The sequence below is a fragment of the Anomaloglossus baeobatrachus genome, chromosome 4 (genome assembly GCF_048569485.1).
Source record: "Anomaloglossus baeobatrachus isolate aAnoBae1 chromosome 4, aAnoBae1.hap1, whole genome shotgun sequence".
In the NCBI taxonomy this organism is placed as follows: Eukaryota; Metazoa; Chordata; class Amphibia; order Anura; family Aromobatidae; genus Anomaloglossus; species Anomaloglossus baeobatrachus.
The window spans coordinates 196,844,879-196,946,210 of NC_134356.1; the positions used below are offsets into that span (position 1 = coordinate 196,844,879).

Genomic DNA, 101,332 nt, shown 5'->3' on the forward strand with positions numbered 1-101,332 from the left:
TGTGCTGGACACTCTACATCTGCCCCCAGGTGGTGCCTATTCTCACCTGTGCTGGGCACACTACATCTGTCCCCAGGTGGTGCCTATTCTCACCTGTGCTGGACACTCTACATCTGCCCCCAGGGGGTGCCTATTCTCACCTGTGCTGGGTACACTACATCTGCCCCCAGGTGGTGCCTATTCTCTCCTGTGCTGGGCACACTACATCTGTCCCCAGGTTGTGCCTATTTTCACCTGTGCTGGGCACACTACATCTGTCCCCAGGTGGTGCCTATTCTCACCTGTGCTGGGCACACTACATCTGCCCCCAGGTGGTGCCTATTCTCACCTGTGCTGGGCACTGTACATCTGTCCCCAGGTGGTGCCTATTCTCACCTGTGCTGGGCACTCTACATCTGTCATCCAGGTGGTGCCTATTCTCACCTGTGCTGAACACACTATATCTGCCCCCAGGTGGTGCCTATTCTCACCTGTGCTGGGTACACTACATCTGCCCCCAGGTGGTGCCTATTCTCTCCTGTGCTGGGCACACTACATCTGTCCCCAGGTGGTGCCTATTTTCACCTGTGCTGGGCACACTACATCTGTCCCCAGGTGGTGCCTATTCTCACCTGTGCTGGGCACACTACATCTGTCCCCAGGTGGTGCCTATTCTCACCTGTGCTGGGCACTGTACATCTGTCCCCAGGTGGTGCCTATTCTCACCTGTGCTGGGCACTCTACATCTGTCATCCAGGTGGTGCCTATTCTCACCTGTGCTGAACACACTATATCTGCCCCCAGGTGGTGCCTATTCTCACCTGTGCTGGGCACTCTACATCTGCCCCCAGGGGGTGCCTATTCTCTCCTGTGCTGGGCACTCTACATCTGCCCCCAGGGGGTGCCTATTCTCTCCTGTGCTGGGCACACTACATCTGTCCCCAGGAGGTGCCTATTCTCACCTGTGCTGGGCACACTACATCTGTCCCCAGGTGGTACCTATTTTCACCTGTGCTAGGCACACTACATCTGCCCCCAGGTGGTGCCTATTCTCACCTGTGCTGGGCACTCTACATCTGCCCCGAGGTGGTGCGTATTCTTACCAGCACTGGGCACACTACATCTGCCCCCAGGTGGTGCATATTGTTACCCATGTTGGGCACTCTACATCTGTCACCCAGGTGGTGCCTATTCTTACCAGCACTGGGCACACTACATCTGCCCCCCCAGGTGGTGCATATTCTTTCCCTCACTACACACATACATCTACCTTCCTCTCGCCCGGTGGTGCTTATTCTTACTCTCACTGGCACAACTACATTTACCACCCTGGACATGCCCATTTCTACTATCACTGGGCACACATATACTATATCACAAAATTGAGTGCACTCCTCACATTTTTGCAAATATTTTATTATTTTAATGGGACAACACTGAATATATGACACATTGATACAATGTAAAGTAGTCAGTGTACAGTTGTATAAGTGTAAATTTGGTGCCCTCAAAATAACTCAACACACAGCCATTAATGTCTAAACCAGTGGCAACAAAAGTGTGTGCACCCCTAACTGAAAATGGACAAATTGTGGCCAAAGTGTCAATATTTTGTGTGACTATCATTATTTTCAAGCATTCCCTTAAATCTCTTGATTATGGAGTTCACTAGAGCATCACAGGAGCCACTGGATTTTTCTTCTTCCATGACGATATCTCAGAGCTGGTGGATGTTACAGACCTTGCACTCCTGCACCATCCAGTTGAGGATGCCCCACTGTTGTTCAATAGGGTTCAGGTCTGGAGACATGCTTGGCCAGACAAGCACCCTTACCCTTATTTTTTTTAGCAAGGTAGTAGTCATCTTGGAGGTGTGTTTGGGGTCATTATATATGTTTGACTACTTCCCTGCTGCCCAGTTTCCGAAGGGATCATGTTCTGTTTCAGGATGTCACAGTACGTTAGCATTCATGGTTCCCTCAATGAACTGTAGCTCCCCACAGCTGGCAGCACTCATGCAACCCCAAATCATAACACATCCACCACCATGCAAGACTATAGGCAGGACACACTTGTCTTTGTACTCCTACCTGGTTGCTGTCACACACACTTGACACCATCTGGACCAAATAAGTTTATATTGGTCTCATCAGACCACAAGACATGCTTCCAGTAATCCATGTCCTTAGTCTGCTAGTCTTCAGCAAACTGTTCATGTGCAGCACCTTTAGAAGTAACTTCCTGCTAGGATGACCAATGTGATGCAGTGTGTGCATTATGCTCTGAGCACTGATAGGCTGACCCCTCACCACTGTAACATCTGCAACAATGCTGGCAGCATTTATACATCTGTTTTGAGAAGACAACCGCTGGATATGACATTGAGCATGTTCACTCCACGTCTTTGGTCGACCATGGTGAAGCCTGGTCTAAGTAGAACCTGTCTTGTTAAACAGCTATATGGTCTTGGCCATCATGCTACAGCTCAGTTTCAGGGTATTAGCAATGTTCTTATAGTCTAGGCCATCTTTATGTACAGCAATAATTTTTTTTTTCAGATACTTCTTCCCCATAAGGTGCCATGTCAAACTGCCAGTGACTAGTATAATATGAGAGTGTGTGAGTGATAGTACCAACTTTAACACACCTACTCCCCATTCACTAGATTCCATCATGTTTCATGGAACAAATAAACCGAACCTTAGTTTTCAAAACTGCTTCAGAACCCATTTTAAACAGGACCTGTCGCCAGATCAAAAGTGGAAAAATTCACTAAGGAGGTGGTACTTATAAGGCGTGTCTAGCAGGGTTCAAAGGGGTGTGGCTTATAGGATTCTCAGGCCCGTAGCTTTACAAGGTTCTCAGCGGCATGGCTAACAGCATTCTCAGGGGCGTGTCTAAAAGGATACTCAGGGGCATGACTCACAGGGATCTCGGGGCGTGGTTCTTAGAGATCTCAGGGGCGGGGGTTTAGGCCGATTATGTATAAAATATATATTTATAAAGCGCATGGTCATAGGAAAGACCATACAGATTAGAAGTTAAGAAAGGGGCCAATATCTCTACAACATATGGAAGATCTTAAAAAAAATACTTGGAAGCAGCAGGAACAAAATAAGAGCTGCTATAGACCTAGAAACATACAATTCACAGAGAAGAAAAATGCCAAAGAACCAAACTAGGTAAATTTTTCACAGAAAAGTCACTCCTAAAATACCAAATCTTTATTACACAAAATTAAAATATAAATACATTAAGAGTATACATATAGACAATAACATACATATAACCAATACAATAAAGGACACCGGCGAGTTATATAGTGGAAAGACCAGTGATATGCCCTAAAGGGGGTAAATATATCACTCCGCCAATCAACTTTCCTGTATCTCAGTGTAGTGAAATATGATTGGAGTAGATTTGGTCCAGGTATTAATATATTCCAGAGCTCTCCATCAATACGGTCATGATGCTCCAACCTAGATATCAAAATATGAGCGCTCATAGAGTATACACATCCAGACCAAATACCTCTGAAGTCGTAATAGTATTCATATCATACGACAAAACAGTGAGGTATACATACAGACACCTAATTGATATCACCCGACGCATTTCTCCTCCTACACTGGAGGTTCATCAGGGGTATTAATGAGATGTCATAATAACATTGGTTAAGTATTCTTGGCGGAGTGATATATTTACCTCCTCTTTAGGGCATATCACTGGTCTTTCCACTACCGTATGTAACCAGCAGTCCTTTATTGTATTGCTTGTATGTTATTATTTATATGTATACCTTTAAAAGGTGTTTATTATACTAAATTAAAATATATAAAGATTTGGTATTTTAGGAGTGATTTATTTTCTGTGAAAAATGGACCTAGGTATTGTTCTTTCTACGACAGATTCTATTTTATTTTGGTTTAGAAAATTAGGGGTGTTATTTAAAAGGACTTTTGCAGATGACCACTATTATACTTAAAAGGGTTAATTCACTCACCAATCCACTGCCGCTTAACCTATTGCTCTGTGCTTTCTGGTCACACACTGAAAATGTCCATTTAGAGACATGGACTGTGGTGAAGGTACACATGTGTGTGTGCTGTCCCTGTACTCTCTGTGTGACATCCAGATAGCACACGGACAGCATGACCTTGTAAACTTAGGCCTTTATCACACATCAGTTTTTGCCATCAGTCGCAATCCATCGTTTTGTGAAAAAAAAACGGATCTAGGATTTTATTAGCAAATTACCTTTCACATGGAAGAAAAAAAAAAATGGTAGGACTGATCCGTTTTGTTTTTGGTTTTTTTTTACAGGATCTGCGACAGATCCATTGCATCAGTCACAAAATGGATTGTATGCACACCAGTGACTATGTAAGGGGGATATATGAAAAGCAGAAACTGCTGTGTGAATACTAACATGAAAAATCCAATAGCTACATGTAAGAGTGAAAATGTGAAAAATGGAATCTGCATTACTGCCATGAACATATGAATCAAGAGAAATTTAGCTACTGAATTGATCAATGCAATAGAGCCCCAACACTACACTAAAGTATTTCTCTACGTTGGGGTCATATATCCCCCTTACACATTATACGCATAAAGAGCCTGGGTCTCAGCTTCCCATACACGGTAAGTTTTTTAACTGCATGAGAGGACACACACAAGCTAGGGACCCCAACGTAGAGAAATACTTTGGCGTAGTGTTGGGGCTCTATTGCATTGATCAATTTAATAGCTAAATTTCTCTTGATTCATATGTTCATGGTAGTAATGCAGGTTACATTTTCATATTTTCATTTTTGCATATAGCTATTGGATTTTTCATGTGAGTATTCACACAGCAGTTTCTGCTTTTCATATATTCCCCTTACATAGTCACTGGTGTGCATACCTTCTCTCCATATAGTGTAGATTTTTGGGGGGGTTTTGCACCCAGTTCAGACTCAGAATGGCGTTCCAGACGTTATTTCTCGATTGACAAAATAGATTGTGACTGATGGCAAAAAGCTGATGTGTGAAAGAGGCCTAACCTGTCTCCACGCTGCTGTTGCTTCCGGGTCCACGGTGAGTGCAGTGAATATGCATGAGCTAAATGAGTGGGCCTGGAAGCAACAGCAGGGGCAGGCAAGTATAAAAAGTCTTTATTTTAACTGATTTTCTCCAGTACGTCACACGGATCAGATCAGTGTCCTGTACATGTGACACCCGTGCTGCCAGCAGCAAATGGACATGCTTATGCTCCACAGGGACACATGGTCTGTGTGAAAACAGACATGTTCACAAACCCATTGATTTTAATGGGTATACGTGTGTCCGTGTCTAAGGTACGTGTGACCACAGACACCACACGTACCGGAGACATGGATATGTGAAGGAGACCAAAAGGTGCAAAATTTTCTCTGCACCCAACTGGGCGCAGACATCAGAACTTGTGTGGGCGTTTGCGTTTTCTCTTCTGATGCCAGGCAATCAAAACATGACCCTGCCCATAGAGACGTTCCGGCATGCCCAGTTGGTCAAAGGGAAAATTTGCACCTTTAGTACCTGGGGACATAACTTTGCAATGTAGGGGCACTGTAGAAAAACTGTTCCGGAATCAGCGGAGCAGCACGGTCCTCAGGATAAATTTTAAAAAAATCCATTGAAAAGGTCCTATGTAAAAGATTTAGCTGCTTTCACAAATCTGTGTTTTGTGGTCTGTACTTGGGCCACAATGCATTTATGAGCCATGGGTTGGGTCTGCTGACCAGAACTCGGCACCTTCACATATGCCTGAGAGGCTGCCAAGTTTAGGTCAGGAGACCCATAGCCAGTCCCTGCCCTGCGGTCCAACACAGATGGGTGACACCAATTGTATTTTGATCAAATCTTAAAGAGCTCGTTCATACAAACGTTAAACATCCATGTTCTGTCCATACATACTGTAAAACTGATAGCATATGGACAATACAAAAGTTAGGAAACTAAATAATGAGCCCTGCAGAGAGTGGCACTAGTAATTTTCACTTACCGTATATTTCTTGCAAACATCTGGCTGCAGAATCTGCACTGAAATGCATCTAAGTGCAATAACAAAGCCCACATTTGCCAGTTTTATGGCTTAAGTATGCTCACATAGAGTTTGTAAACCCACTCCAAATACTCTGAATAAAACTATTAATCTCAATAGGAACACATGCCTATAACGCTCACCCACGTGGTAAAATAACCAACACATCAATTCGTGTGGAATTTCTGCTTGAACGGAAAAGGCACCAATGTTAAACTGAATAATCTGATGCAAAAACCACTATACACGTGTGAAAAATCCACTGGAAAAGAAACTGTATAAACAGTCCAAGGCTTTTTTTTCTGTATGACTTTCCAGATTTTTTTTTTTTTTTACCCTTCTCTCTGGTGTAAGGCTAGAATAGATTGTATGTTAATATTTGAAATCAAATCTTCCTTTCCATTTTTCCATTGTACCTTTTACTATTTTAGTAGTATAAATACATTAAAAAAAAAAAGTTTGTACCACCAATATTTTATGAGTCCCGTCACTTTTCCTCTTTACCAACATAGCAGTAACTTATGCTACAAGTGTCAGAAATTATGATGTATGCAAAGTTTGTGCAGTAGTGACTTTACTATTTACATTGCTTTTCTTTCAGTCTTCCTAAATAGCTTGTATTGCAGGAATTTGGCACACGGCAAAGGCTTGTCTATAGACCCTCTAGATCAGTATGATCTCTACAGCAGTACTTAGGGTTTCATAAGGCAAAATACAGTGGAACCTCGCTTAACGAGTAACCCAGTTAACGAGAATTTTGCTTAACAAGCAAAGCTTTCTGTAAATATGTAACTCTATTTACGAGCAAGCTTTGCTGTACGAGCAAAATACTCACCGCACGCTTCCGGTTCCGTACATCTACGGCTCTCTAACCCACTCTTGCAGTCCACACAAACAAACACGCACGCACACACATACATACATACAGTATTATGCTCACCTTACCTTCCGTTCCATCGCCGGCCTCATGTTTCTTGTAGTTTCCCGATACATCTCGACGAGGGAGGAATCCTTGCAGCGAACTACAAGATCCAGGAGGCCGGCGATGGAACGGAAGGTAAGGTGAGCATAATATGTTTACCTTCAGTTCCATCGCTGGCCTGCTGGGTCCTGTAGTTCGCCGGTATAGGCTATCGGCAAGCATCACGACGAGGCAGGAACTTCCTCTGTCAGCCGCTACTCAAAGGCAGCGCGCTGGCCAGAGGCAAGCGGCTCCTGCCTTTGACGGCAGCGCTCTAGGTGCGGAAGTTCCTCCCTCGTCGTGATGGTTACCCGATAAACAGCCCGTACCAGCGAACAGCAAGTCCCAGGAGACCGGCGATGGAACGGAAGGTAAGGTGAGCATAATATGTGCGTGTGTGTTTGTACATGTGTGGAATGGCACTATAGGGCACCAGGATGGGACATTTAACAAGTTGTGGAACGAATTGTTTGCATTGCAATGATTTCCTATGGGAAATCTTGCTCTGCTGAACGAGTAACTTGGTTAACAAGCACACTCCCAGAACAGATTGTTCTCATTAACCAAGGTTCCACTGAATGTGCTTTTAGGTTATTTAACTATTGACATTTAACATTGTCAGCACGACAAGTGATACATGTTAGATTGATGGGGTCCAACTTTTGGGGCCAATCGATTGCTTTATCAAGAGACCATGCCACTTCAATGGATTCCTGCAGCAGAGAGAAAGTGTAAAGAGTACTGGACTTGCGTGACCAAATCCTACTTCAGTCATTTGGAAGGATAGATGACTGGTTGGGATGCCCTTAGTGTTGAGCAAGTAGCTCGCGAGTAAGGTCAGCTACTTGCATATTCATTACCAGTAGCGGGCGCAATGTAAGTCAATGGGAAATACTGGCTAAGTAGTGAGTAACCCGAAAGCCGTACTATGCGCTACTCACACAAAAAGTATAGCTTTTAGGTAACTCGCTACTTAGCGAGTATTTCCCATTGACTTACATTGCACCCGCTACTTGTAACGAATATGCGAGTAGCGGACATTACTCGCTAACAGCATAGAGAGTATGAATAATTAACTACTTGTTCAACACTAGATGCCAGCAGTCGATCACATGGAAACGATAATGTTGGTGTAGACTGCTGCTCCGGCATGGTACGATTCTATCCTCCATGTATTCTGGCCTTTAGGAAGGTATCCAAATACTCAGCCAACTATCAAATTATACTCTACCAAGCGCTGCCAAAATCAAAGATGTGAAAGTGTTAAAGTTGTACATGAAATAGCCTAGTCATTTGAGACCGTGTGCTATGTATTCACTTACTACAGCTTGTTGTATTAACGCACTCATCCTACTTTGTCCAATGACTGCCATAAAGATCTGATCTTTAGCAGTTTAGATTCCTCTAATAACGTAATACAGCACAGCAAGTGAGGAGAGCATGTCAGACCTCAAGTGGCAATCATCTCCCAAGTACTCTGATCAGACAGGAAAAAGTTCCAGCTAATGGCAGATCAAAGGCAATGATACCTGGATAAGCTGGACACAAAAGAGGCAGCTGAACTTGCTATTTTCAACAGTGTTACTCCCTCTGCCCATTAAAAACTATATGCTTTCCGAGCCCTCTCTCCGAAAGTAAAACTCATTGTCGTTTTTGTATTAAATATGTCCTCCAGGTATCCATTACTTACAAAATGTATTCCCATAATCACAATGTTGTTTCTAGTGTTCTGTACAGATGCAAATAATCATGTGTGATCAATTACAACCTATTTTTACAGGTGCACTGATTCGCAGCCATTACCCCAAATGATCACCTCCCCCAACCTCCTTTTACCCCCCCCCCCCCCCCATTGCCACTGACCAGTCCTCCGGTAATGTTAGTCGAGCATGCACAGAACTAACAATCCTGGCTAATAAAACATCTAACCGTGAAGCTATGCTGAGGATCCCACTGATAGTCATTTGGTGCAAATCCAGCTGCTGTCTAGTTTAAGAAAAAAAAAGATACACCAACAACCATGTTTAACAAAACATCCCCCAGACCAGCGGAACCCAACACTTCTTACCTTGAGAGCCACATTCAACTCTGATAGACAGTCGTGAGCAATATCCAGCACCCCCAATTATCAGTATGACTGATAAACCATATACCTCCATCCATTAGGTGGTATGTCGTGTTGAGCGAGTAGTTAGTGAGTAATGTCCGCTACTCGCATATTCGTTATGAGTAGCGGGTGCAATGTAAGTCAATGGGAAATACTCGCTAAGTAGCGAGTAACCTGAAAGACATACTTTTCATGCGAGTAGCGAATAGTACGGGTGTCTGGCTACTCGCTACTTAGCCAGTATTTCCCATTGACTTACACTGCGCCCACTACCTGTAACGAATATGCGAGTAGCGGAGAATACTCGCTAACAGCATAGTGATACGAATAGTTAACTAATCGCTCAACACTAGTGGTATGCTAACTTCCAAGGGTTTGCACTTTACACCCATCTGGTATCCGGTCATCAAACTCACAATACTACTGCATCAAGCTTCAATTACCCTTCTAACTGGCAATATTATCCTACATCCAGCTTACCATATTTATTCACTCTGCCAGTATATGTGCATCCAGACCAGCTCTTCTGTGTGAAGCTACTCACAAAAGTCACCATCTGATGACCTGCTCTTCATAGCTCTAAAAGCACCAAGCTGGAAGAGCGCAGCGAGTCACATATCACAGACTGCCATGTGGTTCCCGCATCAGAAGTTGGCGATCCTCATTGCCCTGATGGTCGTGATGTAGCACAGATTATCTATTCAATGTATACAGGGGATAGCAGGACCATGCATTGTAGATCCTTAACCACCAATGAAATATGGAGTTTGCAAATAGTAATCAATATTGGTGATATAGTGGGTCACAGGCACTGCATTCAAAGCTATCAATTATCAACTCAGCCATAGAAATAAAAATAACTTATGTTGAGACTTGTCCATCTATTGGGAAGCACACAGCAGAGATGGGCCTGCAGTACTGAGTAGAAGCAGGGTGCTACTGGGAAATTACCTTTAGCAGATAAGAATGGGAAGCTGGATGCACAGGCGGCAGAAAGAGGTGCAAAAAAAAAAGGAATCAAAAAGGTACGAGAAATAAAGCTTTATGTAGGACTTCTATAGTATAACAATAGCCATGCAGATATTGCTTTGTTTAAAGTAATATTACCATTGTGGAATTAATCCTTTAAATTGTTGAGCGGATAAGGAACACTTTATTTTATTTAAATTTAGTTAAAAAAAAAAAAAAAACTTCGTTCATAAACCGTTCACACAAAAAAAACGACATTCAGCCTTAGACAAACAGAGCTCATGATTTCCATACAACTATTTTTTATTCTCCTAAAACACAAATTCCAAGAGCCAGGCTAAAAGGCACACAGTGAGTTGTGGCAATGACGACAAGAACCAGGAACAGAATGTACGGTACTTTCTTGGAAACATGAAGGAATTACATGAATAGGGCACACGTATTTGGAGACCTTTCAGTACTGGAGAGAAAAAGGCTGTGAACACTTTTTTCCTAAATTAGTGTCCAATAATGTATAAAATATATAAAATCCCTTACCCACTGAGTGCTATGGTTTATTAGGGGATTGAGGAAGTCTAAAATTATTTGGTGATGTTGCAGGTTAAGGGGTGTTCTGGGACTTGGGGAGAGCAGCGGGTATTAAACAAACATTGGGAGCGTCTTTCCCCCTTGCTCTGCGCCTCCCTGTTGTAATAGGAGTAGCAAAGTAACATTACAGTGTTGTAATACCCCAACGGCCAGTGACCATGTCTCCAGAAGTATGTACATATAGTACTAGAGCCAATGGGACTGGCAAGTGACCATAGGCTATTACCAATGGGACTGGCAGGTGACCATAGGCTATTACCACCCCATAACAGATGACGAATAAAAGGAATAAATGAAAAAGTTTCACATTTTATCCAGTTTTTCTTATGTCCCCAGTGTTTATATAAAACTTGTCAAGTCCCAAATAGACCTTAAAGCAAAATTACTGTGATTCCAAATAAAAGAAACAAAAAAGAATCATAAAATCTTAATATTTAGAGTGAAAAAGGAAGCATAATAGCCAAGTAGTAGAAATGCATTAACTGCAAAAATTCAAGTAATACAAATATTAAGGCATGTAAGGTCCTGGAAAATATTAAGGCAAATCTTCATCCAGTTATTTTCCTGAAAAACACAAGGAGCAAAATAGATAAATATGGAATACATCCACTGATTCATCAAATCTTCTACGACAGTATTTTGGTGTAAAAAGCTTTGAAAAGTCTCAGAATTTTGGTGCAACCGGAGGCCAAGCTAAAATTTAGTGACTTGGCATTCTCATACCAATTTTCGCCAGCACTGACAAAGTGGGCAGAGCTTGGGGAGGATTGGGGCGTGTTGAACACCACTTGTCAAATTGATGATGAACGGTGGTGTTCACCATGTCACAAATGTTTCTCCAGTAGGGACAGGTGGAGGATTTGCGGCAAGGCCCCTCCGGTGGTGTATACCACCTGTCAGACGCTCTTGATTCTTGAAGAGGCGTGCACATCTTCCTGAATTAGGAGTGTCCGACCTCGGTACATCTCCTCATGAAGACCATTGTGAACAATCAACGATCTTGATGAATTGGGCCCAAAATGTACACAAATTTGGAGAAAATATCTACACTATTCAATTCTAGCCATTCCATGTTCTTACTCACTGGGCTTATAGTCACAAGATCCTGAGAACACCTAACTTAAATGCCTTGGTCGCACATACTTGAGCGATGCTCCATTCATTGTGTATTGGACTGGTAGAGAAAGAGTACAATACTCGGCCATTTTCAGCAGTCCCATAAACTACGAATGGTGCAAAGATAAAAGCATGCATACATCTGCTCCATTCAGGACCGGGGGCTCTGCAGAGGCATGTTCTCAGGATCCCTGAGGGTCACAGTGACCAAAACCCCACCTACAAGTTCTCTTCTGTCCCAAGAATACAGGTTAAGATTCAATTCTGAGGACACTACTATAATAAAGTGGCCATTCACATTCATTATCTGTGAGCTGGAAGCTTTACCTAACTATCTGGGGCTAAACATAAATGTGTCCTGAATGGGGAGAGGGAAGTAAGAAGTGCAAGACACCTGACTGCAGCTAATCCACACCTGACTGCCGTTAATCCACACCTGACTGCCGTTAATCCACACCTGACTGCCGTTAATCCACACCTGACTGCCGTTAATCCACACCTGACTGCCAGCTACCTCACTGGACTGCCCATATTCATGAATTCTCGGCTGAGTGGTCCTATGTGGAGATAGAGGAGAAAGCTTCAGCCCGACATGTCTCACAGTGCCTTATCTACCTAGAGAACAAGAGGATCAGGTGCTTAAATTAAAAAAAATCCCAGTTCTCATCTCGCCTAACGTTGTATGGCAATCAGAAGTTCCTCAAACACAACAGATTGTAGGCCAAGCCTGCTGAAATCACTGGGCTCAGCCATCATTAATCTGAGTATTGGGGCCCTTAACAGTTTGTAGAGACTTGTTCTACACCTGTCTTTCATCTTAACGGGGTTTTGCAGAAATCTATGTGCAACCCCATTCAGGGGTATGGAAACCATGTGCAATTAAAAAACATTCTGTAATTAAATCAACTTAATGCCCCACTCCAGCAGATTTTTCTATAGCACCACTATAGTGCTTTAAATGTCAGACCCCTGAGCTATGTCCTATAATTCCGGCGCCTTCATTTTTTTCCAGCATGCTCCAGTCTGTGCTGAAAAGTGACCTGCCGGCAGCTCCAGTGTTTTATGGTGCGCGCTGTAGGTCACTCTTCAGTGCATCTCTATGGGAGCCTTGTTCTTGCTCATAGAGAAGCATTCAGCGCCTGGGACATCTTCTGGCCAGTCAACAGCTATGGGCACAAGATGGGGCTGTGGGACTGGAGCGGCATTGGTAAAGTATGAAAAACACTGGAAGGTGATGAGAGGGCGGGGGGCTAACATTAAAGCACCACTACAGTGGCGAGAACAAAACCCAAAATACTGTAGTGGAGCTTTAAGTCCCAAGCAAACAATGTGTATACCAGCATTCATAGCATCTAACAATGTTGTAAAAATGATAGGCACTATGAAAAGTCATGCAAACTATCTCCTCCCAGATCACATAGCTGTACCTATCCTGGGCCTGGTCCATATCTTACCTTGATAAGGTGAGCTGGCTGGTTTAAGGCCAGTGGTATTTCAGGTAATAGATCACTTCAGAATTCAGCTGTGGTCCAAACAAAGGATTTAACTGGGACAGAATTGCAATGAGCCAGCTGTATGTGAAAATATCCAGAAAATGAGAACATATTAGATGCAATTAATCAAGACCGCATATAAGGCAATCTATTGCATAGTAATGGCCATCCGTTAATAAAGACTACATAAGACAGATCATGTGCATGTGTACTGTACAAAAGAAAAAGATCCTGAGAACCCTACGGAGCCTAGGGGCCAAGTATAGGTTTACAGAAAACATACGGAGGAGCAACAGTGATAGTTATACTGCAAGTCTGCACCATAATTAGGTGTAAGTACAGTTATGTTATATAAGGATAAGGCTGCACATCAAACTTAGATAATGGTATAATGCCTCAAGCATATGGAAAAAGATTGGAATATACAATGAAAAATGCTACTTGCTGACTTGAACATGTGAATAATGAATTGCATACCTGCCATGAATATTAGGAAAAAGGAGATATTTAGCAATCACATTGATCAATGTAACTGAGCCCCAAAATCTCGTCAAGGTATATCTCTATATTGGGGTCCCTAGCTCTGTGACCCTAACTGTGTGTCATCTCATTGCAATTAAAAACTGCTGTGGGTGGAGAGGGGTAACCAAGGACTGTCTTATATAGGAGATGGAAAAAACATGGCCGAAAGGGGCGGAGCTGTGTTCACATTCAGAAAAAAAACTACATATAACTGAATAGGATAACTGAAGTGAGCACTAATATATATATTATGAGTGAAAGCCAAAAAATACATACTATATAAGGATAAGGCTGCACATAAAACTTAGATAATAGTATAATGCCTCAAGCATATGGAAAAATATTGGAAAATATGGCCGCCCCTTTCGGCCATGTTTTTTCCATCTCCTATATAAGAAAGTCCTTGGTTACCCCTCTCCACCCACAGCAGTTTTTAATTGCAATGAGATGACACACAGTTAGGGTCACAGAGCTAGGGACCCCAATATAGAGATATACCTTGACGAGGTTTTGGGGCTCAGTTACATTGATCAATGCGATTGCTAAATATCTCCTTTTTCCTAATTTTCATGGCAGGTATGCAATTCATTATTCACATGTTCAAGTTAGCAAGTAGCATTTTTCATTGTATTTTCCAATATTTTTCCATATGCTTGAGGCATTATACCATTATCTAAGTTTGATGTGCAGCCTTATCCTTATATAGTATGTATTTTTTGGCTTGCACTCAGAATATATATATTAGTGCTCACTTCAGTTATCCTATTCAGTTATAAGTACAGTTATGTTGTCTGGAAAGCTGTAGATAAAATAATATAGGACTATCTTTGTAAATGAATCATCCAAAAGGGAAAAGCAAGAAACTGAGAAGGCTGTGACAAATTTCCCACCAACGGTCTGTGATCCATCAGCAGAAGACAGCTGCTGCTTATGGCGACCTAGGCTGACATAGGTTCAAGAATAGTGGTTTTTGCTAAAACCCAATATAGAAGTGTTGTATACACTGAATAGCCTAATATTGGGTTGGTGGTGTCTTATACCACCAACATAGCTCTGACATGTCGAGGCCTGGACTTCACAAGAATTCTGAAGGTGTCAGATGTCACCAAGATGTTAGCAGTACTTTGTGAGGTGGGACCTCCATGGATCAAGACTCGTGTCTTCAGCACGTGCCACACGTTTGATTGGTTGAAGATGTGGGGCATTAAGAAGACAAATCTTGAACTCTTTTTTTTTTTTTAAATCAGATCACAAATCTTGAACTCTTATACATCTTCCTCAGTGCAGAAGGGGGAACTATACTTTTGAAAGAGGCCACTACAATTAGGAAATACTGTAGTCATGACGCGGTTGCTGGTTCACCAGTGGACCACCTTTGGACACCTTGTTAGGTACTTACTGCTGCATGCGGAGATAACCCTACAGGATGTTATTGTGCAGATGCTCTGGGAATCGTGAAGATAAGAAAGTAAATGTTACCAAATTCTTACGCTTCCCCAAGTTTCCTGCTTCCAACACATTGCATTGACAAAGGAATTTATCGTTCCCGTTATGCCAGTTTTCTAATGTATTTGTGTAAAACGTTTGACCTTCTGCGTATGCCGTATCTAATTACTAAAAGTAGGAGGTGTTTATAGTACAACAAATGTACTAAACCAAAGCCAGAAAACTGGCGTAAAACTGTATCTGAAATACATGCGGCTCATTACTACTCGGCGCAGATGTCATTTTTTAGCGTGGTCAGCCCAAAAAGGAGGGTGCCTCCTAATAAATTTGGTGCATCTTACACCCATGTTCTCATGGTTCAAAAATGCATGCCAAGAAGCATCAATGATCCATTACGGAAAGTCGTTCTGTACGCTTCTCTCTATACATGACAGCATGACGGTCCATCAAGTATGTGGCGGAATCGTACTGAACACACCGTAATCCACAGTGTGCCGTTACTCTGCATCTACAACGTACGCTGCGAATGTTGTCAGTATAGCATCCTCAGGAGGTTTATTCTCCGCAGTTTCCAACCTTGTTTTGTTGCATTGCAGGGTTTAGGGAGAAAAAAAAAAAAAAACACAGCAAGCTAGGCAGAGATTGCAGAGCTCTTGGAAAGAGCGTGGTTATGTAACGCTGCCCCAGAAATTCCTGCAGCTACTTGAGATGGATCCCTTGGTTCAGTTCACCGCTGAGGAATGATAAAGGGTTTTGTTTTCTTACACTATGGTGTAACGTGATGGAAAAGTGAAGAAAAGACGACAGCATTGTGCCACAGTATAACATCCAGTATACAGGATTTCAGTATGTAGAGGATGAATGCGTCTGTAATGCAGTGGATGAGATACGCTATCAACTTCCAAGGCAACCTTATAGATATAGCTTAGCAACCATATATATATATATATATATATATATATATATATATATATATATATATATATATATATATATATATATATATATATATATATATATATATATATATATCAGCTGCATACAGTTACTTCAAGGCAATGTGCCATCATAAATTACCTTTAGTTTACATGCGGATTTATGTTAAATGCATCTTTTTCTTCATTTTTTTAGCACATTACTATAAAAAAAATTATTATATATATATATATATATATATATATATATATATATATATATATATATATATATATATATATATATATATATATATATATATATATATCCATACACCATATATCTTGCAATGTTCACTGTGGCCACTAGGCCCAATATTAACCACCTCCTTCCTGTCCCTCCCAGGAGTCCCATGATTCAATGACTTGTATAAAAGGGGTTTATTAGGCATGATCTAGGCAAATATGGTGAAGAAGGGGGGGGGAAGCTGTGACCATCAACTATTATGAATGGTGGGTCCTGTTATGTACAGTGCGGAAAAGAAGTATTTGATACACTGCCAATTTTGCAAGTTTTCCCACCTACAAAGAATGGAGAATTCTAATTTTTATCGTAGGTACACTTCAACTGAGACAGACAAAAATCCAGAAAATCAAATTGTATGATTTAAAAATGATCATTTTTGCATTTTATTGCATGAAATAAGTATTTGGTCATCTACCTACTAGCAAGAATTCTGTCTCCCACAGACCTTTATTTTTTCTGCACGAAGTCCTCCTACTCTGCACTCATTACCTGCATTAATTGCACCTGTTTGAACTCATTACCTGTATAAAAGACACTTGTACACACACGCAATCACACTGCAACCTCTCCACCATGGCCAAGACCAAAGAGCTGTCTAAGGACACCAGGGACAAAAACTGTAGACCTGCACAAGGCTGGGATGAGCTATAGGACAATAGGCAAGCAGCTTGGTGAGAAGGCAACAACTGTTAGAAATTGGAAGAAACACAAGAGGACTGTCAAACTTACTCGGTCTGGGATTCCATGCAAGATCTTATCTTGTAGGGTAGGGATGATTCTGAAAAACTTCATGGGAGGACCTGGTTAATGACCTGAAGAGAGCTGGGACCACAGTCTCAAAGATTACAGTTAGTCACACACTTTGCTGTCATGGATTAAAATCCTGCAGGGCACACAAGATCCCCTGCTCATCCCAGCACACGTCCAGGCCTGTTTTAAGTTCGCCAATGACCATCTGGGTGATTCAGAGGAGGCATGGCAGAAGGTCATGTGGTCAAATGAGACCAAAATAAAACTTTTTGGTATCAACTCCACTCACCAGGTTTGGAAAAAGTAAAAAAGACTAGGACAACCCCAAGAACACAGTCCCAACCGTGAAACATGGGGGTGGAACCATCATATCTTGGAGGTGCTTTTCTACAAAGGGGATCGACTGCACCATAATGAATTGAGGCTGGATGGAGTCATGCATCGCGACATTTTGGCCAACAACCTCCTTCCCTCGGTAAGAGCACTGAAGATGAGTCATGGCTGTGTCTTCCAGCATGATAATGACCTGGAACAAAGAACCAGGGCAACTAAGGAGAGGCTCCGTAAGAAGCATTTCAATGTCCTGCTGTGGCCTAGCCAGTTGCCAGACCTGAGGCCAATAGAAAATCTTTGGAGGGAGTTGAACCTCAATGTTGCCCAGAGACATCCTAAAACATCTGGAGAAGATCTGTATGGAGGATTGGGCCAAAATCCCTGCTGCTGTATGCACAAACTTGGTCAAGAACAACAGGAAATGTCTGACCTCTGTAATTGCAAACAAAGGTTTCTGTACCAAATATTAAGTTCTGTTTTTCTACTGTATCAAATACTTATTTCACGCAAATTAATTATTTAAAAAAAAAAAAAATACAATGATTTTCTGAATTTTTTGAGGAGGGATTCAGTCACAGTTGAAGTGCACCTACGATAGAAATTACAGAACTTTACATTCTTTATAGGTGTGAAAACTTGTAAAATTGGCAGTGTATCAAATACTTATTATCCCCAGTCTCCTACTTAATGTGCTTCTGATTAGGCTTTTTTTTCTTCTTCTTTACAGTTTACCGGCAGCCGACTATTGTGAACGATCAGCCGATCGCTCTCAATAGCCGGCGGCCGAACGCTCAGCTGAGCGCCCTCACATGCCAGAGGCCGGGCGATCAGCTGAGTGCCCTGACATGCTGGCGGCCGGGCATGCCGGCGGGTGGTCGCTCAGCTGAGCGCTGTCACATGCCGGCGGGCGGGCGCTCAGCTTCGGCCACCGAGAGACAACAAAAATAAAGTTTGTGATTTACAAAAAAAAAAAAAAAAAAAAAAAAAAAGGAGCATGCGCAGTGAAATCCTACGGATTGCGCTGCTTAAAAAAGTTACATGCTTCGTTCCTTCCGCCCGATGCAGCGTCAAAATAACGACGCTGCGTCGTCCAGCGGATGCAACGCAGACACTTGCGTTACAGTGCGTCATCCATACAAGTCTATGGAGAATAGCGCAGTGCGTTAACAGACTGTGCTATTCTCCATAGTGACGGAATGCGCTGAATGCAAGTGTGAAAGTAGCCTTAGGTGATCACCTGAACCAAATCTTATTTTACATGAGAAAGTATAAGAAACACTGCTGTGGTATTCACAATCCTCTTGCAATAGGACAGGCTGGATGGCAAAACAAGTGCTAGTAATATCCCAAAAGTAATAGGAATGAAAAAACAACAACCATGCCAAAGGAATTGAAAAGAAAAAAGTCTTGAGTGAGGAAAAGAAGAGCTCAATTCTGGCTTTACTAGCAGAAGGATACAGCGAGAGTCATGTTGCCTCCATTATTAAAATTTCTAACATGGCAGTCCATTACAACAAGGTCAAGCAGCAGACATTGGGGACAACAAAGCTACAGACTAGTAGAGGGCAAAAGCGACTCTCCACTGACCGGGATGACCGTCATCTTATTCAAATGTCACTCAGCAACCGCAGGATGACATCAAGTGACCTACAAAAGAAATGGCAAATAGCAGCTGGGGTGAAGTGCATGGCAAGAACATTTCGTAACAGGCTCCTAGAGGCAGGGCTCAAATGATGTAAAGCTAGAAAAAAGCCTTTCATCAATGAGAAGCAAAGGAGAGCCAGGCTGCAGTTTGCCAAAGTTCATGAGGATTGGACCATAGAGGGCTAGGTTAAGGTAATCTTCTCTGAGGAGTCTAATTTTCAGCTTTGCCCAACACCTGGTCGTCTAATGGTTAGACGGAGACCTCGAGAGGCGTACAAGCCACAATGTCTTGCACCCACTGTGAAATTTGGTGGAGGATTGGTGATTATCTGGGGATGCTTCAGCAAGGCTGGAATTGGGTAGATTAAACTTTGTGAAGGACGTATGACTCAAGCCGCATACAAGGTTATCCTGGAAAAAAAAAAAAAAAGCTTCCTTCTGCTCAGGCAATGTTCCCAAACTCTGAGGACTGTTTTTTTCCATCTGAACAATGCGCCATGCCACACAGCTAGGTCAATCAATGTGTGTATGAAGGACCACCACATCAAAACCCTGTCATGGCCAGCCCAATCTCAAGACCTGAACCCCCATTGAAAACCTCTGGAATGTAATCAGAGGAAGATGGATAGTCACAAGCTATCAAACAAAGAAGAACGGCTTACATTTTTGCACCAGGAGTGGCATAAGGTCACCCAAAAGCAGTGTGAAAGACTGGTGGAAAGCATGCCAAGACGCATGAAAGCTGTGATTAAAAGTCATGGTTATTCCACAAAATACTGATTTCTAAACTCTTCCTGAGTTCAAACATTAGTATAGTTGTTTCTAAATGATTATGAACTTATTTTCTTTGCAATATTTGAGGTCTGAAAGCCATGCATTTTTTGTTATTTTGACCATTTCTCATTTTCAGAAAATAAATACAAAATGTATTGCCTGGAAATTTGGAGACGTTGTCAGTAGTTTATAGAATAAAAGAACAATTTACAGTTTACTCAAAAATATACCTGCAAAGAGAAAATCAGAAAAACTGAACATTATGCAGTGGTCTTTTAATTTTTGCCAGAGTTGTATACAGTATATACATACACACAGTGATTAGAGAGATGAGCAAATAAAATTTACAGCACCACATTAGTATTCTGTGGTTGCCAGATGGGAGCCCTGTTAATCACACTGTACCTGCTGGAAGCCCCAACACCTCTTCCAATTTGTAGGCCCCGCATGACATTGTCACTGCGAAGTGTCGTGTTTGACATCATGCTGGGCCTATATATAATTATGGTTTTTTTGATTTTTCTAAATTGATGTTAATTTCAATTTTTGATATTGCTATTGGAGTTGAGCAAAAATATTTTAATTATATATATATATATATATATATATATACACACAGTATATATTTTATATATACACACATACCCACCCCATTAGAAAAGTAGGTTCTCTCATGTATAATTTTGCTGATGTTCCGTGTATGTGAAAATAAACTGAGCTGTTAATCACCTTCCCCCACTGCCTCTCTGCTGCTGCTCTTGAGAGGTTGCAGTAGTGACATTACAACATGCAGGTGACCTCTGCAGCCAGTCACTTACAAATAGCAGTGATGCCATTGTAAGCCACACAAGGCGCTGACTAGCGATTGTGTACAGCGGTCATGTGCATGGTCACTGTGACACTGCAGCCTGTCAATAAAGATAGTAGCAGCAGGTAAGATCAGTATTGAAGCGAGGATGAGTAACAGTTCCATTTATTATTTCCACTTAGAGGAAGCACAGTAGCATAAAATAGTTACACATGGAAAACCCCTTTGAACAATTGATTTTCTGGAAACACATTCTTTTTCCACAGGCTATGATCAATGGTTCATACCCTAACAATGCCCTGTGAAAACATGCAAAGCGATCAAATTATGAAGTGATGACGTTTGGTCATCATTAATCATCAGATGTGATGGCTATGTCATCGATCAGTCTTCATAATTATCTGCCTGTGTCTACGGACCTTTATCAACTTAAAAGGGAAGGTCTCGCATTTTTTTATTTTTTGTACTAATAGTGATTATGAAATAAAGTATTTTTAATACAAAATTAAATTCACTGTTTTAGTTTTTACTTAATTCTAGTTTTACTGAAGCACTGGGGGCTGCCATCTTGGATCTGCTGTGTGTAACGACAGTTACAAGTGAAAAGGTTTTGGTACGGCTGAGATCTCACCGCCACACAATTACAGACAAAAAAAAAAATCCATTTACCTGTGGCCAAACATTTCTGTGCTTCAGGACACAACATAAACCATATGAAAGTTGTCATATTAAAAGGCAACTTCAGATCATAGAGCCATCGCAGGGTCTGGGAATACAAATTCATCACAATGTTTAACTCTGTGGACACAGGCCTCAACCTGTCAGGAGGATTTATGGCACATTACAAAATCTGAGGAGTCTATTCCAGAGACTCACCAGACCTCTGATCCTACATGGATATTGGGACAATAAAACTCTCACACCACTAATCAAAGCTAATTAAGGATTCACTTTCTAAGCTCAGTGTTTGTTTATTTAAATGTCTTATTATGCCATCCCTCTGCTCTGTTTGTGCATATATTTGTGTTTCTTCAGATATTTTGTCATACCATACCTGATGAAGGGACCTGAGATGTCTCGAAAGCTTGCTTTGTAACATCACTTTATTTTAGTTAGCCATTAAAAGGTATCACAACATTATAATTTTGTTCCTCTCACTGAGAACATTCAATAACGACAGTTACTCACCTCCTTTATGGCAACACCCAGGCCACTGGGTGTGATAGTGCGTCCCTATACTTAATACAGGAGAGCTCCCTGCTGTCATCTGGACACGCCCCCTGGGCTGTTCAGATCACAGAAGATGAGAAGATCAGCACCATCTTTGTGAATCTCACAGCATATGCTGTGTGCTCCACTTTCCCCCTGTCAACCGCCGGGATGAATGGGGTGAGTACCCCCGCTGGATAGTGGTATTGTACCGTAACTGATCCTGGCGCACTGCTCCCCATTCTGCCGTTCAACCCCCTCATCCCGCGCACTCTGCCGCGGACCCCTCTTCCCCGCACTTTGCCATGGACCCCCCTCCCCGCGTGTGCTCACCTCAGGCCTTCGCTACTTGTACTGTGATGGCTGACAGGACAGGCTGCCTAGGGTGCAGGTCTGAGGCAAGTGCATGCAGCAATGGGATACAGTCAGCAACGCATTGGGATACAGTCAGCAGGCAGTGTGGGGACATTGGGATACAGTCAGCAGGCAGTGTGGGGGCATTGGGATGCAGGCAGTGTGGGGGTATTGGGATACAGTCAGCAGGCAGTGTGGGGGCATTGGGATACAGTCAGCAGGCAGTGTGGGGACATTGGGATACAGTCAGCAGGCAGTGTGGGGGCATTGGGATGCAGGCAGTGTGGGGGTATTGGGATACAGTCAGCAGGCAGTGTGGGGGCATTGGGATGCAGGCAGTGTGGGGGTATTGGGATACAGTCAGCAGGCAGTGTGGGGGCATTGGGATACAGTCAGCAGGCAGTGTGGGGACATTGGGATACAGTCAGCAGGCAGTGTGGGGGCATTGGGATGCAGGCAGTGTGGGGGTATTGGGATACACTCAGCAGGCAGTGTGGGGGCATTGGGATGCAGGCAGTGTGGGGGTATTGGGATACAGTCAGCAGGCAGTGTGGGGGCATTGGAATACAGTGGAGCACTATGCAGCTGGCCTTAGTGATACTTTAGACATATTAGGATCACTCTGTGGTCACCAACAAAATGGTTCCGCACTGTGATCCTAAACTTCATCTTCCTTTATCCTTTCGGAAACACCCAGATTGAGAGGGGGAGGTGACATCACACACAGGAGAGCAGATTCTGCCCACTTTTACTGCAGCTGTAATGTGAGATATTTCTACAGTGCTTCTATACAGTCGGAATTCAGCAGCTGCTCCCCATAGTGTTTAAGGGTGGAATATATATCAAACTTTATTTATTTTTTTTATATTTTTCTTAATTAAAAACAAAATAATTTTATTTAAACATAACTGAAAAATGTAAAGTTTTCATGTTATTGAAATTTATTTTTTGACAACACCTTCCCTTTAACATTTAAGGGAACCGGTCAGAAAAAAAAGAAGAAAAAAAAAAAAAAAAAAGGCAGGACTTATCTGCAGCCTTAGTGGTATTCTACAGGTAAATGCCATTCTACACATATGCGGTACTCTACAAGTGGGTTTACACTTCCTGATCTGTGACCCTTAATGACAACTCTTTGGCTCCATGATGCACGCAGAAATTCGGTAGTTTAATAGACTGTTTAAAACAGGCCGACTGCATTTCCTATGACCAGAGAACAATTGGTTATATGATTGTTCTCAACAGCACATGTACAGTCTACATAGGACATATGCTGCCAAGAACAATGATCTTTAAAGGACACTGAAAGCGAACCAATCAGCAGGATTTTCCAATATAACCTAAAGCCAGTGCTATACTGACACTATCAGGCTCCTTCTATACATACATTTAGTGGTCAGCTCGGATATATAGGTTTTGAAACACAAGAATGTAAAGTTTGTAAAGTCATCAGCTTGTTGAGTGACAGCAGCAGAGGATCAGATAATAGCTGGGGTGGGGTTCATGGTTATCCCCTCCCCGTTACTTATGCTAATTCTATTATACAAATCGATTTAGTTTCTGACTAGCAGGACCTGTGTGAGGTCATACCCATGTGACCAAAAGGGGTGGGGCCTCAGCCAACATTGCTGATACCAGGCAACATTTTTCTGTTGGCTGAGGCCCCGCCCCTTTTGGTCACATGGGTATGACCTCAGCACAGATCCTGTTAGTCACAAACTAAAATCGATTGTATAATAGAATTAGCATAAGTAACAGGGGAGGGGATAACTATGAACCCCCCCCCCGCTATCAGCTGCGGTCACTCAACAAGCTGATTATTTTATACACTTTACTTGCTTGTGTTTCAAAACCTATACATCTGAGCTGACACAAAAAAGGTATGTATAGAATCAGCCTGATAGTGTCAGTATAGCACTGGCTTTAGGTTATATAGGAAAATCCTGCTGATTGGTGCGCTTTAAAACTCATTTCATTCGACGAATGATAATTTTTCTCATTCAGCAGCCTGTTCACATTGATTACCAGGAAATGAACATTCCTCGGTGTAAAGGCACAATAACTAGATTTTTTAAATGCAAGGTGAAAATATTTATATTCTCCCTGCATACTCTAATTTCTCCCCCAGCTTCTTCAGTATCAGTGCTGAGAAGGATATCACTTAGAAACCACGGGGCACATGTACAGCACCCTCACTGTGCCGAGAATGCTGAACACTCAAAGTCCCTAGCATAACCCACTTGAATGGAAGTGCTCGGCTGCAGGGAGAATATACCTCCATTTTCTCCCTTCAGCCAAACATCCAGTTAGGAATCTCCAAACATTTAAAATGGTGTTCACTCACAGATAACCACTATAGTTGCAAGTAAATTATGAAAATCTCCCTTTAAGCCTTGATACTTCGCAGGTGGAGGTGTATTTTAAGCATTTCATTACATATCAGCAATAATGATGCATGATGTGCATTTCATCCGATATACACTTACTAGCTGAATCATTGCTGCTCAATCAATCCAATTCAAACTGTGGTCACAAAACCAATGGCATATTCCTTAGGCTATGTGCGCACTTACCGGATTTTGCCGCGGATTTTTTGCGGTTTTGCTGCATGTTTCGCTGCAGAAAATGTTCAGAACATCTCTGCAGTGAATCACCAGCAAAACCTATGGGCAAAAAAAATCCTGTGCGCACTATGCGGAATTTGACAGCTGCATGTTTTGCTGCGGGATTCCCGCAGCAAAAACAATTGCATGTCAAATTCTTTCCGCACGTCGCTGCGGGATTTCACTACATTGACTCCAATGTAATCGTGAAATCCCGCAGGGAATAACGCAGGCAGCAAATTCTGTGCGGTTCACCGCGTTTTCCTGCGTTATTCGCTGCGGTATTTCGCGGTTTACCTCCGGTAATGTGCATCGCCTGTCTGCGGTTTTGCAGGGAAGTGATGTCATTACAGGAAGAGGAAGCCGTGCAGAGAGTAAACCCACACAGATCAGACACACACAGACATCACAGACATCGAACACAGACACAGACACATAGAAACAAAACGGAAATATAGAAAACAAAGACCGTGGGCTCCGCTGTATATTTACCGTCCAGCCGAGGTAAACACACAGCGGCGGCCCGGTATTCTCAGGCTGGGGAGGGAGAGGGGCAGGGTTAATGTCCCCCGCCTCACTCCCACCTCCTGCAGCCGAGAATATCAGCTGCAGCTGCCCCGGGACTGTCGCATCCATTATGCGGCAGCACCGGAGTGTCCCCGGCTCTTCCTGTCGCCGTGTAGCAGTGGCAGGCAGGGTAATACAAGGGGTTAATGGTGGTGGATCACCGCCATTATCTCCAGGCTTGATCATGGCAGCGTCTATGAGACAGCTGACATGATCAACCCGTAAGTAAAGTGAATAAAACACAGACACCGAAAAATCCTTTATTTTAAATAAAACAAACAAGCCTCGTTCACCCTTTCATTAACCCCTCCCGAAACAAAGCTCCAACGTAATCCACAGGTCCTGCGCTGCTTACATCCAGCCGCGACTGTCACAGACACAGCGCTGAATGAATGCAGCAGACAGCAGAGGTAATTACGGGTCATTTCCCACGGCCGGTAATGTGAACTCACTGCCGACCATGGGAAATGCAGCGATCTGTCCTCTGTCTATCTATCCCTCTATCTATTCTTCTGTCTATCTACTATCTCAGAATTAAATGACTTTTTTTTTTTTCTTCAATGTGCTTTATTGCATTGAATGCAATAAAGCACATCCCAACCCGCACGCGGCAAAACCGCGGCAATACGCATGCGGTTTTCGGATGCGGTTTGCCGCGTTTTTTTTACCGCGGGTGCGGTAATCTTTGAATACCTGCGGAATTTTCGTGAGAAAATTCCATTTTCCAGTGCGCACATAGCATTACTGTGAAACTGATATACTACAGCTCGATATCTTCCCCATCTCAGAAGTCTTTGAGCTTGGGTCTTTATAGTGCACTCACACCACTGCTCCACAAGGGTTCTAAGTACCAAAAATTCCTTATGCAGGGTCACATTTTAGGGCGGGTAAAGTGTACATGCCTCCATCACTTTTGTGCTACCCATCTTCCTTGCTGACAATGATTCTACCGGGAAAAAAAAAAAACCAAAAAACCCAATACACTCAAATCAGGAGACAGGTTTGATGACCATTTTTATGGGTAGTAAAATACAGTCATATGAAAAAGTTTGGGCACCCCTATTAATGTTAACCCCTTCAGCCCCCAGCCTGTTTTCACCTTAAAGACCCGGCCATTTTTTGCAATTTTGACCAGTGTCACTTTGACAGGTTATAACTCTGGAACACTTCAACGGATCCTGGCGATTCTGAGATTGTTTTTTCGTGACATATTGTACTTCATGTCAGTGGTAAATTTAGACCGATATGTTTTGCGTTTATTTGTGAAAATTTCGGAAATTTGGCGAAAATTTTGAAAATTTTGCAATTTTCAAAATTTGAAATTTTATGCCCATAAATCTGAGAGATATGTCACACAAAAAAGTTACTAAATAACATTTCCCACATGTCTACTTTACACCAGCGCAATTTTTGAAAAAAAAAAAATTCCGTTAGGAAGTTAGAAGGGTTCAAAGTTCATCACCAATTTCTCATTTTTCCAACAAAATTTACAAAAAAAAATTTTTTAGGTACCACATCACATTTGGAGTGATTTGAGAAACCTAGGCGACAGAAAATACCCAAAAGTGACCCAATTCTAAAATCTGCACCCCTCACTCTGCTCAAAACCACATCCAAGAAGTTTATTAACCCTTTAGGAGCTTCACAGCAACCAAAGCAATGTAGACGAAAAAATGAAAATTTTACTTTAACACAAAAATGTTCCTTTAGCCATAAAAATTAGTATTTTCACAAGGGTATCAGGAAAAATGCATCATAAAATGTATCGTGCATTTTCTCCTGAGTACGCAGATACCCCTCAAATATTTTTTCTAGATGTTTGATGTGCACTTTGAACCCCTGGGGGCTTCCCAGAAGTTTATAACGTTGAGCCGTGAAAAGAAAAAAAAATTTTTTTACCACAAAACTGTTGCTTCAACCAGGTAGCTTTTTTTTATCACAAGGGTATCAGGAAAAAATGCACCATAAAATGTATTGTCCATTTTCTCCTGAGTACGCAGATACCCCATATGTGGTGGAAATCAAATGTTTGGGCGCACGGCAGGACTCGGAAGGCAAGGAGCGCCATTTCACAGCAAAATTGGTTGGAATTATTAGCGGACGCTATGTTGCGTTTGGAGACCCCCCTGAAGTGCCTAAACAATGGAGCTCCCCCACAATTGACCCCATTTTGGATTTTTGGAAACTAGACCCCTCATGGAATTTATCTAGCTGTTTAGGGAGCACTTTGAACCCCTGGAGGCTTCACAAACGTTTGTAATGTTGAGCCGTGAAAATATTTTATTTTTTTTACCACAAAATTGTTTTTTCAAACAGGTAGCTTTTTTTTCCACAAGGGTATCAGGAAAAAATGCACCATAAAATGTATTGTGCAATTTCTCCTGAGTATGACGATACCTCATATGTGGTGGAAATCAATTGTTTGGGCGTACGGCGGGGGCTCAGAAGAGAAGGAGCGCCATTTCACAGTAAAATTGATTGGAATTATTAGCAGACGCCATGTTTCATTTGGAGACCCCCTGAGGTGCCTAAACAATGGAGCTCCCCCACATGTGATCCCATTTTGGAAACTAGACCCCCCCCCATACAAAAAAAATTAGTTTGGCGAAATAAAAAATACAGACATCAGTAGAAAAGAAAAAAAAAAAAATGAGCGCCTGCCAAGACCAGTGCCAAACGTGAGAGCAATGCACGAGTCTCGCATCGCATCATCCACTGCAGTCTGGAAGCGAGCAACTGCGCTGGATAATGCGATGCGAGAGGGCGGGGCGGCAGATGAGAAAGGGCGCAGCGAATGGAAGATGGGAAAGGGCGCAGCGGGTGGAGGAGCGGCAGAGGATGGGAAAGGGCGCAGCGGATGGATGATGGGAAATGGCGCAGCGGATGGATGGGAAATGGCGCAGCGGATGGATGGGAAATGGCGCAGCGGATGGAGGAGCGGCAGAGGATGGGGGGGGGGGGGAGGTGAGATGGGGATACCTACCTTACAGGATGGATCTACGCAGCAGGATCACAGCAGACAGAAGAGGCAGCAGATGAAGGAGGCAACAGATCGAGGAGGGTGAGAGGGGGCAGTTAGATAGAAAATGGGAGAGAGCAGGCAGCAGATCGGGGAGGGGGGGCAGAGTCTGATGGGAGAGAGAGATGGCACATGGAGGAGGGGGGGGGCCCCCGGGGGGAGGGTGGCTTGCAGCACATGTAGGGGGAGGGTGGCTTGCAGCACATGTGGGGGGAGGGTGGCTGCTTGCAGCACATGTGGGGGGAGGGTGGCTGGCTTGCAGCACATGTGGGGGGAGGGTGGCTGGCTTGCAGCACAATGTGGGGGGAGGGTGGCTGGCTTGCAGCACATGTGGGGGGAGGGTGGCTTGCAGCACATGTGCTGCAAGCCAGCCACCCTCCCCCCCCCCACATGTGCTGCAAGCCAGCCACCCTCCCCCCCACATGTGCTGCAAGCCACCCACCCTCCCCCCACATGTGCTGCAAGCCACCCTCCCCCCACATGTGCTGCAAGCCACCCTCCCCCCCACGTGGGGGGAGGGTGGCTTGCAGCACATGGAGGGATAGGGAGGTTGTGGCGATGGGAGAAGGGGCAGCCGATGAAGGAGGCGGCGGCCGCCGATCGGGAACAGTGGGGGCCGATTCGGGGGCAGCAGCGGCTGAAAAAGGTGGGTGCGACGGCGGCGGGGACAGTGGCGAGCATGGCGGCGGGGACAGCGGTGGAGCGGGAGCATGGCGCCGGGGCGATCGGAGACAACGGCGGGGACAGCGGTGGAGCGGGAGCATGGCGCCGGGGCGATCGGAGACAGCGGCGGGGACAGCGGTGGAGCGGGAGCATGGCGCCGGGGCGATCGGAGACAGCGGCGGGGACAGCGGTGGAGCGGGAGCATGGCGCCGGGGCGATCGGAGACAGCGGCGGGGACAGCGGTGGATCGGGAGCAGCGGCCGGGCGATCGGAGACAGCGGCGGGGCGATCGGGAGCAGTGGCGGGGCGATCGGGGACAGGGGCGGGCGGCGGGGACAGCAACTTACCGCTCTCCTCGGCTTCCAGGGACGGTCACAGGCCGCAGATCCACATTGATTGGAGAGCGGTCACAAGACCGGTCTCTCCAATCAGAGCTGGGGGCGGGTGAAGCATCGATCACCCAGCTCCAGCCAATGGCCAGTGCTACAGCAGCACTGATCAGGGCTGGATTTCAATGTTCCAGCCATTTTCAATGGCTGGAACATTACAGTGGCTGTAATTGGCTGAGCGGCGTTCGTCAGCCAATCACAGCCTCTGTAGGTTCGGGGAGGAGGCACCACCCCTCCTGAGGTCAGGCAGAGGTCCCCTCCTTCCCGAATCTACCGTTTAAGTAAACAAATTTCACTCCCCGGGGCTCCGGGACCGCGATTTCGCCAGGACGTACTGAGTACGTCATGGGTCGTTTAGCACCATGTCACCATGACGTACTCAGTACGTCCAAGGTCGTTAAGGGGTTAACCTTTTTTCTTTATAACAATTTGGGTTTTTGCAACAGCTATTTCAGTTTCATATATCTAATAACTGATGGACTGAGTAATATTTCTGGATTGAAATGAGGTTTATTGTACTAACAGAAAATGTGCAATCCGCATTTAAACAAAATTTGACCAGTGCAAAAGTATGGGCACCTCAACATAAAAGTGACATTAATATTTTGTAGATCCTCCTTTTGCAAAAATAACAGCCTCTGGTCGCTTCCTGTAGCTTTTAATAAGTTCCTGGATCCTGGATGAAGGTATATTTGACCATTCCGGTTTACAAAACAATTCCAGTTCAGTTAAGTTTGATGGTCGTCGAGCATGGACAGCACGCTTCAAATCATCCCACAGATTTTCAATGATATTCAGGTCTGGGGACTGGGATGGCCATTCCAGAACATTGTAATTGTTCCTCTGCATGAATGCCTGAGTAGATTTGGAGCGGTGTTTTGGATCATTGTCTTGCTGAAATATCCATCCCCTGCGAAACTTGCATGGTTTCCGTGGTACCACGCCTCTGTGGGCATATCATCAAGGATTTACATGAGCGACGTCACCATCAGCGTCTTGAGATACCGAGCGTGCGCACTTACCATTCTCGTCACCTTCTGATCCTGGTGTTTACTTGCCGAGTTCAGACGTGCACTGCGCATGACCGGAACTGCAGGAGTCTTCTGAGCCATGCGCAGTGCAGTGAAGCCGAGAAGCATCCAGGATGAGGCGGCAAGAATTGTAAGCATGCCTGCGTGGGATTCTGAAGGAGCTGATGGTGACGTTGATCATGTAAATCCATGATATCACGCCCACAGGAGCGCGATACCATGGAAAGCATGCAAACGCCCATGGGGTAATGCGACGCCCATGGGGCTAGAGACCTGCTCATTTACATAGGAAATATGTAAGTACTAAAACGTTATTTTATTACTTTCATATTACATAATATAACATCACAGGGATGGGTAGGAAAAGGTTACTAGCTCACAAAGGCTCCTGCTTGTAGGTTAGAACGCTTTTTCAAGCACCCATGACGGCACCACAAGAGAGGGGATCCGCCCTTCAAGGACAGGAAACCTCCAGAATAAAAAAGGGCGGCACCTCTCCCCGCATCAGTTGGTTTCCTGTCCTTGAACAGGGAGCCTCCAGGGATCTACTGGATCCGAGAAGGTCCTGTTGGGCCGAAGATTCAAGTCCGGCGCCCGACCGGCCGACTATGGCAGCGGCACGGGTCCTGCTGCGGTCGGCCGAGGTGCTGTGGAGCTGCCGCAGTGGACCCATGGGGGTCAGGATTGCGTGTGGCGCGCCCGATTCCAGGAGCCTGCGGGGACCAGGTAAGATCCGGTCGGCCGCAGGGCTCTCCCGACGCAGCATACCCACGGGGGTCCTGTCTGCGCGCGGGCTCCTTCCCTCCCCCCCCCTCTCCTTACCACGTCGTACCGGCGCCAGGGGCCGGGATAAGGGTGGCTACTGCTGCGCTCCCTGCGGGGCGTCCTCTTGGCTGCAGATGCTGTGGCGCTTCCGGGTGCCGGAGCGCCATGTTGTGTGTGGCGGCGGGGATGTCCGGGCGGTGCGCATGCGCAGCGCACCCTTTGCTATTGGACGCGCGGATGGGTCGTCATCTCCCGGAAATAGGGGGCGGAGTTGCCAAGGTTTTTTGAAATATCAGAGCGGCAATCTTCTCTATGGTGCCTGTGCTCGGTAAACATGGCTGACAAGCAGTCAGCTGCGTCTCCTTCGCCTCCCTCCTCCCCAAAGCCTCCCTCTGATCATGATACTGCCTCCCTGAAGCGGCAGCAGAGAGGTGGCGGCAGGGATGACAGTGTCACCGGCTCGGGTGTCAAGCGTGGGATGACTGATGACTGGTCCTCCAAGCGGAAGGACCCTGACTCTCCTGACAGAAAAAGGCCCTCTAAAGGAGGGAGGTCAGATGATGTCCCTGCTGATCCGGTATAGCCTCTTGCATCTGTGGGTGAGTGCTACCTCATGGGTTCCGCTTCTAACCGGCAGTCGTCTTGTCTGTGTTTTTTATAGGATCGCAGTAAACCTAAGCAGTGTTTATCTAAATCAGGGGTGGGGAACGACTTTTTCTGCGGCCCCCGGGCTGATTCCCGGAGACTGCAGTGCTGGGGCGGCAGCCGCATCTTACTGGCTGCTGGCCCTTTAAAACCCCACACAGCGCGTTCAATGCTGAACGCGGCATTTCCTATACCTGAAAGACTAAGTCCCCACGTTGGCACTACCTACGTGAGGACGTACTTTGTAGGTGGGGGGGGGGGGGGTCGGCATGAGGAGCGCTAAAATCAAAAGGAGAGGATTGACTGCCAATCATCCCCCAGGTCTTACTGTGCCAGGCAACGCTCTGTGCCCAGCGGCGGTGGCTCCCTGTGCCCGGTAGTTGCGGCGGCTCCCTGTGCCCGGCGGTTGCGGCGGCGGCTCCCTGTGCCCGGCTGCTCCTCTCTGTGCCCGGCGGCGGCTGCTCCTCTCTGTGCCCGGCGGCGGCTGCTCCTCTCTGTGCCCGGCGGCGGCTGCTCCTCTCTGTGCCCGGCGGCAGAGCCCTCCGTGCCCGCAGCCACCTCCAGCGCTCTGTGATCCCAGCCTCCCCCAGTTCTCCAACTACCTCCAAGCTCATCCGGGTCTGCATGTGCCCCCAGCGCTCTGTACCTCCAGTGCTCTGTGCCCCCCCAGTCATCTGTGCCCCCACAGTCTCCCCAGTGATCTGTGCCCCCACAGTCTCCCCAGTGATCTGTGCCCCCACAGTCTCCCCAGTGATCTGTGCCCCCACAGTGTTCTGTGCCGCCCCCCAGTCTCCCCAGTGATCTGTGCCCCACCAGTCTCCCCAGTGATCTGTGCCCCACCAGTCTCCCCAGTGATCTGTGCCCCACCAGTGTTCTGTGCCTCCCCCCAGTCTCCCCAGTGATCTGTGCCCCCCAGTCTCCCCAGTCATCTGTGTCCCATCAGTCTCCCCAGTGATCTGTGCCCCATCAGTCTCCCCAGTGATCTGTGCCCCATCAGTCTCCCCAGTGATCTGTGCCCCATCAGTCTCCCCAGTGATCTGTGCCCCATCAGTCTCCCCAGTGATCTGTGCCCCATCAGTCTCCCCAGTGATCTGTGCCCCATCAGTCTCCCCAGTGATCTGTGCCCCATCAGTCTCCCCAGTGATCTGTGCCCCATCAGTCTCCCCAGTGATCTGTGCCCCATCAGTCTCCCCAGTGATCTGTGCCCCATCAGTCTCCCCAGTGATCTGTGCCCCATCAGTCTCCCCAGTGATCTGTGCCCCATCAGTCTCCCCAGTGATCTGTGCCCCACCAGTGTTCTGTGCCTCCCCCCAGTGATCTGTGCCCCACCAGTCTCCCCATTGATCTGTGCCCCACCAGTCTCCCCATTGATCTGTGCCCCACCAGTCTCCCCAGTGATCTGTGCCCCACCAGTCTCCCCAGTGATCTGTGCCCCACCAGTCTCCCCAGTGATCTGTGCCTCCCCCCAGTCTCCCCAGTGATCTGTGCCCCCCCAGTGTTCTGTGCCTCCCCCCAGTGATCTGTGCCCCACCAGTTTCCCCAGTGATCTGTGCCCCACCAGTCTCCCCAGTGATCTGTGCCCCACCAGTCTCCCCAGTGATCTGTGCCCCACCAGTCTCCCCAGTGATCTGTGCCCCACCAGTCTCCCCAGTGATCTGTGCCCCACCAGTCTCCCCAGTGATCTGTGCCTCCCACCAGTCTCCCCAGTCATCTGTGCCCCCCAGTCTCCCCAGTCATCTGTGCCCCCCAGTCTCCCCAGTCATCTGTGCCCCACCAGTCTCCCCAGTCATCTGTGCCCCACCAGTCTCCCCAGTGATCTGTGCCCCACCAGTCTCCCCAGTGATCTGTGCCCCACCAGTCTCCCCAGTGATCTGTGCCCCACCAGTCTCCCCAGTGATCTGTGCCCCACCAGTCTCCCCAGTGATCTGTGCCCCACCAGTCTCCCCAGTGATCTGTGCCCCACCAGTCTCCCCAGTGATCTGTGCCCCACCAGTCTCCCCAGTGATCTGTGCCCCACCAGTCTCCCCAGTGATCTGTGCCCCACCAGTCTCCCCAGTGATCTGTGCCCCACCAGTCTCCCCAGTGATCTGTGCCCCACCAGTCTCCCCAGTGATCTGTGCCCCACCAGTCTCCCCAGTGATCTGTGCCCCACCAGTCTCCCCAGTGATCTGTGCCCCACCAGTCTCCCCAGTGATCTGTGCCCCACCAGTCTCCCCAGTGATCTGTGCCCCACCAGTCTCCCCAGTGATCTGTGCCCCACCAGTCTCCCCAGTGATCTGTGCCCCACCAGTCTCCCCAGTGATCTGTGCCCCACCAGTCTCCCCAGTGATCTGTGCCCCACCAGTCTCCCCAGTGATCTGTGCCCCACCAGTCTCCCCAGTGATCTGTGCCCCACCAGTCTCCCCAGTGATCTGTGCCCCACCAGTCTCCCCAGTGATCTGTGCCCCACCAGTCTCCCCAGTGATCTGTGCCCCACCAGTCTCCCCAGTGATCTGTGCCCCACCAGTCTCCCCAGTGATCTGTGCCCCACCAGTCTCCCCAGTGATCTGTGCCCCACCAGTCTCCCCAGTGATCTGTGCCCCACCAGTCTCCCCAGTGATCTGTGCCCCACCAGTCTCCCCAGTGATCTGTGCCCCACCAGTCTCCCCAGTGATCTGTGCCCCACCAGTCTCCCCAGTGATCTGTGCCCCACCAGTCTCCCCAGTGATCTGTGCCCCACCAGTCTCCCCAGTGATCTGTGCCCCACCAGTCTCCCCAGTGATCTGTGCCCCACCAGTCTCCCCAGTGATCTGTGCCCCACCAGTCTCCCCAGTGATCTGTGCCTCCCCCCAGTCTCCCCAGTGATCTGTGCCCCCCCAGTGTTCTGTGCCTCCCCCCAGTGATCTGTGCCCCACCAGTTTCCCCAGTGATCTGTGCCCCACCAGTCTCCCCAGTGATCTGTGCCCCACCAGTCTCCCCAGTGATCTGTGCCCCACCAGTCTCCCCAGTGATCTGTGCCCCACCAGTCTCCCCAGTGATCTGTGCCCCACCAGTCTCCCCAGTGATCTGTGCCCCACCAGTCTCCCCAGTGATCTGTGCCTCCCACCAGTCTCCCCAGTCATCTGTGCCCCCCAGTCTCCCCAGTCATCTGTGCCCCCCAGTCTCCCCAGTCATCTGTGCCCCACCAGTCTCCCCAGTCATCTGTGCCCCACCAGTCTCCCCAGTGATCTGTGCCCCTACAGTGTTCTGTGCCTCCCCCCAGTGATCTGTGCCCCTACAGTGTTCTGTGCCTCCCCCCAGTGATCTGTGCCCCACCAGTCTCCCCAGTGATCTGTGCCCCACCAGTCTCCCCAGTGATCTGTGCCCCACCAGTCTCCCCAGTGATCTGTGCCCCACCAGTCTCCCCAGTGATCTGTGCCCCACCAGTCTCCCCAGTGATCTGTGCCCCACCAGTCTCCCCAGTGATCTGTGCCCCACCAGTCTCCCCAGTGATCTGTGCCCCACCAGTCTCCCCAGTGATCTGTGCCCCACCAGTCTCCCCAGTGATCTGTGCCCCACCAGTCTCCCCAGTGATCTGTGCCCCACCAGTCTCCCCAGTGATCTGTGCCCCACCAGTCTCCCCAGTGATCTGTGCCCCACCAGTCTCCCCAGTGATCTGTGCCCCACCAGTCTCCCCAGTGATCTGTGCCCCACCAGTCTCCCCAGTGATCTGTGCCCCACCAGTCTCCCCAGTGATCTGTGCCCCACCAGTCTCCCCAGTGATCTGTGCCCCACCAGTCTCCCCAGTGATCTGTGCCCCACCAGTCTCCCCAGTGATCTGTGCCCCACCAGTCTCCCCAGTGATCTGTGCCCCACCAGTCTCCCCAGTGATCTGTGCCCCACCAGTCTCCCCAGTGATCTGTGCCCCACCAGTCTCCCCAGTGATCTGTGCCCCACCAGTCTCCCCAGTGATCTGTGCCCCACCAGTCTCCCCAGTGATCTGTGCCCCACCAGTCTCCCCAGTGATCTGTGCCCCACCAGTCTCCCCAGTGATCTGTGCCCCACCAGTCTCCCCAGTGATCTGTGCCCCACCAGTCTCCCCAGTGATCTGTGCCCCACCAGTCTCCCCAGTGATCTGTGCCCCACCAGTCTCCCCAGTGATCTGTGCCCCACCAGTCTCCCCAGTGATCTGTGCCCCACCAGTCTCCCCAGTGATCTGTGCCCCACCAGTCTCCCCAGTGATCTGTGCCCCACCAGTCTCCCCAGTGATCTGTGCCCCACCAGTCTCCCCAGTGATCTGTGCCCCACCAGTCTCCCCAGTGATCTGTGCCCCACCAGTCTCCCCAGTGATCTGTGCCCCACCAGTCTCCCCAGTGATCTGTGCCCCACCAGTCTCCCCAGTGATCTGTGCCCCACCAGTGTTCTGTGCCTCCCCCCAGTCTCCCCAGTGATCTGTGCCTCCCCCCAGTCTCCCCAGTGATCTGTGCCCCACCAGTCTCCCCAGTGATCTGTGCCCCACCAGTCTCCCCAGTGATCTGTGCCCCACCAGTCTCCCCAGTGATCTGTGCCCCACCAGTCTCCCCAGTGATCTGTGCCCCACCAGTCTCCCCAGTGATCTGTGCCCCACCAGTCTCCCCAGTGATCTGTGCCCCACCAGTCTCCCCAGTGATCTGTGCCCCACCAGTCTCCCCAGTGATCTGTGCCCCACCAGTGTTCTGTGCCTCCCCCCAGTCTCCCCAGTGATCTGTGCCCCCCCAGTCTCCCCAGTGATCTGTGCCCCCCCAGTCTCCCCAGTGATCTGTGCCCCCCCAGTCTCCCCAGTGATCTGTGCCCCCCCAGTCTCCCCAGTGATCTGTGCCCCCCCAGTCTCCCCAGTGATCTGTGCCCCCCCAGTGTTCTGTGCCTCCCCCCAGTCTCCCCAGTGATCTGTGCCCCACCAGTCTCCCCAGTGATCTGTGCCCCACCAGTGTTCTGTGCCTCCCCCCAGTGATCTGTGCCCCACCAGTCTCCCCAGTGATCTGTGCCCCACCAGTCTCCCCAGTGATCTGTGCCCCACCAGTGTTCTGTGCCTCCCCCCAGTGATCTGTGCCCCACCAGTCTCCCCAGTGATCTGTGCCCCACCAGTGTTCTGTGCCTCCCCCCAGTCTCCCCAGTGATCTGTGCCCCACCAGTCTCCCCAGTGATCTGTGCCCCACCAGTCTCCCCAGTGATCTGTGCCCCACCAGTCTTTCCAGTGATCTGTGCCCCACCAGTCTCCCCAGTGATCTGTGCCCCACCAGTCTCCCCAGTGATCTGTGCCCCACCAGTCTCCCCAGTGATCTGTGCCCCACCAGTCTCCCCAGTGATCTGTGCCCCACCAGTCTCCCCAGTGATCTGTGCCCCACCAGTCTCCCCAGTGATCTGTGCCCCACCAGTCTCCCCAGTGTTCTGTGCCTCCCCCCAGTGATCTGTGCCCCCCCAGTCTCCCCAGTGATCTGTGCCCCCCCAGTCTCCCCAGTGATCTGTGCCCCCCCAGTCTCCCCAGTGATCTGTGCCCCCCCAGTCTCCCCAGTGATCTGTGCCCCCCCAGTCTCCCCAGTGATCTGTGCCCCCCCAGTCTCCCCAGTGATCTGTGCCCCCCCAGTCTCCCCAGTGATCTGTGCCCCCCCAGTGTTCTGTGCCTCCCCCCAGTCTCCCCAGTGATCTGTGCCCCACCAGTCTCCCCAGTGATCTGTGCCCCACCAGTGTTCTGTGCCTCCCCCCAGTGATCTGTGCCCCACCAGTCTCCCCAGTGATCTGTGCCCCACCAGTGTTCTGTGCCTCCCCCCAGTCTCCCCAGTGATCTGTGCCCCACCAGTCTCCCCAGTGATCTGTGCCCCACCAGTCTCCCCAGTGATCTGTGCCCCACCAGTCTCCCCAGTGATCTGTGCCCCACCAGTCTCCCCAGTGATCTGTGCCCCACCAGTCTCCCCAGTGATCTGTGCCCCACCAGTCTCCCCAGTGATCTGTGCCCCACCAGTGTTCTGTGCCTCCCCCCAGTGATCGCTGCCCCCCCTAGTCTCCCCAGTGATCTGTGCCCCCCCCAGTGATCCGTGCCCCCCCCTAGTCTCCCCAGTGATCTGTGCCCCCCCCCTAGTCTCCCCAGTGATCTCTGTGCCCCGAGCCTCTCCCAGTTCTGTCTGTGCCTTCAGCCTCTCCCATTCTTCTCTGTGCCATCTGTGTCCCCAGCGTCCCCCTGATTTGTCTGTGCCTCCAGCCTCTCCCATCATTCTCTGTTCCCCCAGGGCTCTCTGTGTCCCTCCGGCATCCCCCAGCGCTGTTTGCCCCCGGCTATTTATATAACCCCAGCAATGTTTGTGCCCCCAGCTATGTCTGTGTAACCCAGTGATGTGTATATACCCCCAGTTAAGTCTTTGCCGCCCAGTGATGTATGTACCCCCAGTGACGTCTATGCCCTGCTGCTTCCCTAGTGATGTATATTCCTTCCAGCCTTCCCCAGCAATGTTTATGCCCCCCAGCTATGTTTGTGCTCCCCATCAATGTTGTATGTATCCCCCAGTGATGTATATACCCTCCAGTGATGTCTATGCCCCCAGCCTCCCCAGTGATCTATATTCCTCCCAACCCTCCACTGTGATGTATATACAGCAGTCCCAGCCAACTCAAACCTGGAAAAGCAGTTGTGAAAAGCAAAGAGATCAATATCGCCTAATATTACAGCTGCACCAAAGACTAGAAGCTCCAGCCGTCAGTGAGTTAATTGTTTGACCAAATATATTAGGGTAATTTTCAAGTTGATAATTTTGTGCGGCCCCCGAAGGTTGGTAGAAATTTCCAAATGGCCCCCGGCAGAAAAAAGGTTCCCCACCCCTGATCTAAATCCAGACATAAGGAATGTGCCTTGTGCTGTAAAGAACTATCTGCTTCCTGGACTAAGAGGCTGTGCAGAGGCTGCATTCAGCAGACTTTGTCGGAGGAACAGCCGGGATTTGCCTCTGATCTCCGGTCCATCATACGGAAAGAGGTCAGGGATTCCCTCCGATCCCTGTCTGGGGCGCAGAGTGCTGGGGGTTCTAGGCCCCCTTCGCCTCCCCACGAGGACTCTGATAGGTCTGATGGGGAATGTGATTCCTCTGGTTCTACTTCCCGCTCCTCTTCAGATAGCGACTCAGGGGGTCGCCAGTGCTTCCCAATCGAAAATATGAAGAAGTTGGTTAAGGCGGTGCGGACCACTATGGGCATCCCGGACGAGAAACCTGAAAAATCTATCCAGAATAGGATGTTCGGGGGCATGGAGCAGAAACAACGACGCTCCTTCCCAGTGGTGGATAAAGTACAGGCCTTAATTGCCCGGGAATGGAAGAGACCTGATAAGAAGCATTCCCTTCCAGGCGCCTTTAAGAGAAAATATCAGTTTGAGGAGGCCTCCTGCTCCACCTGGGATAAGGCGCCAAAAATTGGATGTGGCTGTCGCTAAGGAGTCTAGAAAGTTTGCCTTGCCATTTGAGGACATGGGCTCCTTGAAAGACCCGTTGGATAAGAAAGCTGATCACTTCCTGAAGAATACCTGGGAAGCTGCTGCTGGAGGTCTGAGACCCGCCATTGCGGCTACGTGTACGGCTAGATCTCTGACTATATGGATAGACGAACTGGAAGACCAGTTTAGAACCCGAGCACCTAAGGAGGAGATTGCTTCCTCCCTCTCCAAATTGCGGGGGGCAGCGGCCTTCCTTGCGGACGCCTCGGCGGACTCCACTAAGTTGGCTGCAAAGTCAGCGTCCCTCTCCAATGCGGCTAGAAGAGCTCTCTGGCTGAAATGCTGGCCGGGGGATCTGCAAACTAAGTCTGAACTTTGCAATATCCCTTGTCAAGGTGAATATCTGTTCGGGCCGGTCCTGGATGACATCCTGAAAAAAGCTAGCGACAAGAAAGGCTGCTTTCCCTTTCCGTCATTTCCTTCTTCACGGCAGTCCTTTCGGAGGAAGCCAGTTCGCCGCCCCACCCGGCCGCGGGATCGGAATACCTGGTCCGATAGAAATAATCCAGGAAAGGGGTTCATGTTCAAGGGCCCCTCCAAAAGATCAGTATAAGTCGTCCAAGTGACTCGCTTTCCCAGGTCGGAGGGAGGCTCTCTCAGTTCCTTCCGGCTTGGGAAAGAATTTCGTCCAGTGCATGGATCCTGGGCCTCATAAGCTCAGGCCTCCGGCTCCCCTTCCATCACCCTCCTCCTCCCCGATTCCTGGTTACCCCTCTGCGTCGTTCTCCTGCGGAACAGCTGGCTTTGGAAGCAGAGGTCCGTCACCTCCTCTTCAAGGGGGTTCTAATGGAAGTTCCCGCACGGGAACAAGGAGAAGGATTCTACTCCACCCTCTTTCTGGTGGGGAAGCCCGACTGTTCTTATCGAACCATCATCAACCTGAAAACCCTCAACCGGTTCCTTCAAATAGACAGCTTCAAGATGGAGTCCGTGCAGTCCATCGTGAAATATCTGTATCCCCATTGTCACATGGCTGTCATAGACTTGCGCGATGCGTATTATCATGTCCCAATCCACTCTCTCTTCCAATGCTTTCTCAGAATAGCCCTCCACATGAGCGGTCGGGTCTGCCACTTTCAATACAAAGCCCTCCCCTTCGGTCTGGCCATCGCCCCGAGAATTTTTACAAAGATAATAGCAGAAATGTCGGCATATCTGCGTCAGAGAGAGGTCCTTCTGATTCCTTATCTGGACGACTTCTTGATTGTGGGCGCCTCGGCTCGCCATTGTGCGGCCCTTCTATGGCAGGTGCAAGCTTTCCTGCGGGAGTTGGGCTGGTTGATCAACGAGGAGAAGTACAGATTAATCCCATCCAAGGTTCAGCTGTTTCTGGGACTCACTTGGGACTCCCAACACTCAACTGTGTTTGCCTCCTTCCAAAGTGGAAGCCCTCCTGACCCAGATAGACCGGGCTCTGCGGCACAAGCGCATGTCTCTCCGGGGTGCGAATGCCCTCCTGGGCTCCCTGACTGCGGCCATCCCGGCTGTCCGATGGGCTCAGGCACACACCAGGGTCCTGCAGTGGAATATCTTGCAGCATCAGACTGCTCACGGAGATCATCTGGACAGACTCATCATTCTTGACCGTCGCACATTGCAGTCCCTCTATTGGTGGCTAGATCCGGTCCACTTGGGCAGAGGGGTGCCTTGGATGGTGCTAGAGCCCGTGGTGGTGACCACCGACGCCAGTCTCTACGGTTGGGGTGCACACTTGGACACTCAGTTCATTCAGGGACGATGGTCTGGAGGAGAAGCTCAGAGTTCCTCGAATACAAGGGAATTGCTAGCGGTGGAAAAGGCGTTAGGTCGTTTCCTGCCGTTATTGCGGGGTCGCCATGTGAAAGTTCTGTCGGACAACCAAGCGACAGTAGCGTATCTCAACCACCAGGGGGGTACTCGCTCCAGGCACCTCATGTCCATCGCAAGCAGGATCATGTCTCAGGCAGAAGCTCATCTGGGCTCCCTGTCGGCAGTGCACATGCGGGGGAAGGAGAACACTTTGGCGGACTTTCTCAGTCGCACCCAGTTTCACCAAGGCGAGTGGTCTCTAAATCAGTCCGTTTTCAACAGGATAACGGAGATGTGGGGGGGTTCCCGAGATAGACCTCTTTGCAACCCGAACCAACAGGAAGGTTCCCCGATTCTGTTCCCTGGATCCGAGGGATCATCCCCACTCGGTGGACGCCCTGTTACTCAGATGGGACTTCCGCCTCGCATATGCCTTCCCTCGATCATCCTCCTCCATGCAGTGCTCAGGAAGATACAGGAGGATCGGCAGCAGTGATTCTCATAGCACCCTTTTGGCCAAAGAGACCTTGGTTTTATTGGCTGACGCATCTGTCCATCACCAATCTGTGGGTTCTCCCGGACCTACCGGATCTCCTCTCCCAGGGTCCAGCCTTCCACCCGCAGAACACCAGGTTACACCTGACGGCGTGGCGCTTGAGCGGTCACTGTTAGGCGATAAGGAGTTTTCTCCGGGTCTGATCTCCACCTTGATGCAGTGTCGAAAGCCTGTCACTATGCTGTGAGACTGTGACCGGGGTTATCTATGACGGCCGGTATGTCTCGCCCCGGTTGTGCTCACTCCATGATAGAAAGTAAATCCACTATAGGGTTAATGCTGTTTCCCTACAGGCTGAAGGTAGGGTTAAATAGAATCAGGAACAAGGGCAGGTGTGCCGGGAGTGAGGGAGTGAACAGAACTCCCTGAGTTTTCTGCTGGAGAGGCACATGTATTTTTGTTATGGACTTTTGTTTGGACATTAAAACCGTGTGCTGTGAACCTTAATGCCTGGATCCCGTGTCTTCTGCTGCGCAGCCGACCGTGCTACCTCACATATGGTGGAGAATGCGGGCATGACAGCCGGTGAGGTGTAGCATCCATCCCTGGTGACCCAGCTGCGCATGTCCTGGATTCGAGCGGCTATACTACAGCCCAAACCCGGCGACGCCATGGAGGAAATACTAAAGCAGCTGGCACACGCTAATGCACAGCAGCAACAGGCTAATGCAGAGCAGCAACAGACCAATGCACACCTGCTCCGGGCGTTGGAACGTCAGCAGCAATCCTTGCAAATGCAGGAAAAAAAACTCCAAGAACAGATGGATCAGGCCAATGCACGTCAGCAGCAATCCTTGCAAGGGCAGGAAAAAAGGCACCAAGAACAGATGGTTCTCCTGGCCAAGTCGATCCGTGCCGGACCGGCAGCAACAACCCCGGGACCGGGTGACGACGGCAGCGTCCGGAAAGCGGTGAGACAAGCGTTGCAAAAGATGACCCCGGGGGATGATGTGGAAGCGTTCCTGGCGGTGTTTGAGCGGGTGGCCGAGCGGGAAAAGCTGCCGACCGTCCAGTGGGCTGAGGTACTGTCGCCCTATTTGACGGGGGAACCCCAAAAAGCGTACCTGGACCTCTGTACCGAGGACGCCATTGACTATGTGACCCTGAAAGCCGAAATACTGGCTCGGTTGGGGGTGAATACCTATGTACGGGCTCAGCGGGTAAATCAGTGGTTCTATGAGGAAGCCAAACCCGTACGCTCCCAGGCCTATGACTTATTGCATCTTGTAAAAAAGTGGTTGCAGCCTGACACTCTGAGCCCGGCGCAAATGGTGGAAAGGGTAGTAGTGGATCGTTTTGTGCGCACTTTACCCGTCACCGTTCAACGGTGGGTAGGACAGGGTGACCCGAGTACCCTGGACCAATTAGTGTCCCTGGTAGAGCGGCATGTGGCTACGCAGGACTTGATACGGGACACTGAGACTTTGCGTACCGCCCGTCGGTCCGGCCCCTCCAAGCCTAGGGCCAAGGACCCACCGCTGACAACGGTGCAGGAGTCCCCTACCGTCCCGTCTGAGGCCGCGGCCGCCATTCCTGAGGTCCGGAAGGTTCTGTACCCTAAACGACAACCTGTCAAGGGGGTTTCCGTCCCCATTAGATGTTGGCGGTGCCAGCGGGTGGGACATATGGAAGCCCAGTGTCCACTCACCACGGAGCCCATGGATTGTGGGGTTACCCGGCGGGGTTCAATGTATGCTCAGGTGGTGTGTACCGCTGACCTGGTCTCCCCAGAGACGGAGCCCCACTTGTGCCAAATACAGGTGAATGGATGTCCGGTTACAGGATTGTTGGATTCCGGAAGCTTAGTGACCCTTGTGCGATCCACCTTGAGGGCTAAAGTAAAGGCCACAGGACGCACCGTGGCGGTGGTTTGCATACATGGGGACCGCCGCGACTATCCCACGGGGATTGTCACCATCACAGCACCTTGCGGTCAGGTGCAACATGAGGTGGGACTTCTTAACACTCTTCCTTATGACGTGATCCTAGGAAGGGATCTGCCCTATTTTTGGACTTTATGGAGGGGACCCCCTAAGTCCCCTCAGATATTGGTCGGTCCGGGACCTGAGCCCTACAATCCTGAATCCGGGACACCTGCCGTAGGGGTCACCATGATAGGGACAGAGTGTGAACCCGATAGGTCGCCCCTAGAGGTATTGGCAGGAGAGGCTGAGACGGTCGAGCCCATCCCGGAGTTGGAGGCGTCCCCGGATACGTTTGGGACAGCCCAACTCCAGGACCCTACGTTAATACATGCCCGGAGTCGGGTGACAGTAGTTGACGGGGTGGCACAGCTGCCCGGTGCCCAGGTAAGGTACCCCCATTTCGCTCTTAAGCAGGATTTACTCTACCGGGTAGATGAAATACGGGGCGTGGGGGTAGAACAATTGGTGGTGCCCCAGCCGCATCGCCGGCGGGTCCTCGACTTGGCTCATAAACACCTGATGAGTGGCCACCTAGGGGTCAAGAAAACGCAGGAGCGAATATTGCAAAGGTTCTATTGGCCCGGGGTCTTTGGGGAGGTAAAACGGTTCTGCGAAACCTGCCCGGAGTGTCAGCTTACCGCACCCCTGACCCATTTTCGCAGTCCGTTGGTACCGTTACCCATTATAGAAGTCCCTTTTGAACGGATAGGGATGGATCTGGTGGGGCCCCTCGTAAAGTCCGCTCGAGGGCACCAACACATCCTAGTGATCGTTGACTATGCCACCCGGTATCCCGAGGCGATACCCCTCAGACATACTGCAGCAAAGCTTATAGCTCGGGAGTTGTTTGCTGTGTTCTGCCGGGTGGGGTTGCCCAAGGAGATCCTTACGGATCAGGGGACCCCATTCATGTCTAAAGTGACCAAAGAGCTATGCCGGCTACTCCAGATCAAGCAGTTGCGTACGTCTGTGTATCATCCTCAAACGGACGGTTTAGTCGAGCGTTTCAATAAAACCCTGAAAACCATGCTAAGAAGGGTGATTTCAAAAGACGGGAAAGACTGGGATATGATGCTTCCCTATTTGATGTTTGCCATACGAGAGGTGCCACAGGCATCCACGGGGTTTTCGCCTTTTGAATTGTTATACGGGCGACATCCCCGGGGATTGTTGGACCTGGCAAAGGAAACATGGGAACAAGAGCCCACCCCCCATAAAAGTGTGATCGAACACATTTTAGGTATGCAGAACCGCATAAGCGCGGTCATGCCAATTGTGAAGGAGCATTTACAGGAGGCTCAGGCCGCGCAAAGCGGCCGCTACAATAGACAAGCCACCGTGCGGACCTTTAAACCCGGGGATCGGGTGTTGGTATTAATCCCCACGGCGGAGAGTAAATTCCTGGCTCAGTGGCAAGGCCCCTACGAGATAAAGGAAAGAGTCGGGGTGGTTAACTATAAAGTATTGCAGCCCGGTAGGCGGAAACCTGAACAAATATATCATGTCAACCTATTAAAACCTTGGCAGGAACGGGAAAGCCTGATGGCTGTTTTTTCCCCACCTCCCTCCTCTTCGGGTCGTTCACATCCGGCTCCAGCGACCTCCGGAGAGGACGAACCGGAAGTAAGGATTGGAGAAGCCCTCACCAAGCAACAGAGGCGAGAGGCCAAACGGTTGGTTCAGCAGAACCCCGATGTCTTCTCTGAGCTGCCCGGTAGGACCAGTCTGATACGACATGATATTGTCACCGAGCCCCACCTGAAGGTACGCCTGAAGTCATACCGGGTGCCGGAGGCTCGACGACAAGCCATATCGGAGGAAGTAAAGACAATGTTACGCCTGGGGGTCATTGAAAAATCCCGGAGTGAATGGGCTAGTCCGATTGTCCTAATACCAAAACCCGATGGCTCCTTAAGGTTCTGCAATGACTTTAGGAGATTGAACGAAATATCCAAGTTCGATCTCTACCCCATGCCCCGGGTGGATGAGCTGATTGATAGGCTGGGACAGGCGCGATATTTTACCACGCTCGACCTGACCAAGGGGTACTGGCAGGTGCCACTGACGGAGTCCGCCAAGGAGAAAACCGCTTTTGTTACGCCGGAGGGTCTCTTCCACTATGTTGTCTTGCCTTTTGGGTTACATGGCGCTCCGGCCACGTTCCAGAGGTTGATGGACTTAGTGCTGGAACCCCACCAGGCGTATGCATCAGCGTACCTGGATGACATCATTATTTACAGCTCCGATTGGCAGACCCACTTGGAACAGGTACAAGCGGTGGTGGACGCGCTTCGAACAGCCGGATTGACAGCCAATCCCAAGAAATGTGCATTGGGACTCACGGAAGCCCGCTACTTGGGCTACGTGATAGGCCAAGGAGTGATTACGCCCCAAATTAACAAGGTTGAGGCGATCCAGAAGTGGCCTAGACCCCTGACCACGAAGCAGGTTAGGGCCTTCCTGGGTATCGTGGGGTACTACAGGAGGTTTGTAAAGAATTTTGCGGGACTATCAGCCCCCTTGACGGACCTTCTTAAAGGCAAGAAGTCCGTCATGGTGCGCTGGACTCCGCAGGCCGAGGACTCCTTCCGGGCCCTGAAGGAGGTCCTGTGCGGACAGCCCGTTCTGGTCAACCCCGATTTCCGGAAGCAGTTCATAGTACAGACTGACGCCTCGGAGGTCGGCCTGGGGGCAGTGCTGTCTCAGGTGGTTCAGGGGGAGGAACACCCCGTCACCTTCTTAAGTAGGAAGCTCACCCCTCCCGAGCGGAATTATAGTGTAGTGGAGGAGTGCCTGGCGATCAAGTGGGCCTTGGAGTCCCTACGCTATTACCTGCTGGGACGTCAGTTTCGCTTGGTGACGGATCACTCTCCACTGGTCTGGATGAGGTCCGCCAAGGAACGGAATGCCAGGGTTACCCGGTGGTTCCTTTCTCTGCAGAACTTCCGGTTTACGATTGAACACCGGGCCGGTAGGTTGCAGGGCAACGCCGATGCCTTGTCCCGCGGCCCGTGTTTGATGGCTGGAGTTCAACCCCGCACGCTTGAACTGAGGGGGGGGGGGGGTATGTGAGACTGTGACCGGGGTTATCTATGACGGCCGGTATGTCTCGCCCCGGTTGTGCTCACTCCATGATAGAAAGTAAATCCACTATAGGGTTAATGCTGTTTCCCTACAGGCTGAAGGTAGGGTTAAATAGAATCAGGAACAAGGGCAGGTGTGCCGGGAGTGAGGGAGTGAACAGAACTCCCTGAGTTTTCTGCTGGAGAGGCACATGTATTTTTGTTATGGACTTTTGTTTGGACATTAAAACCGTGTGCTGTGAACCTTAATGCCTGGATCCCGTGTCTTCTGCTGCGCAGCCGACCGTGCTACCTCACAATGCGTATTTATGTGCGCATTTGGGCCAAATTCCTGGCCCTCTGTCCCGGTTGTCCTAGAGTTCCTCCAGAGGGGTTGGGACCTAGATCTGTCGGTTAGTACCCTAAAGGTGCAAATCTCCGCACTGAGCGCCTTGTATAACCATGCCCTGGCCGGAGATCCCTGGGTGTCTAGGTTTGTTAGGTCCTGTACTAGGTCTAGGCCTCGGTGCAGCATGCCACTGCCGTCCTGGGACCTTAACTTGGTCCTTTCAGCTTTAACACGGCCCCCGTTTGAGCCCTTAGATCCTATCTCACTCAAGCATCGGTCCCTCAAAACGATTCTCCTGGTCGCACTCACTTCCGCCCGTAGGGTTAGTGACCTTCAGGCCTTATCCATCTCTCCTCCGTATACCCAGTTTTTTGAAGACCGAGTGGTTTTAAGAACTGACCCAGCCTATTTGCCGAAGGTGCATTCCCACTTCCATAGATCACAAGAAATAGTGCTCCCCTCTTTTTATGCCAACCCTGCTACTCCGGAGGAGATGGGATGGCACTGCCTGGATGTTAGGCGTTGTCTTCAACGGTATCTGTTGGTCACCTCAGAAGGGAGGAGGGATAAGTCTCTGTTTGTAGTCTTCCAGGGTTGTAGGAAGGGGCTTAAGGCTTCTAAATCCACCTTGGCCAGGTGGATCAGGGATGCCATCTCTGTTGCTTACACGGCCGGGGGCGAAGCCGTACCTCCTGGTCTGAAGGCGCACTCCACGCGAGCGATGGCATCGTCCTGGGCGGAGAGGTCAGAGGTCTCCATCGAGCAGATATGTAAGGCGGCAACCTGGTCTTCTCCGTCCACCTTTTTTATTCACTATCGCCTTGATTTGTCGTTCACCGACGTCACCTTTGGGAGACGGGTTCTGCAAACTGTTGTCCCTCCCTAGGTCTTCATCTCTGTAATTCTCTCGTGGTGCCGTCATGGGTGCTGGAAAAATACGTAATTACTTACCGGTAATGTGTTTTTTCTGAACCCATGATGGCACCCTTACATTCCCTCCCTGCACTTAGGTGTTACTGGTTTGCTTCCTTTTTCGCTCCTCTTCACTGGGCGGTTATGGTGGCGGGATATGTTTTAACGATGTTCCTTGTTTCGGAGGTCCTGTCATGCTCGGTAATCAACTGATGCGGGGAGAGGTGCCGCCCCTTTTTATTCTGGAGGTTTCCTGTCCTTGAAGGGCGGATCCCCTCTCTCGTGGTGCAGTCATGGGTTCAGAAAAAACACATTACCGGTAAGTAATTACGTATTTTTTGACCTGACAGGTTCCCTTTAAGTACAATACAATGCACATCAATGAAAGGTGTGATTACTGAGGTTTACAAAGACCCCACAACAAAATCCCCAGCAAATGCTCAAAGTGTGAACACATCGATAATAAAATGTAATATAATGAATTATTACAGAAGTGGCTGTCACCATGGGAAGGCACAGGTAGTGTAAAAGCACTAAAAATAAATAAGCTTATAGAAAAGTGGAGATCAGCCCTCAGCGGGTTCATACGGAGACTTGTCGGCCAAGCAGGAGTTAATGTCAACCGTCAGCTAGAGCATGTAGTGGAAACTGGGAGCTGGCCAGGAGTCTGGACTAGATTTATCTCATGACAACCTGCTGGCCTGCTCTATCAGGACCGGAGCATTCCACCGGCATCAGGAGCTGAGCGAGGACACCCTCACATTACAGGGGAGCTGAGCGAGGACACCCTCACATTACAGGGGAGCTGAGCGAGGACACCCTCACATTACACGGGAGCTGAGCGAGGACACCCTCACATTACACGGGAGCTGAGCGAGGACACCCTCACATTACACGGGAGCTGAGCGAGGACACCCTCACATTACACGGGAGCTGAGCGAGGACACCCTCACATTACACGGGAGCTGAGCGAGGACACCCTCACATTACACGGGAGCTGAGCGAGGACACCCTCACATTACACGGGAGCTGAGCGAGGACACCCTCACATTACACAGGAGCTGAGCGAGGACACCCTCACATTACACGGGAGCTGAGCGAGGACACCCTCACATTACACGGGAGCTGAGCGAGGACACCCTCACATTACACAAGAGCTGAGCGAGGACACCCTCACATTACACAAGAGCTGCGCGAGGACACCCTCACATTACACAAGAGCTGCGCGAGGACACCCTCACATTACACAGGAGCTGCGCGAGGACACCCTCACATTACACAGGAGCTGAGCAAGGACACCCTCACAATAAACAGGAGCTGAGCAAGGAGGACACCCTCACATTACACAGGAGCTGAGCAAGGAGGACACCCTCACATTACACAGGAGCAGAGCGAGAACACCCTCACATTACACAGGAGCAGAGCGAGGACACACTCACATTACACAGGAGCAGAGCGAGGACACACTCACATTACACAGGAGCAGAGCGAGGACACCCTCACATTACACAGGAGCAGAGCGAGAACACCCTCACATTACACAGGAGCAGAGCGAGGACACCCTCACATTACACAGGAGCAGAGCGAGGACACCCTCACATTACACAGGAGCAGAGCGAGGACACACTCACATTACACAGGAGCTGAGCAAGGACACCCTCACAATAAACAGGAGCTGAGCAAGGAGGACACCCTCACATTACACAGGAGCTGAGCAAGGAGGACACCCTCACATTACACAGGAGCAGAGCGAGAACACCCTCACATTACACAGGAGCAGAGCGAGGACACACTCACATTACACAGGAGCAGAGCGAGGACACACTCACATTACACAGGAGCAGAGCGAGGACACACTCACATTACACAGGAGCAGAGCGAGGACACCCTCACATTACACAGGAGCAGAGCGAGAACACCCTCACATTACACAGGAGCAGAGCGAGGACACCCTCACATTACACAGGAGCAGAGCGAGGACACCCTCACATTACACAGGAGCAGAGCGAGGACACACTCACATTACACAGGAGCAGAGCGAGGACACACTCACATTACACAGGAGCAGAGCGAGGACACACTCACATTACACAGGAGCAGAGCGAGGACACCCTCACATTACACAGGAGCAGAGCGAGGACACCCTCACATTACACAGGAGCAGAGCGAGGACACCCTCACATTACACAGGAGCAGAGCGAGGACACCCTCACATTACACGGGAGCTGAGCGAGGACACCCTCACATTACACGGGAGCTGAGCGAGGACACCCTCACATTACACGGGAGCTGAGCGAGGACACCCTCACATTACACGGGAGCTGAGCGAGGACACCCTCACATTACACGGGAGCTGAGCGAGGACACCCTCACATTACACGGGAGCTGAGCGAGGACACCCTCACATTACACGGGAGCTGAGCGAGGACACCCTCACATTACACAGGAGCTGCGCGAGGACACCCTCACATTACACAAGAGCTGCGCGAGGACACCCTCACATTACACAGGAGCTGCGCGAGGACACCCTCACATTACACAGGAGCTGAGCAAGGACACCCTCACAATAAACAGGAGCTGAGCAAGGAGGACACCCTCACATTACACAGGAGCTGAGCAAGGAGGACACCCTCACATTACACAGGAGCAGAGCGAGAACACCCTCACATTACACAGGAGCAGAGCGAGGACACACTCACATTACACAGGAGCAGAGCGAGGACACACTCACATTACACAGGAGCAGAGCGAGAACACCCTCACATTACACAGGAGCAGAGCGAGGACACCCTCACATTACACAGGAGCAGAGCGAGGACACCCTCACATTACACAGGAGCAGAGCGAGGACACACTCACATTACACAGGAGCAGAGCGAGGACACCCTCACATTACACAGGAGCAGAGCGAGAACACCCTCACATTACACAGGAGCTGCGCCAGGATGCCCACACACTACACAGGAGCTTCACTATTACTAAACCTCTTTAGAGAATGATGGAAAAATATAGTGGCTTCCTGCAAGGTTTTATAAATTAAGTGCCTATGGAAGTGCCAATCTTGTGGGCACAATTACTCTACAAGACCTGAAATAGGAACAGTTTGAGGGAAAATAAGTGGAGTGATAACAAAACTGCTTAAACTGTGTGATGGCACAGTGTTCTGGCTAGCTTTATATGCAATGGAAACCCTTTAAGCTATGAGCAAAAACACAGCCCTGCTCTAGAAAAGTGTCTCTTTTTGGCGGACTCATCCCATTCTTTTATGACATGATCTCGTAGCCATTTATGTTTAGACCTCAGCTCCACTTGCGTTTTGCGCGGATGAGTACAATCCGATAAAACATAGGATTGCACTCACTCCAGTGTAAAACTATGGAACAGTGTCCATGTTGTGTTTAGCAGCAAGTCTCAGCTCACTCGCACCCATACAAGTCAATTAATGCATTTGAAACATCTCACTGCACTCGCATGTCATCCGAGTGCAGTGCAATATATGCAGAGGCAGGCAGCAGAGAAGCAGGAGAAAGTGCTCCCTCCATCTTCTCAGCAGTCGTGATCTGATCGAAAGATAGATCACAGTCGCATGATTCTCAGCTCACGCTCACAGCAGAGCCAGAGCCGAGGGTCATTAGCATTATACCTTGTTTCGAAAGCTGTATGCAAGTGGAGCCGGGCCTTAGAGAAATAAATTTAGCAATGGCATATCCTCGAAAATAAGCCCTAGGAAGAGTTTTCAGCATTTTAGGAGTAAGGCATAAATATAAGCCCTACCCCGAAAATAAGACCTAGTTGCGGTTCAATAATGAAGTGTCCACGCAGCTAAAAAAATGTAAAGAATACAGCAGGACATTTCATTATAGAAAGCAGACACCCCCAAAAGAGAGAAGAAAGAAGACAGAAGATACCGCAATCATACTCACCAGACACCGAGCGGGAGGACCTGCAATAGAACACATCAAGGACCTGTGGTGAAACACACACCCAAACACATCAGATCACACACACACACACACACACACACACACACACACACGATAAGTTCCACCGCAGGTCCTCGTGCTACACTGCCCTGCATCCCAGGTTCCCCTGCCGGCTGAATGCAATCGCTATTGCCGGATGCTGGCAGTACAGCAGAGCTGAGTGTCATGCGTGTGTCCTTGCAACTGAGGTCCGTTCGTGCGAGCAGACCTCAGCTGCAGGGGGCAGGCCGGCACTCAGGAGGGGAGGGAGGGATTTCTCTCCCTCTCTCCTGCGTAGCCGGCTATTGCCATTCTCGCACTGCCCTAGCGGTACACCGGTGTACCGCGAGTGCAGTGCGATTTTTCTCTCGCCCCATTCACTTGAATGGGTGCGAGAGAAAGAGTCTCGCATTACAATCGCAGCATGCTACAATTGTTTTCTCAGTCCAATTAGGGCTGAGAAAATAATCGCTCATGTGTGCTGTCACACAGGCTAGAATTGGTCCGAGGGGAATGCGATGTTTTATCGCACTCCACTCGCACTGTTTTTCTCGCCGTGTGGCTTAGGCCTAAGTGTGATTCTCCTGAGTAAGGGGCGATGGAGGAGGAGGAGGAGGGGGGGGAAATCTACTTTACCCCCAACCGTATTTTCCTGAGAAAAAGCACTACCCCGAAAATAAGCCTTATATTATTTTTTGCCCTGAAAAATGCGCTAAGTGATGTCTAGTTTTCAGGGGAACACAGTAGCAGTGGCTTTCCCCGGTGAACAGCTGTTTACCAACAGTAGGATCAGTGATTGCGGCTTTAAGCGAGTTAAGAAATGGGTTGCTTTGATGAGATAGATCCTAATTAGTGTGAATTCACCTTTAACCCCTTACAGACATATGCCGTACATGTACAGCCCAAGTCGGTACCGGTACCAAAACGTGAGCTTGCCTCATACTTGGCAGGTAATAGTTGTGTTACAGCCAGAACCTGCCTCTAGCAGTTACGGGTGGAGTGGAGATCACAACTGTTGACCTGTTAACTGCTGTTGACAAAAGCGGCATGGGGGCCAGTCATCTGTGCCACTCAGAACTCCCGTGACGCAATTGTGGGGCGACTAAGTTGCTTTAACTGTTGGGGCTTATTGAATACTTCCATGCCTGACGTTAAGGAGTTACTTCAAAATCTTGCATGTGGCCGGGCTTCAACGGAGACCATAATTTTTTGCTATATACAGCAATACTGTGACATTGTTGTATATAGCACAAGTGACCAGACGATCGCAGTTTCCAGTGCCTTAAGGGGAATAACAAATACTGTGGAAAGTAAAAAAAAAAAAAAAAAAGTTTTAAAAATATGAGAAAAAAAAAAAAAGAAAAAAAACATAAAAAGTTCAAATCACCCTATTAAACAGATAATTTAAAAGAAAAAAAAAAAACAAAAAAAAAAAAACACACGTTGTGTAGCTGCGTCAAGATATATCAAAATATAAAAATAATTACCGTATTTTTCGCTTTATGAGACGCACTTTTTGTTCCCCCAAATTTTGGGGGAAAAGTAGGGGGTGCGTCTTATAATCCGAATATACGGATTATATACTGCAGGGTCCAGGGGAGGTGGGGGCAGCTCTGGAGCGGTGCTGGGGGCTGAGGGAGGCTGGTCAAGGCTGCAGCGGGAGATCTCCTGCTCATAATATGCACTGCCGCTGTCCATCACCGTGGTGCTGAAACCACCCACACGGGCTGGGGGAGCAGCGCATATTATATGCGCCCCCCTTTGATGGCACATGCCTGAACCTCCCCCTTCCCCCCGCGTTAGATATGGCCCCCATGCTGCTGCCCATAGTAAAATAAAAAATTCTTTACTTACCTCCTCCAGCGTGTCTCCTGGTGTCTCCCTCCTGCCACTGTGATCAGGCACGCAGAGATGATGTCACTCTGCTGTGCCGATCACATGACCGGCACTCAGAACCAGGAAGTGCAGGAGCTCAGCAGCACGGAGGGAGACACGAGGGAGGACAGCGCTGGAGAAGGTAAGGAAAGAGTTTATTTTACTATAAGCAGCAGCATGGGGGCCATATCAAACACAGGGTGATGTGTGCCAGCCACATGGGGGCCATGGGCAGCAATAGGGGCCGTGTGCCAGCCACATGGGGGCCATGGGCAGCAATAGGGGCCGTGTGCCAGCCACATGGGGGCCATGGGCAGCAATAGGGGCCGTGTGCCAGCCACATGGGGGCCATGGGCAGCAATAGGGGCCGTGTGCCAGCCACATGGGGGCCATGGGCAGCAATAGGGGCCGTGTGCCAGCCACATGGGGGCCATGGGCAGCAATAGGGGCCGTGTGCCAGCCACATGGGGGCCATGGGCAGCAATAGGGGCCGTGTGCCAGCCACATGGGGGCCATGGGCAGCAATAGGGGCCGTGTGCCAGCCACATGGGGGCCATGGGCAGCAATAGGGGCCGTGTGCCAGCCACATGGGGGCCATGGGCAGCAATAGGGGCCGTGTGCCAGCCACATGGGGGCCATGGGCAGCAATAGGGGCCGTGTGCCAGCCACATGGGGGCCATGGGCAGCAATAGGGGCCGTGTGCCAGCCACATGGGGGCCATGGGCAGCAATAGGGGCCGTGTGCCAGCCACATGGGGGCCATGGGCAGCAATAGGGGCCGTGTGCCAGCCACATGGGGGCCATGGGCAGCAATAGGGGCCGTGTGCCAGCCACATGGGGGCCATGGGCAGCAATAGGGGCCGTGTGCCAGCCACATGGGGGCCATGGGCAGCAATAGGGGCCGTGTGCCAGCCACATGGGGGCCATGGGCAGCAATAGGGGCCGTGTGCCAGCCACATGGGGGCCATGGGCAGCAATAGGGGCCGTGTGCCAGCCACATGGGGGCCATGGGCAGCAATAGGGGCCGTGTGCCAGCCACATGGGGGCCATGGGCAGCAATAGGGGCCGTGTGCCAGCCACATGGGGGCCATGGGCAGCAATAGGGGCCGTGTGCCAGCCACATGGGGGCCATGGGCAGCAATAGGGGCCGTGTGCCAGCCACATGGGGGCCATGGGCAGCAATAGGGGCCGTGTGCCAGCCACATGGGGGCCATGGGCAGCAATAGGGGCCGTGTGCCAGCCACATGGGGGCCATGGGCAGCAATAGGGGCCGTGTGCCAGCCACATGGGGGCCATGGGCAGCAATAGGGGCCGTGTGCCAGCCACATGGGGGCCATGGGCAGCAATAGGGGCCGTGTGCCAGCCACATGGGGGCCATGGGCAGCAATAGGGGCCGTGTGCCAGCCACATGGGGGCCATGGGCAGCAATAGGGGCCGTGTGCCAGCCACATGGGGGCCATGGGCAGCAATAGGGGCCGTGTGCCAGCCACATGGGGGCCATGGGCAGCAATAGGGGCCGTGTGCCAGCCACATGGGGGCCATGGGCAGCAATAGGGGCCGTGTGCCAGCCACATGGGGGCCATGGGCAGCAATAGGGGCCGTGTGCCAGCCACATGGGGGCCATGGGCAGCAATAGGGGCCGTGTGCCAGCCACATGGGGGCCATGGGCAGCAATAGGGGCCGTGTGCCAGCCACATGGGGGCCATGGGCAGCAATAGGGGCCGTGTGCCAGCCACATGGGGGCCATGGGCAGCAATAGGGGCCGTGTGCCAGCCACATGGGGGCCATGGGCAGCAATAGGGGCCGTGTGCCAGCCACATGGGGGCCATGGGCAGCAATAGGGGCCGTGTGCCAGCCACATGGGGGCCATGGGCAGCAATAGGGGCCGTGTGCCAGCCACATGGGGGCCATGGGCAGCAATAGGGGCCGTGTGCCAGCCACATGGGGGCCATGGGCAGCAATAGGGGCCGTGTGCCAGCCACATGGGGGCCATGGGCAGCAATAGGGGCCGTGTGCCAGCCACATGGGGGCCATGGGCAGCAATAGGGGCCGTGTGCCAGCCACATGGGGGCCATGGGCAGCAATAGGGGCCGTGTGCCAGCCACATGGGGGCCATGGGCAGCAATAGGGGCCGTGTGCCAGCCACATGGGGGCCATGGGCAGCAATAGGGGCCGTGTGCCAGCCACATGGGGGCCATGGGCAGCAATAGGGGCCGTGTGCCAGCCACATGGGGGCCATGGGCAGCAATAGGGGCCGTGTGCCAGCCACATGGGGGCCATGGGCAGCAATAGGGGCCGTGTGCCAGCCACATGGGGGCCATGGGCAGCAATAGGGGCCGTGTGCCAGCCACAGGGGGCCATGGGCAGCAATAGGGGCCGTGTGCCAGCCACAGGGGGGCTATATTCAATATAAGGGGGCCATATACAGATTAAGGGGGCTAATTTTAGGATGGGGGCTATGAGGGACATATACCCTATATGATTTGTTAGACGGACACTGGCATTATAAGACGGACCCCATTTATTTAAAAAAAAAAAAATTCTCTTTTCCTTCACCAAATTTGGGGGTGCGTCTTATAATCAGGTGCGTCTTATGAAGCGAAAAATACTGTAACCAGTTCGGTAACCTGTAAACAAAGATATTCAAAAACGTTAAAATTGCCACAATACCGCAAAAAAAAAAAAAAAAAATGCTGTAAGGCCTAAGACACAGGCATGAAAATCGGTGAGAGTGGAATGTGATAAAACATCACATTCCACTTGGACCAATATTACTCTATGTGCTAGCACCCATGAGCAATTATTTTGTCAGCCCTAATCGGACCGAGAAAACAGTCGCAGCATGCTGCGGGTGCAATGCAATCCTTGTTTCTCTCGCACCCATTCAAGTCTATGGAGCGAGAGAAAAATCACACTGCACTTGCAGTACACCGGTGTACCACGAGTGCAGGGCGAGAAATCGCAATTGCCGGCTACGAAGCAGAGAGGGAGATAAATGCCTCCCTCTCTTCCTCAGCACCTGCCCGCCCCCCGCAGCTGAGATCCGATCGCATGATTAGTCCTCAGTCGCAGTGACACTCGCATGACACTCGGTTTCTGCTGTGCTGCCAGCGTGAGCCGAGTGTCATGCGAGGATCGCCCTAGTGCCCCGTGTGGCCCCGGCCTAAGAAGTGATCAAAATGTCCCATCCATCCCAAAATAATATTAATAAAAATGAGAAATGAAAAATAAGCCCTCACATTGACTGAAAAATTAAAAGATTACGGGTCTAGGAAAATGTTGATAATCAAAGAAATTTGAAGAAAAAATTTGATTTTTTTCATCACAAAAATATAATAATAATAATAATAATAATAATAATAATAATAATAATAATAATACAAGTTTTGGTATTGCTGTCCTGATGAGGAAAGTCATATTGCTGGGTTATATTTACCCATGCAATGTACTGTATGTATAAAAGCAACTCCCAAAAAACAGCGTCAGAATTGCGGGGGGTTTGGTAATGTCTCAGCACTTGGACATTTTTTTCCCTATTTCCCTGTAAAGTGAATGGTGTCATTCAAAAGTACAGCTCGTCTCACATAAAAACAAGCTCAAGACAGAAAAATATAAAAGTTACGGCAATTGGAGGAAGAGAAGGATACAACAAAAATGCAGAAGTGAAAATTGGCTGGAGCAGGAAGGGGTTAAAATGTCTAGAATTTGGCTACAACCTAATATGCTTTACTTACTGATTTGTTGTTTTCAGGGCAACAAGTGAAAAAAAAAAAAGTACTGAGAAGTCCTTTCCTTGGGGCTGTGTTTAGTACAGATAGGATCATATTTATGGCTACTCAGAAGAAGGGCAGATCAATGTCATTGCACACGGACACAAAACACTGCTGTTTATACTCACAACAAGTAGCAGCAGACCGCACACGTCACCAGCATTGTATTGATGACCCTGAAAAGAAGAGCCAGAATTAGAGGTCACCAGATACTAAACCCTGACATACAAGGCCTTCCCAGGAGTTAGGACACTAGCCCGTTATATAGGACGGCAACTTGTGCACTCACGTCTACAGAAAAATAGCCACTAGCCAGAATTAGTGCTTATAGTCTGCTCAGATTACATAAACTACAATACAATGACTAGGAGGCCTCATGGCTTCTCAAAAAAAGGTTGGTAGGTATAATGTATGGTGGAAACATTTACTGTAGGAAATCGGACTGGTCTTTTCAGGAGGTTTCAATGTACGGCAATACATAAAATTAAGTAAGAGTATATAGAAATAAACATTGGCTTATATTGAGATAGATCCAAAAAATGACACTAACAGCTATAAGAAAGAGGAAAAATGAGCCCCTAGTATGCAGAATAGGAGGAGTTTAGATTTGGGGGGGGATTAGTTCCAGGTCTCATTTGTACGCAGTATATTCTGTACCCGGCTTTTCCTAGGACATCTATTCAGATCTGGTCTTGGGCAGACACGCCGAGCACAAGCTGCTAGATCAGGAATGAAGGTTTACACTACACACGAGCCGCGGCAGAGGGGGCAGCAGTGCCAGCCAACCAGCTCCATGGAGGGAAGAGATCTCAGACGGTGACCAGCCTTAAGGAGGCGCTGTAGAGAAATGTCCCCATAAACAGCACAAAGAAAATCTAAGGCTACTTTCACACATCCGGTTTGAGCAGTGCGGCTCAATCCGGCTGTGAAACCTATGCAACGAATGCGGTGAAAACACCGCATCCTTTGCATAAGTTTTTACATGCGGCCGGTCCGTTTTTTTCCGGTTGCGGCACGCTACTGAGCATGCGCAGTGGAAAAAACCGCATGCGGCGGCCGGATGCGTTTTTTTCCGCATCGCGCCGCATCCAGCGTCCATAGGCATGCATTGAAAAATGCGCCGCAGCGGCCGGATGTGGCGCGATGCGGTTATTTTTGCCGGAGCAAAAAACGTTGCAGGGAACGTTCTATCCGGCCGCGGCATCGGCTAAATCTGCCGCATGCGGCAAAAACCGGACCGAACGCAAGCCCCTGTGGCACAATACGGCACTAATGTAAGGCTACTTTCACACATCCGGTTTTTTGCTCTGCGGCACAATACGGCGTTCTGCAGAAAAACCGCAACCGTTTTTTTTTTACGCCGGTTGCGGGTTTTTTTGCATAGACTTACATTTGTGCCGTATTGTGCCACAGGGGCTTGCGTTCGTTCCGGTTTTTGCTGCATGCGACAGATTTAGCCGATGCCGAGGTCGGATGGAACGTTCCCTGCAACGTTGTTTGCTTCGGAAAAAAACACCGCATCGCGCCGCTGCGGCGCATTTTTCAATGCATGCCTATGGAGGCCGGATGCGGCGCGATGCGTAAAAAAAACGCATCCGGTCGCCGCATGCGTTTTTTTCCACTGCGCATGCTCAGTAGCATGCCGCAACCGGAAAAAAAAACGGACGGGCCGCATGTAAAAACGTATGCAAAGGATGCGGTGTTTTTGCCGCATCCGTTGCATAGTTTTCACAGCCGGATTGAGCCGCAGTGCTCAAACCGGATGTGTGAAAGTAGCCTAAAACTATGCAAAAAAAAAAAAACACGCAACCGGCGGCAAAAAAAACGGTTGCGGTTTTTCTGCAGAGTGCCGTATTGTGCCGCATTGCAGAAACCGGAGGTGTGAAAGTAGCCTAAGCGTAAACTCCCCACATTACATGCAGCAGAGCTTATAGTGAATGCCAGCAGCCCTCAATTACACCCGCAGGCTGCACCCTACCTACACACCATCACTTATAGTCCTGGAGTCACCCCACATGCCAGGAAAACCATCCTGTCCATCAGGACAAAACCCACTGCAGATGGTGACTAGGGCTCCTGACTGGCAGCCATTCCATAAGGCTGCTTTCACACATCCGGTTTTTGCTGAGCGGCACAATACGGCGCTTTGCAGAAAAACGCAACAGTTTTTCTTTTTTAACACCGGTTGCGTTTTCTCCGCATAGACTTGCATTAGCGCTGTATTGTGCCGCATGGCCTTGCGTTGCGTCTGTTTTTTTGCCATGTGGCAGCCGGATGGAACGTTGCATAGCACATTTTTTCGTGCGGTGACAAAACCGCATCGCACCAGATCCGGTGCAATTTACAATGCAAGCCTATGGAGGCCGGATGCGTTTTTTTGCACCGCGCATGCTCAGTATCAAGCCGCATCCGTCAAAAAACGGACGGGCCACATGGAAAAACTTATGCAACGGATCCGTTTTTTTTTGCCGAATCCATTGCATAGGTTATTGAGCTGGATTGGGCCGCACTGCAAAAACCGGATGTGTGAAAGCAGCCTAAGGCTACTTTCACACATCCGGATTTTTGCTCTGCGGCACAATACGGCGTTCTGCAGAAAAACCGCAACCGGCTTTTGTAACGCCGGTTGCGGGTTTTTTTGCATAGACTTACATTAGTGCCGTATTGTGCCGCAGGGGCTTGCGTTCGGTCCGGTTTTTGCCGCATGCGGCAGATTTAGCCGATGCGGCGGCCGGATAGAACGTTCCCTGCAACGTTTTTTGCTCCGGGGAAAAAACCGCATCGCGCCGCATCCGGCCGCTGCGGCGCATTTTCAATGCATGCCTATGGATGCCGGATGCGGCAAAAAACGCATCTGGCCGCCGCCGCATGCGTTTTTTTCCACTGCGCATGCTCAGTAGCGTGCTGCAACCGGAAAAAAACGGACCGGCCGCGTGTAAAAACTTATGCAAAGGATGCGGTGTTTTCGCCGCATCCGTTACATAGGTTTCACAGCCGGATTGAGCCGCACGGCTCAAACCGGATGTGTGAAAGTAGCCTAAGTGTGAATCACCCCATAGTGGGCACTTCATTATTATGAGGGTCTGGAGTCCTGTATCTTCTGCTATCTCCATAGACAGTGAGGGGAGCAGTAGGCACGCTTGTCAATGACTGCTCCTTCATACAGGGGCTCTAGGGCTCCTGACTGGCAGCCATTCCATGTGTGTGAATCACGCTCAAGGGGGGGCTTCATTATTAGAGGGGTTCCCTGTAAAGAAAGGCAAAATTCAATGCTCCCCTCCTTTGCCTCCAGTGCTGCCTTGGTCCTCCGCAGGTCTCGCTCGGTGATGCCGCCTGACACAGTGATTGCCTGCAGCGGTCAGGACGGCCCCTCCAGACAGCCCCCAGTGTAGTGTGCCGGATCCTGCCTCACACGGACGTGTACAATAGGGGAAGCTGTGGCCGCCGCAGACACTTCCAGCAATGGCGGGCACAGGGGGATATTGCCCCTCCATGCCCTACCATGGCGGAGAGGCACCTGCCCTGCTATACCCTCCGGCCTACTGACTGTCTCTGGAGCGCTCACCACCACACAGGGAACAATGCAATGTCTCCGGCAGAGCAGGCGCAGGAGCCGGATTCACCTCAGCCCTTCCCAGTCCTTACAACTTTACACTCACCCCCGATTTGGTCCTTTGGGGACGAACCACGGCAGCACAGCGCCCACAATGCCCCAGAACACGGTCATGACGATGATGGGGACGAGGAGCCCGGGGTACGCCATGTTGTCACCTCACAGCGAGCAGCGACACGTCCGGGGCTGCGGATACTGCGCGAGCACTGCTAGTCATGTGACACTGAGCGGCGTCATGTGACAGGCAGCGCTGGCCCCTCCCCTCCCGCCTCACGTCAGAAAGAGTGACCGCCAGAGGGCGGCATTCCGGAGCCTGTATCTGTGTGGATATGGCGGAGGCCTGTGCCAGGGAGGCTGCGAGCGGGGGAGGGAGGCTGCGAGCGGGGGAGGGAGGCTGCGAGCGGGGGAGGGAGGCCCAGAGGTCTGCCCTGTGTAATTACAGCGGACGGGTCTACTGGAGTGGACTGTGCCATGCGCTACAATGAGTGGCCACAAATACAGCTCACTATCAGTGCTTGCGATTCCATGAAGTCACTCTTTGTCTTTTGTTATTCACTGCCCTTTCTTGGCACCAAATTCTTCTAAATTGCACACATGGCTCATAAATGTGTGTATATACACTTGTACTGTTCTAAGTCATATAAAGATATGAATTCCTCCCCTTCATTATGCAGTAATGTTCCCCCATCCTTGTACATATGTCCCCCATCCTGATATATAGATAGATAGATAGATATCTATGTCCCCCTTCCTGATATATGTCCCCATCCTTGTACATATGTCCCCCATCCTTATAGATAGATAGATATCTATGTCCCCCTTCCTGATATATGTCCCCATCCTTGTACATATGTCCCCATCCTTGTACATATGTCCCCCATCCTGATATATATGTCCCCCATCCTTGTACATATGTCCCCCATCCTGATATATAGATAGATAGATAGATAGATATCTATGTCCCCCTTCCTGATATATGTCCCCATCCTTGTACATATGTCCCCCATCCTGATAGATAGATAGATATCTATGTCCCCCTTCCTGATATATGTCCCCATCCTTGTACATATGTCCCCATCCTTGTACATATGTCCCCCATCCTGATACATATGTCCCCCATCCTGATACATATGTCCCCCATTCTGATATATATGTCCCCCATCCTTGTACATATGTCCCCCATCCTGATATATATCTCCCCCATCCTTGTACATATGTCCCCATCCTTGTACATATGTCCCCCATCCTGATATATATGTCCCCCATCCTTGTACATATGTCCCCCATCCTGATATATAGATAGATAGATAGATATCTATGTCCCCCTTCCTGATATATGTCCCCATCCTTGTACATATGTCCCCCATCCTGATAGATAGATAGATATCTATGTCCCCCTTCCTGATATATGTCCCCATCCTTGTACATATGTCCCCATCCTTGTACATATGTCCCCCATCCTGATATATATGTCCCCCATCCTTGTACATATGTCCCCCATCCTGATATATATGGCTCCCATCCTGATATATATCTCCCCCATCCTTGTACATATGTCCCCCATCCTGATATATATCTCCCCCATCCTTGTACATATGTCCCCCATCCTGATACATATGTCCCCCATCCTGATACATATGTCCCCCATTCTGATATATATGTCCCCCATCCTTGTACATATGTCCCCCATCCTGATATATATCTCCCCCATCCTTGTACATATGTCCCCCATCCTGATATATATGTCACCCATCCTGATACATATGTCCCCCATCCTGATATATATGTCCCCCATCCTGATATATATCTCCCCCATCCTTGTACATATGTCCCCCATCCTGATATATATGTCACCCATCCTGATACATATGTCCCCCATCCTGATATATATGGCTCCCATCCTTGTACATATGTCCCACATCCTTGTAGATATATCCCCCATCCTGATATATTTGTCCCCCATCCTGTTATCCAGTCCTGAGCACATACAAGAGGTTACAGTACAGCTATATATAGTGACTTACAGCTGATGTTCTTTCTGATGGACTTTCTGATACACTTTTCCCGTCTTTTCCGTCTGGCCCAGACCGACATGACAGCTTCCTCCAGCCACGACTCGTCTACAGAGATTACAACACAGACACATCTGACTTCTCACATTTCTGGCACAGTCCCATTTATTCCCAACCTGCACAAACTCCTCATCCTGCTGATACCCCAATACTGATCCGCTGCTACCTAATGTGATCCTATTCCTGCACCTGCTGTGCGGCACAAAAACCAACTCCTCCTACTGCCCCACATAGTAATGCCACCACTGTTCCTCTTATATGGTAAAATGCCTGATTTGTGCCCTGTAGACGGTAAAAAAATATTAATGGTAGTAAATGCTAATGCCGTATGCAAGTGCCCTAGAAAAGTGTCCACATTTTGCTCCTAGAAAGTAATAATGCCCCATGTGCTTCTTTGATGGTCACAAAATCCTGAGTGCCCCTATAAAAGTAATGGTCCTTAAGTACCTTCTTAACATTTACTAATGTCTCCTAAGTCTCCCGATGTACACCTCCCCTATACACAATATGATGGGCCCACAGCTCTTCCAAAAGAATAGTCCACACACTGATTAATTGTCCCCACAGTAGCCCCCACATTGTATAATGACTTCAATAATAGCCCCCACACTGTATGATAACGTCCAAAGTAGTCCCCACAGTATATGACAGCCCCCACATTAGCTCCTATACTGTATAAATGCTCCCCATTAGCTCCCACTGTAATAAAGGCCTCTCACACTGTATAAGTGCCCCCCACACCAGTGGCACAACTATAGTGGGCTGGACCCTGGTGCACTTATTTTTGCTCCCATTTTTCATGATCTGCACTCAAAGACGTTTTCTATGTACACAAAAGGCCTTTTTCTCTCTCAAGTTTGTCTAAATCTGTGAAATCTTACTACGTCACCACACGCATACCTCCCAACCGTCCCGGATACAGCGGGACAGTCCCTCTTCTGAGCCTTTGATCCCGGGTCCCGCCCGTGAGGCTGTTTGTCCCGGCTCCACCCACCCACTGTAGCCCCGCCTCGCTGTTTCTCCCTTCTACTATTCATTACAGAGCCGAGCGCGCACCTACTCCTGTGACTGCTGCTGAGGTATGAATCACCCCCTGCAGCAGAGCGACCCCCCTGCAGCAGAGCGACCCCCCCTGCTGCAGAGCGACCCCCCCTGCAGCAGAGCCCCCCCCCTGCACCAGAGCCGACCCCCCCAGTCCCGGAGCCTGCGTTTCTCTGCAGCTGTTCTCTGACTCCCCGTGTGCGGCTTCTCACTGCTGCAGACACGCGGGGAGTCAGGAAGCTGAGGAGACCGTGCAATCAGCTCTTCTCTCTCTCCTGCAGATAGCAGTGACAATAACCTATGCAGAGTGGCATCTGCAGGCTTCTATTAGCTTACCGATCAGTGGTCTCCTGCCTGTGGAGCTGCTGGGTCCTAGCTTCCCAACAGCTTCAGCTCTGCTTTATCCTGGCTCCTCTACCAGTTAAAGGGAACATGTCAGCAGAAATTTCACAATAAAAATAAAAGATTCCCCTCTGCAGCTCCTGGGCTGCTTCTAGAAAGGTTCCTGTTGTTATTGTGCCCCCTTTGAGACCTACAAAAATACTTTATGAAGTCTTACCTTTTTGTATGCAAATGTGTTTTTATGGTCACGGGGGCGGGCTGTCTGGCGTCCGTTATTCCCCCTCCTGCCGCTTTACGCAGTCCCCCATTGCTCATTTACATACACAAGGACGCCTTCCTCATGTAACTGTCCTCCCGAAGTTTTGCGCATGTGAACGCTTTTTCAGGTGATTGCGCAGGCACGAGATTATGGGCGGCGCTGTGATTGTCATCAGCAGCGTTAACCAAGTACCCGCCCATAATCTCGTGCCCGCACTTTTCCCTCTGACTCCACCGTTATGCGCAAGTGCTGGCCATATGAACCATGTTACCTATTACTGCTTGCACGAGATTATGGGCGGGTACTTGGATGACTTTGCTGATGACAATCACAGCGCCGCCCATAATCTCGCGCCCATGGTAATAGGTAACGTGGTTCATATGGCCAGTGCTTGCGCATAACGGTGGAGGCAGAGTGAGAAGCGCGGGCACGAGATTATGGGCAGGTACTTGGATGACGCTGCTGATGACAATCACAGCGCCGCCCATAATCTCGCGCCCATGGTAATAGGTAACGTGGTTCATATGGCCAGTGCTTGCGCATAACGGTGGAGGCAGAGTGAGAAGCGCGGGCACGAGATTATGGGCGGGTACTTGGATGACGCTGCTGATGACAATCACAGCGCCGCCCATAATCTCGCGCCTGCGCAATCACCTCAAAAGCGTTCACACTTTGCACAGTGCTCACTCCCGCGAGAGTGGCACTGGGCATGCACAAAACTTCAGGAGGACAGTTACATGAGGAAGGCGTCCTCATGTATGGAAATGAGCAATGGGGGACGGCGTACAACGGCAGGAGGGGGAATAACGGACGCCAGGCAGCCCGCCCCCGTGACCATAAAAACAGATTTGCATACAAAAAGGTAAGACTTCATAAAGTATTATTTTAGGTCTCAAAGGGGGCACAATAGCAACAGGAACCTTTCCAGAATGCAGCCCAGGAGCTGCAGAGGGGAATCTTTTATTTTTTTTGCTAAATTTCTGGTGACAGTTTCCCTTTAAAGGGAACCTATCAGGTGCAATCTGCACTCAGAGCCAGGAGCAGTTCTGGGTGTATATTGCTAATCCCTCCCTAACTGTCCCTGTATACACTAGCATAGATAAAGGCATCTATAGAAAAAGTATTTTTAAAGAGCTTATATCTTATGCTAATTAGCGCGGGGACTAGTCCCAAGGGCGTTACTTCACTTGGCTAGTCGGCTCATATAGCGTGTTAGTACTCACACAGGGGCGTAATAACATGCTAACATGCTATGCGAGCCGACTAGCCAAGTGAAGTAACGCCCTTGTGACTAGTCCCCGCGCTCATTAGCATAAGATATAAGATCTTTAAAAATATTTGTTCTTGATCTCTTTATCTATGCTAGTGTATACAGGGACGGTTAGGCAGGGATTAGCAATATACACCCAGAACTGCTCCTGGCTCTGAGTGCATATTGCACCTGACAGGTTCACTTTAAAGGGAACCTGTCACCAGATTTGGGGCCTATAAGCTGCGGCCACCACCAGCGGGATCTTATGTACACATTCTAACATGCTGCATACCTCCCAACCGTCCCGGATACAGCGGGACTTTCACGCTTTACGTTGTTTGTCCCGTTGCCACGGGCGGGACGGCCGGCTCCCGGGCTCCGCCCACCCACTCTCTCTCCGCCTCCCTGCTTTTCCCTCCTACCATCCTAGTAGACGTGGCATAGAGAGGAGCGCTGCCTGTGCTGCTGCTGGTACAGTAAACGAATCTCCCCAGCGCTGATTTCCCTCCCTCCCCCCTCACCCCCGGCCGGAGCCTGTCTGTGCGGTCGGCCGGCCGCCTGTCTGTGCGGTCGGCCCGCCACCTGTCTGTGCGGGCGCCCCCCGCCGCCTGTCTGTGCGGGCGCCCCCCGCCGCCTGTCTGTGCGGGCGCCCCCCTGCCGCCTGTCTGTGCGGGCGCCCCCCTGCCGCCTGTCTGTGCGGGCGCCCCCCTGCCGCCTGTCTGTGTGGGCGCCCCCCTGCCGCCTGTCTGTGCGGGCGCCCCCCTGCCGCCTGTCTGTGCGGGCGCCCCCCTGCCGCCTGTCTGTGCGGGCGCCCCCCTGCCGCCTGTCTGTGCGGGCGCCCCCCGCCGCCTGTCTGTGCGGGCGCCCCCCTGCCGCCTGTCTGTGCGGGCGCCCCCCTGCCGCCTGTCTGTGCGGGCGCCCCCCTGCCGCCTGTCTGTGCGGGCGCCCCCCTGCCGCCTGTCTGTGCGGGCGGCCCGCCGCCTCATTGTGCGGGCGGCCGGCCGCCTCTCTCTGCGGGCGGCTGGCCGCCTCTCTGTGCGGGCGGCCCGCCGCCTGTCTGTGAAGGCGGCCGGCCGCCTGTCTGTGAAGGCGACCGGCCGCCTCACTGTGGCTGCCTGCGTGTCCGTGCTGGAGGCCCGCCGGCTGCCTGCGTGTCCGTGCTGGAGGCCCGCCAGCTGCCTGCGTGTCCGTGCTGGAGGCCCGCTGGCTGCCTGCGTGTCCGTGCTGGAGGCGCGCCGGCTGCCTGCGTGTTTGTGCTGAATGGGTGTGGATGGGGAGTGGATATGGGCGTGACTGTGAAATGGGTGTGGTTAGGGGGCGTGGCCTAAAAATTTGCCGCGGCGCGCTACGCGCGCCGCAAACTTTGTCCCTCTTTTCCTTCTTTAAAAGTTGGGAGGTATGACCACACGTGTTACTCAGTGAGAGAATGGCTGTGGGCATGGAGCTCACTGCACCCTTAGATCAATTAATTGAGGGGTGTACTTTGTAAAATGGGTTCAGTTATGGGAGGTCTTCTTTTCTGGCATGTCAGAAAAATGACTTATTCACCGGAACCCCAGACTGTGCATCACCTTGAGCCTTCGCGATTTCAGACATAAAATCCATACTGAGTGCCGCCACCACAACTCCCTTCTCAAGAATAGGGATAAATGGTTGGTAATTACTGTAACAGGATGATAGCTCCCTTCAAAAAATGTCGCTATTCCTCAAAACCTAATTTGATCCCCAGTAACTCCCTGTTACCAATATCATAATTCTTTTCAGCTGATGATAGTTTCTTAGAAAAGAAGGCACATGGACGCAGTCTATCAAGAGACGTACCATGAGAAAGTCCATCTCCCACCCTCAATTCTGATGCATCAATCTCCACCGCAAAAGGTGGCAATACATCAGGCTGTATCAATACAGGTGCCAACGAGAAGTATTTTTTAAGACAGTCCAACATGAATAAAGCACCCTCAGACCATTTTGAGAAGTCCATACCTTTTGTAGTCATGTCATTGAGAGGTCTTGCTATGGCAGAGAAGTTCTTAATAAACGTCATGTAATAATTCACAAAGCCTAAATCGGGCTTTACACGCTGCGACATCGCTAATGCGGAGTTGTTGGGGTCACGGAATTGGTGACGCACATCCAGCCGCATTAGCGATGCCGTTGCGTGTGACACCGATAAGCGATTTTGCATCGTTGCAAAAACGTGCAAAATCGCTAATCGGCGACATGGGGGTCCATTCTCAAATCTCGTTACTGCAGCAGTAACGAGGTTGTTCCTCGTTCCTGCGGCAGCACACATCACTGCGTGTGACGCCGCAGGAACGAGGAAGCTCCCCTTACCTGCCTCCCGGCCGCTATGAGGAAGGAAGGAGGTGGGCGGGATGTTACGTCCTGCTCAGCTCCGCCCCTCCGCTTCTATTGGGCGGTGGTTCAGTGACGTCGCTGTGACGCCGCACGGACCGCCCCCTTAGAAAGGAGGCGGTTCGCCCGTCACAGCGACGTCGCCGGACAGGTATGTATGTGTGACGGCTGTTGTGCGACACGGGCAGCAATTTGCCCGTGTCGCGCAACAGATCGGGGCGGGTACCCACACTAGCGATATCGGGACCGATATCGCAGTGTGTAAAGTAGCCTTAAGAAACATTTGCAGAGCTTTAAGGCTGTGTCCGCACTTTGCGTTTTTACCTGCGTTTCAGCAGCGTTCTGAACTGCAGCGTTTTCATACCAAAATGCATGCGTTTTGATTTTCCAGCAAAGTCTATGGGAAATGGAGATTTCTTGTGCGCACTTTGCTGTTCAAAATGCTGCGTTTAATTTGCATAATTTTGGGTAAAAACTCACTGTTCAAAGAAGCAGCATGTCAATTGTTTTTGCCAATTGGGGTGCGTTTTGCTAACATTGAAGTCAATGAGAAGTTGTAAAAAGCAAGAAACATCAAAATTCCAGCGTTTTATCTGCTTTTTTGCTGCAGAAAACATGCGTTTATGACATCAAAATAATGGAATGATATGTCCCTTTACACACACACACAGTCCAACAATTAAAATAATTAAAATTTATTAATTTAATGTTATTTTAGCCATAAATAGTATAAAACCGCTATAATTATATTAACCTCATAACGACGGCCATACGACTTAAAGCGGCGGCAAAACAGGGTACTTATTCTGTTCCGCCGCTTTAAAGCGTTGGGCCGAAAAAGCCTGTAGCGTCCCCCAGCGACCGAAAATCTCGGGGGTTTCAGCTACCGGGGGTAGCTGAGACCCCCCAGATTATGAATCGGGGTGTTTTTTCTGGACCCCGATAATGCGATCGCCGGTATACACCGTATACCGCCGATCACATTAAAAAAAATTAAATGGCTGGTAAAATTGATTTATTTCTCATCTGACGTGATCAAACATGTCAGATGAGAAATAAATATGAGCCCTTAGTGCCCCCAAGGCCTCCGGTACCGGAGAAATCCATCCACCCCCCCCTCCGGAAAATCCAAAATGGCGACGACGCGCGCTGAAAACTGCCGCCGCCGGCGGCGGCTCTGCATTCATTTCCCTCCGATCTGAATTGATCAAACATTTCAGATCGGAGGGAAATGTCCTCCCCTGAGCACTCCTCCAGTACACCGGAGCTCTCTGGTCCCCCGGAGCCCCCTCCGGTTTTCCAGAGCCCCCCTCCAGCGCATGCAAGATGGCGCCGACGCGCGCTGAAAACTGCCGCCGCCGCCGGCTCTGCATTCATTTCCCTCCGATCTGAAATGATCAACCATTTCAGATCGGAGGGAAATGTCCTCCCCCTGTGCCCTCCTCCGGGACACCGGAGCTCTCTGGTTCCCCGGAGCCGCCTCCGGGGGACCAGAGAGAGGGATCTGGAGAACCGAAGTTCTCACCACCGTTCCAAGTCTCTCTCCCACCCGATCTGGGATCCCCTGTTCCCCCAATCCCCTCCCCTGTACCTCAAGAAAAAAAAAATCACTGGTCCCCTGCGTCCCTCCACGGCCCCCCTTCTTCTCTTCTCCGGGAAAATGGCGGGCGCATGCGCAGTGTGCTTGGCATAATCTGCCTCCTGCACCCGGCAACAACAAAAAAAAAAATCTGATTGGCTGTTTAGATTTGAATACTGTGATAGATCCTATCACAGTAGTCAAATTGCCAATATTTGATAAATATGGCAGCATTTAGGTCTGCCTTTCTCCTCTCTCCCTTGTAGTTGATCTGGGAGAGAAGAGAGAGAGACTACGTGCTGCCATATCAGAGAGAAAAAGTTATAAATTCACTAAAATCATCATAATCAATTCCCAATTTTTCTGATAACCCCCCTGTGATCATCCCCCCCTCCATCATTCCGTCATCCCTCGCTGCATCATTCCCCTAAATATTTTTTTTATAATCTTTATAAAAAAATTTAGGGTTTATATATATATAAAAAAAAAAAAAATTACTAGTGTTAGGTTTAGTTTTATTTTTTGTTAGCCAGGTATAAAACAAAACAACAAAACCATGGCCCGCAGAATGTTTACGGCAGAGCAAGCGTACTCACTACTTGCCTCTGGCAGTTCTGGGTCAGAGACCGAATCGGCCTCAGAAAGAGAGTTTTCGGATAGCGGTGACGATTCGGCTTCCTCCACGGGCTCCCACACCCCGCCATCCACCACTACTGAAGCGTCAGGGGCAGGACCTAGTTCTGCAGTCCCCCATGCTCTCTAGTACCCCGACCCGTCCTTTACCCCACAAATTCCCCCTTTCATAGGAGACCCTGGCATCAAAATAAATGTCACCAATTTTGCCCCACTGGATTTTTTCCAAATTTTTGTTACCCAACAAGTACTTGAGCTCATCACCCACCACACCAACTTATACGCCCGCCAATATATTGCCCAAAAGCCAACATCTGTCCATTCCCGGATCCCCACAAGTGTCCCGAAAATCAAATCAAATCAAAAAATTTTTAGGCATTACCCTCAACATGGGAATAGTTGGCGGAAGCTATACGAAAAAACATAGCCATTTCTGGTATAAGAGTTGGGGAATTTGAACATAAACTTGGTTTATACGCAGACGATGTGATAATTTCCTGTTCTAACCTTGCAGTGTCGATTCCAGCAGTGGTGAACACATTATCAAACTTTTCTAAAGTGTCGTATTATAAGCTTAATGCGGCAAAGTCTTTGATACTGCCGTTTAATGTACCGGTGGAGGCCAGGAGTGCGCTGGAGGGGGCCTTTCAATTCAAATGGTGCGACAGGGGGATACCTTATTTGGGTATTAAGCTGACACCATCGCAGATGTTAATTAAAGAAAATTTGGAACCTCTGATCCAAAATTTAGAAAAGGAATTGGGAAGATATGAAAAAATATCATTGTCCTGGATGGCCAGGATACAGTCCTTTAAAATGGTTTTCTTACCCAAAATATTGTATGTGCTCAGATGCCTTCCCATCAAAATTTCTCACAAAACCCTGATGAAACTTCAATCGTTGACTAACAAATTTGTCTGGGGTAATAAAAGGGCTAGGGTCGCAGGTAAAGTGTTATACCCCCCATATGACTTAGGGGGATTGGGCACCCCAAACATAACGGCATATTATAAAGCCTTACTAATTGAATCACTAAAGGAATGGTGGCGTCCAGGTAATTCACATAGATGGGCTCAGATTGAAAATTTCCTGTCCCGCCAGGGCTCGGTCAGAAGAATGATGGAAGCAGAATATTTGAGCCGTTCACGGTTCTCCCCGTGTGTTCCCACCATGTCAGCCTCCCTGGAGGTCTGGCGAAATGACTTGATTCATAAGATTCAGATTCCTCTTTCAGAGATTTCCCTCAAGTCGTTGGAATCTCAAATCCCCTTTTTGAATCTGGCCAGGTGGGAGGGATCGGGCATTACAGTGCTGGCGGATCTATACTCTGATTTGGGTGTTAACCCCTTTAATGAAATAGTACGGGAACACCCCTCTTTAAAGGGCTGTTTCTATCAACACATCCAAATTAGTCATTTTCTGGCCTCTAAATTTCCTCCAAAGTCAAAGCCTCTGTTACCTACAACAAAAGCTTTGGTATTTAAAAAGATAATTAAATCCAAAGGTATCTCCTCGACATACAAATGGCTCAATAACCCCCCCGAAGAGCAAAAATCTCCTTATATGAATAAATGGGACGTGGAGTTGAGTGTCTCTACCTCACCTTCAAACTGGCACTCGGCATCAGCAAATATCCAAAAATATTCCAAGTGTATAAATCATCTGGAGCAACTGAAAAAAGTACACCTGCGATGGTATCGGTCCCCAGCCAACTTAGCACAGTTCCTCCCAAATTATTCGCCACATTGTTGGAAGGGCTGCCTCCAAAGGGGTACTCTTGGTCACTGCTGGTGGGCTTGTCCCAAGGTTTTCTCATTCTGGTTGGAGGTGTTTGGCCTGATGGGTGAGCTGACAGGCAATCGTATTAATCCGAATCCGGCTCTGGCAGTGCTAAACGTGGGTATAGAGGAGTTCTCTTGGGAATCCAGGGGTTTATTAGTTCACATTCTAGTAGCTGCCAGATATTGCATAAGTTTGCACTGGAAATCCCCAAAGACGCCTACATTAGTTGAACTATATAACCGAATTAATCTCCAATGCCAATACGAGTTCTGTCTGGCTCACTCCATCCGCGCCAAAAACAAAATACTTCAGATTTGGGACACGTGGTTAAACTCTGTATATGCATCCCCTGTCAGGCATCTGTTTCCAGGGCAAACTGTTGATAATTAAAAACGGGTCAAAGAGTGTGTTATGCAGGGAGTTCACCCATACCACATGTCAATAGTCAAGGTGTTTAAATCTCTGTTGTTGTTACTGCTCGGGCTACCCCAAAACGCCATCCAATTCCCCCCCTCCCCCTCCCCCTCCCTGGTTGCCTCCTTGCAACCATCCATGGTTCTCCCCCTCTCCCCCACCTCTCTCTCCCCTCCCTTTTCTTATCTTCCTTTCTTACTCTCTGGTTCTGGTTGTTTGGATCCCTCATTTTGAGGATTAAAGAGTAAATTGGTAGGTTGATTCTATACGTATTGGGTATTGATTAACCTAAAAAAGTTGCAACTTGCATCAGACATGATTGGTGGTGGTGTGACAGGAAATGTGAATCATAATCAAAGGTGACACTACCACATGTTACAGCGTTGTTTTCTTTGTGTATTATTGCCAATGATACCTGAATCTCTCCTTTTTTTTGTAATGTAACTTCCTACAATAAAAATTGATTGGAATAAAAAAAAAAACATGGGAATAGTGAAAAAACCCAGTATCCACTCCTACTGGGCAACCAAATCTGTCCACGCCACCCCTGTATTTGCAGCCATAATGTCCCGAACCCGATACGAGACCCTATTGAGATTCCTCCATTTTAGTGATAATTCTCAAGTCCCCCCAAAGAACTGACCCCAATTATGACCGCCTTAATAAATTGAAACCCCTAATATCCCTCCTGAAAGAGTCCTTCCTAACTTCCTACAGCCCAGAGTAGAATGTTTCGGTTGACGAGTCCCTAATGAGTTACAAGGGCTGTCTCTCATTCCGTCAGTTTATTCCCTCCAAAAGAGCCAAGTATGGCATAAAATTATATAAAGTGTGCGAAAGCACCAGCGGGTACACGTGTAACTTTATCATTTATGAGGGTAGGGACCGCCAAATAAGCCCACCCAACTGTCCCCAGACAATTGGTGTCCCAGGAAAAATTGTATGGGAGCTAATGTCCCCATTTCTTGGTAAAGGTTACCATGTGTACACCGACAATTACTACACCAGTATCCACCTATACCAATCCCTCCATGCTGCAAATACAGGGGCCTGTGGGACAATAAGGAAAAACCGTGTTGGTTTGCCGGCACAGTTAGTGTCCAGACGTCTAGAGAAGGGGATAATACCACTTATATCCTCTACCAAGAATATATATGATGCTCAGCTTTTCATAAAAATGATACTTTATTTATATAAAGACAAATAAAACATATAAACAGACAAAAAGGCACAACAGGGTGGAGAGAACTTCAACTATGACTCCCACGAGTTGGGGGGAGAGAGTAGGTGGGATACACGAGTAATTATTTCCAACTCGTATACATAGTAAAAGAGATCACTTGTCTGTATAGAATTGTAGTGAATGCATATATGCTACATCACCGTCACGTCTCTCAAATGGCCATGCGAAAATGGTCGGGGGTATATCCATATGAGTATACTAATTTAATTGTACTACCAGAGTCAGCCACAAAACTTCACAATGTATTTATCAAAATCACTAAATGCCAAATGGCACACAGATCTCTATCTGCTCACTATAGAGATCCACGACCACGCACAGCCAGATGGGCTAGACTAGGTGCCTATGGGTCATATATACATACACGTATACATTTTAGTATGGTTAGCATCAGATAGCTATCGCACCCATGGGCCACAGTAGGGAGCTGAAAGGTAATAATTATCCCCGTGGAGTTCCATAAATGGGCAACTCCCCTTAGGGGTATTAACACACTCTCACTCAAAAAGTTCTTAGATAGAGATGTGTGTAGCTCCCAGTACGAATTACCTGTGGTCCACTGGGCGAGCACACAAGAGTCACAGGAAAGTAATAAATATATCAGAGTAGTGAATACATCATTTAGTAGTGCCAAAACCAAACACTAATGTACAGACCTGAGTTGGAAAGATTGCGGTCCCACGCCTCTGGCGTGGTAGGTGGGACCGCAATCTTTCCAAATCAGGTCTGTACATTAGTGTTTGGTTCAATTAAATTAGTATACTCATATGGATATACCCCCGACCATTTTCGCATGGCCATTTGAGAGATGTGACGGTGATGTAGCATATATGCATTCACTACAATTCTATACAGACAAGTGATCTCTTTTACTATGTATAGGAGTTGGAAATAATTACTCGTGTATCCCACCTACTCTCTCCCCCCAACTCATGGGAGTCATAGTTCAAGTTCTCTCCACCCTGTTGTGCCTTTTTGTCTGTTTATATGTTTTATTTGTCTTTATGTAAATAAAGTATCATTTTTATGAAAAGCTGAGCATCATATATATTCTTGGTAGAGGATATAAGTGGTATTATCGTCTGATAAAATGTAGCTCTGATTATATCAGTGCAATATGTGGAATATGTGGTCTAGAGAAGAGGGCGTCATTCGCACTGGCAAATGACAAACTGCTTGCCGTAAAGTTGAATGACCGCAAGGACGTCTACATGCTCACCACCCTGCATGAGGACACAACTGTGTCGGTCAGAGAGAGGGGATCCACCAGGAACAAACAAAAACCCTTCTGTGTGACACAATAAGGCTTTCTGCGCACTAGAACTGTGAAGTTTCTCAAGAAAATTTCTTGAGAAACTTCTGGGAGTGGAAGATTTCCGGACCTCCGGAAAAAATCCGCACCAAATCTGCGGCAAATCCGCATGCGGATTTGCCGCGGATTAGCCGCGAATTTGCCACGATTTTCACGCAGGTTGTTCCCTGCAGATTTTGCAGGCTGTACTGCCGAAATCCGCAGGGTACCTGCGGAAAAGAATTGACATGCTCATTTTCTCAAGAAATTTTCTCAAGAAATTCTTCTCAAGGAAATTTCTTGAGAAAAATCTGCAGTGTGCGCACAGCTATTTTTTTTTCACATAGGATTTGCTGGGAAATGTCTGCACAAAGATTGCAGACATTTCTCAAGAAATTTCCGCGGCAAATCCGCAGGTAAATCCGCGGGTAAAACGCACTAGTGCGCACATAGCCTTCAACAGGTTTATGGGTGGCGTGGACCTGTCTGACCAGGTGCTCCAACCATACCTGGTAAAGCGGAAAACGAGGGCCTGGTACAAAAAGGTAGCAATCTACCTGATACAGATTGCTACCTACAACAGTTTTGTACTGTATAAAAAAATCACAAGGGGCCCTCACATTTCTGCAATAACAGGAAAAAATTATTGAGTCCCTCATGTTTGACTCAGCGGCACCAGAGGCAGCCTTCGAGTCAGAGAATGCCCGGAGACTAACAGAACGACATTTTATGCGTCTCGTGCCTCCTACTCCCACCCAAAACCGTCCTAAAAAAAGGTGCCGGGTCTGCAGCAAACAGGTAGGAGAAGCGACTCTAGATATTACTGTCCCATGTGCCCTTCCCAGCCAGGACTTTGCGTTACCCCCTCATTCGAGATCTACCACACATCTCATAATTATTAGACGTCATACACTATTCCCAAATCGTGTGGTAGGGTTTTTTTTCACGTTTATATTTTCTGTGTAGTGAGCCCCTGTGTTACCTGTCAAATAAAATTTACTATTTTCATCAGTAAAACACATTTTACCCCATTTCACAAATAATTCCAGGACTTGATCACTCACATACCGAAGTGTTATTCAGACAAATTCTCGTCATATGCCCACGTCTGCGCACTCCAGAATGTGGACCCCGGAAATGTTCTTGAAGCATCTGATCATCTGACAAATAATTCCAAGATTTGATCACTCACAAAGTTTTAGCACCAGTCATCTTAGTCTGACTGCTATTACAACTATGTCTTGGTGATACGGGCATGATCATTTTATTGGCGGATCTGAAGCTGTTCTGTAATTTTACACCTTGGGCTTTACTGCATGGTTCTTGCCGAACCTCCTGCACTGGACAATACTTTTATAACCCTGTAGGGTACTGGTTGTTTTGTGCATATAGCGGTTCTGACCTTGGCAGGTAGGAGCCTGTTATGGTGTACCACGTCGGCTGGCACAATTGTCCCTCATATAGGGATTGATGGTGCTAAACAGACATTGTACGACCAGTCTCTGAAAGATTAACGTGTCCTTCTAGCCCTCCTGGTGTTCTTTCATCTCTGGAACAAGCACAAGTCTGCCATATAGTTGGCGGTATTTTCCTCCACATTTTGCCCTTCACTCCAAGATAAAATGTACAAAAAAATCCATTTACGGTATGTGGGTTTTCAGTTGTTCTAAAAACACATAGGCTCTGCAAATCTAATAATCCAAAATTTGAAAAGTGCACCTTCCCTTCCAAGTCCTGCAGTTTGCCCAAACAGAAGTTTTTGACTACATGTTGGGTATCGCTGCACTCGTAAGAAAGTGGGTAACAAACTGAGGGGTCCACTTTTTGGTGTTACCTCTTGTAAAAGTGGAAAATCTGGTGCTAAAGCATCACTTTTGTGAAAAAGAAGAACATTTTCAATATGACAACCTATTTTTATAAAATTCTGTGAAGTACCTGTGGGTTCAAAATGCACACTATACCCCTAGATAAAATCCTTGAGGGGTATAGATTCCAGAATGGGGTGAGTTGTGGGGGGGCTCCACTGTTAAGCCACCTCAGGGGGTCTCCAAACGCAACATGGCGTTCGCTAATGATTCCTGCCAATTTTGCAGTCAAATGGCGCTCCTTTCATTCCGAGCCCTGCCATGCACCCAGACAGTTGATTTCCACCACATATGATGTATCGGCAAACTCAGGAGAAATCAAACAATACATTTTATGCTGAGTTTTTTCCTGTTACCCTTGTGAAAAAAAAGCTACCTGGTTGAAGTAACAATTTTGTGGTAAAATTTTATTTTTTTATTTTCATGGCTCAACGTTATAAAGGTCTGTGAAGCACCTTGGGGTTCAGGGTACTCACCAAACATCTAAATAAATTCCTTGAGGGGTCTAGTTTCCAAAATGGGGTCAGTTGTGAGGGGTTTCTGCTGTTTAGGTACCTTAGGGACCCTACAAATGCAACATGGTGCCTGCAATCTTTTTAAGCCAAATTTGCTTTCCAAAATTCAAATATTGCTCCTTCTGTTCCAAGCCCTCCCATTTGTCCAAACAGAGGTTTGTTACCACATGTGGGGTACCACCGCGCTCATAAGAAAGTGGGTAACAAACGTTGGGGTCCAATTTTTGGAATTACCTCTTGAAAAAGTGGGAAAATTAATGGTAAAGCAACATTTTTGAGAAAAAAAATGAAAATTTTCAATATGACAACGTAACGTTATCAAAATCTGTGAAGTACCTGTGGGTCCAAAATGCTCACTATATCCCTAGATATAAGCCTTGAGGGGTCTAGTTTCCAGAATGGCATCACTTGTGAGGGGTTTCTTCTGTTTAGGTACCTTAGCAGACCTGTAAATGCAACATGGTGCCCGCAATCTATTTCAGCCAAATTTGCTTTTCAAAATTCAAATATTGCTCCTTCTGTTCCGAGCCCTCCCATTTGTCCAAACACATGTGAGGTATTGGTGAGTTCATAAGAAAGTGGGGAACAAGTTTTGGGGTCCATTTTGTTGTGTTATTTCTTCTAAAAGTGATTACATTTGGGGTAGAGCAACATTTTTAGGTAAAATTTTATTTTTTGCTTTTTTAATTCCATATTGCTTTAGTTCCTGTGAAGCACCTAAAGGGTTAATAAACTTCTTTAATGTGGTTTTGAGTAATTTGAGGGGTGCAGTTTTTAGAATGGGGTCACTTTTGGGTATTTTCTGTCACCTCCGCCTCTCAAAATCACTTCAAATGTGATGTGGTCCCTAAAAAAAAGGTTTTGAAATTTTTGATGTAAAAATGAGAAATTGCTGATGAACTTTGAACCCTTCTAACTTCCTAACAAAAAAAAATGTTTTTTCCAAAATTGTACTGATGTAAAGTAGACATGTGGGAAATGTTATTTATTAACTATTTTGTGTGACAGAACTCTCTGGTTTAACGGTAAAAAAATTCAAAAGTTGAAAATTTCAAAATTTTAAAATTTTTTGCCAAAATTCAATTTGTTTCATAAGTAAACACAAAAAATATTGTCCTAAATTTGGTACTAACATGAAGTCCAATATGTTACGAAAAAACAATCTCAGAATCACCGGGATCCGTTGAAGCGTTCCAGAGTTATAACCTCATGAAGTGACACTGGTCAGAATTGCAAAATTTGGTCTGGTCATTAAGGTGAAAATTAGCTCCGTCACTAAGGGGTTAAATATAACTATTTTCGTTATGATTTCACTAATTATATTATTAACATTTTTTTCCCTTTTTTCATAGTGTTTGTATGTTAAAACTTTATTTAGTAGTGTCTGTGTAATCAAAACGCATCTCAATTTAAGCAATGGAAACGCAGGTAAAAAGCGTTAAAAACGCGGCTAAAATGCAGTAAAAACGCACGTGTATTTACCGTGATTTTGTGGTCAAAAGCAACTTAGGCAAAAGCAATTTCTGCCAGAGGATGCGTTTAGAACTGCAACTAGGACGACGCAAAGTCATATCCTAAGCTTCTCAGGATGTTCCCATTTAAATTTAGCTTGTAATTTGGTGGGCTTCATCTGAAAACCAGAAGCAGAAATTATAAAACCCAAAAACGGAAGTTCCTCTACAGTGAAAACACATTTTAACAATTTAGCATACAACTTATTCTCTCTGAGAATTTGCAGTACCTGTCTGACATGTTCCATACGAGACCAATAATCCTGTGAATATATGAGAATGTCATCTAGGTAAATGATTAAAGAATCTTCCAAAAGATGAGAAAACACAAAATTAACAAAGTGTTGAAATACTGCAGGTGTGTTGGTAAGACCGAATGGCATCACAAGATATTCGAAGTGCTTCTCTACCGTATTGAAAGCTAGTTTTCTACACATCCCTCTGTTGACCCAGATCAGATTATGAGCCCCCCTAAGGCAATCTGATTAAATAGGTCAGGAATGAGTGGTAAAAGATACAGATCACCAATCGTTATCTGGTTGAGCTCCCGGTCGTCCAGACACGGCAGTAACCAACCTTCTTTTTGACAAAGAAGAATAATGCAGCCACTGGTGACAAAGGTAGCCTAATATGGCCCTTTGCTAAATTCTCTGTGATGTACTCTTTGAAAGCTTATTTCTCAGGACCCAACAAGTTATAGAGTCTGCACTTGGGCAATTTTGCCCCTAGCATCAACCTTATGGTGAAGTCCAAAAACCTATGTAGCAGCAACTCCTGACATCCCCCTCTGAGAACACATCACTAAAATCAGAGAGAGAACCAGAAAGACTAGAGGTAACCACCGAAATACAGGTTCCTAGACAGTGGTCTTTACAATATGTGCTCCACTTTATTATTTCTTGGGTTTGCCAGTCAACAGTGTGGTTATATAATGCTAACCGCTGGAACCCCAAAACAATTTGTGCAGTAAGGCCTCTGAGAGCATAGCATGATATGAGCTCTGAATGAAGCACCCCTATACGGAGTTCCAGTCAACCTGAATAATAGGTGACGAATCAATGGCAAAAATCTGCACCAGATTTAATATTGCCCTCAAATCCATCCCTGAGGAATGAGCAAACTGTTCATCAATCATGTATTCCCCTGAACCAGTATCAAGAAAGACCAGAATAGAGACTTCTAGGCCCACAACCTTAACTCTTGCAAGTAACAAAATATTGAGACACCATAGTGGAGGATATATGTTGACCCAGGTTGTAATCCCCTAAACAACCTGGGTCTAGGAGTTTTCCGACTGCTGTCTGTCCTTAGGCACAGAGGGGCAGGCACTGATAAAGTGTCCTTTTTTGCCACAGAAAAACAAACTCCTCCCCTTTTTATAGGAGTTGAGGTTTTTCACCCCATGGAACGTCCTTCCAAGCTGCATGAGCTTTGATGAGACCTCCAGAGGTAATGCCAGTACATAAACACCTTCCCAGAAGTTTCAGTTTCTTGGGACCTCTGCCAAAATCGTCGATCAATACGTATTACCAAAGACATGGCACACTCGAAGGAGGCGTCTCATACAGAACTAATGCCGCCTTTACCTTCTTGGACAAAACCTGTTAAAACTGGCTTTTAAGAGCAGGCTTGTTCCACTGTGAATGAGCACCAGAATTCAGTGCAACAATCCTCTGCAGGCCGATTCCCCTCTTGCAGTGAGCGGATCTTAGATTTGGCTAAAGATGTTTTATCTGGATCATCATAGATGAGAAAAACCTGTCCACTGTAAAAAAAAGGTGAATCAGTGGGCAAGGAAAAAGCCCACTCAACAGCGATACAATAATTCCCAACCGCTGTTCCTAATTACCAGAGGAGTATGGACGTAAACAAAAGTATAACTTACACACATCACTAAAAGTAACAAACATAGCATGCTCCCCCAAAGAGGCAGTTTGGGTTCAGATGATCCAGCAAACAAGACAGATTGCTCCAATATGGCAGACTGAGCTTGCTGCTGTGAACACCTCCTTTAATTCAGCTACCTGAAGAGACAAGGTCTGCAATTGTCTCTCTAGTGCAACAGCTGGGTCCTTGCTGGAATGTAAAAAGTATTGGCAGCTATAATGTTACAATGTGTCTGTAGGATAACGAGGGACAGAAGCTGGGGCTGCCCCTCACGCTAGGGGTTCCTAGGCTATCTCTAACCTCAGGGTTATTCCTGATGGTTTAGATGCCTGAGTCCCATGCCTGGCTTTGCTCCTGATCAGATGTAATCTGATTCACCCCTCCCACCAGGGAAGGAAGGGGGAAGAACTGAGATGAAACAGATAAAAACAGATAAGGGAAAACCAAAACTCTCACAGTCTGCACACACAGGAAAAAGACAATGAAAAGAGTCAGGAGAAAAGTAAGAGCAGGAAGGTAGCAATAAAAGGTAACAAGAGTTCGCTCCACAACCAAACTCAGCAACAAGTACCACAATCACCAAATAGTCTAGATCACAATACTTCACCAGACCAGCTAAGGCTAGTTTCACACATTCAGCATTTCGCCGGATTGCCGGATATGGCACACTCCAGTACAGTGTAATACTGTACAATAGCATCGTGGCAAGCTCCGGTCACATGACAGCATATGACCAGAGGTTGCCGCAATGCGATTGTACTGTATTACACTGTACTGGAGTGTGCCATATCCGGAAATCCGGCGAAATGCCGGATGTGTGAAACAAGCCTTAGATATACTATAGCTGGCATAGAATGAAAGATCTAGCCAGCATATATAGGTGAGGCACAGATGTAATTGGTTCCACCACAACATGTGATCATTGGAGACTAATCAGCAGACTAGCCGGATTAACTCTTGCTAGCTTGCCTATGAACTACCACTCTGCAGGTTAATGCCCAAGTCTGCCTGCATTGATCACAGACACCAGAGAAGTTATTGGGTGAAGTGTCTGTATCTGTTGTCTGTACAGATCCTGGCGCCTCCATTACAGTTGGTAGTTTGTAAAAAATCTCCATATGACAGTATGAATTTAGAGAAGAGTACTCCATCAACAGAAGACACCGTCACGGGATTCTGGAGGTATCGGACAGGAAATTGATACCGATCCACCCTGCCGATCAAGACACTAGGTGGGCCATCACAGAGAACTGGGTAACTCCATATGACATGAACACTGACAGAGTCAGAGTCAAAGAGGAATTGCTCTCGCTCAGTCTATCTTCTCCTACAGACCCTAGGCTAGAAAGTCCCTGCCTCATGGGACATAAATGGATGAAGTGTTATGCACTTCTCTAGTAAAAGCACAGACCTGTGGCTTGCCGTTGTTCTTGTTATTGCTCTGTCATCTTGATTTAACCGACCTGCATCGGTTCAGGAGCAGTAACGCGAGCTGGAGACTAGGAAACCAGTGGCCTCTAAAGGGATAGAGCCAGGTGCATTAACTCACATGTCACCCCACTGGAAAATGTGAGATCAACCCGAATAACCAAGGAAATTAGATCATCCAGAATAACAAGGATATCACAACCAGCCAGTGCATCTTTAATCCTTCCGGACAGACCTTCCAAAAAGTCAGTTACCAGTGCCTCATTATTCCATCTAAGTTCAGAGGAAAGGGTGCGTAATTGAACCGCATACTGACCCAAAGTCTGATTACCTTCAAGCAGCCACAAGAGGGAGGATGCTACAGAAGTGATATAACCCGGTTCATCAAAGACCTTGAAGAAAACTTCCAGAAAGACTTGGATGTTCAAGGTAACAGGGTCTCCACTGTCGCATAGGGGGTTGATCCAGGCGAAAGCCTCCCCAACAAAGTGGGGCATTAAGGCTGGGGCCACACAGGCTTTATTGCAAGTCACTCATAACACTCAGATCCCGCTGTGCTGGAACGAAAGGCGAGTATTATGCGAGTGTCATGCCACTGTGCTGCGATCACAGCACAGCCACAGAGGAAAGGAAGTAATCTCCCCTTCTCCTCCATGGTCAGCTGATGCGATTCTCACACTGCACTCGCATTACACTGCTGTAATGCGAGTGCAGTGCAATGTTTCTCTTGCACCAATAGATTTGAATGGGTGCGAGAGAAAACTAATCAGATTCCACCCGCAGCATGCTGCAATTGTTTTCTCGGTTCGATTAGGTCTGAGAAAATAATCGTTCATGGGAGCTGCCCCATAGAATAACATGGGTCTGACTGGAGTGCGATTTTTTTTTTTATCCACTCGCTTTGTTTTATTCGCAGTGTGTGCTTACCCTAAAAATGCCACTTTGGCCTGTTCAGAAGAAAACTGGTCGGCAAGCAGCTCTAAATGCAACGTGAACCGGCTGATGAACCCTCGGCATTGCTTTGGGTCGCTGTCAAATCGTGGTGGGACAGACAGACGAGGTCCAGATACAGATGGAGCTTTTGTGGAAATTTACCGACTGTAGGTGGACCAGGATTTGTTCCTGTTCATGCATGTGCAAAATCTCACAGTATAGTTCAAACAGGGGTGGAGTGTAAGAGTCCGCAGGATCCATGGCCTGAGCAAACGGCCGTGTGCCCACGCTGCGTATTTTGACGCAAAGTTTCAGAAATCTGCATATCCATTGTGAAGCCAGCAAAGTCTATGAGAAATCAAAAGTACTGTGCCCACGTTGAGTATTTTTCCCCTTGCGTATTTGGTGCAGATTTCATTTTTTCTGCACCAAATACGTAAGGGAAAAATAAGCAACGTGGGCACAGCACTTCTGAATTCTCATAGATTTAGCTGGCTTCACAATGGACATGCAGATTTTGCTGCAGATTTCTGAAAATACGCATCAAAACTACACAGCGTAGGGACTGGGCCTTAGGCTATGTGCCCACGGGGAGAGTGTCTTGTGGTTATATCCGCAGGACATTCCGCAAGAGCTCCCAGAAATCCGCAGCACAACTTTGTTTCCATCCTGCGGATGTATTGCGGAGTGTCCTGCGGATATGGTGTGGGCATTCTGCATTGAGGATACAGTACCATGGCTTTGGCACTGCATCCTCAATGCAGAACAAGTGCTGAGTGATCGGGCGTTCATACTTACCTCCATCACGCAGCACCTCGCTTTCCGGCGGCCGTGTCACTCTGTCAGCGTCTGCAGGAGAAGGTGGGCGGGCCTGAACTAGCTCCGGCTGTCACATGACCGGAGCTCGTGCAGGCCCCGCCCACCTCTTCCTTCCTGTACCTGGATCCACAGCGCTCCTGTACACCGGACGGAGAAAGTGACTCCGGTAAGGCAGGTAAGTATATGGGACCCTGCGGAGAAATCCGCAGGAATAATTGACATGCTGCTCATTTTTCCGCAGGGAAATCCACAGTATTTCTGCTGCGGAAAAAAACGCAGCGTGGGCACCGTACTCCCCAAATGCCATAGAAATGGCTGGGGAGAAGCTGTACTGCAGATTTTTGAAAAATCCGCTGAGTTTCCGCGAAAAATCTGCAGCAAATTCCGCGCATTTTCCGCAGTGTGGGCACATAGCCTTACAGTTTACTCAGGCTTGTCACCTCCCCTTATTAGGATGTTCCTTTTTTCTCTGAACACTCATTGATATTCCATCTCCTGTTATTTCATGTGACTTCATGCTGACTTCCCCAGGAACTAAATGACTGCTCTCAATCACCAGAACTGCCTGTATGATGAAACTTAGAATTTGCCACACACTTTTAAAGAAGTGCACATTGTCACATTGTGAGATGGGCAATGCAGGGTTGTATATAATAAAATAAAAAAAAAAATGTTACGCTGATCTGCTAAACAACTGTTATGGAATCCACATACCTGCCCAAATTAGTCCTCAGTTGCTATACAGACCTGAAGGATACTCCTAAGCCAGGCCTGAACTTATGGCCTGCCAAAGGCTTTCCTGCGGACCTGTCTGGCAGACACCACTCCCTGCTTCCTATATTCAAATATATCTGTGTCTCAGACGCGAATACATTTAAAAACCTGAGGGCTGGCACTGGGGCAGAGAAGACGAGAACCAGTCAACCCCTGCTCCGACGTGCAGTAATGCGATGAGGTCAGCATGCTGCTGCCGGAACCACATAGGCAGCGGACATGTTGGCCCCGGAAAGCGCTCTATGGAAAAGCTAAAGATCGAATGTGTACCAAGGCACACACATTATGGGGGGATATTGTGAAGGAGTGCACAATATAGCGAAGGGCAGTGGAATATTAGGGAAAGGAGCACTTTTAGAAGATATTTTGGAGAGGGGGAGTCTGTGTGTGTGTGTAGGGTGGTGATATTATGGAGAGGGGATGTGTGGGGGTAGGAATATTATGGAGAGGGTGTGTGTGGGGGAAATAAAATTATGGAGAGGGCTGTGTGGAGGGATATTATGGAGGGTTAGAATATAGATTTTATTATATAGACTGCGGGGGGAATATATTATGGAGAGGTGCAATGTGTGGGGAATGACATTATGGAGAGTGGCAGTGTGTGTGTGTGTGTGTGTGGTGGTGAGGGGCAGTGTCGGGGGTTATTGTGGAGCAGGGCATTGTAGGATATTATAGAGGGCAGTGTGGGGGTACTTTATGGAGAGGAGCAGTGTGGGTGGATAGTGTAGGAGGAGGGGCAACATGAGAGGCAGTGTGTGGGGCAGGATATTTTGTGCATGTAGCACAGTAAGGGGTAATTATTAGTGATGAGCGAGTACGCTTGTCACTACTCGGTACTCGCACGAGTATCACTGTACTCGGGCTACTCGGCGGGTACCGAGTAATCTCGCGATACTCGTGCTGTACTCGTGGTCTTCATCCCTGCATGTTGGCGCTCTTTTGAGAGCCAGCCCTCATGCAGGGATTGGTTGTCAGACCAATGTAATGCCACAGCCCTGTTAGTTGTGGAATTGCAGTGATTGGCCGGCCTACACAGCGTGACTGAGCCTTTATACCGGCAGGCGCGCTGTGCTCTGCACACAGCCATCCAGACAGTCAGTGCAGGGAGAGTGTTGCTGCTTCAGGGAAAGGTTTGCGGCCCTTTATAGTTATTTCCGTAGCAGGGCTGCAAACAGTGTGACCAGAAGTCCTTCTCAGAACAATTGTAGTTGTATACAGGCAGGCAGGGTATAGCCAGGTCGGAGTACAGAAGCAGAGTCCTTCTCAGGACTATTGTAGTTGTATACAGGCAGGCAGGGTATAGCCAGGTCGGAGTACAGGAGCAGAGTCCTTCTCAGGACTATTGTTGCTGTATACAGGCAGGGCAGGCAGGGTATAGCCAGGTCGGAATACAGGCTAGTGACCAGAAGAGTCCTTCTCAGGACTATTGTAGCTGTATACAGGCAGGCAGGCAGGGTATATAGCCATTCCTAGTGGTGACCGTATACCAGCCTTCATCATATCTGGGGCTGGTGTACACAGTCTAAAACAGTCCTGATAGTGTCAGACTTCTCAGTAATTGTCGCTCCTAAAAACCTGTTAGGTTCTTAGTGCGTCTGTGCGTGCATTTAAAAAACGCACGTGTGTGCCTGTCGGTGGCAGCGTACAGGTGCACTTGTGTGCGTTTTGCACAAACTAGTATATAACGCACAAGTCTAGTGAATAATACACGTCAGTCAGCAGTGTCTGATAGTGTCAAACTTCTCAGTAATTGTCGCTCCTAAAAACCTGTTAGGTTCTTAGTGCATCCGTGCTTGCATTTAAAAACCGCACGTGTGTGCCTGTCGGTGGCAGCGTACAGGTGCACTTGTATGCGTTTTGCACAAACTTGGATATAACGCACAAGTCTAGTGAATACACGTCAGCACAGCATTGCAAAATGCGCAAGGGCGTTGGCAACGAACAAGGAAGTGGACGTGATGGTGGTGCAGGCAGAGGCCGAGGTCGTGGGCAAGCTCTAATTTCGCCACAACAAAGGGCCACATCTACTCGCTCGCACGTCCTGTCCCAAATTCTTGGGGACCGTAGCAGTACACCGCTCTTGAACCAAGACCAGTGTCAACAGGTTGTTAGTTGGATAGCGGATAATGCTTCCAGTCAGATTGGCACTACCACAAACACTCTGTCTTCCACACGGTCAAGTGTCAGTAGCCGTGATACTGCACCGCACATTTCAGAACCTGATCCTCCTTCCTACCACAAGGCTGAGTACACGTCCACGGACATTACTGATCCCACACTTGGACACTCGGAAGAGCTGTTCACGTTTCCATTCGCACATTCTGGCCTCTCGCCAGCTCCTGTTGAAGTGGGTCATGAGGAGATCGTATGTACAGATGCCCAAATATTTGAGCAGCCACGTTCTCACAAAATTGGCAATGTGTCTCAACAAGGGGTGGACGATGATGAGACACAATTGTCAGGAAGTCAGGAGGAGGAGCAGGGTGCGGAAGAGGAAGACGACGTGGTGGATGATCCAGTAACTGACCCAACCTGGCAGGAGGATATGCAGAGCAAGGACAGCAGTGCACAGGGGGAGGGAGGCATAGCATCCCAACAGGCAGTAAGAAGCAGGGTGGTGGCCCCAGGCAGAAGTCAGGCAACCGTTCCTCGGAACAACAACACGACACAAGGTGCCTGTACAAATGTTAGGTCTTCCCGAGTCTGGCAGTTTTTTAAGTTGGCTCCAGATGATTTTAAAAAGGCCATTTGCAACACCTGCCGTGCCAGCATCAGCAGGGGTACCAAAACTAGCAGCCTGACCACCACCAGCATGATCAGGCACATGTCAGCCAAGCACCCGACTTTGTGGGATGTACAACAGAGTCGAGGAGCAGTGCTTGCTGATGTCACTGCTACGTCTTCGCTTGTTGTGCATGCGAGCCAATCCCCTGTCCATGCTGCCTGCGAACAAGCCTCCTCCGGCCCTGCACCTGCAGTTGCCTACGCAGAAATAACACCATCATCAAGCACGTCCTTGTCCCAGCGCAGCGTTCAGTTATCCATTCAGCAAACCTTTGAACGCAGGCGCAAATACACTGCCAACGCCCCACATGCCACAGTTCTAAATGCTAACATTTTGCGACTGCTTGCGCTGGAAATGTTGCCTTTTAGGCTGGTGGAGACAGAAGCATTCCGTGACCTGATGGCGGCAGCTGTCCCACGTTACTCGGTCCCCAGCCGCCACTATTTCTCCCGGTGTGCCGTCCCCGCATTGCATAACCACGTGTCACAAAACATCACACGTGCCCTGATCAACGCTGTTTCAGCCAAAGTCCACCTAACCACAGACACGTGGACAAGTGCTTGTGGGCAAGGCCGCTACATCTCGTTGACGGCACACTGGGTTAATATTGTGGAAGCTGAGACCCAGTCTGAGCGAGGGACGGAACACGTCCTTCCCACACCAAGGTTTGCAGGCCCTACCTCAGTCAGGGTTTCACCCACTCTCTACAGCTCCGGAATGTCATGCTCCTCAGCCTCATCCTCCTCCTGCGCATCCTCATCCACTTTACCCTCCACACCAGTCTCAAGCTGGAAGCACTGCAGCACTGCCTCGGCGAAGCGGCAACAGGCTGTGCTGAAGCTAATCTGCATAGGTGACAAACCCCACAATGCAGAAGAGGTGTGGACAGCTCTGAAACAGCAGGCAGATCACTGGCTCACACCTCTGAACCTAAAGCCAGGAAAGGTCGTGTGTGACAATGGCTGGAACCTGGTGGCGGCTTTGAGGCGAGGCCAGCTGACACATGTTCCATGCGTGGCCCATGTGCTCAACCTCGTGGTTCAGCGGTTTCTAAAGTCATACCCAGAGCTGTCTGATCTGCTGGTAAAAGTTCGCCGCCTGTCTGCACATTTCCGAAAGTCACCTACTGCTTCATCCGTCCTTGCCGGCTTTCAGCGCCGTTTGCATCTTCCGGCTCACAGACTGGTGTGTGATGTCCCCACGTGTTGGAATTCAACTCTGCACATGTTGGTCAGGATATGTGAGCAGAAGAGGGCAGTTGTTGAGTACCTGCATCACCTAAGCCGTTGGGAAATGGGTCAAACTCCACACATAACACCTGAGGAGTGGAGATGGATGTCCGACCTATGTACCATCCTCCAAAACTTTGAGGACTCCACCAAGATGGTGAGTGGGGATGACGCCATTATTAGCGTCACCATACCGCTTCTCTGCCTTCTAAAACAGTCTCTGCTCAAAAACAAACATGATGCATTGCAGGCGGAGCGCGATGAGTTGGAGCAAGAAACAGTAGTGGGTGTGGGTGAAAACACACAGCCGAGCCTCGTCTCATCACAACGTGCAGTGGAGGACTATGACGAGGAGGAGGATGAAGACATGGAGCAACTCTCCGGCCAAATTGAGGATATGACATGCACACCAGTCATATCCTCGGTTCAGCGTGGCTGGCCAGAGGACAGGGTAGATGAGGAGGAGGAGGACAGCATGTTCAGTCATCGTGTTGGTCAGGATACTGAAGTACTGGCTGTTAAGAGTCTGGCGCACATGGCTGACTTTATGGTAAGCTGCCTGTCTCGTGACCCTCGCGTTAAGAACATCTTGGCCGACAATCATTACTGGTTGGTAACACTGTTAGACCCACGCTACAAGGAGAACTTTATGTCTCTTATTTCCGAGGCGGAGAGGTCAGCCAAAATGCAGCAGTTCCGGAAGGCCATAGTCACGGAAGTAGGCAAAGCATTCCCCTCACAAAACGCTAGCGGCATAGGTCAGGAATCAGTGGACAACCAAGGTGTACAGCCGAGAGGGGCACAAGTCCAATCCGCCAGAGGTAGGGGAACAGTCTTTAAGATGTGGGACAGTTTTCTCAGCCCCTCACGTACCACAGCCCCTGAGGTGCGGGGTAGTGCCACAAGAAATCCTAAGTTTGCCCAGATACTCAAGGAGTACCTTGCAGATCGAACAACTGTACTCCGACATTCCTCTGTGCCTTACAATTATTGGGTATCCAAGCTGGACACGTGGCATGAATTGGCTCTCTACGCCTTGGAAGTCCTGGCCTGCCCTGCCGCTAGCATTTTGTCAGAGCGTGTTTTTAGTGCCGCAGGTGGAATCATTACAGATAAACGCACCCGCCTGTCAACTGAAAATGCTGACAGGCTGACTCTGATCAAGATGAACAAGGGTTGGATTGGGCCAGACTTCACCACACCACCAGCAAATGAGAACGGAATTTAAAGTTTGTAACGGGAATTTGCCATGTACCTCCACTCACCCATGGGTACACACTTCTGGACTTTGGATAATCGCTGGACTGCTCCTCCTTCTCCTCATGCGCCACCATGATGACCGTTACAATAGTTAGGCATTTGTTTCAGGTATACCCCCAGTGGTAAATTTTTTCGCCCATTCTTTCAGAATGGACATTACAACTACAGGAGACCCGCTCCTTTGCAATGGGAACAATGTTTTGAGGCCCTCATGCACATCTCTATCCAGGGACAATGTGGAGCCTCCCAATTGTTGGCTGCCCTGCCTAAGGGCTATACTACAATAGACCCACTTCCTTACAATGGGCACTTCTGGTTTACAGGCCCTCATGCACGTCTCTATCCAGGGACAATGTGGAGCCTCCCAATTTTTGGCTGTCCTGCCAAAGGGCTATACTACAATAGACCCACTTCCTTACAATGGGCACTTCAGGTTTACAGGCCCTCATGCACGTCTCTATCCAGGGACAATGTGGAGCCTCCCAATTTTTGGCTGCCCTGCCTAAGGGCTATACTACAATAGACCCACTTCCTTACAATGGGCACTTCTGGTTTACAGGCCCTCATGCACGTCTCTATCCAGGGACAATGTGGAGCCTCCCAATTTTTGGCTGTCCTGCCAAAGGGCTATACTACAATAGACCCACTTCCTTACAATGGGCACTTCAGGTTTACAGGCCCTCATGCACGTCTCTATCCAGGGACAATGTGGAGCCTCCCAATTTTTGGCTGCCCTGCCTAAGGGCTATACTACAATAGACCCACTTCCTTACAATGGGCACTTCAGGTTTACAGGCCCTCATGCACGTCTCTATCCAGGGACAATGTGGAGCCTCCCAATTTTTGGCTGTCCTGCCAAAGGGCTATACTACAATAGACCCACTTCCTTACAATGGGCACTTCAGGTATACAGGCCCTCATGCACGTCTGTATGCAGGGGCATTGGTGAACCTCACAATTTTGGACTGCCCTGGCAAAGGAAAATACTACAAAGACTCACTTCCTCAAAATGGGCACATTAGACTCAAGAGGCCTTCATGTACGTCTCTTCTCAGGGACATCGGAGTGCCACACAATGTTTTCACGTAAAATCTTTCATGTAATCTCCAAAAGTAACATACACCAGCTCTATCTCACTATTGGGTATGTGCCCTTAACATTTCCGCCATGAAAATTCATTTTGGTGTCATTTTTGAAGGTTTTCTGGTGAGTCCGTAAAAATGGCGTAAAACGCGGACAAAATTGTTCACAGCTGTGACTTTTGAGTGATAATTGCTTCAAGGGGTCTTACCCATGCTGTTGCCATGTCATTTGAGCACTCTTCTGAGACTTTTGTGACATTTTTAGGGTTTCTACATGCTGCCGGGGGTCATTTCATAAAAATACTCGGGTCTCCCATAGGATAACATTGGGCTCGGTGCTCGGGCCGAGTACACGAGTATCTTGGGATGCTCGGCCCGAGCCTCGAGCACCCGAGCTTTTTAGTACTCGCTCATCACTAGTAATTATCTATGAGCACAGAATGTGAGATTTTTATTTGTAGGTAGTGTAATGATAGTTTTAGTTTAAAAGGGCAGAGTCAAGAAGTACTGCTGAAGACTGAGAAAAGGGAAGTCTGCAAACACAAGTTCTGATCATGAAATGTCATCATGGCATCTGTACTACGTGAAAACAAAAGGGATGGAACTATTCCAATCAGATGTCTTCTATAAGGTACCTGGATGTACAGTGCCTACAAGTAGTATTCAACCCCCTGCAGATTTACACATTCGGAATTAACTTGGCATTGTGACATTTGGACTGTAGATCAGCCTGGAAGTGTGAAATGCACTGCAGCAAAAAAGAATGTTATTTTTTATTTATTTTATTTTTTTTAAATTGTGAAAAGTTTATTCAGAGGGTCATTTATTATTCAACCCCTCAAACCACCAGAATTCTGTTTGGTTCCCCTAAAGTATTAAGAAGTATTTCAGGGACAAAGAACAATGAGCTTCACATGTTTGGATTAATTATCTTTTTCCAGCCTTTTCTGACTAATTAAGACCCTCCCCAAACTTGTGAACAGCACTCATACTTGGTCAACATGGGAAAGACAAAGGAGCATTCCAAGGCCATCAGAGACAAGATCGTGGAGGGTCACAAGGCTGGCAAGGGGTACAAAACCCTTTCCAAGGAGTTGGGCCTACCTGTCTCCACTGTTGGGAGCATCATCCGGAAGTGGAAGGCTTATGGAACTACTGTTAGCCTTCCACGGCCTGGACAGCCTTTGAAAGTTTCCACCCGTGCCGAGGCCAGGCTTGTCCGAAGAGTCAAGGCTAACCCAAGGACAACAAGGAAGGAGCTCCGGGAAGATCTCATGGCAGTGGGGACATTGGTTTCAGTCAATACCATAAGTAACGTACTCCACCGCAATGGTCTCCGTTCCAGACGAGCCCGTAAGGTACCTTTACTTTCAAAGCGTCATGTCAAGGCTCGTCTACAGTTTGCTCATGATCACCTGGAGGACTCTGAGACAGACTGGTTCAAGGTTCTCTGGTCTGATGAGACCAAGATCGAGATCTTTGGTGCCAACCACACACGTGACGTTTGGAGGCTGGATGGCACTGCATACGACCCGAAGAATACCATCCCTACAGTCAAGCATGGTGGTGGCAGCATCACGCTGTGGGGCTGTTTCTCAGCCAAGGGGCCTGGCCATCTCGTCCACATCCATGGGAAGATGGATAGCACGGCCTACCTGGAGATTTTGGCCAAAAACCTCTGCTCCTCCATCAAGGATCTTAAGATGGGTCGTCATTTCATCTTCCAACAAGACAACGACCCAAAGCACACAGCCAAGAAAACCAAGGCCTGGTTCCAGAGGGAAAAAATCAAGGTGTTGCAGTGGCCTAGTCAGTTTCCTGACCTTAACCCAATGGAAAACTTGTGGAAGGAGCTCAAGATTAAAGTCCACATGAGACACCCAAAGAACCTAGATAACTTGGAGACGATCTGCATGGAGAAGTGGGCCAAGATAACTCCAGAGACCTGTGCCGGCCTGATCAGGTCTTATAAAAGACGATTATTAGCTGCAATTGCAAACAAGGGTTATTCCACAAAATATTAAACCTAGGGGTTGAATAATAATTGACCCACACTTTTATGTTGAAAATTTAACTGAGCAACATAACTTGTTGGTTTGTAAGATTTATGCATCTGTTAATAAATCCTGCTCTTGTTTGAAGTTTGCAGGCTCTAACTTATTTGCATCTTATCAAACCTGCAGGGGGTTGAATACTACTTGTAGGCACTGTAAGGCTGTGTGCACACGTTGCGTTTTTTACCGCGGAAACGCTGCATTTAGAACCGCAGTGTTTCAGTGGCAAATTGCATGCTTTCAGCTTTCCCAGCAAAGTGTATGAGAAAGCCGAAAAATCAGTGCACATGCTGCGTTTCTAAACGCAGCGTTTTGGATGCCAAAAATCGGTGCGGAAAGAAAAGCAGCATGTCACTTCTTTTGTGCGGTGTGGCTGCGTTCTCTCCCCCATTAAATCAATGATGTGGGGTCAGAACGCAGCTACACCGCAGTGAGCTGCTTTTTTGTTGCGGTCCGCGGCCTTTGTCGGCACGCCAGAACGCAGGCATTTACCTGGAAGTGAGGTCAAGAAGTTTCCTGTTGACCTCACTTCCTGGCAAAGTCCAGGAAAGCCCCCGGTGTCTCCAAAGTGCCTGCCCCGACCCCCGACCCCCCTCCCGAAAATCCAACATGGCCGCGCGCACAGTAGCGCACCGGCCGCCCTGCTCCTATGATTTCTGTCGCATGTGCAATAACACATGCGACAGAAAAATGCCCCCCAGGCCCTGCCCGGTCACCCCCTATTCCCCCGGTATTCCCCCTTACCTGTCCGGTTGCAGCGCTGATCCCCCGCGGCCTCCTGCTCCTTCACAGCAGACGCCGGCCGGTCACATGTGCAGAGCAGCTGACAGCCAGCAAAGTGTTCAGAGAGCTGTGCTGGCTGCTCGGCACTCTGCAGCTGTGACCCGGGGAGAGTGGGTGCAGATTTTTGGCACCCACTCTCCTCAAATGGAGGGTCTGCCCTCCTAGAAAATGGGGGATACGTTCCCTGAACGTGCCCCCATATTCTAGAAGGTCCAGAGGCGACGTGGGACGTCCATATGGATTTCTGCGGACCCATTTTTTTCAAATTTTTTGATTAAATTGGAGAACAAGGGAATGATTTGGGGAGTGTTTTTTCTAATAAAAAATTTTGTGTCATTTTTTTTGCTTTTGTTTACTGTCAATTAGTTATGTCGGGTATCTAATAGACGCCGTGACATCACTAATTCCTGGGCTTGATGCCAGGTGACATTACACATCTGGTATCAACCCCATTATTTACCCCGTTTGCCAACGCACCAGGGCGCGGGATGAGTTGGGGCGAAGCGCCAGGATTGGCGCATCTAATGGATGCGCCACTTCTGGGGCGGCTGCGGCCTGCTATTTTTAGGCTGGGAAGAGTCCAATAACCATGGCTCTTCCCACCCTGAGAATACCAGACCCCAGCTGTCAGCTTCACCTTGGCTGGTGATCTAATTTGGGGGGACCCCATGTTATTTTTTTTTTTAATTCTTTATTTATAAATAATAAAAAAAAGCCTGGGGAGCCCTCCAAATTGATCACCAGCCAAGATGAAGCTGTCAGCTGTGGTTTGCAGGCTACAGCTGTCTGCTTTACCCTGACTGGCTATCAAAAATAGGGGGAACCCCACGCCATTTTTTTCATTGTTTTTTTTTTTTTTTATTGGATAAATACTAAGCTAGGCACCCTTTAGTGCCACATGAAAGGTACTAAAGGTGCCAGCTTAGAATATGCAGGCGGGGGTGGGACGTTATATATATTTGACATCCATTCATCCATTGACGCTTTTTAGGTTGTCTGCCCACAATCAGGGTTTGCAGCGTTATGGGCGCTGAGTGTTTTCCCTGCGTCCATAACGCTGCGTTGTGCAGTAGAAGCACAGTGGAAGGATTTTTGGAGATCCCATGCCCACTGTGCTTCTTTTCTCCGCAGCATAAACCGACCTGTGGCGCAGCTTCCCGAGCCTCAGCATGTCAATTTATGCTGCGGAGACGAGAGTGTTCTCTGCAGGTAGCATAGAGCTCCACAGCAGCCTGAACCCAAATCGTGGGCATGGGCAGCTGCGTTCTCCCGTGGACAACACTCACATCTCTGCAGGAAGGCTGACACTGTGTACTAGACGCCGTGTCGCTGGATCATGGCCACATAGCCTTAGGCCCCTTTCACACGTCAGTGATTCTGGTACGTTTGTGCTTTTTTTTTAAACGTACCAGGATCACTGTCATACGCAAACCCATTATAATGAATGGGTCTGCTCACACGTCAGTGATTTTTCACTGCACGTGTCTCCGTGCGGCGTACCCGCGTGTGCGTGATTGCCGCACGGAGACATGTCCATTTTTTTCTGGCATCACTGATGTTCCACGGACCACGCAGTGGTGTGGTCCGTGAAACACGTGCCAGAAAAAAACGTGCTTTTAAAATAAAAATCATTTTAACTCACCCGGCGTCCAGCGATGTCCTCTGCAGCCCGTGCAGCTTGCTGCTTCTGAGCCGGCTCATTATTGTCGCGCATATTCATGATGTGCGACACAGCCGACCCGGAAGCAGCTGCTGCGGGGGTCAGCGCCGGCCGGATGCTGCACCGCGGGAGGATTCAGCACCATGGACAGCGGGAGCGGCCACAGGTGAGTTAATCTCTAAGTGCAATCACGGGCCACGGAGAACGGAGCCTGGATTGCACTTAGACAACCCACATGTGCCGTGATTCACGGCACACGGAGGGACATGTGCGTGTTTTACACGCCAGTGAAAAACGTCAGTGTTTTTCACTGACGTGTGAAACGGGCCTAAAAGTGAGAATATTGTTGCTACAGCAACATTTTGGGGGAAGTAGCTGTGGATTCAAAATGCTTAATATACTCCTGAATAAAATCCTTGAGGGGTGCAGATTCCAAAATGGGGTCACTTGTGGGGGTTTTCTGACGTATAGGTACCCAAGGAGCTCTGCTAATGTGACATGGTGCGCGAAGTTTATTTCAACTTTTCCAAAATTCAAATGGTGCTCCTTCCATTCCAAGCCCTCCCATTTATCCAAACAGAATGTGGAGAAGGAAATGACATCACAGGTTTTTTTTTCCAAAGGTCTGTGTTCAACCAACTTTATTAACACTGACAAGTTTTAAAAAACGCACCTAAAAAAACGCATGAAAAACGCATGCGTTTTCGATGCCTTTTTCTCAAAAAGCATGGTTTACAATTCTCCCCTCTGCCAGAGGATGCATTTTTTTCCGCGCTGAAAAAAAAGCAACGTGTGCACATAGCCTTAATGTTTCCGATAATGACTGGGTCTCATCAAGGCTGAGGTTTCTTAATCTCAGATGGCTGGTAACAACTCCCAATATCTCCTTACAATTGTTAGGGACATACCAGACATTGTAGAATCAAGCAATACAAATGTGTATGTGGCTGACCTGCCATTGCAATTGATCACTCACTATGCTTGGTGCTGTATACATGTACTGACTATGGATCTGAGCTTCTACACATGTAGCAATCAATAACATACCTCATGGCTTTGTTAAAACAAGCTCAAATCTCTAAGACTAGGTTCACACTTCCGTTGTTTTGCATCAGTCACAATCAGTCGCCTTGAGGAATTACGGTATCCTGCAAAATATTTTGCAGGAATCCAGTTTTTCCCCATAGACTTCTATTAGTGACGGATTGCGACTGATGATGCTGCGTTGCATCCGCTGCGTCGCGGTCAGTCATTTTTTAACTGACCGCCGGGCGGGAGCAACGCAGCCTGTAACGTTTTTTGAGCAGCGCGATCCATAGGATTTTGCTGCGCATGCTCTCTCTGCCTCCCTGCAGCCGTAACCAGGTTACACATCAGGTAACTAAGCAATGCGCTTTGGTTAGTTACCCGATGTTTACACTGGTTACGGGTGCAGGGAGCCAGCGCTAAGCGGTGTATGCTGGTAACCAAGATAAAATCTCCGCCCCCTCCCGCACTCAGCATGTATACACACACACGTCCCCAGCCCTGCAGTCCCCGCGGCACTGACGTCCTCAGCGCCACGGCCCCGCTCGGCTCCACCCACCCCGAACTCCGCCCCCCGCACACAACGGAGTCAGACAAAAAATTCTGTTGTCATCCGTTGTACAACGCATCAGTCACATGTGTCAAGCGACACGTGACTGATGCAAAACAACGGAAATGTGAACTTAGCCTAAGTTTTGACAATTTTTATGAATATTTCAGTTTCTGCTCCAAAAACTCAGTTTAAGTTTCTTTTTTTGGGAGCAGAAACTCTACAATTCCTCCTAAAATACTTAAAATGTGCTTCAGGTGATGCATTATTGTACTGATTGAGTACCCCTTTCATTTTTATTTTTGCAACCCATGGAATTGATTCAGTATGCCGATGAAGCCCTTGAACCAAAAACATGTTGTACACCTCTACTCAAAGTCCTCTATAAAGAGCACTATACACGAGTAATAAAGCAGCTTTGTTCAGAAATTTACACCAGATACTAAATCGGCTCTTTTTTCTGCTTTAGGGCAGGCAGAGCAAACTGAAAGATTCAGGTACTGGGCCAGTCATAACTGTAAGGCTCTGTGTGCACTGGAAAACGGAATTTTCTTAAGAAAATTCCGCAGGGGCTGAAAGATTACCGCACCTGCGGTAAAAAAAACATGGCAAACCGCAACCAAAAACCACATGCGGTTTGCTGCGGTTTTGCCGCGTGCGGGTTGGTACCTGTGTTTTAATGCATTCAATGCAATAAAGCACATTGAAGAAAAAAAAAAAAAGAAAACGTTCCTTCTGAGATAGATGATAGATCGATAGATAGAGGGATTGATAGAGGACAAATCACTGCATTTCTCCCGAGCGGTAATGTGTTGTTCACATTACCAGCCGTGGGAAATGCCCTGTGGTTACCTCTGCTGTCTCGCTGCGAGGCTGCATTCAGTATGTGTCAGTCGCGGCTGGATGCAAGCATCGTAGGACGTGGATTACGACTGAGCTGTGTGTTTCGGGGGGGTTAATAAAGGGGTGAAACAGGGGCTTTTTGTGTTTTATTTAAAATAAAGGATTTTTCAGTGTTTGTGTTTATTCACTTTACTTACGGGTTGATCATGTCAGCTGTCACATAGACGCTGCCATGATCAAGCCTGGACTTAAATGGCAGCGATCCGCTGCCATTTAAGCGTTAGTACCTGGATTGCCACTGCATCACGGCATATGGAAGAGCCGGGGACACTCCGGGACTGCCGCATAATGGATGAGACAGTCCCGGGGCAGCTGCGGGCTGATATTCTCGGCTGCGGGAGGAGGGGGACATTAACCCTGGCCCTCGCCCTCCCAAGCCTTAGAATACCGGGCCGCCGCTGTGTTTACCTCGGCTGGACGGTAAAAATACGGCGGAGCACACGTTTTTTTTCTATATGTCCGTTTGATTTGTATGTGTGTATTCTATATGTCTGTGTGTGAGTGCAATATGTGTGTTCTAGGTCTGAGTGTGATGTACATGTGTTCTAGGTCTGTGATGTGTTTGTTTACTCTCTGCTCCGCTTCCTCTTCCTGTCATAATGACATCACTTCCCTACAAAACCGCAGGCAGCGATGTACATTACCGCAGGTAAACCGCGAAATACCAAAGGGAATAACGCAGGAAAACGCAATGAACCGCACAGAATTTGCTGCCTGCGTTATTCCCCGATTACATTGCAGTCAATGGAGTGAAATGCCGCAGCGACGTGCGTAAAAGAAGTGACTTGCAATTGTTTTTGCTGCGGGAATCCCGCAGCAAAACATGCAGATGTCAAAATCCGCATAGTGCGAACAGCATTTTTTTTTCCCATAGGTTTTGCTGGTTAATCACTGCAGAGATGTTATGAACATAACATGCAGCGAAACATTCAGCAAAACCGCAGGAAATCTGCGGCAAAAACCGGCAAGTGCGCACAGGGTCTAAAAGTTCAGATCTGCACGGTTTCAAAAAGTATCTGGGTGTCGGATCCGGAGTGCTCATGGATCTCCGTGTAATGATCTAGGTCCGGCAACTCGAGAAATAATAGAAAAACAAAAAAAAAAAAAAAAAAAAATGTAATAAAACAAGCGCGTTATACTTACCAAGACTCCCTTGTAGTTGTAACTGCCTCTCAGCAGACCACTCTTCTTCCGGGGCCACGCATTATCACGCATGCACTATTGCCCACCGGTAGTTATTGCAATCTGTGACCGGCTGCAGGCAGACGCAACCGCAGCCTGTGTGACAGCATGTCTGAATGCAACCAATCACAGACGATGTCTGTGGGTCACTATCAGTGTGTGTAAAACAAACAAAAAAAAATTTGCCATAGGCCACCCCCTTAACCATATTAGGATACCCAGTACAGATAGCACATTGCTACAGGCATCGGCCCCCAGCCGTATCAAAATAAGAGGATTTGTAAGTTTTTTTTTCTTCCTTTTATTGAAATAATTTTAAAAGATGGCATGTGGCCCCCGCCCCCATTTTGATACCTAGCCATAATTGAACCCCCCAGCCTAAAAATAACAGCCTGCAGCCACCCAAGATTGTCGCATCCATTAGATGTGACAACCCTGGAACTTTACATGGTTCTTCCAGATTGCCCTGGTTCGGTACGAATACCCCGAACTTTACTGTTTGGGTTTGGCAATCTCTAAAGGTGATATGTAAGCATGGTGCATAGTGCTTGTCCAAAGACTCCTCAGCTGAACTTTTGGTTCTGCTGCTAACTTGTTCTATAAAATGTGATAAAGATCAGTTTCTTTGCACAAAGCAAATATAACTTTTGGAAGACGAGTGACAACAGCAAAGGAAGGACGTTCTGAACTTCCAATAAAAAGGTCCTAATAAAACAGCCACACGTTGTAGAAACTGAACAGTTTGTTTTTTTATTGATGAAGTTACTCCTGCATTTTCTCGATGCTTTCTTCCTTGTATTTGCCCTTCTCTTTGCCAACTTGGCGAGACTTGGCCTTGCGTTCCAAGATCTTCTTGCGATCTTTGTCGAGCTTTAGTCTGGTGATCACCACCTGTGAGAAAGAATGGAAGTTAATTTAGTGGAAGCTGTCATAGTCAAACCGAAAGTGAAACACTTTAGATTTTGATGCAATCATAATCTTTAACCTGGGATTGTGATCTGGGGCTACCGCTGCCCAGTATTGTCCCGTCCTCCCTGCTAACAAAGATATAGAAGGTAACTGAACCCTTTCAGCATTTGCAGTGCTTTTTTTACCCCCCATATACTTTTTTTTTGCCGCCATCTTGTGCCCATAGCTTGTGACTTGCTGGAAGTAAGAAGTTACGTCACAAGCTCTCAGTGCATCTCTATGAGACCCAGAACGAGGAGCTCAGACATATTGTAATGACGTTCTCCATGAAACACTGAACAGAGTGATTTACTGGAGCAGCATTGGAAACAGATAAAGATGGTGGAAGGGGAGCATCAAGGGTGCTTTACATGCTGCGAGATCACTAGCGATCTCGTTAGCGATGTGACACACCAGATCGCAGATGCGATCTGCCGAGAACGCACATGTGACCGGCGCTATAAAAACCGACCTGTGTGTGATCTCGGTAGATCGCATCTGCGATCTGGCATGTCACATCGCTAACAAGATCGCTAGCGATGTCGCAGCATGTAACGCATCCTTCAGATA

The 101,332-nt window shown here is 48.6% G+C and overlaps 2 protein-coding genes across 2 annotated transcripts in view; both read right to left on the reverse strand.

The window, feature by feature from the left end:
* Positions 1–10,365: 10,365 nt before the first annotated feature.
* On the reverse strand, positions 10,366–61,531 carry ATP6V0E1 (ATPase H+ transporting V0 subunit e1). Its single transcript, XM_075342351.1, has 4 exons — positions 61,352–61,531; positions 57,821–57,868; positions 13,239–13,355; positions 10,366–11,232 (listed from the first exon to the last, which is right to left on the reverse strand). The coding sequence occupies exons 1-3, from the start codon at positions 61,453–61,455 to the stop codon at positions 13,262–13,264; spliced, it is 246 nt and encodes an 81-aa protein (XP_075198466.1). The 5' UTR covers positions 61,456–61,531; the 3' UTR covers positions 10,366–11,232; positions 13,239–13,261.
* Positions 61,532–100,538: 39,007 nt separating this feature from the next.
* RPL26L1 (ribosomal protein L26 like 1) overlaps positions 100,539–101,332 on the reverse strand; it is an 18,236-nt gene continuing 17,442 nt past the window's right edge. The window contains exon 3 of the mRNA XM_075344617.1: positions 100,539–100,705. Coding sequence (XP_075200732.1) covers positions 100,577–100,705 — 129 coding nt within the window. The 3' untranslated portion in view covers positions 100,539–100,576. The remainder of the gene's footprint in view (positions 100,706–101,332) is intronic.

Coding starts and splice junctions, on each gene's coding strand:
- ATP6V0E1 (XM_075342351.1), bottom strand. CDS start 61,455: ATGGCGTACCCCGGGCTCCTCGTCCCCATCATCGTCATGACCGTGTTC. Junction 57,869..61,351: donor CCCAAAGGACCAAATCGGGG/GTGAGTGTAAAG, acceptor TCTTCTTTTCAG/GGTCATCAATACAATGCTGG. Junction 13,356..57,820: donor GCGGTCTGCTGCTACTTGTT/GTGAGTATAAAC, acceptor TTTCACATACAG/CTGGCTCATTGCAATTCTGT.